Source organism: Thalassophryne amazonica, chromosome 3 (genome assembly GCF_902500255.1).
Source record: "Thalassophryne amazonica chromosome 3, fThaAma1.1, whole genome shotgun sequence".
Classification (NCBI taxonomy): Eukaryota; Metazoa; Chordata; class Actinopteri; order Batrachoidiformes; family Batrachoididae; genus Thalassophryne; species Thalassophryne amazonica.
Genome location: NC_047105.1, coordinates 63,341,414 through 63,485,592, shown reverse-complemented (window position 1 = coordinate 63,485,592; position 144,179 = coordinate 63,341,414). Strand labels below are relative to the sequence as shown.

The window sequence follows — 144,179 nt, the reverse complement described above, 5'->3', positions numbered from 1 at the left end:
AACTTTGCAAAAAGATGCTGTAATTCAGAGGAAGCCTTTTCTGCATACATGCCCCAGACAGTCGCTTGAGGTATGCTGAAGTACATTTGGACAAGCCAGCTCCATTTGGAATAAGGTGCTGTGGACATATTAAACTAAAGTTGAGTAATTTGATGGGTTAAAGTTCTCAGTCACCACGACGGATTAACGTGATTTGGAAAATTTAACCACACAAACGCATGCGCACGTGGTGTCACGCGTGTTTTGGGGCCGAAATGTGATAGTCTCACTGTCAAAGCAACATTCCGTTCTGTGGTAATCAAAGCAGCAGCAATGTCTGTGTGGACTGCTGAGGAAGGGACTGTGTGAATTTTCCTTCTTCTCCACTCTGTTTACTGCTTGCCATGAGCCACTGTCTTTCTCCTACCTGTCTTCGTTAGAACATTGGCAGACACTCCCCAAGTAGAGCGGTGTGTGGCTTTGCTTTGAACCAACAGAGCAATGATTTCTCACTGCTTTGATGGTTTGTTGTATTAATTAGCTTTATCTTAATTTTCCCCTGCTAAAACCCTAAAGAGTATATGTCTGTGAGTAATATTTACCTTTTTAATATTAAACCGACCTGTTATGAACGCGTTAGCATGTCTATGGCATTTTCAGTGTTAAAGTTAGCATTAAGCTGTTCGCATCTCCGCACAGTTTGCATTTGTTTTCTGTATAATAAATAATTAATGGCTTAGCATTGTCGTAAAAGTCAAATGTATTACGAATATTTTTTTAATTTATTTTTATATATTAATAATAATAGCAACAACAAAAGTAATAACTAATATTGCTACAATACACTTTTAGAGAAACAAAGAACCTGATAAAACAACAGAAAAGGTAAAACCAACTAACAATGAACATAAATAAATAAATATAGAAATAAATAACTTTCCTGTGAACACCTAGTGACTCTTAAACCTCCACTTCATCCCTGTTTTATTTAAGTTTGATGACAATTTGTTTCGGTCAAACCACATCTAAGCTGTGTTTTTACACAAGAAAAAAATAAAATGCAGTAAACTGCACATTTGTGTCTTTTTTCATGAAAATCTTATTAAAGAGCACATATTACACTTTAGTCAGGCCTTTAAACTACTTTGTGGACTCTTGCTGTAGGCATCTAAAAATGCTCATAATTGGGTGAAACCTGATGGAAATCTCTGGTGTGTCGGTGATGTATGTGCAAAATAAAAACATTGCTCCAGGTATGTTTTGACGAGAATATAACATAACTTTATTACAAGCTCAAACGTGGATGTTGCGTGACAAAGTCCTTTTAATAACAATGCACTTCAAGAAATAATGGCAAACTCACATGCAAGCACCCCCCAGAAGCCCTGGAATCAAGACTACACCCTGCTCCCCACCACCCTTTTATGTACCTTTATGTTCAAGTTTTGCATTCTTTTTATGCTTTGTCTGTCTCTCCTTAGAGGCTGTTTAGAATAGATTTGTATGCTGTTTGTTGTATTTATTGAGGAAAAAAGAGTGTGTGCCCCACTATGCCACATTTTAGGGAATTGCTGGCATTGATTTTTGCCAGGAAAAATTTTCAGTCAGATGAAAATGTATTGCTTTAACCCATGAGTTATTTGGACATAACAAGGGGTGGTATGCATGGCTGAAAAAGAACACAGCATTCCAAGAAAAACGCTTGCTACCTACAGTAAAATTTGGAGGTGGTTCCATCATGCTGTGGGAATCTTGTTAAAGTTGAGGGTCACATGGATTCCAGCCAATATCAGCAGATTCTTGAGAACAGTGTTCATCAATCAGTGACAAAGTTGAAATTGCGCCGGGGCTGGATCTTTCAACAAAACAACAACCCTAAACACTGCTCAAAATCTATTAAGGCATTCATGCAGAGGAAATGGATCAGTCCCCAGACCTGTAGTGTGGGACAACTACATTTTGTTTAAAAAAAAATCACAACAGTTGTATGACATTGAATACCCCAATTATGTGTGTCATCAAAAACTACTAGAACAAATTTCTTAACACACTTTCATTGTAAAGATAACTATAAAAGTGTGAAATGTCCCCTTTTTTCTGTTTTTCATACAATATGATCAAAGGACATAATAAGTGCCCGTAGTCTAAGAATCACCCATAAAATGATGCTGCATGTTGTTTGTTGGTGACCAGAGCCAGCTCTCCAAAATACTGCCCTTTAGAACAACGAGTCACCTCAACCTGCACGTTGTCCCACTGATTGCTTTTTGTCTGTCGCACATAAAGGACACGACACAGCAGTAAAAAGGTTTTTACACCAACCTTCTGAGACCTACGAAGCTCAGAAATGCGAAGCCAGCGTTGCCACATCACTTACTTTGCTTTTCATCATGATCTTTACCTCTCCTGACTCCATAATGTAGAAAGAAACAGCTTTCTCCCTCTGCAAACCAAAGCAAGAATTTTAACTGAGGAAGCTTCTGCGATTGGAAGTGAAACATCCTCGTGTTAAGCGCCAAATCACAACGAAACTGCCTCAAGACACTTCACACAAGTAAGGTCTAACCTTACCCACCCCTAGAGCAAGAGAAAAACTAACCTCTGATGATACTGAAGAAGAAACCAAAATTTAAAAAAATGCATAATGCTGTCAAAAAATAATAAAATAAATTAAAAATTCTCTCATATTTGCAAGTGTTATGTAGGATGTTATCCTTTATCTACTGACAAAGTTTGGTCTGGATCTGATCCAGAGTACAGATTTTTTTGCCCAATTAAATTTAACAAAAACATCCTCCAATCACTCTCATATTTGAAAGTGAGGTGCAGACTGGTGCTCACTATTGCCTGACAAAGTTTGATCCGGATCTTTCTGTGAAGACTCTCAGTTGTCCAGGTGGTTTCCATAGTAGAGAAGCTTAAATCTTGGACTGGACTGGGTTTCTTGACGTGAGGACGTATTCTTCTCTACAAGAGTCAAGACAGAAGTCAGACTACCAAAGCAAGAATTTTAACTGAGGAAGCTTCTGCGATTGGAAGTGAAACATCCTCGTGTCAAGCAACCCAGTCCAGTTGAAGATTTAAGCTTCTCTACTTTGATCTGGATCGTGGATTTTGTGGACATTTGAATTTAATATTGAAATCAATCAAAAGTGCCTTGATTGATTCAAAAACTTCAAGTGCATGAACTAAATACATACTCCTGACATTTGATCGCATCTAATTTTAGCTTATGAAGTGTCACTTCTAACAGGACTTTGACCTTGATATGTTTTTCCAAGGTAAAATTTTGTGGAATTGTAAACTAGTGTTGGCAAAGGTTTCCCCTCTACAAGCACAGTGCCCTAGTTTGGAATGTATTGCAGGCTTAAAATGCAGGAATGAATGCATATTAAAATGAAATGATGCTTAACTGATAAAACATCTTTGATTCATACCATCTTTAATGAAAACACCACACAGAAAGGACCAGGCGGGAAGCGATCCCAGGACCTTCTTGTTTTGAGGTCACCGTGGTAACCATGAAGCCACTGTGCCCATGTAAGAATCAGTTTTTCATGCAGTCTTAACTATTTTTTTTACTTGGGTTTGTATATTGATAACTTGTTAGTATGATTCAACACCTAAAAATACACATAAACTCGTTTGTGCATATTGTGGATTCCCCCGACCATTCTATGCATGAAACTACTCTAAAATTCTCTTGATAAACCGATTCGTACGTTGGTGGGAGTGGTCTGGAGGTGGGAGTGCGAAGGTCCTCATAGATTATACCCTATTAATCTGTTGAGTTAACAAGATATCATTCATAGTTCTTAAATTATGTTAATAACCCAGATAAGTCCAAAATGCCCCGAAACCCATTGGTGGTGGTAATTATCACTGGATTCAGGAGTATGAAACGGATGATAATCTACAACTCTCTCTAGACATGACACCAGTCCAACACACCTTATGGCCCAGTCAAGACTGGTACCAGTTTCCAGCTGGGTGGACTGGGACAATGCAGATGAAGTGTCCTATCCAAGGCTATAGACTATTTCTGCTCTGACCACCGGGAGGGGATGGACACTGGATTTTCACTGGAGGGACAATGATCACTGGATTTTCTAGGGTACATGCCTAGGCTTTTGCAAAGCCCAGAAAAAAAAAATCTGGAAAAACACACATTATGTGCATAGCGTGATGTGTCTACAGCAAAATTTAATTCCCAATGGAGCAGTGGTGTCAAAAGTACACACATTTGTTACTTAAGTAGAAGTACAGATACTGCAGTTTAAAAACACTGGTAAAAGTTGAAGTATCAACTTGACCTCTTTACTCAAGTAAAAGTGAAAAAGTATGTGCTCCAAAACCTACTTAAAGTATAAAAGTATAAAGTAACCTTTAAAAAAAAAAAGAAAAAAGGTAGATGCCACTATATGAATTGAAAGCTTAATTTAAAAACTGATTCGTTCTACATGTGGCCCAAGACCCAAAACCCAAAATTACCCCCCAACACCACCTGCACGAAAATGTTTCTAGAAGCTCTGAAATGCAATCTGGGACTATTCCAGACAATAAACTGCAGTGAGTGCAGCATCCGTTTAGTGAAGGAGGAAAAAAAAAAAACAACTTTCCTTATTCAAATTCATTCCAGTAGTATTCTGCTCTTACTAGGATGCAGCAGTTTTCTAGTTTGGCAGATAGTTCTGGAGGAAATCACTGAAGAAATTAACACATTGAATATATGGTTTGACCGAAACAAATTGTCATTAAATAAGACAGGGATGAAGTGGAGGTGTAAGAGTCACTAGGTGTTCACAGGAAACATTTATTTCTGTATGTATGTATGTATTTATTTATGTATGATCATTGTTAGTTGCTTTTATATTTTCTGTTGTATTTCTATTCAGGTTCTTTTTGTCTCTTTCTCTAAAATTGTATATAATAATCATTAGATTATTAATATATAAACAAAAATAAATTTAAGAAATATTACAATTTGAAAACAAATGCACCCGAACGTTATGAGAGCTGCAATTGCTTAATGCTAACTTTTAACATTGAAAATGCCATAGACATGCTAACGCGTTAGCGTCGCTCCCGTTTTGAAGTTATAAAATACATCTATCAACTGTTTCAGAAGACCATAACAGGTCGGTTTAACATAGAAAAGGTAAATAATACTCACAGACGTATGCTCTTTAGGGTTTTAGCGGGGGAAAATTAAGCGAAAGAAAGAATAAACGAAGCAATAGGTCGAAGCATTGCTTCAATCTGCGAACCACTGCTTGGATTGGTTCACGGTTCAAAGCAAAGCCGTGCTGCAGAAAAGTTGATTACAGGCGCACATGACGTGAAATATATATATATATATATATATATATATATATATATATATATATAAACATTAAACTGAAGCCAAGAGTAACGAGGCTGTTAAAAAATGTAAGGAATAGAAAGTACAGATACTTGTGTGAAAATGTAATGAGTAGAAGTCAGAAGTAGGCAGAAAAATAAGTAAAGGAGTAAAGTATAGATACCTAAAAGTGTACTTAAGTACAGTAACGAAGTATTTGTACTTCGTTACTTGACACCTCTGCAATGGAGTGATTAGTTTATAACTGTCTTATTGATTCAAGTCGATGCTTGAGTCAAACAGCGCCACCAGCTGGTCTTCATACTGTGAGATGTTGCACTTCATGATTTCCATACAACCCCTGGCAAAAATTATGGAATCACCGGCCTCGGAGGATGTTCATTCAGTTGTTTAATTTTGTAGAAAAAAAAGCAGATCACAGACATGACACAAAACTAAAGTCATTTCAAATGGCAACTTTCTGGCTTTAAGAAACACTATAAGAAATCAGGAAAAAAAAATTGCGGCAGTCAGTAACAGTTACTTTTTTAGACCAAGCAGAGGGAAAAAAACATGGAATCATGAAAAACAAAAGAACGCTCCAACACATCACTAGTATTTTGTTGCACCACCTCTGGCTTTTATAACAGCTTGCAGTCTCTGAGGCATGGACTTAATGAGTGACAAGCAGTACTCTTCATCAATCTGGCTCCAACTTTCTCTGATTGCTGTTGCCAGATCAGCTTTGCAGGTTGGAGCCTTGTCATGGACCATTTTCTTCAACTTCCACCAAAGATTTTCAACTGGATTAAGATCCGGACTATTTGCAGGCCATGACATTGACCCTATGTGTCTTTTTGCAAGGAATGTTTTCACAGTTTTTGCTCTATGGGAAGATGCATTATCATATTGAAAAATGATTTCATCATCCCCAAATATCCTTTCAATTGATGGGATAAGAAAAGTGTCCAAAATATCAACGTAAACCTGTGCATTTATTGATGATGTAATGAGAGCCATCTCCCCAGTGCCTTTACCTGACATGCAGCCCCATATCATCAGTGACTGTGGAAATTTACATGTTCTCTTCAGGCAGTCATCTTTATAAAGGAGCCATGATCTTTATGTTGGAGCCATGATTCATGTCAGTCCACTTGGTGCAACAGCTCTCCAAGGTGTGATCACTCCTTTTTAGATGCAGACTAACGAGCAGATCTGATTTGATGCAGGTGTTAGTTTTGGGGATGAAAATTTACAGGGTGATTCCATAATTTATTCCTCAGAATTGAGTGATTCCATATTTTTTCCCTCTGTTTGGTCTAAAAAAGTAACCGTTACTGACTGCCACAATTTTTTTTTTCTTGATTTCTTATAGTGTTTCTTAAGGCAGTAAGTTGCCATTTGAAATGATTTTAGTTTTGTGTCATGTCTGTGATCTGTTTTTTTTTTTCTACAAAATTAAACAACTGAATGAACATCCTCCGAGGCCGGTGATTCCATAATATTTGCCAGGGGTTGTACATGGACCCAGCAAACGCTCAAAAGCCTCGATGTCGATCACTGCAATGAAAATATCCAGATTACAGAGTCTCACCCCTGCAGATTTCCGTTTTGTCCATTGTTGGGCAAGTGGAAAACATACCTACACATTTTGTTTCACCCACTGCATAAGGGTGATTCTTTAACTACGGCCACTATTGGCCTTGTAAATGTAATTTCCACCACACCATTGCCTTACAATATAAAGCTCCTTGGGGCAACTGTTTGTTGTAATTTGGCGCTATATACATGTGCTCTGATGTCACTGTTTATCTCCATAGAAACTACCCAAACAATCTTTCATACAAACTGTTTAAAGGGACATTAGTGTTGTGGTGGAAATTACGGCAATAGTGTGGGACAACTACATTTTGTTTAAAAAAAATCACAACAGTTGTATGACATTGAATACCCCAATTATGTTTTGATTATTTTACTGATATTTTATTCAGAGATATTTTAAAACATTAGAAAAAACATTTCTTTACCATTCATTTTTATCATTGAAGATCAAAAGTCTGGGTATGGGACAAGCACAAAACGGCAATATTTGCATATAATGATGCTGAAAAAAGGTGAAAAAGTCATCAAAAACTACTAGAACAAATTTCTTAACACACTTTCATTGTAAAGATAACTATAAAAGTGTGAAATGTCCCCTTTTTTCTGTTTTTCATACAATATGATCAAAGGACATAATAAGTGCCCGTAGTCTAAGAATCACCCATAAAATGATGCTGCACGTTGTTTGTTGGTGACCAGAGCCAGCTCTCCAAAATACTGCCCTTTAGAACAACGAGTCACCTCAACCTCCACGTTGTCCCACTGATTGCTTTTTGTCTGTCGCACATAAAGGACACGACACAGCAGTAAAAAGGTTTTTACACCAACCTTCTGAGACCTACGAAGCTCAGAAATGCGAAGCCAGCGTTGCCACATCACTTACTTTGCTTTTCATCATGGTCTTTACCTCTCCTGACTCCATAATGTAGAAAGAAACAGCTTTCTCCCTCTGCAAATGTAAAACATGGAGTTCAACATAAGTATCAATATAAACTCAACACTCTGTCATACTGCACCTGCACAATGATGTGCTCGCCATCTCTGAACATGCGTGCTTCCAAAACGTCCACAATCTTCATCCTCTCAGATGACTGTAAAGAAAAAGACCCACAGTGACATACAGATGGACCAAGTAACTCAATTACAGCCTCCATACAGTGGCCCAGAGAGGCCATAACACTTCAAAATTAAGACACTAACAAATGCAGAAAATACACACACACACACAAAAAAACCCCACAAAAAACATGTATCATGTCAAAACAGTTTCTTCTAAAAACACTTGCAAACAGAGAACACAAATATAGCCCACAGCACGTGACCATTTTATTTGATAACTGCAAATTCACACACAAACACAATGCAAACTGCCACAGCACAATGGAACAACTAAACACAAAATGTGTTGGCTACCTGGAAGACTTTAACTGACTTCTACTGTTCAACACTTTACACGTAAAATCATAAAATGTAAAAATATACGTATAGCTTCAGAGTAAAATCATTAATAATGCAAATAGACTTGTACCATTCAGTCAGTCATTAAATGTCCTCCTGGGTTTTTGTTTTGCCAGCAGCTGTATCGTGGTTTTTTTCACGTGACCTCATGAACCCGGAAGTCGACCATCTCAGAGATATCAATTTTTTCCACTCCACTAACCCTTTCGTTTACCAGCCTCTAGTCTTCACATGCTGTTATGGTGAAATATTGTTGCTTCATTGGCTGCCACAATAAGGTCAGACAGAGAGACGACCTGCATTACTGTAGACTGCCAAAGGTGATCAGGAATCAGGGCGAATCTTGTAGAAAAAGTCAGCGAAGAAAGGAGACACCTATGCCTAGCACGATGGCAACAAAATTCCAATGGGAAAAACCTGGACAACATCCGTTTATGTGCTGCACATTTCATATGAGGTTAGATTAATGTCTGAAAGGAAAGAAGTTACAAATTCAGGTGCTGAGAGAGACTAATTTTTAATCTGCTATATCAAGTACATTATTTGATTTTCAATTAAAGTAAAAAAAAGACTAGTAAAGGAAGGGAAAAAGATAAAACTACATATGATCAGATCCGTCTCACTTCTTGTATGGTACATGTGTACAAACATGTACCATACAAGAAGCAAATATCTTAAACTGTTTTCACATTGTCATTATGGGGTATTGTGTTTAAGACTATTGAGGGGCATTTGTCCCCCACGATCCCTGACATTTTTTTCTTGGACCCAGCCACAACAAACTGGTTATACGCATAATAATTGCCAATGTCCATGCACATAACACTAGGTAGCAAACTCTGACTCTCCGACCACACAGATGATGGCATTTCATACAAATCTTCACCAATTAATTTCATCTTCATCTCATATCGCAACCGTGCTTCACTGCTGAGTCCATCTTTATCTCTCATGGCTGTCTCATGACGTTTTGTGACATTTTTGTGAACTTTCACCATCTTTCTGCGATCTCGTTTACTTGCCAAAGCCTCCGAGATAGTCAGCATGTCTGGGTCACGCGCATAACGCTGACGTCAGTGAAAACACTTGATTCGCAACGTGAGTGTTTTTGTATTTGTATGAATTTACAGCAAATAAGTTATCAAATTAAACTGTTGCCTGGGCTGAAGGTTATATTTGTTTGTGTTCTCTGAGTTTGCAAATGTTTTCTCTATTTGCACACTGTTTCTTGACAGAACTACTTGTAGTTGTAGCTGGGTGCCTTTTGCGTTTTGGGCATTTGCTGCTGTTGGAAATGCTGTGGCATCTCCAAGCCAACACACCTTCATGCTAAAGGCAAAAAACACAAATACACAATATATCCTGATTATATTCAATATTAAAAACATGTGCTTATACAAATCTCAAGAGCCTTCAGGAGAGAAACGCACTCAATGAAGGCCTCATACATCTTCCTCTTCTTGGCATTATTTTTCACAGTCAGTCTTTGGAATGTAGCTCGATCCTGAATGCACATGAAACAAACTGTTTGATGGCTACAATAAGAAATAAGATGCACCAAAAACAAGACCTGCAGCTGTAACATTACCATGGATATGTACTTTAGTTGGTAACAAGATCATGCTTTCTGCTAGCATGATTACGAAAAACCAGTTATTTCTTTATTTATCCATTAGAAAATTGTGTAAGTGGTTGGAGCTGTTACGTTTTGAGGGGTCAAGTTGCCATGTACGGTGCATCTGGAAAGTACAGCGCTTTTTCCACATTTTCTTTTTTACAGCCTTATTCAAAAAAATGGATAAAATTAATTTTTCCCCTCAATAGTCTTAAACACAATACCCCATAATGACAATGTGAAAACAGTTTAAGATATTTGCAAATTTATTTAAAAAAAATCACGTGTACATAAGTATTCACAGCCTTTGCCATGAAGCTCACAATTGAGCTCAGGTGTATCCTGTTTCCACTAATCATCCTTGAGATGTTTCTACAGCTTAATTGGAGTCCACCTGGGGTAAATTCAGTTGACTGGATGTGATTTGGAAAGACACACACTTGTCTACATATAAGGTCCCACAGTTGACAGTGCATGTCAGACCACAAACCAAGCACAAAGTCAAAGGAATTGTCTGTAGACCTCTGAGACAGGATTGTCTCAAGGCACAAATTTGGGGAAAGGTACAGAAACATTTATGCTGCTTTGAAGGTCCCAATGAGCACAGTGGCCTCGATTATCCATAAATGGAAGAAGTTCAGATCCACCAGAACTCTTCCTAGAGCTGGCCGCCCGTCTAAACTGAACAATTGGGAGAGAAGGGGCTTCATGAGGGAGCTGACCAAGAATCCAATGGTCACTCTGTCAGAGCTCCAACACTCCTCTGTGGAGGGAAGAAATATTTTAGAAGGACAACCATCTCTGCAGCACATCCAACAATCAGGTGTGTATGGTAGAGTGGCCAGACGGAAACAACTCCTTAGTAAAAGGCACATGGCAGCCCACCTGAGGTTTGCCAAAAGGCACTTGAAGGACTCTCAGATCATGAGAAACAAAATTCTCTGGTCTGATGAAACAAAGATTGAACTCTTTGGTGTGAATGCCAGGTGTCATGTTTGGAGGAAACCAGGCACCACTTATCATCTAGCCAATACCATCCCTACAGTGAAGCATGGTGGTGGCAGCATCATGCTGTGGGGATGTTATTCAGCGGTAGGAACTGAGAGACTAGTCAGGATTGAGGGAAAGATGAATGCAGCAATGTACAGAGACATCATGGATGAAAACCTGCTCCAGAGTGCTCTTGACCTCAGATTGGGGCAACAGTTCAATCAACAGAAAATGTTGATTGTTCAAGGGCTGCTGAGCCTTAAAGCTGTACTTTGGGTTAAGATTTAGGTTATTAAAACAATTTTCTTTGGCAGAGAGAGTCATAATATGATATTGCCAATATGATCAAAATTCAAACTGTCTGACAAACTGACAAAACTAAATTTTGTCAGTTTTGCGAAATTTGAAAGGCCGTACAGCTTTAAGATGGAGGGATGTACTTTAAGAAGCGCCCCCATAGGTTTGCTTTGTGTACTGTGCACATGCATACATGAAACAGAAACGTGCTGATCCTGTGTGGCTGTGGTAAGCTGCTGTCAGCGGCTGGTCTCTCTGTTCACTCACCAGGCCCCACAGGGCGTCTTCCTGCATTGCAATGATTGTAGCTGAACGCGGCGTGTTGTACATGAGAGCCAGCTCACCAAAACTACCTTTGTTGTCGTATTTTGCCACACACACACACACACACACACACTCTCTCTTTTCATTCTTCTGCACAAAAACATCATACAGACCCCTGGAAATGGTACAAGGCAGAACGGAGAACTTATACAACTTGCACAGTTTGACGTGTTACAATAAAATGAGAAATGAGATTGAAAATTGCTGATCTTTCAACAACATAGAAATTGACTCCTTGGTCTATAATATGCTGCTTTGGTTTGACCAATACATTGAACATACCATCCAACACCTCAGAGAACTGTTCCTGGAGGACATGATGTTCGCATTAGGTTTGTAAAGAGGAAATATTGTGCAAATCCTGTTTTTATCCATCTTTTACACTCAGATATGGTTGCACTATTAGTGTTTTATTTATGGGCCGTGGCTGTTTTATGGGAATGTTGTTATTTTTCTTCTTTTTGAGGGGGACAGCTAGCAGAATCAAAGTAGTATTATAGAAAGTTTTGAAACAGTTCTGGAAGACGTCTCTTTATGTTCGGTGCAGTATGCAAAGGTGGATCAAAACTGAGGTTTTTGTGATTCTGAGATTCACTGCCACTTACGAGAGAACCCGTTACATCACCAACTGCTCTGAAACGTTCACACCATATTCCAGTGAAGCATATCTTTGGCCACTAGAAGTCACAGTGGTCTGATATATATGACAGTAAAGACTGACTCTGTACATTTCGAACTTCCAACATATTTCTGTCTTTTGCACTGCCTCAAAATTGGTACACACACAGAAGTGTGACATCCACCAAAAAGCCCCAGATGTCTAGGAAAGCAACCCCTAAGTTCAGGTTTGTTGAACTTTGACTCCAGTGACACGAGTAGCAAGTGTGTAGAGTGGTGACAAGCTAATGCTAACAACATACATATTACAATTTTCTGTGACCCAAGTTTAAAAAAAAATAAAAATGTTACATGGACAATTTAAAAATGCAGCTGTCTGCTTTATTTTTTTTTTGTTATAATACAAGATGAAGTCCAAAATAAGCATGTAATCAAAATGTAGTCTTAAGCTAATGACATGGCTAATGCTAAGAATATTTAGAAAACATATACACAGGTGCTAAAAATTATAGGCTGTTCATCTACAATGGTCTCCAATGCTAGAAAATGGACAAAAACTAGAGACGCGTGGAAGAAAACGGAAAACAACCATCAAAATGGATAGAAGAATAACCAGAATGGCAAAGGCTCACCCATTGATCAGCTCCAGGATGATCAAAGACAGTCTGGAGTTACCTGTAAGTGCTGTGACAGTTAGAAGACACCTGTGTGAAGCTAATTTATTTGCAAGAATCCCCCGCAAAGTCCCTCTGTTAAATAAAAGACGTGCAGAAGAGGTTACAATTTGCCAAAGAACACATCAACTGGCCTAAAGAGAAATGGAGGAATATTTTGTGGACTGATGAGAGTAAAATTGTTCTTTTTGGGTCCAAGGGCCGCAGACAGTTTGTGAGACGACCCCCAAATTCTGAATTGAAGCCACAGTTCACAGTGAAGACAGTGAAGCATGGTGGTGCAAGCATCATGATATGGGCATGTTTCTCCTACTATGGTGTTGGGCCTATATACCGCATACCAGGTATCATGGATCAGTTTGGATATGTCAAAATACTTGAAGAGGTCATGTTGCCTTATGCTGAAGAGGACGTGCCCTTGAAATGGGTGTTTCAACAAGACAATGACCCCAAGCACACTAGTAAACCAACTAAATCTTGGTTCCAAACCAACAAAATTAATGCCTCGCAGATGTGAAGAAATCATGAAAAACTGTGGTCATACAATGTTTCTGTGAAGGCTCTCAGTTGTCCAGGTGGTTTCCATAGTAGAGAAGCTTGAATCTTGGACTGGACTGGTTGCTTGATGTGAGTACGTATTCTTCTCTACAAGAGTCAACCCAGAAGTCAGACTACCAGAGCAAGAATTTTAGCTAAGGAAGCTTCTGCGATTTGAAGCGAAACGTCCTCGCATCAAGCAACCCAGTCCAGTCGAAGATTCAAGCTTCTCTACTGTGGTCATACAACTAGTTACTAGTTTATACTAGTAACTAGTTTAGTGATTCACAGGATTGCTAAAAAAAAAAGCAGTTTGAACATAGTTTTGCGTTTGTAGCATCAACAGCAGATGCTACTATAATTGTGAACACCCCCTTTCTACTTTTTTTTTTTTTTACTAATACCCCAATTTCATAGCCTTAAGAGTGTGCATATCATGAATGCTTGGTCTTGTTGGATTTGTGAGAATTTACTGAAACCTTGTTTCCCATGTAACAATAAGAAATATACTCAAAACCTGGATTAATCTTTTTAGTCACATAGCACTACCATTATTCTGAACACTACTGTATATGTGCTGTACCTGCCCAGTGTTTTAAACAGTAAAATATCTTTGCACACGTCCTGGAGCTGGCGGCGCTGCTGGTCTGTTTTGGGATGCACAATCTGAGCTTCTGTATCATCATCTTCATCATCATTGGGGTTATACGCTTCTGCACACACTGCAGCACCACATCCAGTAAAATACTGTACCATCACAGTTGTCAAATTAAATGTTATTCCAGTTATTGACCTGAAATTCTGCGGCTATATTTATTGACTGTGCATTCTGCAGAACAAGAGCCAGTTGTGAAACAACAGATTCAACAAATTTATAAAATCAAAAGGAAGCTTGTGATAGAGGCTTTGTGAATGTCAGGTTAAAAATTTGAAAGCAGCAGTTACACAGAGGTTTCATTTAAATACTGACAGCGGCATCTTCCTCCTCACTGTCATCAGAGGTTGTCCTGCCGAGTTTGGTGTCGAAATGTACTCCTTTCTGGGCACCTTCACACAGTGTTTCTGAACTTGTGCTTCTCCAGAATGTGTGTGAAATGCTGCACTGCAAATTCCACCAAGTCTGGTGGCCTGCGGCGAAGCACCTCCACGGTGAAGCCTTGCAGCAGTTCTCTCAGAGTCAGACCAACTGGTATTTCAACTTTACTCATTAGTCAGCTTCAACTTGTTAAAATGTCCCAGAAAGAAGAAGAAAAACTTAATCCTGATGCATCTAAATCAGGAAGTTCTTACTTTCAGAAATATCTCAGGGTTTAACAGCATGATTTGATTTTATGTCACACAATCACACTCCTCTTGTTCCACTCACAATCAGCAGATGATTGATTTCTTTATTTAGAGCAGCCTGTTGGAAAGTATTGACAAGGACCTTTCATGTCAGATGTAACTATGTAAAGCCTGCACAATGAATTACAATGCAGAAGTTGAAGATTTGAGGGAGCGTTTCTTATTCAATACATTGGTGATTAGCAGCAGAAACAAATCACAGATCTGTCTGCAAATTCTACAAGAATATCAACTTGGATGTTCTCTTAAAAGGTTTACAGATGTTGACTTTGCAGATGATGCTTTGATCTGCAGTACTTAAAAAGCTGAGTGAATAATCAGCCAAGGTTTACAGTTACCCAGGATGAAGACTAAAGCCCAGGCTTTTCAGTGACTTAGACATCAGAAGTGTATCTGTATGTGGCAGACATATGGAAATTCTAGAGGCAGTCACTTATCTCAACAGTTACAGTAGTGTTCAGAATAATAGTAGTGCTATGTGACTAAAAAGATTCATCCAGGTTTTGAGTATATTTCTTATTGTTACATGGGAAACAAGGTACCAGTAGATTCAGTAGATTCTCACAAATCCAACAAGACCAAGCATTCATGATATGCACACTTTTAAGGCTATGAAATTGGGCTATTAGTAAATAAAATAGAAAAGGGGGTGTTCACAATAATATAGTGTGGCATTCAGTCAGTGAGTTTGTCAATTTTGTGGAACAAATAGGTGTGAATCAGGTGTCCCCTATTTCAGGATGAAGCCAGCACCTGTTGAACATGCTTTTCTCTTTGAAAGCCTGAGGAAAATGGGATGTTCAAGACATTGTTCAGAAGAACAGTGTAGTTTGATTAAAAAGTTGACTGGAGAGGAGAAAACTTATACGCAGGTACAAAAAATGATAGACTGTTCATCTACAATGATCTCCAATGCTTTAAAGTAGACAAAAAAAACAGACGCGTGGAAGAAAACGGAACACAACCATCTAAATGGATAGAAGAATAACCAGAATGGCAAAGGCTCACCCACTGATCAGCTCCAGGATGATGAAAGACAGTCTGGAGTTATCTGTAAGTGCTGTGACAGTTAGAAGATGCCTGTGTGAAGCTAATTTATTTGCAAGAATCCCCCGTAAAGTCCCTCTGTTAAAATTAAAGATGTGCAGAAGAGGTTAGAATTTGCCAAAGAACATCAACTGGCCTAAAGAGAAATGGAGGAATATTTTGTGGACTGATGAGAGTAAAATTGTTCTTTTGGGGTCCAAGGGCCGCAGACAGTTTGTGAGATGACCCCCAAACTCTGAATTCAAGCCACAGTTCATAGTGAAGACAGTGAAGCATGGTGGTGCAAGCATCATGATATGGGCATGTTTCTCCTACTATGGTGTTGTGCCTATATATTGCATACCAGGTATCATGGATCAGTTTGGATATATCAAAATACTTGAAGAGGTCATGCCCTTGAAATGGGTGTTTCAACAAGACAGTGACCCCAAGCACACTAGTAACCAAGCAAAATCTTGGTTCCAAACCAACAAAATTAATGCCTCGCAGATGTGAAGAAATCATGAAAAACTGTGGTTATACAACTAAATACTAGTTTAGTGATTCACAGGATTGCTAAAAAAGCAGTGTGAACATAGTTTTGAATTTGTTGCGTCAACAGCAGATGCTGCTATTATTGTGAACACACCCTTTTCTACTTTTTTTACTAATAGCCCAATTTCATAGCCTTAAGAGTGTGTATATCATGAGTGCTTGGTCTTGTTGGATTTGTGAGAATCTACTGAATCTACTGGTACCTTGTTTCCCATGTAACAATAAGAAATATACTCAAAACCTGGATTAATCTTTTTAGTCACATAGCACTACTATTATTCTGAACACTACTGTACTTCCACCTCTCTGGGTCTTCAACCTTTGAGATTGAGGTGCCTGGGAAGAGCTGATGGAGTCATGAGGTTGCTGGACAGAGATGTTTGGTGACGATATCTTTGCAGAACAAAGGTCCAAGACTCATGCTTTCTGTATGGATTTAAGACTTGAATGCAAACCTGTGAACTGAGCCTGGATCTTCATGTACTACTGGAATGATGAGGTTTTGCCTGTTCTGAGGTTGGCAAAATTACAAGTGCACATGTTACAAAAAGGTCATAATAGCTCACTTACTGGACAGTCTGAACTACTTTTTTTTTTTTTCTTTTAATTTGGATAAATGAAGGCGAGGGGCTGCTTTTGCATTGCATGTGTGTGCACACGCCGCTGAGCCCTCATGTGGACTTGATGGTCATGGTGGGGGGGGTGTCAGCCTTTTTTAAAAAATACAAATAGGGTGTTTTCCAAGTAAAAGCTTTTGGGAGCTAGTCCTCTGCATACTCATAGCAGCTTCCACTTATACACTTATATTTACAAATATCTGCGTAAGCCTACAGGTAATGTACATAAAAGTACATGCATAGTATCTTGTACAATGTATTCCTTTATTTTCATGCAATCATCCAGAGCAATGTTTCACTGTGGAATCTGTTTTTATCATGTACAGCCCCAATTCCAATAAAGTTGGGACATTGTGTAAAATGTAAATAAAAACAGAATGCATTGATTTGCAAATCCTCTTCAACCTATATTCAATTGAATACACCACAAAGACAAGATATTTAATGTTCAAACTGATAAACTTTATTGTTTTTGTGCAAATATTTGCTCAGCTTAAAATGGATGCCTGCAACATGTTTCAAAAAAGCTTGGACAGTGATATGTTCACCACTGTTACATCACCTTTCCTTCTAACAACACTCAAACATTTGGGAACTGAGGACACTAATTGTGAGTGTCATGATTGGGTATAAAAGGTGCATTCCCAAAAGGCTCAGCCATTTATAAGCAAAGATGCGGCGAGGAGCTCCACTTTGTGAACAACTGCGTGAAAAAAAGTAGTCCTACAGTTTAAGAACAATGTTTCTCAACATTCAATTGCAAGGAATTTAGGGATTCCATCATTTACAGTCCATAATATAATCAGAAGATTCAGAGAATCTGGTGAACTTTCTACACGTAAGCAGCAAGGCCAAAAACCAACACTGAATGCCTGTGACCTTCAATCCCTCAGGCTGCACTGCATTAAAAACCGACATCATTGTGTAAAGGATCTTGCCGCGTGGGCTCAGGAACACTTCAGAAACCCATTGTCAGTTAACACAGTTCACTGCTACATCTACAAGTGCAAGTTAAAACTCTACCATGCAAAGCGAAAGCCATACATCAACAACATCCAGAAATGAAGCTGCCTTCTCTGGGCCCAAGTTCATTTGCAACGGACAGACGCAAAGTGGAAAAGTGCAGTGGTCTGATGAGTTCACATTTCAAACTGTTTTTGGAAATCATGAACGTCCTGTCCTCTGGACAAAAGAGGAAAAAGACCATCCAGATTGTTACCAGCGCAAAGTTCAAAAGCCAGCATCTGTGATGGTATGGGGGTGTGTTAGTGCCCATGGCATGGGCAACTTACACATCTGTGATGGCACCATCAATACTGAAAAGTACATCCAGGTTTTGGAGCAACACATGCTGCCATCCAAGCAACGTCTTTTTCAGGGACGTCCCTGCTGATTTCAGCAAGACAATGCCAAGCCACATTCTGCACGTGTTACAACAGCGTGGCTTCGTAGTAAAAGAGTGCGGGTACTAGACTGGCCTGCCTGCAGTCCAGACCTGTCGCCCATTGAAAATGTGTGGTAAACATACCACTGTCCCAGCTTTTTTTTAAATGTATTGCAGGAATCCTTTTCAAAATGAGCAAATATTTGCAAAATAACAATAAAGTTTATCAGTTAGAACATTAAATATCTTGTCTTTGTGGTGTATTCAACTGAATATAGGTTGAAGAGGATTTGCAAATCATTGTATTCTGTTTTTATTTACATTTTACACAACAACCCAACTTCATTGGAATTGGGGTTGTAAAAGCTTTCTTATCACTCTTTACCTGAATCTCATTTTTGACTCGAGCTGCTATGACACTGAAATTTTCCATGTGAGGATTAATAAAGTCCATCTCATCTTAAAAAATAAAAAGTCTACAGCAGTTCAGGTTCTAAATATGAATTCAGCATTTTATTTCTATGCATGCCTACATTCATATACACAATGCACCAGCGAACTGTTATCACTACACTCATAATTTGACATTAAAAAGAACGTATTATTTGGCCTTTGAGTGGAGTGTGTGACCATACACGAAACAGGTGGGCTTGTATTGCTGAAACCTTAACACACATAGTAACTATAATGCACCTTTTCCCTGATACTGTATGTACATTTGCTCCTAGTTAACAAAGGTAAGGCACAACAAGATCAGCCCACTCACGTTTGATTCTTTAAAAAAAACAACAAGAAAATTAATAACATTCAAACTGTGTGTCATTATTTGTGTGCAGAATCCTGGTCTGGCTGATCAGCATCCTCTACAGGACTGCAGGTTTATTAAAGGACCACATTAATCAGAATGTGTGCGTCTGCCCGTGTGTGCCTCTAACACGGTGTAACTCTGCTGTCGAGATATAAAGTTCTATCCTGGGATTCATTTGTCCGGGGGTGATGAACCTTTGTCACAGGCTCGGTGCCAACCAGTTCAGGAACTTCATTGCAACTTCAAACCCAAGGAAACAAGCCTGGAATAAAAAAAACAAAAAAAAAAAACACAAAAGATTTAGGAAACACATTATTTAAAACTAACAACAATAATCATGGGTAAACTTACAAATGTCTTACTTTATCAGAGCAGATGCATATATAGTCCTTGTTTTATATAAACACCAACAGTTACAAGTAACATAAATGTACATGTACAGACCCTGCACTGGCTGTAGCCCCTCATTGAATTATTTCAACGCCAGAGGACGCAATTCAGCTGGAACATTTTGAAACATTTCTTTCCAAACAGTTGGTAACTTAAATTTAGCATAGCACATCTTCCTTTTGTGCAAAGATTTCAAATGTTCCAGAAACTGTGCTTTGAGTTTTCCATAATATGTTATGGCATCATCCCCAGCCACACATTCTATCCATTCTTTAATTCTGGTTTCCCCTTTTGTTGTATATTTCAACCTGTATTTACACCTGTGGTGGGCATCTTCCCACCAGTGGGTGGAGCAGATTGACAAACACAAGAAGTGCCCAGTGTTCAACACGGATATTTATAATTTTCCAAAATCCATCCAGCAGGTGGCAGATACGTCTACTGAATTTTACTGCAAAACAAAGTTTCAATTACCATAAAAAGTCATTGTGTTTCTGTCAAAGGCGTTAACATTTGGAATAATTGCCTGGATAACATAAAATCACTCTGTAATTTGGTAGGCTTTAAAAGGCTCTAAAAAAATTATTTGATTACTTGCTATAGCATGTTAAATTAGGTTTATTGATTTTGTTTTGTTTTGGTGCACTGCTGTTTGCATGTTTGTGCTTTTGACATTTTAGTTCAGGTATCAACTTATACTTTGTATTAGTTATCATGGTTATATTATTTTTGGTTAAAGGGGGAGGCGTTTACAAGCTTTGGCTTCTGCCTACACCCTTTCGGGCGCATGGGAGCATTGTTGGATTATTTTCTTTCTTTGTAAGTTTTGTTCTGGATCTGTGTGCGCCGAATAAATTCATTCATTCAACTGTTAGGAAAATGTAGATTTTTTTGGAATTGTTTGAAAAAAAACAGCCTTTCTGGGGTGACATTCAATCATTTTTAGGCGAGGTAATGGGTTACGTAATCCCATGATCCTGCCTCGTTTTACACCTGGGACATATCAAAGAAAATGTTCATGTTGGTGACCAATAAGATTTTCCACGTGACTGGAAAGAAAGCCAGAACTAAGAAGTGGCTCAGGACTGCCCCCCCTCCCCTTTTATGTATTTTTTACTGTTTTCAAATATATACATATATTCTTTTTATAGGTGTAGGGTTGCATGGGAGGACTGTCGGAGAAGCTCCCAATTTAGAAATGCAGTTTTTACTAAGTGTCAAATGAACGTTTTACTGTCCACAGCCAGTGAAGCGATGAATAATTGAGGTGCACTCACTGCATTAGCAGGAAAAGCTCTAAGCATGACAGCATTGAAGCCTTTGTACAGAGAGGCCACGCCCTCCTCCCTGATCAGTTCCCGCAAGACATCTCGGAAACCGTTGGGATACTTTCCTTCAGGAGCTGAGGACAGATAGACAGAAAATGAAGGTTCCAGTACAGTCTTCTTACCTTCTTGAACCGAGGATCCTCTGGTCTCAAGCCCATCGCTTAACCATCACCTCCCAAGTTGGCAGCAATTTTTTTTAAATCACAATATGGGCATTACGTGTTCTGTTATTGACAAATGTGATAAAAATCATCTTATTTTGTAACATTAAAGCAATAATTGACGGCTTGATCATGACCAAAACCTAAAGCGTTCGTTGTTCTTTAGTTTCGCCAAATTTCACAAAAGTACGCACAGTTATTTTTGAGTAATTCGCCAACAGTCAAAAAAAAAAAAAACAAAGCTGAAAAATAACTTCACGCTTAAAGGCCAAACCACCTCAATTCAGCATTCATAGAGAAATCAGACAAGAAAATCATCCAACGCTCACAGTTTGAACTGTTATCGCATTACTCTGAAATATTGTGACACCGGCTGAAAATAACTCAAAGTCTGGACTTCAAAATATTCCTCATTATTTTAAAAGGTGTTAATTTCAAAAGTGAGCATGGAGTCTTTTCCACACTGAGTAAAGACCTACAGACTGCACAGGTCTCTGCACTAACCGACTGGGGAGGGGAGGTGATGGTCTAGTGGTTAAGGCGTTGGGCTTGAGACCAGAAGATCCTCGGCTCAAATCCCAGCCTGACTGAAAAATCACCCTTGGGCAAGGTCTTTAATCCCCTATTGCTCCCGGTGTGTAGCGAGCACCTTGTATGGCAGCACCCTCACATCGGGGTGAATGTGAGGCAATATTTGTAAAGTGCTTTGAGCGTCTGATGCAGACGCATAAGATGTTTTTTAAACTTAAACGTCACCTGTTTGGAAACGTGACTTGATCACGTCGGGTGGAATCGCAACCGCCCAGTTACAGATTCCAGCCAGCCCTCCTGCAAGCAGCACACTGGGAACACTGAGGTCATGTTGGCTGTGGGGAAAGCCACCAATGATTAAATGACAATTTAACGTGACAGATAAATTTAAATAGTGCCACAAAGAAAAACCAACACTCACCTCTTTCCTGCTGGGGTGAGGAGATTCTTCAAGCACTCGTAGGACATGAAGTACATCCCACTCGCCGGCACATCTAAATTAGAAAATACAAATTCAATTAGCTGCTAAATACTCGTATTCTACTATAACTACCTGATTTATGATATGAAGTACACTTAGGTCCATAAATACACCATTTTAGTCCTCTACCACAGAATATTGAAGTTTATGCAAATAAAGACGATTGGCTCAAAGCACAGCATGTAAGCCTCGAGTGTATTTACATCCAAATCAAGTGAACTGTGCAAGAATTATGACACATTTTATGTTTTAAATAATTAAACTAATTGGACAAATTAACTGCTGGCAGTTTTCAATAGCCGAGTGCTGCAGAACATTCCAGTTCTTTGCTGTAACAAAGTGGGATTGCTTTTGTAGTTTTGCAAAAGATCAATGTCCATTTGCACTGAGAATGTGTTTTACAGCATTTATTCAATCATTAACAGATAAGAGAATCCTAAGAAATTCAGAATTTACCTTGCTGCTCTTCATATCGCCAATAAACACTATTACATGTTCACACCATAACAGCGGCTCCACAGTTCTTAACAGAGACGTGTATGTTTTGGATCATGAGGATTTCTTCTCCCCACCCCAAATCAAGCTTGCACAGCTTTATCTCAGTCTCACAGCTTTACTTATGTCTTCTCTTGAATCACTTTGACACAGATATGTACCTCTTAGAGGGTGTTCTTGATCTGGCCAATTGCTGGAAATGGATTTCTCTTCACAAGAAAAGTAATCAACCATACTTGAAATCTGAAATAATCTATGCTCCCCCCTTTTGTTATAAATTAAATATCAAAATAACACATCAATTTCTTAAATTAATAACAAAACTAAATAAGCATCAACTTTCCCAATGAACAATACATTTATAGGCATGGCTGCAGAAAAAGCAGATCTATCATGAAAGTATTTCTACAGGACATCAGACATGTATTATTACCAACAGTTTCAGAAAATGAGCAAAGCTGCATCACCTACTCAATATAATAATAATATCTATTTTAAAAAGCAGCCAAGTTTGAAGAAACGAAACAGTGTCACCCAAGCAAAACAAAACCATTGAAAGTACTTGCAGGGAATTGAAGGTAAAACTGCTCTTATTTTTGGAATGATTCATGAAACACAAGCATCACCTCTCATGAGCGTCAGAGCAGTGCCTTTGTAGATTCCTCTGATCCCAGACTGTCTGTACAACTGTTTTACACAGTCCATGGGTCCAGCATATTTCACTTCCCCACTTGATGCCTGAATCTGTAAACACATGCACACAGATACATCATTTTACACTAACAACAACCTGCCTTATTCCACACTGCACCATCTTCTGAATATGAAAGTGCTGCTGCTTCTGGGAGAACGTGACGGTGCTACAGTGCATGCAGAAAGTATTCACAGCGCTTCACTTTTTCCACATTTAGTTATGTTGCAAGATGCATGATGATGCATGTCTGACCTGTAGGAGGCATTTGATACGCTCTCCTGGAGCCATGATGGCTGTCGTGAAGACGCCTGACAGCATTCCTGCAGCAAACAACTGTGGATACCTGAAGAATACAAGTGACACTGAAAGTTCGCCAACAGAGTATTTGAAGCAAATGAACAGTAAAACCTACGATAGAGCAATCACCTACGTAAGGATATCATTGGGAGTTTTCTGTTGCAATTTCTTGCCCAGCCCGAACCCAAAGAAACAGATTGCAAACATGGGTGTAACTCCAATTACTGGGGCTGCCATGCCCTTATAGAGTCCTCTGACACCCTGGCGGAAAAGCATGTCATAAAGAAACATGAGTATGACTGTAGGATGAAAGAGAATGGCACTTTGCATAACACCCTGAGATTAAAGAAGAAGGTATCCTCACCTCTCTGGCTAAGGTCTTTTTGAAGCAATCAATGGTTCCAGCATACAAGCGACTCTCTCCAGGTTTAGGATTGGGCTGAGTTTGTAATCGCACCTGAGAGAAAAGCGGCCACAGTTGTGAACTGGTCTGAACTGACAAAGAAAAGCTACAATGCAAAACATGTCATTTTTACCACTTGGTTTGTACTTCTTAGATAGACATAATATGGACTTTGTACTATGCTGCCAACATTTCACTTCTAATTCAGAATATCTCAAATCTGTGGATGGAATTTAAAAATCTAATTTCCCTCTCTAACAGATTTTGATAGACTATCAAAGCAAATGGTAACTAGACTACATACATTAAATTCCAAATAAAAAAATGTACATACATATCCCTGACAATACCAGCAACATCTGTTTGGCAGAGGATTGATTTCCCCCCCCCCAGTTAAAAGTTTGGATTAGGGTATAATTCTGGGGTACGACAGATTTCACACTACAACAGAGTTGATTTAACATATCATATATCTGAAATGCATAAAATTTGGAAAGCTGAAGAATGCTGCCACGTCTGGACCACATCTCTGCTCACTTTCAAAAGTCTTGTGCAGCAACAGAATTCCACTAAAGGTCCTGGTTCAACTCAGGAATATTTCACCTTTGCATACTGTAACTAAGTGAGAGCAAGGCAGAAGCACAAATCTATGTCTGGAGCCATCTGAAGAATTAATCATAAAAGGCATTTCGATGTGTCTCACGGTATAGTTTTTAGTCACTTTTCGACTTCTTTTTATGTGTAACTCCCACACATATACATTTTTAGGCACCATTGCTTGAATGCATGTGCCAGATGACCAGTGGTGCCAAAAAAGGGGTAGAATAAGGAGAAGGATCATAGGGGCCCATGATTTGACAGGGGCCCAGAGAGGCCCGTAATACAATTATAATAATACTGACAAAATAATATTGGGGTGGACCAGTAAGATTTTTCATGGGGCCCAAAACTCCTGGCAGTGCCCCTGCAGATGACAAAAAGATAAGTCTTTAATTAGTCTTTTAATTACAGTGTGATTGGCATTACACCAAAAGTCCTTGTCTTGTAAAAAACATCTTGCCTAATTTTCCCATTCAGCGTGGAAACGCCCATAACCCTAAAACATGAAAGGCGTTAGAAATTTAGGTCAAACTGCAGAACTCCAGGATGTCTGTGGGCGGAGTGGAAATACTGAGGCTGAGATGGAGCAGCTGAAACCTGAGAAATGATCAGAGCTGCTGATCACAACCTCGCTGACACACCGACTAACTCTGAGTACCGTGGTCCCGTCACAAAACACTGAATGCGGGTCAAAGGGTTCCGCGGTCACACAGTGAATCCGGGACTTTCTGCCTCTCGTCACTGCCACATTCCTCGGCCATCGGATCCTAACGTCAATAAAGTAACAAACAGCCTTCTTAACTTTAATGGTGTCGAGCGGGTGACCGGCGAACACCAGACAAACGCCCCCGAAGCCTCCGGCGAAGAAGTTCTTCAGCGGACTGATGGGCTGCGGCTGCTTGGACATGTTTGACTCCCGCTCTGAACACAAACACACACAGACAGTTAAAATGCCCCCGAAGACAGGGAACAAACACGCGGAAACAAAGCCCGCACCTGGTGCGCTGCAGCGCGCTCACAGACCGTCTGTTGGCACAACCTTTGACCCACTTATTACACCGGAACCATTTCACTGTAACACAGCATCCCTACGACTTTATTTAATGTCCGTGTGGAAACGCGGAGAATTTCTACATCATAAAAAAAAATGTGATCATATCGTGCGCAAGCAACGCACGTGCCACGTGGCAGTACACATACAAATCCTGCAAGGAGCCTTTAAATCTGAAATTCATCACCAGTGCGATCCTACTTCACTCAATGTTTTATGATGTTTCAACACCAGTGGGCGCAAATGAACTGGAACATTTCAAACCAAAAACTGGTGAGACTTAAAAAACGCACGGGTTGAGTGTGCAGTGTGGGCACAAACCATTCAGAAAATGGGGGTGGTTGAGTGTGGCGTGTCGGCACAAACCATTCGAAGGTAGGGGGGTGTCAGCGCTCGGTGGCGATTGTGATGTGGCCGCAAACGGCCGAAGTTTACCGAGCGCTAAGTGGCGAAAAAAACCTCCCAAATGCCATGTAAAATATGAGTGATGTGCAAAATAAAATACATCAACCACAATTATGGCAGTAAAATCCATCATCAATGTCAAGGATGATAAACTTAAAAAAAATACCTCATCAATGTCAATGATGATAACCTTATTTTGTTGTTTGGGGGTGCGTGGGGGTAATTGTTCCTATTCTTTGCAGTGAAATTTAGGCTACTGTTGCTTATGTATGTGCAAGCTGTTTAACAAGCTGTTGTCTAACAAAATAATAATAAAATGCCTCCCTCATCACTTTTTTCTGATGTCAAGGATGATCAATTGTTTTGTTTTTATGGAGCCTAATGAAATGGCAAGGAACTATAACTACAACCCCTGGCAAAAATTATGGAATCACCAGCCTCGGAGGATGTTCATTCAGTTGTTTAATTTTGTAGAAAAAAAGCAGATCACAGACATGACTTGGCTTTAAGAAACACTATAAGAAATCAGGAAAAAAAATTGTGGCAGTCAGTAACAGTTACTTTTTTAGACCAAGCAGAGGGAAAAAATATGGAATCACTCAATTCTGAGGAAAAAATTATGGAATCATGAAAAACAAAAGAACGCTCCAACACATCACTAGTATTTTGTTGCACCACCTCTGGCTTTTATAACAGCTTGCAGTCTCTGAGGCATGGACTTAATGAGTGACAAACAGTACTCTTCATCAATCTGGCTCCAACTTTCTCTGATTGCTGTTGCCAGATCAGCTTTGCAGGTTGGAGCCTTGTCATGGACCATTTTCTTCAACTTCCACCAAAGATTTTCAATTGGATTAAGATCCGGACTATTTGCAGGCCATGACATTGACCCTATGTGTCTTTTTGCAAGGAATGTTTTCACAGTTTTTGCTCTATGGCAAGATGCATTATCATCTTAAAAAATGATTTCATCATCCCCAAACATCCTTTCAATTGATGGGATAAGAAAAGTGTCCAAAATATCAACGTAAACTTGTGCATTTATTGATGATGTAATGACAGCTATCTCCCCAGTGCCTTTATCTGACATGCAGCCCCATACCATCAATAATATTTTATGAACTGGCGCCTCTAATATTGGTGAACACAGCAGATGGTTCCAACGACTGGTTACATGGCACTAAAAACAAAGCAGAAATTTAGAACACTGATGTATCTTCTGCACCACGTGTTCTCTTCCATGAGGTCTATTTGGTGGATTGCAATTTTATTTCATTTTTTTGTAGACTTGTATGCTTCAAAATCTTGGAGGCATCCCATTTATATTCCAACCTGTGGTGCTGTTTGTGATGTCATTTCCAGTTGTGACTTACAGCTTCTGAGGTAAATAGAATACAGCAGTAGTATATGTGGAGGGCTGTCAAAAAAGCTTTGGTTTTGTGGTTTCACATTTACAGCAATAGGAGTTTCCAGGGTTTTGGGGGGGGCGAGGTAGGGGGCAGCAAGATTATATTCTTGTGCACCATCGCTTGTTTTTGAGTTATTGTTTACACAAACTGGCATGGACACAACACACTATGGAACCACCCTAGGCCCACAGCTTTAATTAAATTGTGACTTAGATCGACCTCAGTAATTTATCTCATTCTGTAGTAGTAAGTCCCTTCAGTTGCTCCCTTGTTTTCGCTTGGGTCGCCACAGCAGATCCAAATTGGAGCTATATGTTGATTTGGCACAAGCTTCACACCAGATGCCATTCTTGATGCAACTACACATTACATGAAGAAATGTGGCAGGGGTGGGGTTTCAACTGGGAACCTTCTGCACCAAAACCAAGCGCACTACCCACTTGACCACCACCTCTGCCTTATCTCATTCTGTAGTGTTCTTGAAAAATCTGGTTCATGATGTCACAAAAATCTTTGCACTTGGGACACTCTGCTGGCAGTTATCACACCTTTTCTGCCTAAATGGCTTAAAAAATACCTGACACTTATTTTAATCTTGCTCCTGATTGTATGTACCGTGTTGACTGACACAATCTTATCTACATGCTCTCACAAACACACAACTTTGAATAAAGGTTTTTATTACATCATAAACATGTCTTTTTCATAAACACTGGCAAAAATATATGGTTACCCACCAACACCATCTATTTCCATTGTTAAAATATAGCTTTATTAGTATTATTATGACACATCTCAGCACTTTTGCAGACACGATAGTCCTAGAAAGACAACACTCCTCTCTCACACATACACAATGTAAACAGAATTATAAAGAATAATAGTCTGCACACCAACTACAGAACCACTGATGTGTGTCCAGATGAAGATGCAACTTCAGGAACGGAATCAGATTATAGTGAAGGATCGGGCCAATGAGTTACCACACAAGAGAACCACAAAATAGGAGCGTTTGAACAAGTTAAATTGACTCTGCAATGAGTACATATGGTCTCAATTAAAGTAGCACTAAATCAACTCTACCAGTGTTAACTTAATTCTATCATAGTATGAATCAAAGTTTTATTTCATTTGATCAAATTAACACTACAGCAGGTTTAATGATGTGACAGTTTAACACTGCAATAGCCATTTTAACGCTATGACAAAGTCCGTTTTATGCTATGAGTCATTTTAACGCTATGACAAAGTGCTTAACAGCATGAGAGTCATTTTAACACTATGACGAAGTCCGTTTAAATCTAAGAGAGTCATTTTAATGCTATGAGACTGTGTAAGGCTATGGAAGAGGTGACTTATTGGTAGCTGGTTTAACTCTATATATAGAGCTAATTTAACACTATGATAGAATTTGTTTCACACCATGACAGAGTTCCTTTAACACAATTTTGACTTGGGACATTTGTATTCACCAAGTCAAATTTAGCTCTTCAAAATTTACTTTGAAGGACCATTTAACTGGTTAAGTATAAGGTAATAAATAAATACCCTGTAGTCTGTCCACCTCTGCTGATTTTCAGTAAGACCATATGTGCAAGTCTTCAACACCAAATCACTTTTCTGCTCAGAAAACCACAGCCTGCATCTGCCAAGACTCAAAATATTACAGCAATATTACAAGAGCGTTACAAAGCCTTATTGCAGCGGTTAGTGTGAACGCCACACGTGGACACAAACATCGATCCAACTGATATGCAACCAGCAAATGACTGCTGGTATTTTAAATGTGCATAAGTACTGTACAGCATCACGATGATGGTGATGATACAAGGGCTCTTTGAAAGACAGTAACAAAAGAATCATCCTGAAAACGCTGGCTACAGCGCCCCCTACAGGCATAAGAGAGGCTCAATATGTTGCAGCATTACTGTAATGGCAAAATGGCAAGTTACTCAGCTAAAAGCTCAGTGAATACACCACATTACACAGAATATGCTTGTCTCACAATGACGGAAAACATGATAAATTTGTGTAACTTATTAATGAACCAGGGGGTGGACACCGAAAGATGAAGTCAGTGTATTATCTAAGAAAAAGAATGTTCTCTGTAACACAAAGTAGTTTGGTCCCACTAAAAGGGAAGCACATAAAGGGTTACCGCCGAGTTCATAAGTATTTGGACAATGACAGGTTTCAACATTTTGCTTCTGTGCACCCCACAATGAAGTTGAAATGAAACAACGAGATGTCCGTGTAGTGTAAATGCTCAGCTTTAATTCAAGGGGTCTAACAAAAACATCTGAATAACCATAGGCGGTTGAGCCATTTGTATACACACTGCCTCCATTTTCAGGACCCATAAATAATTGGAGAAACTAAATACCAGGATTATTGTTCACGAAAATCATCACTTTTACAAACAGTTTTGTTTAGACAAAGAAGGGGACGGATACATGAACACTTCCAAATCACATGATAGGTCTTATGACAACCATTAATAAATATAAATTACATGATAAATGTGTGGATTAGGCTGTTCTCAGGTGGCCATTCAAGAAGGAGACAAGCCATCAAATGTTGAGACTGTTTATAAATGGTTTTAACTCCTAACTGTTAATGCCGTACTGAATTAAAGCTACGACTACTCTACAAGAACATCTGGTTTCTTTACAGGATCCTTGTGATGGTGTACAGAAGCAACTGGGCTCACAGAAATACTGTCAATCTGGCACTGCTAACTGTAACAACTACATATCTGCCTGCTCTTTAGCAATACTCTGAAAACTATTTGGTTCAAGTTATTTTGGTTAACATTAGAATAAGGTTTCTGATGGCAGCTGTAATATTTTCAAAATACACTGAGTACACAGTTTCGATCATGTTTTTATTATTATTGCTCAGAATTAATTGTGAGAATAAGCTCCGTGGTTTGTCCTGTATTTTGGCCATTTTCAGTCTACAAAGATGACTAAACCTCAGCTGTGTGTCCGTGGCTTTTCAATTTATTTTGTGTATTCACATTATTTCCACCTTACTGATAAAATATAACATTTTGCATATGCTAGACAAATAAATAGTTGAGAATCTGGGGTAAACAAGATCCTTTTGAACCAACACCACAAGCCGTCACCCTGGAGCTCTGCACTTCAAGTCTAAGAACATTTTGTCAAAACTTTTTCTTTTCCCCCCTCAGCAAAAAAACAAACAAGGCGTCCAGTCAAACGTCAATTTCTTCTTTCAAGCTTTATGATGCGACCCTGCGTTAGAAGGAATCAGACTACAGTGTGTGAGCATCATACTGATACGGTTAATCCAGGGTCTGGCAGATCTGAGGGAACTCCTGGTACATCTGCTGCACAATTAGCTTATCCATCTGTTTGGCTGTGGTGCTCCCATCATCATCTCCTGGATCATCCTCTTCCCTGAGAATCCTCTGCAGCGCCGACTGCAGGTCAGAGAGGCGGTGCTGGTGCTCCAGGTAGTCTGTCGAGCGCATGATGGAGTGCATGAGGGAGAGATACTCCATCCGCAGCTTTGTGCATGACGGTGGAGAGAGGATCAACGTCAGACATGAACCCAAGTTGCTGACACAGTGAACGCAGGTAAAGTCTGAGAGCAATCACTAGTTGTGCCGTGTGGTCGGGTCTCACCTTGTCTCCTGGGGAAAGATCGGCTATCTGCCGAACGCTGATGTCAATCATCACCATCATGTCAGTGCGGTAGAAGATGTCTGCAGTCTCAGGGCTGGAAAAGACATCCTGCAGAAACTTGAGCACCGAGTGCGGTGCAGGCGGGTTGTGCTTGAACATACACACAGGGTCGTCTGCAAGGCGGAGTGACCAAGAAAAGTCAGGACATACAGTAGTGTTCAGAATAATAGTAGTGCTATGTGACTAAAAAGATTAATCCAGGTTTTGAGTATATTTCTTATTGTTACATGGGAAACAAGGTACCAGTAGATTCACAAATCCAACAAGACCAAGCATTCATGATATGCACACTCTTAAGGCTATGAAACTGGGCTATTAGTAAGGGGGTGTTCACAATAATAGTAGTGTGGCATTCAGTCGGTGAGTTCGTCAATTTTGTGGAACAAACAGGTGTGAATCAGGTGTCCCCTATGTAAGGATGAAGCCAGCACTTGTTGAACATGCTTGAACAAAACGGAAAACAACCATCAAAATGGAGAGAAGAATAACCAGAATGGCAAAGGCTCAACCACTGATCAGCTCCAGGATGATCAAAGACAGTCTGGAGTTACCTGTAAGTAATGTGACAGTTAGAAGACGCCTGTGTGAAGCTATATTTGCAAGAATCTCCCGCAAAGTCCCTCTGTTAAATAAAAGACGTGCAGAAGTTACAATTTGCCAAAGAACACATCAACTGGCCTAAAGAGAAATGGAGGAATATTTTGTGGACTGATGAGAGTAAAACTGTTCTTTTTGGGTCCAAGGGCCGCAGACACTTTGTGAGATGACCCCCAAACTCTGAATTCAAGCCACAGTTCACAGTAAAGACAGTGAAGCATGGTGGTGCAAGCATCATGATATGGGCATGTTTCTACTACTATGGTATTGGGCCTATACATCGCATTCCAGGTATCATAGATCAGTTTGGATATGTCAAAATACTTGAAGAGGTCATGTTGCCTTATGCTGAAGAGGACATGCCCTTGAAATGAGTATTTCAACAAGACAATGACCCCAAGCACACTAGTAAATGAGCAAAATCTTGGTTCCAAACCAACAAAATTCATGCCTCGCAGAAATCATGAACAATTGTGGTTATACAACTAAATACTAGTTTAGTGATCCACAGGATTGCTAAAAAAGCAGTTTGAACATAATAGTTTTGAGTTTGTAGCGTCAACAGCAGATGCTACTTTTATTGTGAACATCCCCTTTTCTACTTTTTTTTTTTTTACTAATAGCCAAATTTCATAGCCTTAAGAGTGTGCATATCATGAATGCTTGGTCTTGTTGGATTTGTGAGAATCTACTGAATCTACTGGTACCTTGTTTCCCATGTAACAATAAGAAATATACTCAAAAGATTAATCTTTTTAGTCACATAGCACTACTATTATTCTGAACACTACTGTAAAAGCAAGAAAGTGCCCGAAAATATGAAGCATGACAGGTAACAGTACTCCACCTCCGCGGTTCAGAAGCAGCAGGACTTTCTCTGACAGGATCTTAACATTTTTCTTCTTCAGCTCCCCCATAATGACGTTGGTGCTGAGCACTGCGGGATACACACAACGAATAGACAAGCAATCAAAAACACCTCTAAAAACCCATGAACACTTAGCAGTAAATAATATTGCTTTATATTTGTTCTTACCTGTGTGGTGCAGATTGAAAGCCAGCAGGAGGTTCAGGAAGATGTCAGGGAGCTGCTCCATGAGGTCAGAGGGAAGCCCGTCCTCCACTACGCCCAGTAAAAACCCAACAAACTCAGCATTCAAGTGTTCTGAAAACAAATGCAGGTCAAGATTATGCCTGAACTATTGCACACTGTCAACTTTAACTCCTGCACACCAGACATCTAAAACAATAAACCTTTTGACCTGCTAAGTGCTGGTAAAAAGGGCAGTATGCTTCTCGATCAATCGATCAAAGAAGTGGCTTCAAAGGACTTGAGGAGTCAAAGGAGTGGCTTCAGGACAACTCTGTGAATGTCCTCGAGTAGTTCAGGCAGAGTCCAGTCCTGAATCTGATTGAACATCTCTGGAGAGATCTGAAAATGACTCTGCACCGACGTTCCCCATCCAAACTGATGGAGCTTGAGAGGTGCTGCAAAGAGGAATGAGGAAAAACTGCCAAAAGATTGGTGCACCAGGCTTGTGGCATCATATTCAAGAAGACTTGAGGCTGTAATTGCTGCCAAAGGTGCATCAACAAAGAATTGAGCAAAGGGTGTGATTTCTTAGCATTTTATTTTTTAATAAGTTTGCAAAAAAACTTTTTCATGATGTTATTATGGTGTGTTGTGAGTAGAATTTTGAGGGAAAAAATGAATTTATTCCATTTTGGAATAAGGCTGTAACATAAAATGTGGACCTGCTGTGAATACTTTCTGGATGCACCATTTCTGCAAAATTGCTGCCATCTTGAAAACAACAAAACCAGCTATGCTGTAAGCAGTAAGTACTGCTGTCTCTTTATGAAAAAGGGGGGTGGGGGAGCCACGGTTGCAGGGGGCAGGGACTCACATGCACTAAATGTGTAGATGTGGAATTCTCACATGGTAAACACGCATACACAGCCAGACCAATAATATAAACAGGATACAGAAAAGCTCAGAGCACAGAGGGAGTGCTGTTTCTTTCTCTACACGGGACACCATCAAGCCACTGAATCATTACATACAGAATAGTTGTTGGTTGCTATATAATTTTAAATATTTGCTTTTTTACTGACATTCTAACACAGAAAAAACCTTTATACAGTAACACTAGGGTGCTTGAATCTTTTGCACAGAACAAAAGTTCAGCATATGCTATAAGTCACAGGACATATGTTTTAATAGAATGTAATAGAAGCAAACGTCTTACCATAATGGTGATACGGCACCTGCTCACCCATTGAAAATATCATCGTCAGTACCAACGCTGTGTAACACATCTTCTGGTGCTCTAAGCACATGGGGAAAAACAGGTACAAAAAGTGAAGCCCCCATAAATTTGGCTACATTTGGATGAGGGGTTATTTGTGAAGGAAATGAGGTGTTTTCACCTTGAGTGTCGGTCTGCAGGTCCCGTGCCAGCTCCATGGGTAAAATGGAGTTGAGGAGGGTGGAGATTAGAGCAGCATCCAAGCTGCACATCGCCCCAAACACTTTGAGCAGCAGCAGCCTCAAAGAGACACGATGCTCCTGTGTGGTCAGTCACATGGCACCAATGAGCAGCAAACACACATTTTATTTTTAGCTAAATAAACAATAAATAGAATGTGTTGATGGCTCACCATCTGGTAATATGAAACCAGAGAAAGCACATGCTCACAGTCGTTGGCCTTACACATCCTCCTACACACCTCTGGATCTGCATCAGTCTGAAGAAACACTTCTATAGTTAGAAGGGTCCTACATTAATGAAGTATTAACTTTAAAGTGTGACACTGTTCCAAATCCAAAGGCCCCTCCAGCTTTATCGGGCTCAACAACAAACTTTGTGGGCATCGTAGCCCTGATCTGTGCTTTCTTTGGCAAAATTTGCCAACAAAGAATATATTACAGTGTGGAAATTCAATCTATACTGATTCAGGCTGTACTGCTGGATTGGCAAATATTAATCACTGTGTCTCCAAGGTATTTTGGCCAAACTATCCAAACCTGGCATATGGGTAGTCTCCAAGGAGGAATGCGCACCATAGCAACAATGACCTGATTTGTATAATAATTATGCCATGGGGTTAGACAAATGCCTCTGGTATAAATCTCATTTAAAAAAGCATTAAAGTCAGATGACAGAAATTGTGAAATCCAACTTTACGTGCATGACAAGTTGTGGACTACATCCCTTTGACAGCGAGACGTCAGCCTCACACAAACACTTACAACCAGGTTGTAACATGCAGTGCCGACACGCTGCTTCATACCAGTATCTTCAGCAGCTCCTCGAGGTAGCAGGCGATGAGAGCGTGATCTTCATAAAGGGCCCAGCTACGTTGCTGGGAGTCGTTGCGGTGCTGTGCAAGGTCGTTGAAGATCACCTCCAGCCGCTGTTCATCATGACACACCTGCCCCTGTGGTAAAGCCGCACTCAAATCCTGTAGAGATCACATGACATTAACTCAAAGTACAGTGGTCCCTCGCTATAACGCGGTTCACCTTTCGCAGCCTTGCAGTTTTTTTAGTCCAATTTTGCATGCTTTTTTGTTTACAGTGCATTGTGTTCTGCTTCCTCATCAAGCAGGCCTGTCGCGGTACCGCGAAGGGAGAGCACGCGCATTGTGTTCTGCCTGTCTGTTTATAAGAATCTTCTCGCCCAGAAGAAAAAAGGGCGCCAACAACTACCCATAACTGTGTTCTTCACTCGGAAAAAGACACCTGCAGCGAGGTGTGACTCAGTGGAAAAAGGCGTGACAGCGGAGCGGCGCCAGGACGAAGAGGCACGATCAGAGGAACTGTGAAATACTGGTGAGTCACTATTAATAATTTCTTATGTGTCCAACCTCGTACGTTGATTGTTAAAATTAAATTCGTTAGTTCTAAAAGCCATCATAATTATTTATAGGAAAATGTTCTAGGCCTATTTTTATTTCTCAAACAAATGTTTGGGCCTGAAAACAGGTTGGTCTTATTTTTCTACTAAGGTTTGAACTTTGAGAGTGTTTACACACAAGAGAAAAGTGAGAAAATGTTCATGCCTGATTGAGAAAAGTGTATACAGTGTGTAGTGAGGGGTTTTACAGCCTTTAAACATCTATAATAATTGTAAAAAATAATGCTGACTACTTCGCAGATTTCGCCTATTGCGGGCTATTTTTAGAACGTAACTCCCACGATAAACAAGGGACCACTGTAGTTTAATTATTCAAGTACAATATGGAAAATATTAATCTTATAGATCTATGAAACATAATGCATACAGACTTGATAGTTTTTCAATATACAATACCAGTCAAAGGTTTGGACACACTTTCCCATTCAACTGAATGTATCTTGAAAACAAATTTGACTGAGGTCCCTTCAGCCAGTAATGTGAATGTAGCCTGACTGGACGACAGAATATTTCAGCTTTGTTAATTTAATGAACAGTCAGACTATGTAAATATGTTCTCACTTTACATCCCAGAGGATACAACTAAAAAAATTAATTAGCCCATGACATTCTGCTCCGTAATGTGGTGTCTGCATTATAAACAAATAACACACTGAGTTTTCAAACATTTAATTACAATGCTTGTTTACCCCACCTATGATCATTTTTTGGCCACCAAAAGCAGTTTGATTTTTGTGCCTCATATAACAACATTAATTAGCTCATTAGCTTCTGCTCACTAATACAGTGTTTGCGTTATAAATAACATGCCAAATAAATAAATTTTGCTTCTTGTTGCATGAAGCAATACCAACACATTAAAAAAAAGGCACTTATAGCTTGCGTAACTTATATGTTTTTCCCTCTTCATGATGCATTTTTTGACAGATGCGACAAATTCTCAGGTGCAACTTATAGTCTGGAAAGTACAGCACATGAGAGAAATACTGCCCCACTGTAGTTGAATGGCACGACTCCAATATCCTGAATCAACATGATGAATTAAATAAACACCTGACCTTGCTCTCCACCAGTGAGAGGAGCACCTGCTCCAGTGCAGAAGACGCTTGAGGTAAGGCGGTCTGCAGATGTCCGATCACCACGCCCACAGTGACCCGCGACAGCTCGTAACTCAAACCTGTATTCTTTCGTACCAGCTCAATCAGTTCAGGCCCTGTAGTCATGGGAACAGGCTCAGAGGCAGTTGGACTGCCTAAAGGGCTTTCAGCAACAGACAGGGGAGTGACAGGCCGGCAACTTTCCAGTTGGTCGTTTACAGAGGGCGTGGGGGTGGGCTGGGGAGGCTGAGGTGCCGGACTCTTCTTGGCAGGAGCTGGCTGAAGAGGAGTGTCAGAGGGCAGAACCTCCGTGGGCTTCACACGGGATGGCACAGGTGGAGGAGGGGTGCTGGAAACACTTGGCAGACTAACATCAGAAGATGCCAGTGAGTGGGAGGAGCCAGAATCTAAGGAGGTGGTGCTGATTGAGAGGGACGGGCCAGGCGACGGAGTAAGAGAGGACAGCCGGGAGGGCACCTCAGGCTCTGCTGGGGAGAAGGAGCTCTAGTTACAGAGAGTAAACACAAATATCCTGACTAAGAATAGAGTATGTTTATTAAGTACAGAGCTGCAGGAGGAAGTAAAGGCAAAAAAAGGAAGGTGGGCTTGTTTAGTCAATCAATTGTAACAAACAAAAATGCTCTGATGCTAGCAAGATTATGTAGAGTCAGGTACAGCTATGTTACAAGGGCAACTGAGATGCTGTGAGCCGGACTCAGAAAATGCCGCGCGTCAACACTGCACTCAGTGAGCCAAAACTTCACACATTCTCGAGAAATGATGGTTTCTCAGAATGGAAAAGATGGACAACCACACACTACTTTTTCTGGGTCAGGCTCAAAACTTTTCAATCACCCCTCATATATTTACAGAAAACAATACAAGTAACACAAAATGGAGAGAGGAGAGTTTTGGCATGAAATAAAGGAAGACAAATATCCTTCACTTGGGTTCCATGTCTATGTTCTAAGAGACATGCATGTTTTTTGTCTAAAACTTCAACTATAACTCCTGCATATTAATGCCTGACTGTAGGCCGTGTAAAGACAAAAATCAATATGCACAAGGAAGTGAAAAATCCATGGGACAAGAGGATCACAGGTTCGATCCCAGACTGCATGGTCAAAAATGTGGGTGAAGAACAGCTGTTACAGTACTGGCCAGAAAGATCGGCACTCCTGAATTTTGAAAACACTATTTAAAGATCTCTGGGCTGTTGCCCCCTTCCTGAGACAACTACATAGTTAAACAATTAAGAAAACAAAAGTTAATCAGTTTAAAAAAAAAAAAAAAAAAAAAAAAAACTTTGCCAGGGTGCTATATATAGCTCGAGTAATGTTACATACAAGATACACACACACACACAAGAGGTGAGGATGATCACAAAAAACACTGTAAAACTGAAAGCGGGTCAGCTTTACAACATTTGCGTTTTTGTAACTGATACTCAGAAATAAATGTGCAGCCAGTCTGCTCTGTGTTCGCCTAATTCCACCAGATCTCAGGAGTTGCGACAGGAAGGGCATCCTGTGTAAAACATGTGCCAAATCCCAATGTGGATCCAGACTGCACGATACTGTGGCAAACCAGAAAAAAAGGGGCCAGCTAAAAGACACATGACGACTCAGAAATAAATGCAAGTGTACCAATTTTGTAGTAGAATGTTTAATAAAATATATGCAAAAAATACAAATAATCTGATCTGTTTTCTTGTAGGCAAGTTACAAGATAAGAGATCATATCTTGAATTTCCCTTCTGGTAAACTGTAACGGAAATTTCACTTCTTTTTAAGAAAATCCTTGTTGCACTCAACCATGACGCTATAACTGGTGATACAACAGACAAAGGTTCTCTAATCACAGCTGCAGTGAGAAGCCTATAACTCCTTCAGAGGTGCAGTGGGTTCTCGGTGGCTTCCTTCACTCATCACCTTCTTGTACTCAGTTTTTAAGAACCGCCTATTTAGACAGTTTGTATTTCTTAATAGTTGGTGTAAATGAAGGCTAAGACATACAGTATTTCAGAAATGTACATGTATCCATCCCCTGACCTATCAAAATAAACCTGGCCTAAAAGTGATTTAATGTAAATTCACCAAAATGTAAAAATTATTCTGTCACGTACATTTTATGCATTTATTTTTTATTTCACTATATGAAGGTGTTGTTCGGTATTTTCTGACATATTACATCTGCCAAGGATGTAATAAAATCATGTGCATTTATTTATTTGTCTGTCTGCCTGTTAGCAGGATTACATCAAAACTACTGCACAGTTTTGACAAAATTTTCACCCCAGATAGATATTAGGCCATTGAAGACTCCATTAAATTTTGGAGGTGACCCGGATCCGGATTCTGGACCAAGATTTCACTTTATATAGGCTTTGAAGGATTACATTAAAAAAAACTACTTTACAGATTCTTCAGACTGGACAAATTGCAGATGTATGGTATCAGGGGATTGGCACATGATTAGATAACAAGCTACTTATACAATAGGTATCAGTGTGTCCCCATTGGTGGGACAAATTCTGAGTTCTTGAATTTTACATGTGGAGTGCCCCAGGGTTCAGTCCCTGGGCCATTGCTGTTTCTTTTGTACATTAATGATATATGTTGGGTTTCCAAGTCTGCAAGTTGCATTTTATTTGCTGATGATACGACTTGTAGTGGGGATCATTTGGGACAGCTCCTGGACACGATGGAGATTGAATTACAGAAATTTAAATATTGGTTTGATTCAAACAAATTGTCACTCCATTTTGGTAAAACTAAGTGTACCATATTTGATAATAAGTCCATTATTACATGATATCGAAATGATCACAGATACAAAATTTCTTGGTGTTTATATTGATAAATTAACCTGGAAAACACATTATGTTAAATCTAAAATGTCAAAAGTCACTGCAATTCTGCATAAAGCACAAGACCTCCTCTCCCAAAATTCTTTGGCCATTTTGTATCATGCATTACTTGTTCTATATATGACATATTGTGTTGAGGTTTGGAGAAATACATATAGAACTAATACTAATCAAATATTTCTGTGGCAAAAGAAAGCTATAAAAATGATCAGTAATAAGCCATATCGTGAGCCAACGAATCTGTTTTTGCTGGTTTACAAATTTTAAAATTCTGGGACTTGGTTGATTACATCACAATAGAAATTATGTATAAAGTCAAAAATAAATTTGCCTCAACATGTCCAGGATCTGTTTAAATCAATGGAGTCCAGCTACAATATGCGAAGGACATTATTATACTAAAGATCCAAACTATCCATCCATCCATCCATTTTCTTCCTCTTTATCCGGAGTCGGGTCGCGGGGGCAGCAGCTCAAGCAAAGCCGCCCAGACCTCCCGATTCACACACACCTCCCCCAGCTCCTCAGGGGGAACCCCAAGGCGTTCCCAAGCCAGCCAAGAGATGTAATCCCTCCAGCGTGTCCTGGGTCTTCCCCGGAGCCTCCTCCCAATGGGATGTGCCCGGAACACCTCTCCAGCGAGGCGTCCAGGGGGCATCCGAAAAAGATGCCCAAGCCACCTCAAATGACTCCTTTCGACATGGAGGAGCAGCGGCTCGACTCCGAGCTCCTCACCCTATCTCTAAGGGAGCGCCCAGCCACCCTGCGGAGGAAACTCATCTCGGCCGCTTGTACTCGCGATCTCGTTCTTTCAGTCAAGAGCCAAATCTCATGACCATAGGTGAGGATCGGAACGTAGATCGATCGGTAAATCGAGAGCTTTGCCCCCCTACTCAGTTCTCTCTTCACCACAACGGTCCGATACAGCGACCGCATCACTGCAGATGCTGCACCGATCCGTCTATCAATCTCACGCTCCATCCGTCCCTCACTCGTGAACAAGACCCCGAGATACTTAAACTCCTCCACTTGAGGCAAGGACACTCCACCGACCTGAAGAGGGCAAAGCACCTTTTTCCGGTCGAGAACCATGGCCTCAGATTTGGAGGTGCTGATCTTCATCCCGGACGCTTCACACTCGGCTGCAAACCGCCCCAGTGCACGCTGAAGGTCCTGATTTGACGAAGCCAACAGAACCACATCGTCCGCAAACAGCAGAGACGAGATTCTGTGGTTCCCAAACCAGACCCCCTCTACACCCTGGCTGCGCCTAGAAATTCTGTCCATAAAAATAATGAACAGAACCGGTGACAAAGGGCAGCCCTGGCAGAGGCCAATGTGCACTGGAAACAGGTTTGACTTACTACCGGCAATGTGAACCAAGCTCCTGCTGCGGTCGTACAGGGACCGGATAGCCCTTAGCAAAGGACCCCGGACCCTGTACTCCCGGAGCACTCCCCACAGGGTGCCCCGAGGGACACGGTCGAACGCCTTCTCTAGATCCACAAAACACATGTGGACTGGTTGGGCGAACTCCCACGAACCCTCGAGCACCCGATGGAGCGTGTAGAGCTGGTCCAGTGTGCCGCGACCAGGACGAAAACTACACTGCTCCTCCTGAATCCGAGGTTCGACCATCGGTCAAATTCTCCTCTCCAGTACTCTGGAATAGACCTTACCGGGGAGGCTGAGGAGTGTGATCCCCCTATAGTTGGAACACACCCTCCGGTCCCCCTTCTTAAACAGAGGGACCACCACCCCGGTCTGCCAATCCAGAGGCACTGTCCCCGATCACCACGCGATGTTGCAGAGGCGTGTCAGCCAAGACAGTCCTACACCATCCAGAGACGTAAGGTACTCAGGACGGATTTCATCCACCCCAGGAGCCTTGCCACCGAGGAGCTTTCTAACCACCTCGGTGAGTTTGGCCTGGGTAATGGATGAGTCCGCCTCTGAGTCCCCAGTCTCTGCTTCCTCTTCGGAAGACATGACGATGGGATTGAGGAGATCCTCGAAGTACTCCTTCCACCGCCCGACAACATCCCCAGTCAGGGTCAACAGCTCCCCACCCGCACCGTAAACAGTGCTGGCGGAGAGCTGCTTCCGCCTCCTGAGGCGTCGGACGGATTGCCAGAATCTCTTCGAGGCCGACCGATAGTCCTCCTCCATGGTCTCCCCGAACTCCTCCCAGACCCGAGTTTTTGCATCTGCGACTGCACGGGCTGCAGCACGCTTGGCCTGCCGGTACCTGTCAGCTGCCTCTGGGGTCCCACCTACCAACAAAGATAAGTAGGACTCCTTCTTCAGCTTGACGGCATCCCTTACTTCCGGTGTCCACCACCGGGTTCGGGGATCGGCACCAGACACCTTGTGACCACAGCTACGAGCGGCCGCATCGACAATGGAGGTGGAGAACATGGTCCACTCGGACTCCATGCCTCCAACCTCCCCCGGGATCTGGGAGAAGCTCTCCCGGAGGTGGGAGTTGAAGACCTCGCTGACAGAGGGTTCCGCCAGTCGTTCCCAGCAGACCCTCACGATACGTTTGGGCCTGCCAGGTCTGACCGGCTTCCTCCCCTCCCAGCGGATCCAACTCACCACCAGGTGGTGATCGGTCGACAGCTCTGCCCCTCTCTTCACTCGAGTGTCCAAGACACGTGGCCGAAGGTCAGATGATACGACTGAAGATCCGAACTATTAAAAAGTAATTGTGTTTCTGTTAAAGGTGTTAATATTTGGAATAACTGTCCTGATAATATTAAATTACTTGGTACCTTAGTTGGCTTCAAAAGACTTTACAAAAATAATATACTTACCTGTTATAGTTTGAAGAGCAACACATGCTGCCATCCAAGCCATGTCTTTTTCAGGGACGTCCCTGCTTATTTCAGCAAGACAATGCCAAGCCACATTCTGCACGTTACAACAGCGTGGGTTTGTAGTAAAAGAGTGCGGGTACTAGACTGGCCTGCCTGAAGTCCAGACCTGTCGTCCACTGAAAATGTGTGGCGCATTATGAAGCGCAAATTACGACAATGGAGACCCTGGACTGTTGAACAACTGAAGTTGTACATCAAGCAAGAATGGGAAAGAATTCCACCTACAAAGCTTCAACAATTAGTGTCCTCAGTTCCAAAATGCTTATTGAGTGTTGTTAGAAGGAAAGATGATGTAACACAGTGGTAAACATACCTGTCCCAGATTTTTTGAAACGTGTTGCAGGCATCCATTTCAAAATGAGGAAATATTTGCACAAAAACAATAAAGTTTATCAGTTTGAACATTAAATATCTTGTCTTTGTGGTGTATTCAATTGAATATAGGTTGAAAAGGATTGCAAATCATTGTATTCTGTTTTTATTTACATTTTACACAATGTCCCAACTTCATTGGAATTAGGGTTGTATTACACTGACAGACAGTATGATAATAAGCAAACAATACATTTATGTTAGTTTTTGGATGGCAATAGTTTGTTGTAATGAAAATTTTACTTAGAACTGAAGTTTTATCTATTTGTAATCATATAACTATAGTCTGCTCAGGGGTCGAAATACATTTTTTAACCTACTTGCACTGGTGCTAGTAACAAAAAAATTACTTGCACCAAAAAAAAAAAAAAAGTTACTTGCACAACCAAAAGTCAGTCTTATATCATCCTTAAAACTCCTCCGGCAGTTTTTTTTTTTCACGTGTGCATGTGAACGAATCGTCCGTGAAGATTATTTTATTTATTAACTACACAGATGTCTAATAAAACAAATGGTGACTGGTTTATAACACAATTATGACAGAGTTTCAGGGGAGACAGAGTGAGGAACTACGGAGCCCTGGAAGTGTCATCACAAAATGTTTTGCATGTGGAGAAAATGTGCGCATGTTTTATTATATTGTGCACTCGTTTTAAGCATTGTTTGAGTAAAACAAAGGCACAATCTACTTCAACATGGCCACAATTTGTAAAACGTGCACTCAATATTGTCTTGACACATAAATGTTGGCTATTCTGTAATACATTTTCCCATTAGAAATGGATGTGGTCAGAGTGTATCATGGTTTGGGCGCACAAGGACATACAGAGAAATCCAGCTGCCCAGCATGGCATCATCTGGAGTTTAAACACGTTAAAAAGGATGCTGAGGGGGAAGTGTCTCCCCGTCGTAAGGATGACAATTTAGGTCATATTATGAAGTTAATTTTGAACAAAAGGAAAATGTGCGCACGTTTTATTAATTCGAGGGCTCAATTAAAGAAAAACGTGCACACAAATGATCACGGCCAGGAAAACGTGCGCATGTTTTATTAATTTGAGAGCATGTTTTATTAATTCGTGGGCTCAATTAAAGAAAAACATGCGCACAAATTATCATGGCCAGAAAAAAATATCACTTTAAGTGACCTCTCCCGGGTTCCGTAAAGGAACCGCAGCAGCGAGTTTTTTTTTTCACGTGCGCACGCAAACTAATTGTCCGTGAAGATAATTTTATTAACTACACAGATGTATAATAAAACAAATGGTGACTGGTTTATAACACAATGATGACAGAGTTTGAGGGCAGAGAGAGAGAGAGGAACCACAGCCAGTTTTTTTTCTTTTCTTTGTTTACATGTGCGTGCTCGAACACAACAAATAGAGCACAGCAACTCGCTCCGTGTGTGAGAGTCATAAAACGCAGGGAAAACGAAGACAACACACTGGAAATTGTTTTTTTTTCATTATTTATTCCTTTATCGGTTCATTCTACTGGTGCTTATAGTTGATAAAACTTGGATAAAGTTACTTGCACCAGTGCAAGTGCAGTATAAAATTATGTGCACCGCTCGAATAATACGTGCACAAACTAGTACATGCACGTACTATTTCGAGCCCTGCTGCTAGTACTAACGTAATCATAATATATTATTAATTTGGTGTATTACACAACATTTTGCTGTAATCTGAAGTTTGACCTAATTTAGGTGACATTTAACCTCAAGCGAAACCATGAAGGTCAATTGCTTATCAAAGGTAATGGCTTATAAGCAAGGCCTATCAATATGTGCATGCCAAATTTGGAGGCAAAATTTCAAAAATTGTGAGCAGGGAAGTTGTTTCGTTGAATTTAGTGTTTAGTCTTCCTGTGACCTTGACCTTTGACCTTGAGTTTGATCCTTTTGTGTACTGTAAGGTACCTTACTAGGGCTGCTATATGTGAAGTTGTAAGAATCTGTGATGTAAACTGTGTGCTGCACAGCGAGTTAAAAGGTGAAAAATGCAATGATTACAAACAAACAAAAAAACAAACATACATACTGACAAACAGATATTGGGGGGCTAGCCAGGACAACTCCCCCGCAGGGGAGTATCCAGGGGGGAAGATAAACTATTACACGGGACTGTATCTGGATCCGGATTGCACAACACAATACCAGAATGGTCCGAATGAACAAGATGTTGCAATTTGATATTTAATTCACAACTTGAAACAAAACAGTGTCTTCCTGATCTTGGTTTTACATTGTGATGCTGTATTTTTCTGCTGTAGAATCTGCATATTGATCTGGATCACTCCCAACAATTCCTGAGCGACAATCTGGATCCAGATACAGATCACCTCTAACATTCAGAGGAGTCTTCCATGCCCTAGTATTTATCTGTGTTGCAAATTTGGTGAGAATTCCCGAAGTAGTTTTGACATAATCCGTCAAAGCCTAAATAAAGTTAAATCTTGACCCAGAATCCAGATCACCCCCAAAATATAACAGCGTCTTCTACGGCCTAACATTTATGTGTGGTGAAAATTTCATCAAAATCCATGCAGTAGTTTTGAAGTAATCCTGCTAACAGTCAGACAAATAAATATACGCAGATGATTTTATTACATCCTTGGTGGACGTAATAAATAATAAAAAATAGACATGAAGTCATCACACATTGTACTTACTCATATTTGTTTCTAAATATCGGACAATTTGCAACATTTTCATTATTTGTTAAAGCTTCTGCACAGGACTGCATTTAAAATGACAAACTCTGCAGCCTCGGGGGTCACCAACCTTGATCCTGGAGATCAACTGTCCTGCATGTTTCCAACTGTCCCTGCTCCAACCACTGCTAATTAACCAAGTCAGGTGTGCTCGGCCAATCAGAAACTAGAAAATGCCAGATTTGACTCATCACATCACATGGAGAACATGCAGGTCAAGTGACCTCCAGGAGCTGTTCGATGACCTCTGCTGCAGACGATAGCTGCCTCAGGAGGTGAAGACGTCTGAACAATCGGGCTGCAAAGACAGAAATAATTCCAGAGACGTCCTTGCCCACAGGACACTCGCTTTCATGCAAACGCCCACACTGTGTCTCACCTCCATGCCGGCTGTTCCTCTGTTTTTCCGGGGGAGGCGGGGTGATGGGCGCAGCACGCCGAGGCTGAGGAGGCGCCTGGATGAAGAGAAGCAGGAGGTGAATGTGACTTTCTCAGGAGACTTTCTGAGCGTCCTGTACGAGTCAGCTACCTGGTAACAGCCCTGTTCTTGTTGCATGTTGTCCACACTTCCTGATAACAGCATGCTGCCCTGCCGTGCGTAGTCCTGGTTAAGGCCATTTGGTGGAGGAGGAGTCTGACTGAGAGCGATTTCACTGCTGGAAGTGGGGAGGCTCTGTTTGTGAGCGGAGGAGGAAGTAGTTCGGCGTGCGAGGGTCTCCTTTCTGTGATGGATCAACTTTCTGCAACAGAACGATTAAAGACTCACAAGCGGCAGAAAAAAGAAAAAAAAAACAAAACATCGGATTCGATGAGTTTCTCGAGCTTTTTCCACTCACTGCAGAACATCTCGCTGCTCCAGATTGTATTTGCCGCCATTTTTTAAGGCCACGTTGTGGATGCCTTCGATTGCTCTGTCAATCGACTGCAACACCTCATCCTGCTCCGGAGTCTAGCACAGAGAGAAAACACACCAGGAGACAAACATGCTCATCAGCGTGCCGCCACACGCAATCATGAGCCCACACGCCACACTTGAAATGAGTGAAATATTTGTTTATGTGCAATATCCACTGCCACTGAAATATCCACAGTTTTGTACATACTAAATCATCAGCATTTATTTGTGTCTGTTAGCAGGATTACATCAAAACTACTGCACGGATTTTGACAAAATTTTCACCACAGATACACATTAGGCCATGGAAGACTCCATTAAATTTTGGAGGTGATCTGGATCAAGCTTTCACTTTATGTAGGATTTGAAGGATTACATCAAAACTACTTCACGGATTCCCGCCAAATTTGCACCACAGTCCGCTATTAGGGCATGGAAGACTCCATTAAATTTTGGAGGTGATCCGGGTCCAGATTGGCGGATGTCAGAAATCTCTGATTGCTCTTGTTTTTATGCAATCTATTTTTGCTACTACGATCTCATAATTTTTTTTCTTTTATTAAATAGCGTTCTGGGCATACCTTTTTCATTGTGTTAAATTTTATGTTCATTTTCTTTTCTTCCCCAGACCTTTCAAGTCTGCGCATGGTTTACTCAGGTTTATATTTGCACTGAAAGTCTTGCAACTTACCTTTCGTTGTACTTGTTACAATGACAGTAAAGAATATATCATTAAAAGAAGAAAACAAAAAGGAGACACGTGTGACTCCAGGCAGGAACAAACTAGAAGAGTGATCGACATAAATAAATAACCCATCAGGCTCAGAGAGCATTCCAGCCCGGCCCTTCAGTCCGTGTTTTTAGGAAATACATGCTCCAACTAGTTCACTGCCGTACCGCGTCCTCACACAGGGTTCACCAGTATGTCCCCCCGGTTTTGTCCCGTCTGCAGCTCAGACAGTCTTTCTTATGGTCTCCTAGGCTGTCCTCTCACATAAGTCACTCATTTCCTATCACCTCTCTTCTCTTGTCTCCTACCCTGTCACATCCTTTCCGCTTTCCTGGAATATCATTTATTTCCTGGCTCCTACCCTTTCCTATGTTCGACACTGTTTTTCCTGTCTCTAACCCTGTCCTCTCCTTTCCTGTGACCTACAATGCCACTTTTCCTACCATCTCATAACCCTAGCCTTTGTTTTTCTATGTCCTAAAATATAATTTTGTTTCTTGTTTCCTACCTTGTCATCTCCTTTCCTACATCCTACAGTACCACCTTTTGCTGGATTCAGCCCTGTCCCCTACTTTCCTACATCTTTCAATATATATATATACATTTTTTTTTTCCTGTCTCCAACTCTGTCCTCTCCTTTCCTATGATCTGCAATGTGAGTTTTTTCTTGTCTCCTACTATGTGCTCTCCTTTCCTAAATCCTACAAGGTCATCTTTTTCCTGCCCCCTACCCTGTTGAATTGGCACAGGTTTTACGCCGGATGCCCTTCCTGACGCAACTCCACATTACATAGAGAAATGTGGCAGGGGTGGAATTTGAACCTGGAACCTTCTGCACTGAAACCAAGCGCATTAACCACTTGGCCACCACCCCTAACTCTGTCCTCTCCTTTCCTATTATCTGCAATGGCACTTTCTTCTTGTCTTCTACCGTGTCCTTTCCTTTCCTTTCCTAAATCCTACAATGCCACCCCCCCATGTCCTAAAATGCCATTTCCCCATCTCCTATTCTGTCCTTTCCTTTCCTAAAGCCTACAATGGCAGCTTTTTTCCATGTCTCTTAAGTTGTCCTCTCCTTTCCTACATCCTACAATGCTCTTTATTCTTGTCTCCTATTCTGTCCTCTCCTTTCCTAAATCCTACAATCCCATCTTTTTCCCTGTCTCCTACTCTTTCCTACATCCTACAGTACCACTTTCCCCATCATCTCATAACTCTATCCTTTCTTTTCTTATAGCCTACAATAAAATTTTGTTTCATATCTCCTAACTTGTCATCTCCTTTCCTAAATCCTACGGTGCCAGATTTTTTGCTGGCTTCACCCCTGTCCCTTTCATCTCGTCTTCTACTGTGTCCTGTCCTTTCCTAAATCCTACAATGCCGCCCCCCCTTTCCGATCCTGTTTTCTTCCTATGTGCTAAAATGCCATTTCCCCTGTCTCCTATTTTGTCTTTTCCTTTCCTAAGCCTACAATGGCATCTTTTTTCCATGTCTCTTAACATGTCCTCTCCTTTCCTACATCCTATAATGCTCTTTATTCTTGTCTCCTATTCTGTCCTCTCCTTTCCTACGTCCTACAATGCCCTTTATTCTTATCTCCTGTTCTGTCCTTTCTTTTCCTAAATCCTACAATGGCATCTTTTTTTTCCATGTCTCCTAACATGCCCTCTCCTTTCCTAATCCTACAATGCCCTATATTCTATCTCCTATTCTGTCCTCTCCCTTCCTAAAGCCTACAATTACACATTTTTTCCCTGTCTCCTAACATGTCCTCTCCTTTCCTACATTCTACAATGCCCTTTAGTCTTGTCTCCTAGTCTGTCTTCTCCTTTCCTAAATCCTACACTACATTTTTTTCCTTGTCTCCTTACTGTGTCCTCTCCTTTCCTACGCACTGCAGTGTAACCTTCTGTCTCTCTCACACTTTCTTTCCTGTCGCACTGACTAAAATCCAGACATAATGTAGGTAGTATTTTTTTATACTTTGGCCAGGACCACTGCTGTGGCCTGCGCAGTTTTATCGTCTCTTTTGATTTAGTCATCACGTGACCACGCAGTCACCGGCCCTGGCTTCTTCCCATTAAAGATTAAAGTCGTGTTTACCTGGATTTTTTCGATGTAGGACGCGGGGATGTAGCCGGTTTCTCCGGAGCTGCAGCGGGAGCCCAGCCACCAGTGTTTGTTGCTCCTCTCCAGGATTATGAAGCTTTCTCCGGCCGAGAAGTGCAGCGAGTTGGGCTCGGCGGATCGGAAGGCGTACAGAGAGCGATACATGCTGCTTTAACGAGCCTTTAACCCACTCAGACCACTACAACCTGCCTCCGAGTGCACGGACGTGTTCGTGGTGAAGGTGTTTTAAAGCGGTTATGAAAGCATGACCACGACCAGAATCTACAGCTGATCATCTGACCTGCTGCACCCGCTAACCGCCGCAAGGGGCGCCGTGGAGCGCACAACATGCCGTCCAGGACGCTCAATCAAACCCGGATAGATAGATAGATAGATAGATAGATAGATAGATAGATAGATAGATAGATAGATAGATAAACTTTATTGATCTCACAGAGGAGAAATTCACATGTTACGTCAGCTCTTAAGACAACACACAAAGTGGGTGCAAGTAGAGGAAAATGTTCATCGAACAGCATGTGCAAGGATAAACAATAATAATAATACTTTTGACAATCAACTAAGATGACAACCAACTAAGTATTTCTTTCAATTATCGCTTCACATATTATGAAATTCAATTCAATTCAAATTATTTCATTTTATATAGCGCCAAATCACAACAAAGTTGCCTCAAGGTACTTCACACAAGTAAGGCTTAACCTTACCAACCCCAGACTAGAGTAAGCACATAGGTGGGAGTGGTAAGGAAAAACTCCCTCTGATCATACTGAGGAAGAAACCTCAAGCAGACCAGAGTCAGAGGGGTGACCCACTGCTTAGGCCATTCTAACAGTTACAAGGTTTTTGCAAAGTTTTACACAGCAGATGAAATAGAAAACAGTAATTCAAGACATCTTCTGCATCAAATTCAGGCATGGCATCCTGTGCTCAGTCCAGTATCCCGCCACTACCGCACACTACCCTCCGCACCTTGGAAAGAGAGCAAAAGGGCAGAATCAGTCGCCCAGAAAAACCACTGCTAAGGTATAATTCATCAGCATTAAATCGACAGGAAAGCAGAGAAAATACTAAGGTGATCGCCAGCCGCTTGCCATAAGCTTCACTAACAGACCCAGGATTTAGATAAAATTGAGGCAGAGACCATTAGTAATGGAACAGTATGGAATGGAATTCATTTAAAACTAGTCACTTTTAGTACTGTATAAAACTGTAGCCACAGATTTTGTTAATACTGCAAAAACACAGGAAGTGCCCAGCAGTAAAAATCAAACATTTTGTGTGACTTTATTAAAACTGGATTATTTTGGGTCACTAGCCCATGATGCATGCATTGAATGTTATCCTGGTCACTGTCTTTGTGGAGTCCTGCAATCTCAGGCACGCGTTAAGTCCCCAAGCTGTTTGAGTCCCAGTCCAAGTCACGAAGAGTTGAGTCCCCATTATAGTTACATTAATATGAGCGTAGTACCGTGCAGCAGCACGAAGCTCGCTCTTATGGTAGACGAAGGTACAAACTGGAAATGGCACAAAACAATCTGCCCATAGGGGAAAAAACACAAACCGGACAACATTGTTGTAAAAAGCCACAAACCGATGGTAGATGAAGTCACAAACTGGAAATGGCACAAAAAACTATGCCCATGGTAGATGAAGCCACAAACCACGCAACGTTGTCGTAAAAAGCCACAAAACAGTGGTAGGTTCTGCAACAATTCAATTTGAAATTATTGTTTGATGATATATACACAGATAGTGATTAATGTCAGTGAAATTGAACCTATAATGTGTGAAATACCAAGTGTTCCAATACTTTTGGAGAGCACTGTGTCCTAACCTTATGATGAGTGCAAAATGAGCTGTTTTGTTTAAGAATGTTTAATTTTCACTGTTGCTGCACTTTGTGTGAAATCATACTCATATCGTATATCATATTGATATGACAATAATGCAATATGATAATTTGGCTATATTGTACAGCCCTACTGGCTGAAAGGTTTTAGCCATGCTCATGCTCCACTGAAGCATTTACTCAAAAAAGTCTGAAGGACCTAAATGACATGGTGAGATGCTGAAGAGCTTCGCTCGTCATGTCTGCGACATATACATATTGTAGCTATCAAGATCTTATGCCGAATTATGAGGACATATTACAAATAATAAGTATAATAAAGCTGAGTCCTTGTCTCCAAGGTACAACGTAATCAAATTTTTATTTTATCATTTTTATTTAACTTTATCAAAGCACTGTAACTTTATTTCATAAATTAAGATGTGAAAATTTCACGTTTTATATATACAGAACCATACCGGAAGTAGGTTCCGGTGTCCGGTGTTACACAGAAATCCTTCCCCCTGTTACTCGGTCAATATCATCAACATGGCCCGGTCTGTGTGCGCCAGAATCCTCGTCCAGACGTCACCTCAAGCTTCTCTCTTCTCCAAGACAGCACCTGTTTTTTCGAGGTATTCTACTTTAATTAAAGCCTATCGTTTGTTTAAAATGGAGACGTTTTGAAGCCTGAAGGACAACAGCAGAGGAGGTCAAGCAGAGTCTGTTTTTATTCTGTCAGGAGTTGCGTTATTTTTCACTTTCTGCCTCTTTTATTTTGTAATAATAACGGAACACATACTTATGCACATACATGTTTTCGTTTTGGCTATATATATATATATATATATATATATATATATATATATATATATATATATATATATATATATATATATATATATATATGCTATTTAATTGAGTTAAGAGTCTTTCCATTGTCATGTACACAGACCCCATTCCTTCCAGGCTGCTCAAGGAAGCCCTACCATTAATTAATGCTTCGATCTTAAATATGATCAATCTATCTTTATTAGTTGGCTATGTACCACAGGCTTTTAAGGTGGCAGTAATTAAACCATTACTTAAAAAGCCATCACTTGACCCAGCTATCTTAGCTAATTATAGACCAATCTCCAACCTTCCTTTTCTCTCAAAAATTCTTGAAAGGGTAGTTGTTAAACAGCTAACTGATCATCTGCAGAGGAATGGTCTATTTGAAGAGTTTCAGTCAGGTTTTAGAATTCATCATAGTACAGAAACAGCATTAGTGAAGATTACAAATGATCTTCTTATGGCCTCAGACAGTGGACTCATCTCTGTGCTTGTTCTGTTAGACCTCAGTGCTGCTTTTGATACTGTTGACCAAAAAATTTTATTACAGAGATTAGAGCATGCCATAGGTATTAAAGGCACTGCGCTGTGGTGGTTTGAATCATATTTATCTAATAGATTACAATTTGTTCATGTAAATGGGGAATCTTCTTCACAGACTAAGGTTAATTATGGAGTTCCACAAGGTTCTGTGCTAGGACCAATTTTATTCACTTTATACATGCTTCCCTTAGGCAGTATTATTAGACGGCGTTGCTTAAATTTTCATTGTTACGCAGATGATACCCAGCTTTATCTATCCATGAAGCCAAAGGACACACACCAATTAGCTAAACTGCAGGATTGTCTTACAGACATAAGGACATGGATGACCTCTAATTTCCTGCTTTTAAACTCAGATAAAACTGAAGTTATTGTACTTGGCCCCACAAATCTTAGAAACATGGTGTCTAACCAGATCCTTACTCTGGATGGCATTACCCTGACCTCTAGTAATACTGTGAGAAATCTTGGAGTCATTTTTGATCAGGATATGTAATTCAAAGCGCATATTAAACAAATATGTAGGACTGCTTTTTTGCATTTACGCAATATCTCTAAAATTAGAAAGGTCTTGTCTCAGAGTGATGCTGAAAAACTAATTCATGCATTTATTTCCTCTAGGCTGGACTATTGTATTTCATTATTATCAGGTTGTCCTAAAAGTTCCCTGAAAAGCCTTCAGTTAATTCAAAATGCTGCAGCTAGAGTACTGACGGGGACTAGAAGGAGAGAGCATATCTCACCCATATTGGCCTCTCTTCATTGGCTTCCTGTTAATTCTAGAATAGAATTTAAAATTATTCTTCTTACTTATAAGGTTTTGAATAGTCAGGTCCCATCTTATCTTAGGGACCTCATAGTACCATATCACCCCAATGGAGCTCTTCGCTCTCAGACTGCAGGCTTACTTGTAGTTCCTAGGGTTTGTAAGAGTAGAATGGGAGGCAGAGCCTTCAGCTTTCAGGCTCCTCTCCTGTGGAACCAGCTCCCAATTCGGATCAGGGAGACAGACACCCTCTCTACTTTTAAGATTAGGCTTAAAACTTTCCTTTTTGCTAAAGCTTATAGTTAGGGCTGGATCAGGTGACCCTGAACCATCCCTTAGTTATGCTGCTATAGACTTAGACTGCTGGGGGGTTCCCATAATGCATTGAGTGTTTCTTTCTCTTTTTGCTCTGTATGCACCACTCTGCATTTAATCATTAGTGATTGATCTCTGCTCCCCTCCACAGCATGTCTTTTTCCTGGTTCTCTCCCTCAGCCCCAACCAGTCCCAGCAGAAGACTGCCCCTCCCTGAGCCTGGTTTTGCTGGAGGTTTCTTCCTGTTAAAAGGGAGTTTTTCCTTCCCACTGTTGCCAAGTGCTTGCTCACAGGGGGTCGTTTTGACCGTTGGGGTTTTTCCGTAATTATTGTATGGCTTTGCCTTACAATATGAAGCGCCTTGGGGCAACTGTTTGTTGTGATTTGGCGCTATATAAATAAAATTGATTTGATTTTGATTTGAAAACAGGCAGTTGTGCCACACAGTGAAATTCTTACTCTGTTCATTCTCTAGAAAATTTGCATGTCGAAAGTTCACATCAGATTATTTTAAAAAAGAAAACACATTATAAAATAGACTTTGTTAGACTGAAGAATGTATTCTATACATTATTTAAAGGATGTACAGTTTAGAGGATGTGCAGTTTATATAGTATTGGCAATTTTGTGCAATATTGTGTAGTTTTAAGCAGTATTCCTGCTGTGCAGGAATCGTAAGGTGCATGGATGCATAAATAATAAACAGAACTATTATAATAAATACTTAGAGGATGATAGTAATAATGATGATGAAAAGAATGACAGTGAAATAACAGTCACTCAGGTGGTGGAGGGGTCAATCTGTAAGAGAGTTATTGAGAAGCCTAATGGCCTGTGGCTAGTAGTCCTGGACTTCAGACTCATTGACGTCATGAGATTTGTTTTCACTGTAAGTTTAATTGGAACAACTTAAAAAAGTTTAAAATAAAGAATCCTCAACTGCCTTAAAAAAAATTGATGTCATAAAAAAATTAAATGTAAAAGTTCAAGGGGCACAATTTTTTACAGAACTGTATGGAGGGCCAAAGTTGTTCCAAAGGTTTTTAAGCAGTTTTCATCAGGCTTAAAATGTCATGCATCTGGCATGAATGGTTTAAAAGACTGTCTCATTACTTTGGCACATTTTGTGCTACATCTAAGTCTCATTGTGTGTCTTCCCAGCCAGGTTTTGTCTCGTGCTCACAGGCTGGGTCCTGGTGATGATGAAATATTCCAGCGCACCACAGTGTCAATTATGCAGAAGGATGTGACTGGTGGGTTCTTGATCCACAGTTATAGTCCTCAAGGATTCAACATCAGTGGAAACCAGGTGTTGGGCCCCTGTGCCCTGGTGCCGCCGGCTGTCCTGCAGTGGAAAGTGAGACAAGCGTCCCAATTCCAGGAATTTTTCTGGATATACGCTGTATTGTCTTTTTTGTTTTTTCACCTATTTCTGTTTATTAACTTCAAACAATTTTCTTTGTGTTTCTTTTCTCTTTTTTCATTTTAAATCTCCTCTCTCTACAGGTTGGTGGTCATCATGACATCACAGAAGACAGCGTGTCACTTTTCCACATGCTGGACCCACAGATTGGTAGAACTGAAAACACAGTAACTCGTAAACTGTTTTACATCATGCAAAATCCATCTTCTGATGTTTGTCTGTTGTTTTATTTTGCAGAGATCCTTGTTCTGGGTACAGGTGCAAAAATGGAACGCATTCATCCTTCAGTTCTAGCGCTTCTCAAGAGAAAGAGAATTGCTGTGGAAGTGCAAGACACGGTAAATTATTCCCAGAATGCTTTGCTGTAGTCATTCTTGATCTTGTTTGTGTTTTTTTTTTTTTTTTTTTTTATTATTATTATTGTTGTTGTTGTTTTTGTTATTTGTTGGGCTTTGAATCTGTAATAAAGCTGAATTGAATTGAATTGTACATACATACATAGTTGCAAAGAAACATTTGCTTGTAGTGTAGACATTCTTTTTTACAACCGGTTTTCTTTAGACAAGTCAGTGGATGAATACATGAACATTTCACTCATTTCACATTTGCTGAACATGTCTTGGACTTCATTTACATCAATAATTAATAAATACAAACATTATGGTACTGTATGGTAAATATGTCTGGAGCAAGTCTTTCTCAAAAACTGATTGATTGCACTGGTCAAAAAAAAAATTTCTTGCATGGACTTTGAGAACCGATTTAGGGTAATTTTGGTGCCCTTAATCAGAATCTGAGCTCCGATTTCCTCTATTATGTCACGTTTTATTGCAGTCTGGATGTTCTGTATTGATGGATTATGCAAAAGTTGCTCATTCACTTACAAGATTGACGCCACTAATCACACAGAAAAGCAGCTTCAAGCATAGTTTTTAAACCAGGTTCACGAAATGTGGACAAAGAGCCATAATATCATTTATGGCACAGAAGAGCTGTGCAAGACTGCAGGTTTTGCTTATTACGAGAAATGTGTTTTCATATCTCAAAAATGTGATGTGATTGGCAAAAACTGCCACCAGGTTTGGATTTGGTGCCCCCAAATGACCCCAAATCTGTTGTAAAACCCCATGCAAGAAAAATTTTGTTGACCAGTGTTGTGCCCAAAGGAGACTAGTGAAGAAAGCCACCAAGACAACTCTGAAGGAGCTATAGGCTTCTGAGACTGACTGGAGAAACTGTAAATAGTGCAGCTTCTGTCTGTTGCACCACGGGTCATTGCGTGATGGTGGATGGGACAGTGAAGGATTTTCATACAAGAAAACAGATAAAATCTAGGCTCAGCTTTCCCATGTGGCTTCTGACAAACTAGCTAGCTGAAATTTCATGTCAGCTTTTGAACAAAATCTTTATCTGTACCACTCACTAACCACCAAGACTCACTGTCTTGGTGGCTTCCTTCACTAGTGTCCTTTTTTGCAATCACCAGAACACCCAAAGAAACTTGTCAAACAACTACTTCAAATTATTTGAGTTTTCCATTTTAATGGATATTGTTAAATTTGACAACACAGACTTTGTGTATTTAGCTATGATGTGGAGAAACAGCTTTGAACACTGAATAAGATATCACAAATGTTCCTGCAACTGTCACATCAGACTAATCAAAGTCATTATTATGGTTTCAGTATGTTTTATTATTCAGTGTTCTTTCATTTTGGTGTATTTTCTTGCAGCCTGTAACAGTTGAAAGGCAAGGGTGTCACACAAGCATTCTTCTTTCTGTTCTCTTTTCACTTGCTGGACATGATGTAGATATTATGTAAGGTTTATTGTATTATTATGCTAATAATTTAATTAAAAACGTGCCGACTGTACCGATTGAAGCTGAAGAAGTGGGTTATTCTCCACTTTTCTATTAGATGATTCCTTCAGTTTTTGACATAAATGCTGTGAATCCAAGGTGACCATGACAACAGTCCTGGCTATTTGTGTAAAACATTGATTTTCAGTGTAATATTTATTTTAAAAGTAATGAGTTGCATTCTTTTACTATATTTTTCCAGTCATGCTACCCATCTGTGTCCTTGTAAAAAGAAACTTTATCTGCATTGTCCCAGTCCACCCAGTTGTAATTGGGTACTGGCATTGGCTGGGGAAGTAACCTGTGATGGTCTGGTGTCCCATCCAGGGGAAGTCATAGCCTCTTATATGCTTCATGTTGCAGAATCCAGAGATGAACTCCAGAGCCTGCTGGTACTGGGTACTTGATTCCGGGTACTTGATTCTTCTTCTGTTTTACAGGCAAATGCGTGTGCAACCTTCAACTTTCTGGTGAATGAAGGAAGAGTGGCAGCCGCTGGCCTGATCCCTCCAGTACACAGCATGGTGCTTGATGTAGCAGGTGCTTAAGTACTCAGATGCTGATATTAAACTTCAGAGAAACACGTATAAGATCCAGGATGGACCTTATTCATACCTGTCAAACAGATGTTCTTCACCAAGGAGCAAAGCTGACATGACCCGGCTCTGTTTGTTTGAGGTAGTGAGCTGGGCTGTGCGATACAGCAACTTAAATCCAAATATAAAACCAAAAGTCTGACATTAGTTTGATGTGCTGATTTTGGATGGTGTTTTTGTGACGTTTCTAAGTAGTCTCCAGTTGAGAATGTTGCATGGTGTTGATAAAAAGTTCACATGTGGAATTTGTACGTGTGTATGCGGACAGTTGAATGTGTTGTTGTGTGTGTGTGTGTGTGTATGTATATATGTATATATATATATATATATATATATATATATATATATATAGTTTACCTTGCAATGAATCTTTTTTTGCTTTTCATTTTTTTAAATAAACTAATTGTACAGTGGGTGCCCACCTTATTTTCAGTAGGGCTGTTAGTCAGAAGGCCCAGTAGTTAGAAAATCAGTTGGGTATCAGTAGAAAATCCTCTGAACAATAACAGTGAAAAATAGAAAATGTCTTCAGCTTTATTTAAAATAGAATTCAAAAACAAACACCAGTCAATGAATAACATGCATATGAGCATGTACTTATTTCAACATTGCAACCACAGGAGCTGCGCACAAGTCTACAAACAAACCACAAACAACAGCTACATTAGCTGAGTCAGGGCACCCCAGTACAAAGTATGGGATCCCCCAAAAGACACATTTCTCTGACAACCGGGCCTTCTGAAAACAGGGCAGACCCTGTACAGTCCATTAGAAATTCGAGCAGTCACTGTTTCAGCTCCACACCACAGAATGCTGGAGATGAAAACAGATTTTTTTGCTTCCAAATCAGGAGCTCATTTCAAACTACATGTAGCTTCAATCACATCTGCTCCAGTGGTGGGAACAGCTAACCTAAAAGTTAGCTTTGATGAGTGATAATCCGCTAACTGAAAAGTTAACTGTGATAACACTAAACCAATATATAGCTAAAACATTTCACTGAAGCTGCTATTAATTGCTAACGTTTATAATGTGAATTTAGCTTTGGCTTGATATTTTGCCTCTGAAACCCTGAAAAACAGACCTAAAGAGCTGTTATTGTAATATGTTAAAGTGTAAACATGGAAGTTCCCAAAAAGGTTTAGATAATAGGCACTATACATAATTAAATCAACAAATGGAATTAAACACTCAGTTCCATTCGATATAGAGTTTATTTTCATTACAGAAAGTATAAAATAAATAACTTAGAAATAAAATGGAAAACTTAGCTAACTTGATAATTAAATACAATTACTGATTACTAATTCCTACATTTACTCTGGCTTGACCACCGTCTACTTGTTGCCTTCATGCAATGTGTAGATTTTCTTATAGGATTTGTATATAAGTGCCAACAGGAACAAACATGAATGATTTTAGGGTTTACAAACATTTTTGATGGTTAAACCTTACTCAGAAAAATGTTAGGTGACTTAAAAATAGCAGAATCAAGTTTGGTGGAAGCTAATTGGTCCGCTAATGGTAGTAGTCAAGCTAACATGCAGAAAGAACAGAGAACAACAACTTCTGGGTGCCATAGTGGATCTTAAAAATACTGCTGCTCAAACTTCCTGATGAGGTCCCATTTAACAGAGCACATGATGGTATCCTTATGATAGAAATGTTCTGAAACACAAGCATTGCAAAGATTTCAAAACGTTCTGGAACAGTGTTTCGGGATTGCCATCACTAATTTGCAGTACAGACAAAAAGTTTTATCATCGCCAGCCATCTGCTCCATCTATTCTTTAATTCTGATTTTACTTCTACGTTCTATTGTATATTTCATCCTGTATTTTCCCACGTAGTGGACATCATGTTGTAAGGTTGCTAATTTAAGTTAGCTAGCTGATACTGGTGTGAACGCAGGCGCTGATGGACAGGCCACAGCCACGAGCACACAACATGCGCAGTGTTTAGCAAATAACACACAAATTACATAAAGTTCAACCACAAGTGTTAATCATTTTTAATATTCTATACAGTATCTACTAACCATGTGGCAGGTGGCAGACACACCTATGAGATATTACATAGACAAAAAGTTGATTTTTATTTATTTGTATTTTTGATTGATTTCATGCATCATAGTTATCCATCGTCTAATTACTTCATCATTATGTGTTCTCTTAATTTGTTGTGTTATAAGTTAATAGTTTTTTTTGTTTGTTTTTACTGTCTAAAAAATGATTAAATGCCTGCCTCTGAAGGTGAAGGCTGTGTGTGTGACCATATTAGCGTCCATTCTGTTTGGTATCTCCTGTCCTTCACTGGGATAAGCCTCTTAAATCTGCCTCCAGCAGAGCTGTCTGCACAGTATATGACATAATTCAGGGGCTTTGTCCTTCTTACACTTAAGCGCCACAGATAACAATCCACCAATCCTCTTCACATCACTGAGTCATTTCTAGTCATCTGCCTCAGTTCTCACTCAAATGCAGGCTAGAGAAAAATAGTTCTGTTACTTAAAAAAAAAAAAATCACGGAAAATTTCACCTTTTCCAGAAAGTTATAGAGCAATTATCTGCATTCAAAAGGTAATTAGCTGAAGTAGAATGATAAATATAAGATATTCTTTATTGGCTAACATAATAGTGAAAGAGATGTTCTTAATCCCTTATCTCTTTCTGAGTGCCTGCCATCACAACTCTATATATCACTCTGACTGATTTGAAATGCTACTAAATTTGTGTCTTACATTGCTTTCGCCCTCAAGTTGCAGCAAGATAAGGATTGAGATTTAATTTCTAGGAACCTTTAAATGAGTTTTTGCCATTAAACAGTAGGGACCATTTTCAACAAGCTGACTTACATCTGTGATGATGATTAAAAAAAAAAAAAAAAAGGTCTGAAATCTCATATTTGTCTTGTTTCAATCAGTGAACCAAAAGCATTTTTTAATTTTCAGACAAATGTGTTTGAAATTTGTCTTTTTTCAGTAGTGGTAGCAACATCCAGTGGTGGTACAGGAGATGATTACTTAAGATGTAACAACTGTGCTACTTGGAATAAAGCGTCGGGTAACATGCATTGCTGCTGCACATCGCCACATCCACCACACTGCGGCACTGACTTGGGTCCTAGTTGGCAACCATTCAATTAAACATCCTGTCCATCACTACCTCCTGAAAGTAGTTATCTATCTGCACCAGCCAGGAGAAATGTGGGAGACCCTTTGGCCTTTTCCAGTTATTGGAGTCCACAGATCCAAGGATTTAGATCCAAAAGACCTACTACCCAAGATATCTAGCCACTGCCTTAGGTTGCTGGTTACTGTCCAGGTCTCACAACCATAAAGTAAGACTGGAAGAACCAGGAGACTGAAGACTTGGACCTTTGTTCTTCTAAAAAGATATTAACATCGCAGTACACCTCTGTACAGGGACCTTGTGACTCCATAAACTCTTCCCAGGAATCTCTGAATCTCCAAGGCTGAGGAGAAACATGAACTCCACTGCTGTAGTAAGTTATGCTTGTACAAGTTGGACAGTTTGACTACATATTGATAAAGGAAACAACAGAAAGCTTGGATCTTGAATTGGAACCAGGACAATCTCAAACCCAGACACTCCGACTTCTTACTTAGCTTTTCAAGTGCAGCAGTCCAGGCATCCATTGATTTTCAGCAATCACATCATCAGTGAAGTTGTTAGGTTAGTTAGGTTTGTAAAGCTTTCTCCACAAACAACGGCACCCAAGTCACAGGACTCCATAAGCCAACACCCAGTGCATGCTTTGAACAAAGTTGGCGGTAGAACACATCTCTGATGAATGCCAGAATTCACTGAAAAAAATACTACCTATGGTATAGATGAAAGTGGATTTGCTGGATGAATACTGAAGAACATTACAAAAACTTGAAAATGCAGCAGGGCGGAGGCTTTAAGACATTAAAAAAGGTGCAAAGTTTGAATTTTACAAAATAATGAGGAAAAATGACAGACATTATAGTCCAAATTGTAATATTAAAAATGAATACAGTACATTCAGACTTGACTCAACAACTTCCGTTTCACAGCTGCATAGCACAATCATTATTTAATTCTGACATGAGAAGGTTTTCCTCAGTCTTCATCATCAGAGGTGTGCGACTGGTGTCTCTGGGATCTTCCAAAGCAAAATTCTGTTCCTGTTATCCGGCGGTACATATCTGTGATGTCCTCACATTCATTCTCAAAGTGGTTTGTTGCGTCATATGAGCAGGACACAAATATCTAGTGAACACAGAGAAAAATCACCAATCATAGATGTATACAGTGCATCCGGAAAGTATTTATAAAGCTTCACTTTTTTCATATTTTGTTATATTACAGCCTTATTCCAAAAATGGAGTAAATTCAGCTTTTCCCTCAAAATTCTACTCACGACACCCTATAATGACAACATGAAAGTTTTTTTGTTGTTGAAATTTTTGCAAATTTAGTAAAAATAAACTATGAAATCACATGTACATAGGTATTCACAGCCTTTGCTCAATATTTTGTTGATGCACCAGCAATTACTGCCTCAAGTCTTCTTGAATATGATGCCACAAGCTTGGCACACCTATCTTTGGGCAGTTTTGCCCATTCCTCTTTGCAGCACCTCTCAAGCTCCATCAGGTTGCATGGGGAGCATTGGTGCACACAGAGGAATGTTGGATCTCTGACAGAGTGACCATGGGGTTCTTGGTCACCTCTCTGACTGAGGCCCTTCTCCCCCGATCACTCAATTTATACGGTTTATGCTCTGACATGCACTGTCAACTACAGGACCTTATATGTAGACAGGTGTGTGCCTTTCCAAATCATGTCCAATCAACTGAATTTACCCCAGGTGGACTTCAGTTAAGCTGTAGAAACATCTCAAGGGTGATCAGTGGAAACAGCAGGCTCCTAAGCTAAATTTTGAGCTTCATGGCAAAGGCTGTGAATACTTGGGTCCATGTGAGTTCTTAGTTTTTAAAAAATCTCCAAAAAGATGTTTAACATTGTCATTATGGGGTATTGTGTGCATAATTTTGAGGGGAAAAAATTAATCCATTTTGGAATAAGGCCTTAAAATAATAACGTGTAAAAGGTGAAGCGCTGTGAATACTTTCCGGACGTGCTGTAATTCCATTAAAATGTATTGTTTGGTCTAGTAAATGAGCTTAGGGAGGAAAACCCAAACCACCTGACTTCTGCTTCCATCATCATTGGGAACTAGAAGGTTACTGATGGAAACAAACCTGCAAAGAAAGCGTTGACAAGAGATAACTTTAAGGAAATGACCAAAGGTTTACTGACACGTCAGTAAATAGGTAATAAAATAAAATCTTAAAGGGGTCATATTATGCTTTTTCCCCCAACAAGGAAGGCAAAGCTGAGATTTGCCTTTACCCCATCACATATGCTAAAAGATTGATGGCTGTTTCTTCCTACATATCTATAAGTGACTAGCACATTATCTCGACATATACTAGTTAAGGGCCCCATTACACAGTCATCATTTGGGAGTCCATTATGCATCCTAAAAATTTTCAAGGATGCAGAAGGGATGTGGAAACACATTTCTGTGTAATTGCTTCAGTGTCCCTTGTTCGTGTGCTGAGCAAATGTGCTGGATTTGATGGAGTTTGCCGTGGTCTAAAAGCATGACATCATATTTCCTCACTGTTCGTGCGACAAGACATCAAACAACTCCAGCGCACCACCTCGCAGAGCACACACATGCAAGGGAGATGCGCTCCATGTCCACTTGTGCTGAATTGACACCGGAACTTTCAGAAGCCCAGAATGAACCATCAGTTGCAGGAAAAGTAGAAGACAAAGCTCTCGGCCTGATCTCCGCGCAAAACTTTCTGATGATCTCGGCAGACATCAGCTAACGAGGAGATCATTTTGTGCCTCATAACAACGCTTTATAAAATGAATGTTATTCATAAAAAATCCTGGCAAACAACCCCAATCATTGTGCGTTCATTCAGCATTCTTTTGGTGGTCAAGGCATCGTGTGTGTGTGGCCTGTGTATCATTTGAGCATCCTCTAGCCGAGAATACTCTTCTACATTTGTCAGGTGCAGTTCCATACTTGACAGTGACCACGGAGACCATGACATGTTGTGCGTAACTACCTAGCGTCCCTTCTAAGGTCATGGCTTGTGCTGTGCATTTCTGTGGCATCCTGTGGTTTTTAAGGAATATTGTTGAAAAAAGCTGCCTTACATGAAACCTCAGCTGTACTTATATGCAAAAGGCAGATAAATGCCAATTCTACACAATATGACCCCTTTGGGTGAAATTCAAGAGTTAAGACTTGACTTACTTTTGCATTATCGGCTCGAGAAGCTCCAATGCAGGCTGCACCTCTTTGTCAGGGTTTCTGGTTTCTGCTGTTGTGCTTACTGTTGCAATGTACATCCCATCTGAGGCTACATTATGGGCGAAAGACACTACTGATATGTAAATGTCTACAGGAACAAAAGAGAAGGGATTAAAATTACTTAGTTACAAACGATTTGTGACATCAAGTGCATGCTACACATCTAGACCAGTGTTTCCTTGTAAGGAGTATGTGTATCCCTGAGAGTATATGAAAGGTACCCTAGAGCTCTGAGAATTTTCAAAAAAAATAAGCATAAAACTATGATGAATAAAAAGCTTGACTTTATTTGCAACTAGAAACTGGTAAATATATAGAAAATGTAGATTAGCTCATGAATGGATGGCAGATTTTCTGAGCAGAGAAACGGTAAGTCCTATACAGGTGCCATTGGGCCACAGTTTATCCACAAAACTGTACTGTGAAGCGACTGAGAGCCAAAGACTCCCCCTGGTTGGGATGCCAGTCCATTGCAGGTTACTCCCAGCAGCCTAGTCCTAGTCCATCCATTTATAGTTGGGTGGACTGGGAAAGGGTGGATGAAATGTCTCATCTGAGGAATCAGGCAAATAGCCTGGAGAAGACACATCTGACATTGAATCCCAGTCTCCAGGGTGATGGTCTAATTCCTACTCTATGCTACAGAGGCAGCTGCTATGTGTGGCCTGAAATAAATTTGGAAAATTATTTTCATGATATATAAAACCTATTTTTGCTTCAATTGACCATGATCTCAACATTACAGTTGTTTGTATGATAGGTTTGTCAAATTTCTTTGATATACTTAAAAGACATGCAGGTTAGGTGAAATGGAAAATGTACAATTGTCCAGATCTCCCTTGCAAAAAAGGTCTTGATCTCAGTGGGACTAACCTGGTTAAATAAAGGTTAAATGCATAAATAAAAAAACTGGTTGTGGGTTAGATAAAGCGAGACTTCTGGAATAGCCTTCCCAAAGCCCCGACCCCAACCCCCTTGAAAATTTGTGGACTATGCTTAAAAGCCAGGTACATCCTAGGAACCCAGCCAATTTAAATAAAATCTATAAATTCTGCAAAGAAGAGTGGTTAAATATCCAGCCAGAATTATGCCAGAAGCTTGTTGGTGGCTACCAAAAATGTCTGTTCAATGTGCAGCTTGCTAAGGGACATATGACCAAATACTGGGGTATGTATATATTTGAGCCTGTATGTATAATTATGAGCCAGCGTGGATTAGGGAACATCCAAAATAAATTCAAACCTGTGCACTCAATTCTTGTTTTTTAAAGTCTTTAATGATGTGTGCTGCTGTACAATCACTCCACCCTGGCAAAAGAACAGTTCAGAGACATCATTAAAAGCCCAAAATTACCATGACACTCGTGCCCATGAAGAGTGCATGTAAAGTCCGACCACAACTGTAGATGATTGCTTTTGAGAGGTGGGCATGGACTGCGCCTGGGTTTTTGTCAATCCTTCTAAATGTAGTTAAATTTGCACATCATGCAGCCATTGACTGAGATTGACACCTGTGTCCTAGAATAACCGTGGTAACTGTGACACAATAAAACCCTTGAGTGGGCGGACAGCCGTCAGTCTCATACCTGACTTCCTGTTCAGTTGCGTTTGGGGTATGATAATTTGACAGGACTTGGCATCATGCGTGTGTTTAACGGGATGATTTAATAAACAGATGACCCTGATGACGCGGCTCACTGTCCTCACTCGGTTGGAAGCATAACTGGGATCACAGATCAGCTGTTTACAGTGGAACACCTGTTCAAGTGAATAGACCAAAAACATTATGTACACCAGTGTACTAACTGAAACTTCTGTACCTTTTATTTTCTACTTAAATTTGTTACCTTCCCTTCAGATATCACTGCTTTGACTTTGCCATCATTCAGAACAATTTCTTGCACGTCTCTGTTCAATAGGAAAGTCACTCCGTACTCTGCACTCAGTCTGAAACAGAAAACTTTGCATTAGTGTGATGTCAATGAAGTGTGTTAACTACAGTTTTTCTAATGCACATGTGGATGTTTGCAACAACTGCGCCACATCATGAGGGTAAATAAATGAATAAGTGTAAGGGTCTGTTTTACTAAAAGTTTGCATGTGTTGAAACGTGCAAACACCATAGCACTCTTTTAAAAAAAACCCTGCATGCTGATTTTCTACAGAGCCCATTCAAACTGTTTTACTTTAATTCCCCTCAAAGCTGAACGTTACCACTTCTGGATGTAACTGTATTTCACTTTACATCACACGGCAACCAGTGTAAACTGCATTATACATTAGAATGAAATTACAATTTATTGCAGTGTTAACCATCAGAAACCAAGAGATGTGACTGTACACTCACCATGGTTAGAATGAAACCACCAGTGATGGATTTCTTGTTTTCCATTTACAGAGGTGCTACTAAAGTGTCTTTTGATGACAGTTTGATTCTGCAATCATTTTAGTAACTTGCATGCAGACAATTTTCTAAAGGAGCTTTTATCTGTGTGAAATGTGTGCCCTTAAGTAAAAATAAAGAATAAATGACGAGAAACAAAAGAATCAAATAATAAAAATCAATTCACAGACATCTTTTTGGTTTCAATGTATACCTGTAGATGTGTATAGAATGCCTAACTTTCCTCCCCGTTCTCTCCTGCACCCTTGATTACTCGTTTGTTGCCCCTCTTCCCTCCTGGTCCATGAGGCTTAGAGAAGGCTTGCCTCGTACACAGAATTAAAAAAATAATAATAATAATTCACTGTAAATGTCGGTCATATTTAAAGAGTTAATAGTTTACTTAGTAATTGTTTCTTTAAGAATAAATGTATCCATGTGTAAGAGGTAAACCAACACAGCTGCAGATGTTGGACTTTGCATGGGACAACACAGCTGTAAGGTGCAGGATGCACATCACGTGAACATACTCGTGAGCTGACTGTTACAAGAAAAAAAACACTCACCTGTTTCAGGTATTTAATTATTGTAATTGTAATTCATTAAGTATTAAAGCAAACTAGTGAATAATTATTCTGTGTTATGCTGGTGGAACACAGAACTGTATGCACAGCTCGCTGTGTGCACTCTGTGCGCACAGTTGTCTGTCACACTTACATTTAGCATCAAGCCTTGCTTTATTCATATGCTCAAAATGTCATCAAGATCTATTCATAACCTTTTGAGTTCAGTGTTGCTACCTCTCTAACATTCTTAAGGATCCCGGACCTACAATATGTTCTGGATCGACTCAAAAATTGCAAAAATTATTTCCTAGGACATTATTCATCTGCTCACAAAGTGTCATTGAACTTCATTGTTAATACAATTTGAATTAAATGTTCCTGGATGCTCAAATCGTCTTCTGGATTCTGGATCCAAAATATGTCAAATGCAACCTAAAATTCCTCATTTTCTTGGCTCACCAAATGTCACTATGTACCAAACCTTCTTCTTCTATCGGCTGCTCTCATTAAGGGTCACCACAGCAGATCAATCGTTCCATCTCACCCTGTCCTCCTGTATCTTCCTCTGTCTCACCAACCACCTGCATGTCCTCCCTCAGCACATCCATAAACCTCCTCTTTGGCCTCCCTCTTCTCCTCCTGCCTGGTGGCTCCATCCTCAGCATCCTTCTCCCTATATACCCTGGATCTTAATTCCAGAATATATTCTGGATCACCATCAAAATCAAATCAATTATTTCCTGGAACAGTCTCTATCTGCTCACCAAATTTCATTGAAATCCATTCATTACTTTTTGAGTTATCATGCTATAGACAAACAGACAAATGCTGGTGAAAAAAACATTACCTCCTTGGAGGAGGTAATCAACAGCTCAGCTCAGTGTGTGTGTAACCTGGCAAATCCTTGTAGTAGCTCGCCGAGGCTATACAAAGGGTACAGGTATGGACTGAAATTATGACGAGCCACGGATTCTGAGTACAATCTGATCCGCCTGATGGTTTCGATACAGGGCTGCTCCAGGTAACTGCAGGAACACCAGGAAACAGTCGGTAAGATAATGGCCACATGACCTGGTTCACATACGTTTACGTGACTGACCTGTCACTGCTGTGTAAGGCTATGGCATGACCTGTGAAATCCATGACATCCTGTCCCACGTCAAAGCGGCAGAAAAGGTCTCGTGTGGTTGTTGTGTTGCAGTCTATGTCATGGTGCGTGCGAGGGGTGCGCTCTCAGTCAAAGTTCAGGGCGAACAACAGCAGCTTCCTGAATCTTCTCTTGTCAAACATACCCATCAAATCTGAAATATATGTTTAGAACTTGAATATTATTAAGAGGAGATCTACAGGAGTGCAAGAAAATGCACTAAATCATCTACTACCTGATGTGAGGGCGTCTTCCTCTGTCGCAGGGACTTTGTGCACTTTTCCTGCTTTGTATATGTAGCTGCCTTCAATGACTTTAAAGTCAAGATACCGTGTAACCTCAGTGTACAGCAGCATTTTGACCAGCTGACCTAACAAACACAGCAGACAGCACTGAAAATGCTCACGCACACATTCACATTAAATTATTTTGCATTGCACCAATCACGGGCAGCGAGCAGGGGTGGTGGCCAAGTGGTTAATGCATTTGGTTTTAGTGCAAAAGGTTCCTGGTTAAAACTGCCACATTTCTCCAAATAATGTGGCGTTGCATTAGGAAGGGCAAAATTTCTGCCAATTCAACATGATCCACCTCGGACCCACTGTGGCGACCCCGAGTGCAAACAAGTATAACAAGTGTACCCCGCCTCACGCCCTATGACTGTTGGGGATATAACTCCAGCCCCCGTGACCCTTAAGTGGAGAAAGCAGTTGATAATGAGTGAGTGAGTGAATGAGTGAGAGAGTGCACCAATCATAACTTTAACATGAGTGGTGGTCTCCTACTGTCATTTTTGGCTCCAATTTCCATCCTAATTTCAAAATTGAGGAAATCTAGCCGCCCCCCCACCCCCACACTTTTTTTAATATTAGGCCTAATTCATAGGATTTAGTATTATATATCTGCTTATACCCCCATCACACATAGCCGGAATCATGCAGAATGGTGTCAGAATTAACGAATCGGTGCACATCTGAAACGTGTCCGGATTTCAGCAGTTCCAAAACATTCTGACAGACATCTGCGGAAGTCCACACAGTTGATCAAAATTGGCCAGGGGCCCCGAGTGTGATGCACATGTTCAAAACCCTTCGGGCACCATCGAGATGGGACACCTATCCGACGGTGGTCCATGTGCAATCTGAGGACCATCTGACCACAATTTACATATTGCGATGGCAGCAAAATGGGATCTGAAACAATTTGAGCGCATATAAGGGAACTTCGAGATGAATCTGGGTGTATGACGTGCACGTGCAACATATAATAATGACACCCCCCACCCCCCCCAGAGTGCAAGAGAACTCTTGAAATGTATCTGGCACGCTTCATCGTGATAATAATTATGAATTATTAACATATACAGTGAATGTGAACAGTGGCTATTAAACCAAAAGCATCACACACTATTGTGTGCATACTGCCGCAAATCTGAACAGGCTGTTACATCCACAAAAGACCTTATAGTACAGATATTAGTCCATTCCTTCCCATGGGTGACTTAAATAATGTGAATATTGTCTCCATCATAACTATATATAACACAGGCAGCTGCACCTCTCCGTGGTGCGCAGTAACGCGTCATTGCACATGTTAGGCTCAGAGCTGAACAGATCTCACACTGTAATAAATGATCACCTTCTCACTCTGTAGGAGATATGACATGGAACTGTTGTGCCAGGCCATGGTAGCATTAAAAAACATGAATCTCACCTCCAACAGCAGTCCAGGAGTGTTTCACAGCGCGGACGTGGACGTGGAGCCGAAACCAGGAGCCTATGGTTAAAATCCTCTTAGCCAAAAGAAAAATTCATTCCCATGTGATAATCCAAACATCGTGGTGTCCAGCGCCTTTTATGGCCATCTGACAGCCTGTCTGTGTCATCTACCTGTTGTGTACATGTACTTTAAATGTCATTGTGCAGGTGTGGACGAGGTACTCCAGATGCATTCTGACACTGCTGACCACGCCTCTTTTCCTCCCGACTGCGTTGGATTATGGCAATATTTGCTGTGTCGGGCATGGTTCCTCCACATTCTTGCTATGTGTGATGGGGGCTTTACATACGAGTGTTTCTGAATATTTCGAAACACACCTGAGTACATACAATTATCATTACATGTTTTGGTTTATAAAAACTTTGCTTCTGCATTTTTCCCACACGTTTCCAAAAAGCAAAAATGTCTGTTAACTTCTTAAAACTGTCTTCTGCTGAAGAGTGCGACATGCTTTTTATGGATTCATGTTGCAGAGGAGGAGGCGTCTGCTCAGACAATGGTAGGTCCCGATGACTGCATATTTGTACCTGCTTGGCTGCCTTCACCTTCTTTTACATAAATGTACTCCCGGTCTGCACCAGTTAAATCCGGTAATTTACATTTTGTGGATCATAATTCAATTCGGCAACATGAATTTTTAAAACCTTCCCACTTGCTCACAGTGTTCTACAATGCTAATTTTACCAACAATTACACCAGCATTCAGGCCCCAATTGGGTAGCCTTTTATCATGATCATTATTATTATTACAGTCTCCATGTAATATGGAGTTGCGTGAGGAAGGGCCTCCAGTGGAAAATTTGTGCCAAACCAACATGCAGACACCTCTGCTGCTGTGGTGACACCAAGTGAAAATAAAGGAGAAGCTGAAGGTGCTTACTATTCTTATTACTTTTTATTTTTTCTCCACCGAAAACATCAACAATTGGGTATCAAAAATAGAAGCAATGGGAGACCGCTCAACACTTAGCTCTTACTGTTGGCAAGAAAAAATTTGGGGATGGTGTCAACATTCCACTCTTTTCCAAGGCCCAGTGGTATGGTGGGTTCTGGAACGTTAAACTTCTTGTACAGCTGTAAATAACAGTATATATATATATATATATATATAAAATCTGTGATTTAAATCCAACATTTTCTCCTTGAATGCACATTTGCACGTTTGTGTGTGAAGGCACCTCTTCCAGCGGAGAAATGGATGCACTTTCTCCACCATAGTAAGAATTCCTGTCAATGTGAAGAACCTTTTTCCCACTGAGTGACATTAAAGCAGACAGGACACATTCCTGACAGAGACAAGGAGGAATAAATGAAATGTCAAAATAGATGCAAGTCTGTAATGTTCAGTGATAACATTCCACATGTGTAGTTGAAGGATAAGCAACAGAAATGTTCTAAATCCTGCACACAGTCAACAAGAGCTCAGCACGCTGATGATCAACACCGTGTGGGAAAGGATTAAAATATATATATTGCACAAGAACAAGAATAATTTAGAGACCAGCTGATGTAAATGTAATGACTTGATTTTCATTAGGGAGGCAGTGATGATTATCGACCAGCAGGATGAATGACAGCTGAGTGAATATACAAATAGAACATACTTGTATATATCAGACACCTGCATTTCCTTTAAGTCAAATAAATGCTCAGACAGGATTAAATAAATAATCATACAGAGAAATTTTTAATAATGACTAAAATAGTGATGTATTCATGATAACAGCAGGAAACAGCATGATTTCTTGATGATCATGCAAATGTGCAACAGGACACCCAAATGCAACTTTCAGTCCGATGACACTGTTTTAGTGCGGAAACTGTGCATTTATTCCTTAAAAGACGTGCTGTTTCATTAATGGAGACATCCCATAAAAACATGCAGAATAACAATATTCTACTCACTTTGTTTTTTACACAAGCTGACTTCACAGAAAAAAGACAGTACATTGTTGCCCTTGTATGAAATTGAGCCTGGTCTTTGGCTCATGCTCCTCATAGAATCACATATGTGTACTATAAATATAGACGAATGGAAAGTCTCTTATAATAAAGGCTTAATAATAAATAAAAAATAATAAAGTCTTATAATAAAGGCTATAATAAAGTTTTCTTACCTTAAGGCCTGTTCCAAGCACGACAATATCATACTCCTGCATCCTAACGGTTTCTGTCCTTGTTTCTCAAAGTTCCACTGAGTCTTCTGACTGTAGCCTGTTGCAGCATTTTGGGAGTGTGCGTGTGTGCACATGCACATACAGACATAGGAACATATGTGTGCAGAGACAGAGATATGTGATGATGATGATGAGTGACAGTAATTTCTTTGTGTTCCCGTTCTGCGGTAATCCTCTTAAAACTGGCACAGTTGTGAGTGAGTAAGTGGCCGAGGGGTCCAGACAGTGTAGAGATACTGGAGGCAGATATGACTTAGGTGTGGGAGCAAGTTGTACATTCAGGGTCAGTGGCTCAATCCCTTGGTACTCCTGCATTCTCTGAATTCTATCACAAAGTTCATTAGATTATATTATCATCAAAATAATTTTGCTTATTGTTCAGTGACATCTTCCTATATATGCTATAACTTTTAAATTGCAATTATTGCCACTTTAAAATAGCAAAGCAATGATTATAATAACAATTTAGGCGTTCATACTATGCAAAAGTCTCAAAAACCTCCCCAGAACATGATACAAAAATAAGGTTCCTAGCAATGTTTCAGAACCCTAAATTAACTTTCCTATTTTTCATTCAAACAGACATATTGAATTGATTCAGTTTATCAAGTATCCAAGGACTAGTTCGATGCTTCATAAATAATACACTCCCATGCAGCAAATTCATTGCTCACAGATACTTCTCCACATAGATCTTTAAATTAATTAAATTAAATTAAATTAATCTCTATGTAGGAAAAAAGAAAGATACATAAAATGTTCCTAGAATGTTCCAGAAACTTTATTCCAAAATATATGTCCCCCAATTATATTTATGATAAAAAAGAGTGAACAATGAACTTCAGCAGAATGCATTTTGCCATACTCATGGTCTATCCCCATTTGAAAATATACTGTTTTTGACTGTATGTTTCATTTCAAATAGGTCTTCCCACAGTTGTTCATGCATATGTTCCCAGAACATTCCAATAACATTAGACCAAATAGAGTAACTTCTTGTTTCATCCAAGTGTTTGATTCCAGTTGCTGACGGTTACTGATACAAAGACTTTGGACAAGGAAAAAAGTGAGATTATAAGTAATATCCTTGTAAATGCTTTGTCAAATTTCTCTCAACTATAGACATGACCTATTAATTAAAGTATTTCACGTTTCATCACATAGAGGAATCAAGCACATTCATTCACTTACAACAGGTCATTCAACCATTGTTTCATTCAAACATTGTTTCATTCAAGCCTTTCCAGAACGTTTCATCCAAACATTCCCATAATATTCTGGTAACATAACATAAAGTCATAGTCACTGAACTAAATTTGGAGTAAGAAAGACAGTGAGACTAGAATTAATATATTTGTCAATTTCCCTCAACTATAACCATGACTTGTCAGTATATAAAAGGAAGTAATAATGTTAGGAAAGCATTCTAGAAACATTTCTAGTAACCATAACCTAAATATAATCAATATATAGCGTTACCAAAACATTATGTGTTAGCTGGGTGTATAACCAAGATGACCCTGAGCTGGCCATTAGATCACCATTCGTGACATTCCAACTCTGTCCTCCTGGTCATCTGTCTATCATTGACTTGCTGCCTCTCTCTCTCCTGTTTTGTTTCTTGTATCCAAATTTATGTGTTTTAGTCAAAAACCTAAAGAAAACAAGCTATTCAGACAACTGCGGTGCCTCGCTGCCAATTTTTCAACTTTGCTTTACATCATCACATGATGTCATTGATGTTAGAGGTCTGATACATTAGAGGAGGTGTATGCAGAGATCCATTTTGCAATATCTCATCTAGTTTCTGAAATATGATTAATATGTTTTTGACTATAACCCTTGATTTGACCTTGACCTAACCATAACTCTTGACAGGATGTATGCAAGACCTTAAATGGAAATTTCTCTTTGTGTTTTGAAACAGACAGACAAATGAGGCAGATGAGGTTAAACTTAAATAAGCCAGTGTATGCAATATAGAGCTGCAACATACTCCAGCAAAACCAGATCAGTCCAAAATAAATGGCTATAGTGTACACACAACAATTTAATAATTTGGTTCTTGTGGATACATACATAGGCCCTCAGTGTTAACATGCCTTTCAATTCCACACTAACCTGATAAAAACAGATTTTGGATTGGAGGAAAAAGTCTTTAAGTATGTTATTGGGGACAAATTAACATTTTTAACCTCTATGTAGCTAATATTACTTATGTAGTCTTTCAGTATTTGCAGTTAGCCTCCTTCCACAGTTCTGTTAGACTGCCCACAGCGATATCTTCAAGACACAAAGCACAATTTCAATTAAACTTGATAAACTCAGTGGCTCATGAGTGACCATGCACGATCATGCTTAACTCTAACCAACACAAAAACTACATTACCCATGATGCCTTAAGAAGAAAGCCGTATGTCCGTGTTAGGTTTGACGACGTTTCTCTTTTGAGTTCCTTCTTTAACTGCGGTGTTGAACTTATTTCACAAATGTCTTCAGCAGCGGCAGTAAGTTTTTCAGCTATAAACATTTAGTGTTAACTTGTTAAATCTCGTCGCTTTTCCTATTTTTTACACCTAAGTTCGGTAACGTTAGCTCTGTGCGTCAATTTTACCATTATTTTAACGTTAGCTAATTGTTCACGACGATGTCGCGCCCAATCGTGAAATTTTGACAACGGCTGCTAACTTTGATGTTACATTTGACTTCTTTAGTCGCAGAACCCGGACAAGTAGATTAGCAAGTACAGTTAGCTTAATACGTACAGAAAGGGAAAAGTCATTTAATGCTTAAACTACATACAAGAATAATTTTTTTGTAATCTTAAATGGAGACTGAAAGTAAACCCACACATTGTGGCTGAGGCCAGTGACGCTTTGACATGTTTTTCCTATTAAATGATTCAATTCTCAAAATAATCTTTTCCATGTGTTATTTTATGATTAACAAATCGGCACGGGTCGTCACGTGACGAAGCTCAGCCAATCAGAGGCATTCCGTCTCCCTTACCTGTAGCTAATGCATATTCATTGGGCAGGGGTGGTGGGCAAGTGGTTAGTGCGCTTGGTTTCAGTGTGGAAGGTTCCCGGTGTGATGCACTCATCACTCCCCCTGCTTTCGTTGCGCCTTCACTGCGCATGTGTCATTTTGGAGCGTCAGCAGAGATTCACCGATTATCACCTCGTTTCTGCTTTAAACTGTACTGTCATGTTCTATCTCAGCAACAGATATCTGAAGCTTTTGTACAACAATCATTTCCACATAAATTCAGCAGTAATTCATAATAAAAGACGGGGCACCGATCAGAATGCGACACCAGCATGCCTGAGACTGACTCTCTACACCCAAATCGATCAAAGGGAATAATGTGATTATTAGCCATCAGATGACAAAGTAAACCTCTAAATCATTCAAAAGCCAGTTTTAAGCAGAAACAAGGTGATAATCTGTTAATCGCTGCTAACGCTCCAACATAACGCATGTACAGTGAAGGCGGGGGGTGGGTGCTCAGTCTAGGAGAGTGCTGAGTCCCTGACACTGGAGTGAGGAGGTCAGCGCACCCCAGATCAAAGTACCCTGGTATTAATAAATTCAATTTAGTAAAAATTTGATCGATTTTGTTCAGGTTATCCTGGGCACACAAAAGTGTGCCACAAATTGCTTTTGATAAAAGTGTCTGCCAAATGCACAAATGTATGTATAACTTATGGTTTAGGTTGTCTGGGTAGAGCAACAAAATGTGTAGTGTGCAGTATGTGTCACATTGCAACTTGAAGTGCTGCAGCAACAGTTGGTACATGATACATCCGGGTCCAGACCTTTAGCGGCACCCTTTTCTGTAACCTTCAAATTCAATGATTTAATTCTTTAACTTTTCCTGATGCAATGAATTTTATTTGATTTGCTCATCCAGATAAATATAAGAAGTCAAGTAGCACGTTCACTGTACAACAACACACAAACTGATCATTATGTTTGGCTGCTGAGGTGGATTAAAAGTAAGATCTGACTCATTTAAATGTATTGCAATTACTGGTAAATAAGTACTCTTTCTAAACACGTTTCTTCTCAAAACATAGGTTTAAGCTTTTTCAACCAGTACTTACATTGTTGTGATGCCACATTGAAGTGCATGAGCAAGTGGCTAGTCAGTTTGATAACGTTTATACAACCCCTGGCAAAAATTATGGAATCACCGGCCTCGGAGGATGTTCATTCAGTTGTTTAATTTTGTAGAAAAAAAGCAGATCACAGACATGACACAAACTAAAGTCATTTCAAATGGCAACTTGCTGGCTTTAAGAAACACTATAAGAAATCAGGAAAAAAAAATTGTGGCAGTCAGTAATGGTTACTTTTTTAGACCAAGCAGAGGGAAAAAATATGGACTCACTCAATTCTGAGGAATAAATTATGGAATCACCCTGTAAATTTTCATCCCCAAAACTAACACCTGCATTAAATCAGATCTGTTCATTAGTCTGCATCTAAAAAGGAGTGATCACACCTTGGAGAGCTGTTGCACCAAGTGGACTGACATGAATCATGGCTCCAACATGAGAGATGTCAATTGAAACAAAGGAGAGGATTATCAAACTCTTAAAAGAGGGTAAATCATCACGCAATGTTGCAGAAGATGTTGGTTGTTCACAGTCAGCTGTGTCTAAACTCTGGACCAAATACAACATGGGAAGGTTGTTAAAGGCAAACATACTGGTAGACCAAGGAAGACATCAAAGCGTCAAGACAGAAAACTTAAAGCAATATGTCTCAAAAATCGAAATGCACAACAAAACAAATGAGAGGAACTGGAGTCAACGTCTGTGACCAAACTGTAAGAAACCGCCTAAAGGAAATGGGATTTACATACAGAAAAGCTAAATGAAAGCCATCATTAACACCTAAACAGAAAAAACAAGGTTACAATGGGCTAAGGAAAAAGCAATCGTGGACTGTGGATGACTGGATGAAAGTCATATTCAGTGATGAATCTCGAATCTGCATTGGGCAAGGTGATGATGCTGGAACTTTTGTTTGGTGCCGTTCCAATGAGATTTATAAAGATGACTGCCTGAAAAGAACATGTAAATTTCCACAGTCATTGATGATATGGGCTGCATGTCAGGTAAAGGCACTGGGGAGATGGCTGTCATTACATCATCAATAAATGCACAAGTTTCCATTGATATTTTGGACACTTTTCTTATCCCATCAATTGAAAGGATGTTTGGGGATGATGAAATCATTTTTCAAGATGATAATGCATCTTGCCATAGAGCAAAAACTGTGAAAACATTCCTTGCAAAAAGACACATAGGGTCAATGTCATGGCCTGCAAATAGTCCCAGATCTTATCCAATTAAAAGTCTTTGGTGGAAGTTGAAGAAAATGGTCCATGACAAGGCTCCAACCTGCAAAGCTGATCTGGCAACAACAGTCAGAGAAATTTGGAGCCAGACTGATGAAGAGTACTGTTTGTCACTCATTAAGTCCATGCCTCAGAGACTGCAAGCTGTTGTAAAAGCCAGAGGTGGTGCAACAAATACTAGTGATGTGTTGGAGTGTTCTTTGTTTTTCATGATTCCATAATTTTTTCCTCAGAATTGAGTGATTCCATATTTTTTTCCCTCTGCTTGGTCTAAAAAAGTAACCGTTACTGCCACAATTTTTCTTCCTGATTTCTTATAGTGTTTCTTAAAGCCAGAAAGTTGCCATTTGAAATTGCTTTAGTTTTGTATCATGTCTGTGATCTGCTTTTTTTCTACAAAATTAAACAACTGAATGAACATCCTCCGAGGCCGGTGATTCCATAATTTTTGCCAGGGGTTGTAATTCATCATTATTCACTTTAAATTGTCCCTCTCTTGGCTACAGAAGAGTATCCCAGCTTTCTAAAATAACCAGAAACTCTGTATTATAAGAAAAGACCAAACATAGGCGAGTCAGATTGCTTTATCTGGCTGCACAGTCACAGTAGCTGCAGACACTTCAGTTGCGTTTGCATGTTTGTTTTAGTTTTCAGGTTCAGATTCGAAGACACACAAGCGTGTGTTGCTAAATCCAGCCCGGGATTTCTGGAGAGATTAGGTGACACTGTTGGTGGAACAGCGGTTGGCATCGGACTGTTTTTTCTCTCAATTTATGTTCTCTTCACCAATGAGGTAAGAAATAAGAGTGGAAAACTGTTTCATTCAGATGTTTCACTTTAAAGATACCATGCAAGTTGTTAAAAATCAAAGTACTTATGTTTTGGCATGAGAGCAGAAAAACAGTTCATCCTCACTGTGCCCACTCCTGTGTTAAGGGGCGAGCTCTGCAGACTGCATCCTCTCTGGACGAAGGTCTTTCTCAGGTTGTCTCCTTGATGCCTTCCTTCGGCCTTGACCAGCAGAACAACAACCATTTAGTTCACCTGTCTACAGAGCTGCAGACCTTACAGGTAGCTCAGTATTGACATTTGTTCGTCACCAGAACTTAGCTTCTTGTGAGAGTTCATCAAGCCTGCTGTGTGTTTGAGTGTGTCTCAGTGCTGAAACCACACAGCGAGCAAAGAGAAAAATTTTTACAAACATATTTTTAAACTTTTCTTTCAAAGTCTGCTCCGCGTGCCTCTGTGAGGTCCTCGCTGTGGTTAAAACACAGCTGCAGAACCCTTGACACATAACAACAAACCTAACACCCCCCCAAAAAAAGCCCTAAAATCTCTCCCTGAGGATGACGTGTTATAAAATAAACTGAAAAACCTTCTTAATTCTCAATTAGTGTCAGGCTTTACACATAATACACAAATTCTTGATTGTTCATAGCTCAGACTGCAAACCAGGGGCGAATCCAGACAGAAAGAGGATGTTGTTGGGGGGGATGTGCCCTCTAAAAAACCCCTTGATTAAAGGTCCACTTTTGAAGACATTTTTCATACTAGTACTTAATATAATAATAATAATAATAATAATAATAACTAGGACTGCAAGCAGTCATATACGGGCCCTCGTGTCCATGCCACTGCCTCCCAAGGTACAATACATGGAGTTATAACAAGTTGATGGTTTGTCCACTAGGGGGCGCTCAGCACAAACAGAGGGGGCAGGTGTGTTCAGGGGCTGACTGTCATCAAATGTAAAGGGTCAAGTTGATCAGACAAAGCATGAAGAGTTATCATGACTTGATGTTCCATAGCGAAGGGTCAAAATGGCAGCCCCATAGCGGTCACATCCTTTGACATAGAAAAAAGCTTTTGATAACTTTTGATCAGTATAGTCTGTGGATGGTCTGAAAGAAATTTGAAGTGTATTGGACAAAATCCGAGGAGGATGTTCAGGGCGGAGCCGTCATGTCCAGCAAGTTTGAAGGCTCTATGATGAAGTATTTGGGCGTAACAGCTGTTCAAAATGAAACAGCGTGCTCCAAAATGCTCACCAAAGTTTGACGAACCATAGCAGCCACGCCTTTTGACCTACAGAAATTCTTTTGATAACTTTTGATCAGCATAGGGTCATGATGTTGACCAAATTTGAAGACAATTGGATAAAATCCCTAGGACGAGTTCGTTCAAATGTAAGTAGTGGAAATGGCCAAAAATGACCTCAAAATCAAACTTAAAATCAAAATGGCTGACTTCCTGTCAACATTTCACCATGATGGTAACAGACTTTTTTGTGCATCCTAGCATGGTAAATATGTGTACCAAATTTTGTGAGGCTACGACAAAAAAAAAAAAACTCAATGGGGAGGGTTTTTTTTTTATTTGTAGGGGGTGCTATTTGCCATTTTGCTACGAGCATGTGTGCAAACCCCAAAATATTGAATTTCAGATCCGACCGGATGACTTTGCAAAGTTTGTGAGTTTTTGAGCATGGGAAACAGACGAAATTGGGATTTGAAAAGTGTGAATAATAATAATAAACAGCTCAATTACAATAGGGTCCTCGCAGGACTTTGGCCTACTCGGGCCCTAATAATAATAATAAGATGATGATAAGGTGTGTGTGTGTGTGTGGCTCACATATCTCTCTTTGTCAGATCAGCCTCAGCTTTCGGATATGGCGTCCACATGGCACAATGATGTGCATGCTTTATTAGGAATTTTTTTGGGATTAATTTTCAAAACCTTTTTTGAAAGTAATCATCACTATAGGTACAAGGTAGAACGTTCTCATGGCAGCGTCGACATAGTCACTCTCTGCCTTAAACAGATGCTTATCTCCATTGGGGAGAGACAGAAGAAATAAATTAAAGAAATAAATAATAATACACAAACACTCTGACAGATATGCGAGCCACAGACACATGCTCTTGCTTTATTATCACAAGGCGGAACGTTCTCATACGCCAACTTCGTATGATCGTCAACAGAGCTCTCATTTTTAAGGAATACTACTTCCTACGGGCACTGCACTAGTTTAAATTTATTTACTGTGGGTAACCAATGCGTTGTTTGCTATCTGTGTATGTGTTTAGCCCCTGCATGACCCAAACTACGGTGTGGTGGTGCAGGCTGTGAAGCTGAAGAGGCAGGTGGAGATGTACCAGTGGGTGGAGTACCAGGAGAGCAAGTGAGTCTCGGTTGTCTCCATCAGAGGCCACATTTAAAGTGTTGGTCATTAGAGCGCTGGTAGACTGAGTTAAGGGTGGTACTATTAATTTCAGGGACTATCAAGAGAACGGTGAGACCAAAACTGAGACGACGTACACTTACAGTGAGTTGTTATGAATGTTCCCTGATGGTCTTTCTAAATATTGTTGCCTGTTTGAGTCGTACTAAGATCTCAGACTGAAGTTCCATGAGTTGTGACTTGAAACTTCCCTTTTTCAGACACTGAATGGAAATCAGAGGTGATCAACAGCCATCATTTCGATAAGGAAATTGGTCACCAGAACCCTAGGTAGTGTTCTTGATCTTGAACATTAGAACATTTAATAAATCAAGTTTGACTGTATGCTGCCCATTTTTAGTTTAATCTTTGGTTATGTTTAGTGCCATGGCAGTGGAGAGTGTGACCGTCGTGGCTCCTGAAGTCAGAGTTGGGCCTTTTCTTCTTTCTAAAGGTGTGTATTTTAAACTGATAGAAAAGCAGCAAACACAATATCATAACAGTTGTTATTATGAATCAGAGTTTGATTCTTTCATTTTCAGGACTAGTGGAGAAGATAAATAACTTTCAGACTTTGAGTCTGAGGGATTTTCAGGCTGATACTTTGGATCCTTTTCTTACAATTGATGATGATTATTTCTATCACACATCAAACCCGCGTAGGCCAGAGGTGAGCATCGCGTGATCCTTCCACATGTATTAACGTGTCTCCTGTATTATGTATTCCACACGGGTGGGTTCAGTCGGTTACTACTTTCTGTATGTAAATCATGAAGGTCGGGGACGTGCGTGTGAGGTTCTCCTTTGCTGGACTAAGTGGTGAAGCGTCAAACCTCGGCCCAGCCCAAACTGTGAGTGCTGCAGATCATTTTCCACTTGTTAATGAATCACTGGGGCATTTTCTACAATTCGTTCCACTTTGTCATGCAGTAGCGGAATATTTGTTTGTGTCAAAGTATCCAAAAACAAAATTGAAAACAAGAACAAGCCATTTGTCGTGCTCCTGTCAGATTGGTAGAACAGAGTAGAGGGACTTAGTGGCATTTGAGTCCTCCTCGATTTGACGTTGAAAAGGAGGGCAAAGTCGCGCCATCTGAACTCACGTGAGAGGATTGTGAGATTAAAAGCCGGCCGTACTCTATATGATGTGACACAAATTTGTGTTAGTCAGAATCATAAACACTTGACGTACTGCAGTGTGTATGGACTGTAAGTGATCAGACTGTAACGCAGCAGTTTGAGCGCATTCAAAAATCCAGCCAGTGCTGTTTTTCCCAGATTACATCACACACTTTTTGTGTTTTGATTTCACTGATTTGCATTTGGGTCTCTTTAATTTGATCTTTTATTCCTGTCCTTGCCTCAGAAATATGACACTAACCTTGTTTAATGTTGTTCTTCAGTTGTGAGGGGAAACCATGAATTTATTTATTTTTCCAAGGTCAGCGTTGTGGCCATGCAGAAAGGTGATGGTCTGGTGCCTTTTAGGACCAAGTCAGGGGACAGTCTGGAGATCCTGTACCTGGAGGAACTCACCGCACAGGTTGGTGTGGATTTGTGGAAAAGAAGCAGTATGTAACGGTGTCCTGTAAACACGTGGCGGTGGTGTTTCTGGTTGATAGAGTTGTGTTGCTGCCTGCAGGAGGTATTTGAGCGGGAGCACCAGTACAACAGTATGAAGACGTGGGGACTGAGGGCTGCAGGCTGGGCACTGATGTTCCTCAGTATTCAGCTGACCACGCGCATCATCTACACTTTAGGTAAACATTCTTTGTCACTGTACAAACACATTATCAGTCTCTGCAGTTTTTATTTGTGTATTATTATTATTATCATCATCATGTTTTTGCAGTGGATTGGGTTCCTGTTCTCAGAGAGCTTGTTTCCATGGGGCTGAAACTTTTCGCTTTGTGCATCTCCTGCTCGCTGTCCCTTGTCACCATTGCAGCAGGTTGGCTTTTTTACCGGCCGTTGGTAGCGATGGGTCTGGGAGCGCTGGCCATGCTTCCGGTGCTCATATCACGCTCGCAACTTCCAAACAAAAAGAACCAGTGACCAGTCACCTGAAGATCCTTTAATTGTTTGATCTGCTCCTCTGTTTTATTCTTTCTGAACTCCATTTTTGTCTGAGTGTTCATACGGCTTAGCCACCCATCAGAGGTATGCAAGTAGGTACGGCTGGTTTTTCCACTGTTGTTTACTGTACAGGGGATGTAGATAATACACTATTATAGTAAGATCTGTTCCCTAATAAGTACAATTACAGGTTTACTCTGAAGCCACAACATCTCATCCAGGTGAACACGAATCCTGGGAGTTGGATGTTAATATGAACTGCTCATGTTTGTAGTATTCAGCGGGAGGGAGGGGCTAACTAGTTGATTTACCTAAGCAGGGTGTGATGGTAGGTATTTAAATCCTTAACTGGTGGATTTGCATCCCTTAACTTTATTCAGCATATGCAAATATTACAACACAATTTGCAGTTTTTATCTCTGCCAAGGAGGGAGGGGTATGGGCCAAGTAGGAACCAGGAACCTTTGGAGTGAGTCTGACTGAGAGTGCTGAACCAGGATTTTTTTTTTTAAACACTTAAACATTGTGAGATAGGGTGAGCTAGCTTCACTTAAGTAATTTAGAGGTGTTCACTCTAGCAGAAATAAATGTTTGTATTTTTGCAGAATATCTTACACTCAGTATAAGTGAGTAAGCTGACTCATGTCCTACAATGTTAAAAGGGGGGGGGGGGTCCTTCATTTTTTTAAGATTTATGTTTATGGGACCTGTTTTTGTATGTAACAGAAAATAAGATAACTTGGCAGTTTCTTCCATACAGCCAGCTGTCAGTGTTAGTATCCACCTGCTGCACTATTGGTTTGAATGAATTTGTACATTTATCATCCATGAATACATTTTTGTACAAAATTTCATTGCATATGTTGCTGTTCACATTTCCACGTCTTCGGGACTGCCTTGAATGTTGCATGGTGTTCTATAGTTGATTATTTAAAGTTGATGTGAAATTACTGTTTTGATGGGGGGGTTTTTGTCTGTTCTTGTCCTGTGTCACTACAGCTGTGGTTTTTGTGTGACATACATCATCTTGTTTTAGATTTTATAGCCACACAAAGGATGGTTTTTATTTCAAAACTACTCAGCAGGATTTGGCTCACAAATTGAAACAGAGGATTTGAGTGGTTCTTAATCACCGACTCTTCCTACATGTTAAGGTTTACTGAGTAATGAACCTTTTGAGGCCTCAGATACAAACCAACTTGTAACATAAGCATGTGCGGTTGTGTTGCCTATGTACATCAGTTATAAATCTGTTTTAACAAGTAACTTACAGTGGACATTTTCAGATAGATTGTGGAAATTTTTCAGGGTGCCTTTTTTTTTTTTTTTTACTAATCTGACTTGTGCTATATATTGATGTTATTGCAACAGTCAGGTGGTGAGATCATCTGAAGTGACAACTTTTGCAGTTGTGATGGTCAGTTTTACCAAATTGTTTCAGCTTGATGAAACGACTTTGGCTAACACCAGCAAGCAGGGAGAATCTTCAGTCATTGTACTGTCTTGGATGTTTAAAAATAAAGCACTTTGTATGTGGAATTTTTTTTTTTTTTTCCTCATCTCATTTTCCCAGTCCCGGTGTAGAATTGTATGGACATTAAGGACAAGGCATTGTGCAGTACCTGAAATATCTTTAGTACTTGAAATATTGCCCTAGTGGTCTGAAATTGAAGGACTGGATTTGCAAGTGGAGGTGAAAATGCAAAGGCTATCAGATAGGTTGCCTTCACTGTCTGTCCCTCCATGTTGATCCAGCAATTAATGAGTCAACAAAGTGACACAAGTTATAAAGATTCTTACAAAGAAATTTATTACACAAAGTTTACATTTGTGTTTTTTAGTTTCCAGTCTTCCCTTATGGTGAAGCGTGCACACACATTTTGAGTTCAAGTGTGCACGTGTTGAAATGAGACTACAGGTCACAGTGTATTGATACTTCGTCTCAGTAGGCTGTGGAAACATTCTTCAAATCAGCAGGCGGGGCTTAAGCACTTAACTCTTTAGCAGGTATGACAGCAGGTCCCCTGGCCAAATATGTAGATAAAAAGATTTCTTTATGCCAAACTTAATCATGTTTAAAAATACAAAAAAAAATGTTTTTCCATGACCTCAAAATTGAATACTGACAGTACTTGACTACATTTGCTTAAGAAAAATAAAATAAAAGCATTACACAAGTAAAAAACTGGCGCAAACAGTTGTGAGTGTGTTTGGGGCTAAGTTTGAGACCACTGCTGTGGCGCGCAGTTGATCGTCTTAGTCATCACGTGACCACGCAGTCACCGGCCCTGGCTTCTTCCCATTAAAGATTAAAGTCGTGTTTACCTGGATTTTTTCGATGTAGGACGCGGGGATGTAGCCGGTTTCTCCGGAGCTGCAGCGGGAGCCCAGCCACCAGTGTTTGTTGCTCCTCTCCAGGATTATGAAGCTTTCTCCGGCCGAGAAGTGCAGCGAGTTGGGCTCGGCGGATCGGAAGGCGTACAGAGAGCGATACATGCTGCTTTAACGAGCCTTTAACCCACTCAGACCACTACAACCTGCCTCCGAGTGCACGGACGTGTTCGTGGTGAAGGTGTTTTAAAGCGGTTATGAAAGCATGACCACGACCAGAATCTACAGCTGATCATCTGACCTGCTGCACCCGCTAACCGCCGCAAGGGGCGCCGTGGAGCGCACAACATGCCGTCCAGGACGCTCAATCAAACCCGGATAGATAGATAGATAGATAGATAGATAGATAGATAAACTTTATTGATCTCACAGAGGAGAAATTCACATGTTACGTCAGCTCTTAAGACAACACACAAAGTGGGTGCAAGTAGAGGAAAATGTTCATCGAACAGCATGTGCAAGGATAAACAATAATAATACTTTTGACAATCAACTAAGATGACAACCAACTAAGTATTTCTTTCAATTATCGCTTCACATATTATGAAATTCAATTCAATTCAAATTATTTCATTTTATATAGCGCCAAATCACAACAAAGTTGCCTCAAGGTACTTCACACAAGTAAGGCTTAACCTTACCAACCCCAGACTAGAGTAAGCACATAGGTGGGAGTGGTAAGGAAAAACTCCCTCTGATCATACTGAGAAGAAACCTCAAGCAGACCAGAGTCAGAGGGGTGACCCACTGCTTAGGCCATTCTAACAGTTACAAGGTTTTTGCAAAGTTTTACACAGCAGATGAAATAGAAAACAGTAATTCAAGACATCTTCTGCATCAAATTCAGGCATGGCATCCTGTGCTCAGTCCAGTATCCCGCCACTACCGCACACTACCCTCCGCACCTTGGAAAGAGAGCAAAAGGGCAGAATCAGTCGCCCAGAAAAACCACTGCTAAGGTATAATTCATCAGCATTAAATCGACAGGAAAGCAGAGAAAATACTAAGGTGATCGCCAGCCGCTTGCCATAAGCTTCACTAACAGACCCAGGATTTAGATAAAATTGAGGCAGAGACCATTAGTAATGGAACAGTATGGAATGGAATTCATTTAAAACTAGTCACTTTTAGTACTGTATAAAACTGTAGCCACAGATTTTGTTAATACTGCAAAAACACAGGAAGTGCCCAGCAGTAAAAATCAAACATTTTGTGTGACTTTATTAAAACTGGATTATTTTGGGTCACTAGCCCATGATGCATGCATTGAATGTTCCTGGTCACTGTCTTTGTGGAGTCCTGCAATCTCAGGCACGCGTTAAGTCCCCAAGCTGTTTGAGTCCCAGTCCAAGTCACGAAGAGTTGAGTCCCCATTATAGTTACATTAATATGAGCGTAGTACCGTGCAGCAGCACGAAGCTCGCTCTTATGGTAGACGAAGGTACAAACTGGAAATGGCACAAAACAATCTGCCCATAGGGGAAAAAACACAAACCGGACAACATTGTTGTAAAAAGCCACAAACCGATGGTAGATGAAGTCACAAACTGGAAATGGCACAAAAAACTATGCCCATGGTAGATGAAGCCACAAACCACGCAACGTTGTCGTAAAAAGCCACAAAACAGTGGTAGGTTCTGCAACAATTCAATTTGAAATTATTGTTTGATGATATATACACAGATAGTGATTAATGTCAGTGAAATTGAACCTATAATGTGTGAAATACCAAGTGTTCCAATACTTTTGGAGAGCACTGTGTCCTAACCTTATGATGAGTGCAAAATGAGCTGTTTTGTTTAAGAATGTTTAATTTTCACTGTTGCTGCACTTTGTGTGAAATCATACTCATATCGTATATCATATGATACAATAATGCAATATGATATTTGGCTATATTGTACAGCCCTACTGGCTGAAAGGTTTTAGCCATGCTCATGCTCCACTGAAGCATTTACTCAAAAAAGTCTGAAGGACCTAAATGACATGGTGAGATGCTGAAGAGCTTCGCTCGTCATGTCTGCGACATATACATATTGTAGCTATCAAGATCTTATGCCGAATTATGAGGACATATTACAAATAATAGTATAATAAAGCTGAGTCCTTGTCTCCAAGGTACAACGTAATCAAATTTTTATTTTATCATTTTTATTTAACTTTATCAAAGCACTGTAACTTTATTTCATAAATTAAGATGTGAAAATTTCACGTTTTATATTACAGAACCATACCGGAAGTAGGTTCCGGTGTCCGGTGTTACACAGAAATCCTTCCCCCTGTTACTCGGTCAATATCATCAACATGGCCCGGTCTGTGTGCGCCAGAATCCTCGTCCAGACGTCACCTCAAGCTTCTCTCTTCTCCAAGACAGCACCTGTTTTTTCGAGGTATTCTACTTTAATTAAAGCCTATCGTTTGTTTAAAATGGAGACGTTTTGAAGCCTGAAGGACAACAGCAGAGGAGGTCAAGCAGAGTCTGTTTTTATTCTGTCAGGAGTTGCGTTATTTTTCACTTTCTGCCTCTTTTATTTTGTAATAATACGGAACACATACTTATGCACATACATGTTTTCGTTTTGGCATATATATATATATATATATATATATATATATATATATTATATATATATATATATATATATATATATATGCTATTTAATTGAGTTAAGAGTCTTTCCATTGTCATGTACACAGACCCCATTCCTTCCAGGCTGCTCAAGGAAGCCCTACCATTAATTAATGCTTCGATCTTAAATATGATCAATCTATCTTTATTAGTTGGCTATGTACCACAGGCTTTTAAGGTGGCAGTAATTAAACCATTACTTAAAAAGCCATCACTTGACCCAGCTATCTTAGCTAATTATAGACCAATCTCCAACCTTCCTTTTCTCTCAAAAATTCTTGAAAGGGTAGTTGTTAAACAGCTAACTGATCATCTGCAGAGGAATGGTCTATTTGAAGAGTTTCAGTCAGGTTTTAGAATTCATCATAGTACAGAAACAGCATTAGTGAAGATTACAAATGATCTTCTTATGGCCTCAGACAGTGGACTCATCTCTGTGCTTGTTCTGTTAGACCTCAGTGCTGCTTTTGATACTGTTGACCAAAAAATTTTATTACAGAGATTAGAGCATGCCATAGGTATTAAAGGCACTGCGCTGTGGTGGTTTGAATCATATTTATCTAATAGATTACAATTTGTTCATGTAAATGGGGAATCTTCTTCACAGACTAAGGTTAATTATGGAGTTCCACAAGGTTCTGTGCTAGGACCAATTTTATTCACTTTATACATGCTTCCCTTAGGCAGTATTATTAGACCGGCGTTTGCTTAAATTTTCATTGTTACGCAGATGATACCCAGCTTTATCTATCCATGAAGCCAAAGGACACACACCAATTAGCTAAACTGCAGGATTGTCTTACAGACATAAGGACATGGATGACCTCTAATTTCCTGCTTTTAAACTCAGATAAACTGAAGTTATTGTACTTGGCCCCACAAATCTTAGAAACATGGTGTCTAACCAGATCCTTACTCTGGATGGCATTACCCTGACCTCTAGTAATACTGTGAGAAATCTTGGAGTCATTTTTGATCAGGATATGTAATTCAAAGCGCATATTAAACAAATATGTAGGACGGCTTTTTTGCATTTACGCAATATCTCTAAAATTAGAAAGGTCTTGTCTCAGAGTGATGCTGAAAAACTAATTCATGCATTTATTTCCTCTAGGCTGGACTATTGTATTTCATTATTATCAGGTTGTCCTAAAAGTTCCCTGAAAAGCCTTCAGTTAATTCAAAATGCTGCAGCTAGAGTACTGACGGGGACTAGAAGGAGAGAGCATATCTCACCATATTGGCCTCTCTTCATTGGCTTCCTGTTAATTCTAGAATAGAATTTAAAATTATTCTTCTTACTTATAAGGTTTTGAATAGTCAGGTCCATCTTATCTTAGGGACCTCATAGTACCATATCACCCCAATGGAGCTCTTCGCTCTCAGACTGCAGGCTTACTTGTAGTTCCTAGGGTTTGTAAGAGTAGAATGGGAGGCAGAGCCTTCAGCTTCAGGCTCCTCTCCTGTGGAACCAGCTCCCAATTCGGATCATGGGAGACAGACACCCTCTCTACTTTTAAGATTAGGCTTAAACTTTCCTTTTTGCTAAAGCTTATAGTTAGGGCTGGATCAGGTGACCCTGAACCATCCCTTAGTTATGCTGCTATAGACTTAGACTGCTGGGGGGTTCCCATAATGCATTGAGTGTTTCTTTCTCTTTTTGCTCTGTATGCACCACTCTGCATTTAATCATTAGTGATTGATCTCTGCTCCCCTCCACAGCATGTCTTTTTCCTGGTTCTCTCCCTCAGCCCCAACCAGTCCCAGCAGAAGACTGCCCCTCCCTGAGCCTGGTTTTGCTGGAGGTTTCTTCCTGTTAAAAGGGAGTTTTTCCTTCCCACTGTTGCCAAGTGCTGCTCACAGGGGGTCGTTTTGACCGTTGGGTTTTTCCGTAATTATTGTATGGCTTTGCCTTACAATATGAAGCGCCTTGGGCAACTGTTTGTTGTGATTTGGCGCTATATAAATAAAATTGATTTGATTTTGATTTGAAAACAGGCAGTTGTGCCACACAGTGAAATTCTTACTCTGTTCATTCTCTAGAAAATTTGCATGTCGAAAGTTCACATCAGATTATTTTAAAAAGAAACACATTATAAAATAGACTTGTTAGACTGAAGAATGTATTCTATACATTATTTAAAGGATGTACAGTTTAGAGGATGTGCAGTTTATATAGTATTGGCAATTTTGTGCAATATTGTGTAGTTTTAAGCAGTATTCCTGCTGTGCAGGAATCGTAAGGTGCATGGATGCATAAATAATAAACAGAACTATTATAATAAATACTTAGAGGATGATAGTAATAATGATGATGAAAAGAATGACAGTGAAATAACAGTCACTCAGGTGGTGGAGGGGTCAATCTGTAAGAGAGTTATTGAGAAGCCTAATGGCCTGTGGCTAGTAGTCCTGGACTTCAGACTCATTGACGTCATGAGATTTGTTTTCACTGTAAGTTTAATTGGAACAACTTAAAAAAGTTTAAAATAAAGAATCCTCAACTGCCTTAAAAAAAATTGATGTCATAAAAAAATTAAATGTGTAAAAGTTCAAGGGGCACAATTTTTTACAGAACTGTATGGAGGGCCAAAGTTGTTCCAAAGGTTTTTAAGCAGTTTTCATCAGGCTTAAAATGTCATGCATCTGGCATGAATGGTTTAAAAGACTGTCTCATTACTTTGGCACATTTTGTGCTACATCTAAGTCTCATTGTGTGTCTTCCCAGCCAGGTTTTGTCTCGTGCTCACAGGCTGGGTCCTGGTGATGATGAAATATTCCAGCGCACCACAGTGTCAATTATGCAGAAGGATGTGACTGGTGGGTTCTTGATCCACAGTTATAGTCCTCAAGGATTCAACATCAGTGGAAACCAGGTGTTGGGCCCCTGTGCCCTGGTGCCGCCGGCTGTCCTGCAGTGGAAAGTGAGACAAGCGTCCCAATTCCAGGAATTTTTCTGGATATACGCTGTATTGTCTTTTTTGTTTTTCACCTATTTCTGTTTATTAACTTCAAACAATTTTCTTTGTGTTTCTTTTCCTCTTTTTTCATTTAAATCTCCTCTCTCTACAGGTTGGTGGTCATCATGACATCACAGAAGACAGCGTGTCACTTTTCCACATGCTGGACCCACAGATTGGTAGAACTGAAAACACAGTAACTCGTAAAACTGTTTTACATCATGCAAAATCCATCTTCTGATGTTTGTCTGTTGTTTTATTTTGCAGAGATCCTTGTTCTGGGTACAGGTGCAAAAATGGAACGCATTCATCCTTCAGTTCTAGCGCTTCTCAAGAGAAAGAGAATTGCTGTGGAAGTGCAAGACACGGTAAATTATTCCCAGAATGCTTTGCTGTAGTCATTCTTGATCTTGTTTGTGTTTTTTTTTTTTTTTTTTTTTTTATTATTATTGTTGTTGTTGTTTTTGTTATTTGTTGGGCTTTGAATCTGTAATAAAGCTGAATTGAATTGAATTGTACATACATACATAGTTGCAAAGAAACATTTGCTTGTAGTGTAGACATTCTTTTTACAACCGGTTTTCTTTAGACAAGTCAGTGGATGAATACATGAACATTTCACTCATTTCACATTTGCTGAACATGTCTTGGACTTCATTTACATCAATAATTAATAAATACAAACATTATGGTACTGTATGGTAAATATGTCTGGAGCAAGTCTTTCTCAAAAACTGATTGATTGCACTGGTCAAAAAAAAAATTTCTTGCATGGACTTTGAGAACCGATTTAGGGTAATTTTGGTGCCCTTAATCAGAATCTGAGCTCCGATTTCCTCTATTATGTCACGTTTTATTGCAGTCTGGATGTTCTGTATTGATGGATTATGCAAAAGTTGCTCATTCACTTACAAGATTGACGCCACTAATCACACAGAAAAGCAGCTTCAAGCATAGTTTTTAAACCAGGTTCACGAAATGTGGACAAAGAGCCATAATATCATTTATGGCACAGAAGAGCTGTGCAAGACTGCAGGTTTTGCTTATTACGAGAAATGTGTTTTCATATCTCAAAAATGTGATGTGATTGGCAAAAACTGCCACCAGGTTTGGATTTGGCGCCCCCAAATGACCCCAAATCTGTTGTAAAACCCCATGCAAGAAAAATTTTGGTTGACCAGTGTTGTGCCCAAAGGAGACTAGTGAAGAAAGCCACCAAGACAACTCTGAAGGAGCTATAGGCTTCTGAGACTGACTGGAGAAACTGTAAATAGTGCAGCTTCTGTCTGTTGCACCACGGGTCATTGCGTGATGGTGGATGGGACAGTGAAGGATTTTCATACAAGAAAACAGATAAAATCTAGGCTCAGCTTTCCCATGTGGCTTCTGACAAACTAGCTAGCTGAAATTTCATGTCAGCTTTGAACAAAATCTTATCTGTACCACTCACTAACCACCAAGACTCACTGTCTTGGTGGCTTCCTTCACTAGTGTCCTTTTTTGCAATCACCAGAACACCCAAAGAAACTTGTCAAACAACTACTTCAAATTATTTGAGTTTTCCATTTTAATGGATATTGTTAAATTTGACAACACAGACTTTGTGTATTTAGCTATGATGTGGAGAAACAGCTTTGAACACTGAATAAGATATCACAAATGTTCCTGCAACTGTCACATCAGACTAATCAAAGTCATTATTATGGTTTCAGTATGTTTTATTATTCAGTGTTCTTTCATTTTGGTGTATTTTCTTGCAGCCTGTAACAGTTGAAAGGCAAGGGTGTCACACAAGCATTCTTCTTTCTGTTCTCTTTTCACTTGCTGGACATGATGTAGATATTATGTAAGGTTTATTGTATTATTATGCTAATAATTTAATTAAAAACGTGCCGACTGTACCGATTGAAGCTGAAGAAGTGGGTTATTCTCCACTTTTCTATTAGATGATTCCTTCAGTTTTTGACATAAATGCTGTGAATCCAAGGTGACCATGACAACAGTCCTGGCTATTTGTGTAAAACATTGATTTTCAGTGTAATATTTATTTTAAAAGTAATGAGTTGCATTCTTTTACTATATTTTTCCAGTCATGCTACCCATCTGTGTCCTTGTAAAAAGAAACTTTATCTGCATTGTCCCAGTCCACCCAGTTGTAATTGGGTACTGGCATTGGCTGGGGAAGTAACCTGTGATGGTCTGGTGTCCCATCCAGGGGAAGTCATAGCCTCTTATATGCTTCATGTTGCAGAATCCAGAGATGAACTCCAGAGCCTGCTGGTACTGGGTACTTGATTCCGGGTACTTGATTCTTCTTCTGTTTTACAGGCAAATGCGTGTGCAACCTTCAACTTTCTGGTGAATGAAGGAAGAGTGGCAGCCGCTGGCCTGATCCCTCCAGTACACAGCATGGTGCTTGATGTAGCAGGTGCTTAAGTACTCAGATGCTGATATTAAACTTCAGAGAAACACGTATAAGATCCAGGATGGACCTTATTCATACCTGTCAAACAGATGTTCTTCACCAAGGAGCAAAGCTGACATGACCCGGCTCTGTTTGTTTGAGGTAGTGAGCTGGGCTGTGCGATACAGCAACTTAAATCCAAATATAAAACCAAAAGTCTGACATTAGTTTGATGTGCTGATTTTGGATGGTGTTTTTGTGACGTTTCTAAGTAGTCTCCAGTTGAGAATGTTGCATGGTGTTGATAAAAAGTTCACATGTGGAATTTGTACGTGTGTATGCGGACAGTTGAATGTGTTGTTGTGTGTGTGTGTGTGTGTATGTATATATGTATATATATATATATATATATATATATATATATATATAGTTTACCTTGCAATGAATCTTTTTTTGCTTTTCATTTTTTTAAATAAACTAATTGTACAGTGGGTGCCCACCTTATTTCAGTAGGGCTGTTAGTCAGAAGGCCCAGTAGTTAGAAAATCAGTTGGGTATCAGTAGAAAAATCCTCTGAACAATAACAGTGAAAAATAGAAAATGTCTTCAGCTTTATTTAAAATAGAATTCAAAAACAAACACCAGTCAATGAATAACATGCATATGAGCATGTACTTATTTCAACATTGCAACCACAGGAGCTGCGCACAAGTCTACAAACAAACCACAAACAACAGCTACATTAGCTGAGTCAGGGCACCCCAGTACAAAGTATGGGATCCCCCAAAAGACACATTTCTCTGACAACGGGGCCTTCTGAAAACAGGGCAGACCCTGTACAGTCCTTAGAAATTCGAGCAGTCACTGTTTCAGCTCCACACCACAGAATGCTGGAGATGAAAACAGATTTTTTGCTTCCAAATCAGGAGCTCATTTCAAACTACATGTAGCTTCAATCACATCTGCTCCAGTGGTGGGAACAGCTAACCTAAAAGTTAGCTTTGATGAGTGATATCCGCTAACTGAAAGTTAACTGTGATAACACTAAACCAATATATAGCTAAAACATTTCACTGAAGCTGCTATTAATTGCTAACGGTTAATAATGTGAATTTAGCTTTGGCTTGATATTTTGCCCTCTGAAACCCTGAAAAACAGATCCCTAAAGAGCTGTTATGGGTAATATGTTAAAGTGTAAACATGGAAGTTCCCAAAAAGTTTTAGATAATAGGCACTATACATAATAAATCAACAAATGGAATTAACACTCAGTTCCATTCGATATAGAGTTTATTTTCATTACAGAAGTATAAATAAATAACTTAGAAATAAAATGGAAAACTTAGCTAACTTGATAATTAAATACAATTACTGATTACTAATTCCTACATTTACTCTGGCTTGACCACCGTCTACTTGTTGCCTTCATGCACTGTGTAGATTTTCTTATAGGATTTGTATATAAGTGCCAACAGGAACAAACATGAATGATTTTAGGGTTTACAAACATTTTGATGGTTAAACCTTACTCAGAAAAATGTTAGGTGACTTAAAAATAGCAGAATCAAGTTTGGTGGAAGCTAATTGGTCCGCTAATGGTAGTAGTCAAGCTAACATGCAGAAAGAACAGAGACCACAACTTCTGGGTGCCATAGTGGATCTTAAAAATACTGCTGCTCAAACTTCCTGATGAGGTCCCATTTAACAGAGCACATGATGGTATCCTTATGATAGAAATGTTCTGAAACACAGCATTGCAAAGATTTCAAAACGTTCTGGAACAGTGTTTCGGGATTGCCATCACTAATTTGCAGTACAGACAAAAAGTTTTATCATCGCCAGCCATCTGCTCCATCTATTCTTTAATTCTGATTTTACTTACTATTCTATTGTATTTCATCCTGTATTTTCCCACGTAGTGGACATCATGTTGTAAGGTTGCTAATTTAAGTTAGCTAGCTGATACTGGTGTGAACGCAGGCGCTGATGGACAGGCCACAGCCACGAGCACACAACATGCGCAGTGTTTAGCAAATAACACACAAATTACATAAAGTTCAACCACAAGTGTTAATCATTTTTAATATTCTATACAGTATCTACTAACCATGTGGCAGGTGGCAGACACACCTATGAGATATTACATAGACAAAAGTTGATTTTTATATTTATTTTTTGATTGATTCATGCATCATAGTTATCCATCGTCTAATTATTCATCATTATGTGTTCTCTTAATTTGTTGTGTTATAAGTTAATAGTTTTTTTTGTTTGTTTTTACTGTCTAAAAAATGATTAAATGCCTGCCTCTGAAGGTGAAGGCTGTGTGTGTGACCATATTAGCGTCCATTCTGTTTGGTATCTCCTGTCCTTCACTGGGATAAGCCTCTTAAATCTGCCTCCAGCAGAGCTGTCTGCACAGTATATGACATAATTCAGGGGCTTTGTCCTTCTTACACTTAAGCGCCACAGATAACAATCCACCAATCCTCTTCACATCACTGAGTCATTTCTAGTCATCTGCCTCAGTTCTCACTCAAATGCAGGCTAGAGAAAAATAGTTCTGTTACTTAAAAAAAAAAAAATCACGAAAATTTCACCTTTTCCAGAAAGTTATAGAGCAATTATCTGCATTCAAAAGGTAATTAGCTGAAGTAGAATGATAAATATAAGATATTCTTTATTGGCTAACATAATAGTGAAAGAGATGTTCTTAATCCCTTATCTCTTTCTGAGTGCCTGCCATCACAACTCTATATATCACTCTGACTGATTTGAAATGCTACTAAATTTGTGTCTTACATTGCTTTCGCCCTCAAGTTGCAGCAAGATAAGGATTGAGATTTAATTTCTAGGAACCTTTAAATGAGTTTTTGCCATTAAACAGTAGGGACCATTTTCAACAAGCTGACTTACATCTGTGATGATTAAAAAAAAAAAAAAAAGGTCTGAAATCTCATATTTGTCTTGTTTCAATCAGTGAACCAAAAGCATTTTTTAATTTTCAGACAAATGTGTTTGAAATTTGTCTTTTTTCAGTAGTGGTAGCAACATCCAGTGGTGGTACAGGAGATGATTACTTAAGATGTAACAACTGTGCTACTTGGAATAAAGCGTCGGGTAATGCATTGCTGCTGCACATCGCCACATCCACCACACTGCGGCACTGACTTGGGTCCTAGTTGGCAACCATTCAATTAAACATCCTGTCCATCACTACCTCCTGAAAGTAGTTATCTGTCTGCACCAGCCAGGAGAAATGTGGGAGACCCTTTGGCCTTTTCCAGTTATTGGAGTCCACAGATCCAAGGATTTAGATCCAAAAGACCTACTACCCAAGATATCTAGCCACTGCCTTAGGTTGCTGGTTACTGTCCAGGTCTCACAACCATAAAGTAAGACTGGAAGAACCAAGACTGAAGACTTGGACCTTTGTTCTTCTAAAAAGATATTAACATCGCAGTACACCTCTGTACAGGGACCTTGTGACTCCATAAACTCTTCCCAGGAATCTCTGAATCTCCAAGGCTGAGGAGAAACATGAACTCCACTGCTGTAGTAAGTTATGCTTGTACAAGTTGGACAGTTTGACTACATATTGATAAAGGAAACAACAGAAAGCTTGGATCTTGAATTGGAACCAGGACAATCTCAAACCCAGACACTCCGACTTCTTACTTAGCTTTTCAAGTGCAGCAGTCCAGGCATCCATTGATTTTCAGCAATCACATCATCAGTGAAGTTGTTAGGTTAGTTAGGTTTGTAAAGCTTTCTCCACAAACAACGGCACCCAAGTCACAGGACTCCATAAGCCAACACCCAGTGCATGCTTTGAACAAAGTTGGCGGTAGAACACATCTCTGATGAATGCCAGAATTCACTGAAAAAATACTACCTATGGTATAGATGAAAGTGGATTTGCTGGATGAATACTGAAGAACATTACAAAAACTTGAAAATGCAGCAGGGCGGAGGCTTTAAGACATTAAAAAAGGTGCAAAGTTTGAATTTTACAAATAATGAGGAAAAATGACAGACATTATAGTCCAAATTGTAATATTAAAAATGAATACAGTACATTCAGACTTGACTCAACAACTTCCGTTTCACAGCTGCATAGCACAATCATTATTTAATTCTGACATGAGAAGGTTTTCCTCAGTCTTCATCATCAGAGGTGTGCGACTGGTGTCTCTGGGATCTTCCAAAGCAAAATTCTGTTCCTGTTATCCGGCGGTACATATCTGTGATGTCCTCACATTCATTCTCAAAGTGGTTTGTTGCGTCATATGAGCACACAAATCTAGTGAACACAGAGAAAAATCACCAATCATAGATGTATACAGTGCATCCGGAAAGTATTTATAAAGCTTCACTTTTTTCATATTTTGTTATATTACAGCCTTATTCCAAAAATGGAGTAAATTCAGCTTTTCCCTCAAAATTCTACTCACGACACCCTATAATGACAACATGAAAGTTTTTTGTTGTTGAAATTTTTGCAAATTTAGTAAAAATAAACTATGAAATCACATGTACTAGGTATTCACAGCCTTTGCTCAATATTTTGTTGATGCACCAGCAATTACTGCCTCAAGTCTTCTTGAATATGATGCCACAAGCTTGGCACACCTATCTTTGGGCAGTTTTGCCCATTCCTCTTTGCAGCACCTCTCAAGCTCCATCAGGTTGCATGGGGAGCATTGGTGCACACAGAGGAATGTTGGATCTCTGACAGAGTGACCATGGGGTTCTTGGTCACCTCTCTGACTGAGGCCCTTCTCCCCCGATCACTCAATTTATACGGTTTATGCTCTGACATGCACTGTCAACTACAGGACCTTATATGTAGACAGGTGTGTGCCTTTCCAAATCATGTCCAATCAACTGAATTTACCCCAGGTGGACTTCAGTTAAGCTGTAGAAACATCTCAAGGGTGATCAGTGGAAACAGCAGGCTCCTAAGCTAAATTTTGAGCTTCATGGCAAAGGCTGTGAATACTTGGGTCCATGTGAGTTCTTAGTTTTTAAAAAATCTCCAAAAGATGTTTAACATTGTCATTATGGGGTATTGTGTGCATAATTTTGAGGGGAAAAAATTAATCCATTTTGGAATAAGGCCTTAAAATAATAACGTGTAAAAGGTGAAGCGCTGTGAATACTTTCCGGACGTGCTGTAATTCCATTAAAATGTATTGTTTGGTCTAGTAAATGAGCTTAGGGAGGAAAACCCAAACCACCTGACTTCTGCTTCCATCATCATTGGGAACTAGAAGGTTACTGATGGAAACAAACCTGCATAGAAAGCGTTGACAAGATAACTTTAAGGAAATGACCAAAGGTTTACTGACACGTCAGTAAATAGGTAATAAAATAAAATCTTAAAGGGGTCATATTATGCTTTTTCCCCCAACAAGGAAGGCAAAGCTGAGATTTGCCTTTACCCCATCACATATGCTAAAAGATTGATGGCTGTTTCTTCCTACATATCTATAAGTGACTAGCACATTATCTCGACATATACTAGTTAAGGGCCCCATTACACAGTCATCATTTGGGAGTCCATTATGCATCCTAAAATTTTCAAGGATGCATAAGGGATGTGGAAACACATTTCTGTGTAATTGCTTCAGTGTCCCTTGTTCGTGTGCTGAGCAAATGTGCTGGATTTGATGGAGTTTGCCGTGGTCTAAAAGCATGACATCATATTTCCTCACTGTTCGTGCGACAAGACATCAAACAACTCCAGCGCACCACCTCGCAGAGCACACACATGCAAGGGAGATGCGCTCCATGTCCACTTGTGCTGAATTGACACCGGAACTTTCAGAAGCCCAGAATGAACCATCAGTTGCAGGAAAGTAGAAGACAAAGCTCTCGGCCTGATCTCCGCGCAAAACTTTCTGATGATCTCGGCAGACATCAGCTAACGAGGAGATCATTTTGTGCCTCATAACAACGCTTTATAAAATGAATGTTATTCATAAAAATCCTGGCAAACAACCCCAATCATTGTGCGTTCATTCAGCATTCTTTTGGTGGTCAAGGCATCGTGTGTGTGTGGCCTGTGTATCATTTGAGCATCCTCTAGCCGAGAATACTCTTCTACATTTGTCAGGTGCAGTTCCATACTTGACAGTGACCACGGAGACCATGACATGTTGTGCGTAACTACCTAGCGTCCCTTCTAAGGTCATGGCTTGTGCTGTGCATTTCTGTGGCATCCTGTGGTTTTTAAGGAATATTGTTGAAAAAAGCTGCCTTACATGAAACCTCAGCTGTACTTATATGCAAAAGGCAGATAAATGCCAATTCTACACAATATGACCCCTTTGGGTGAAATTCAAGAGTTAAGACTTGACTTACTTTTGCATTATCGGCTCGAGAAGCTCCAATGCAGGCTGCACCTCTTTGTCAGGGTTTCTGGTTTCTGCTGTTGTGCTTACTGTTGCAATGTACATCCCATCTGAGGCTACATTATGGGCGAAAGACACTACTGATATGTAAATGTCTACAGGAACAAAAGAGAAGGGATTAAAATTACTTAGTTACAAACGATTTGTGACATCAAGTGCATGCTACACATCTAGACCAGTGTTTCCTTGTAAGGAGTATGTGTATCCCTGAGAGTATATGAAAGGTACCCTAGAGCTCTGAGAATTTTTCAAAAAAATAAGCATAAAACTATGATGAATAAAAAAGCTTGACTTTATTTGCAACTAGAAACTGGTAAATATATAGAAAATGTAGATTAGCTCATGAATGGATGGCAGATTTTCTGAGCAGAGAAACGGTAAGTCCTATACAGGTGCCATTGGGCCACAGTTTATCCACAAAACTGTACTGTGAAGCGACTGAGAGCCAAAGACTCCCCCTGGTTGGGATGCCAGTCCATTGCAGGTTACTCCCAGCAGCCTAGTCCTAGTCCATCCATTTATAGTTGGGTGGACTGGGAAAGGGTGGATGAAATGTCTCATCTGAGGAATCAGGCAAATAGCCTGGAGAAGACACATCTGACATTGAATCCCAGTCTCCAGGGTGATGGTCTAATTCCTACTCTATGCTACAGAGGCAGCTGCTATGTGTGGCCTGAAATAAATTTGGAAAATTATTTTCATGATATATAAAACCTATTTTTGCTTCAATTGACCATGATCTCAACATTACAGTTGTTTGTATGATAGGTTTGTCAAATTTCTTTGATATACTTAAAACATGCAGGTTAGGTGAAATGGAAAATGTACAATTGTCCAGATCTCCCTTGCAAAAAAGGTCTTGATCTCAGTGGGACTAACCTGGTTAAATAAAGGTTAAATGCATAAATAAAAAAACTGGTTGTGGGTTAGATAAAGCGAGACTTCTGGAATAGCCTTCCCAAAGCCCACCCCAACCCCCTTGAAAATTTGTGGACTATGCTTAAAAGCCAGGTACATCCTAGGAACCCAGCCAATTTAAATAAAATCTATAAATTCTGCAAAGAAGAGTGGTTAAATATCCAGCCAGAATTATGCCAGAAGCTTGTTGGTGGCTACCAAAAATGTCTGTTCAATGTGCAGCTTGCTAAGGGACATATGACCAAATACTGGGGTATGTATATATTTGAGCCTGTATGTATAATTATGAGCCAGCGTGGATTAGGGAACATCCAAAATAAATTCAAACCTGTGCACTCAATTCTTGTTTTTAAAGTCTTTAATGATGTGTGCTGCTGTACAATCACTCCACCCTGGCAAAAGAACAGTTCAGAGACATCATTAAAAGCCCAAAATTACCATGACACTCGTGCCCATGAAGAGTGCATGTAAAAGTCCGACCACAACTGTAGATGATTGCTTTTGAGAGGTGGGCATGGACTGCGCCTGGGTTTTTGTCAATCCTTCTAAATGTAGTTAAATTTGCACATCATGCAGCCATTGACTGAGATTGACACCTGTGTCCTAGAATAACCGTGGTAACTGTGACACAATAAAACCCTTGAGTGGGCGGACAGCCGTCAGTCTCATACCTGACTTCCTGTTCAGTTGCGTTTGGGGTATGATAATTTGACAGGACTTGGCATCATGCGTGTGTTTAACGGGATGATTTAATAAACAGATGACCCTGATGACGCGGCTCACTGTCCTCACTCGGTTGGAAGCATAACTGGGATCACAGATCAGCTGTTTACAGTGGAACACCTGTTCAAGTGAATAGACCAAAAACATTATGTACACCAGTGTACTAACTGAAACTTCTGTACCTTTTATTTTCTACTTAAATTTGTTTACCTTCCCTTCAGATATCACTGCTTTGACTTTGCCATCATTCAGAACAATTTCTTGCACGTCTCTGTTCAATAGGAAAGTCACTCCGTACTCTGCACTCAGTCTGAAACAGAAAACTTTGCATTAGTGTGATGTCAATGAAGTGTGTTAACTACAGTTTTTCTAATGCACATGTGGATGTTTGCAACAACTGCGCCACATCATGAGGGTAAATAAATGAATAAGTGTAAGGGTCTGTTTTACTAAAAGTTTGCATGTGTTGAAACGTGCAAACACCATAGCACTCTTTTAAAAAAAACCCTGCATGCTGATTTTCTAACAGAGCCCATTCAACTGTTTTACTTTAATTCCCCTCAAAGCTGAACGTTACCACTTCTGGATGTAACTGTATTTCACTTTACATCACACGGCAACCAGTGTAAACTGCATTATACATTAGAATGAAATTACAATTTATTGCAGTGTTAACCATCAGAAACCAAGAGATGTGACTGTACACTCACCATGGTTAGAATGAAACCACCAGTGATGGATTTCTTGTTTTCCATTTACAGAGGTGCTACTAAAGTGTCTTTTGATGACAGTTTGATTCTGCAATCATTTTAGTAACTTGCATGCAGACAATTTTCTAAAGGAGCTTTTATCTGTGTGAAATGTGTGCCCTTAAGTAAAAATAAAGAATAAATGACGAGAAACAAAAGAATCAAATAATAAAAATCAATTCACAGACATCTTTTTGGTTTCAATGTATACCTGTAGATGTGTATAGAATGCCTAACTTTCCTCCCCGTTCTCTCCTGCACCCTTGATTACTCGTTTGTTGCCCCTCTTCCCTCCTGGTCCATGAGGCTTAGAGAAGGCTTGCCTCGTACACAGAATTAAAAAAAATAATAATAATAATTCACTGTAAATGTCGGTCATATTTAAAGAGTTAATAGTTTACTTAGTAATTGTTTCTTTAAGAATAAATGTATCCATGTGTAAGAGGTAAACCACACACAGCTGCAGATGTTGGACTTTGCATGGGACAACACAGCTGTAAGGTGCAGGATGCACATCACGTGAACATACTCGTGAGCTGACTGTTACAAGAAAAAAAACACTCACCTGTTTCAGGTATTTAATTATTGTAATTGTAATTCATTAAGTATTAAAGCAAACTAGTGAATAATTATTCTGTGTTATGCTGGTGGAACACAGAACTGTATGCACAGCTCGCTGTGTGCACTCTGTGCGCACAGTTGTCTGTCACACTTACATTTAGCATCAAGCCTTGCTTTATTCATATGCTCAAAAATGTCATCAAGATCTATTCATAACCTTTTGAGTTCAGTGTTGCTACCTCTCTAACATTCTTAAGGATCCCGGACCTACAATATGTTCTGGATCGACTCAAAAATTGCAAAAATTATTTCCTAGGACATTATTCATCTGCTCACAAAGTGTCATTGAACTTCATTGTTAATACAATTTGAATTAAATGTTCCTGGATGCTCAAATCGTCTTCTGGATTCTGGATCCAAAATATGTCAAATGCAACCTAAAATTCCTCATTTTCTTGGCTCACCAAATGTCACTATGTACCAAACCTTCTTCTTCTATCGGCTGCTCTCATTAAGGGTCACCACAGCAGATCAATCGTTTCCATCTCACCCTGTCCTCCTGTATCTTCCTCTGTCTCACCAACCACCTGCATGTCCTCCCTCAGCACATCCATAAACCTCCTCTTTGGCCTCCCTCTTCTCCTCCTGCCTGGTGGCTCCATCCTCAGCATCCTTCTCCCTATATACCCTGGATCTTAATTCCAGAATATATTCTGGATCACCATCAAAATCAAATCAATTATTTCCTGGAACAGTCTCTATCTGCTCACCAAATTTCATTGAAATCCATTCATTACTTTTTGAGTTATCATGCTATAAGACAAACAGACAAATGCTGGTGAAAAAAACATTACCTCCTTGGAGGAGGTAATCAACAGCTCAGCTCAGTGTGTGTGTAACCTGGCAAATCCTTGTAGTAGCTCGCCGAGGCTATACAAAGGGTACAGGTATGGACTGAAATTATGACGAGCCACGGATTCTGAGTACAATCTGATCCGCCTGATGGTTTCGATACAGGGCTGCTCCAGGTAACTGCAGGAACACCAGGAAACAGTCGGTAAGATAATGGCCACATGACCTGGTTCACATACGTTTACGTGACTGACCTGTCACTGCTGTGTAAGGCTATGGCATGACCTGTGAAATCCATGACATCCTGTCCCACGTCAAAGCGGCAGAAAAGGTCTCGTGTGGTTGTTGTGTTGCAGTCTATGTCATGGTGCGTGCGAGGGTCGCTCTCGTCAAAGTTCAGGGCGAACAACAGCAGCTTCCTGAATCTTCTCTTGTCAAACATACCCATCAAATCTGAAATATATGTTTAGAACTTGAATATTATTAAGAGGAGATCTACAGGAGTGCAAGAAAATGCACTAAATTCATCTACTACCTGATGTGAGGGCGTCTTCCTCTGTCGCAGGGACTTTGTGCACTTTTCCTGCTTTGTATATGTAGCTGCCTTCAATGACTTTAAAGTCAAGATACCGTGTAACCTCAGTGTACAGCAGCATTTTGACCAGCTGACCTAACAAACACAGCAGACAGCACTGAAAATGCTCACGCACACATTCACATTAAATTTTGCATTGCACCAACTCACGGGCAGCGAGCAGGGGTGGTGGCCAGTGGTTAATGCATTTGGTTTTAGTGCAAAAGGTTCCTGGTTAAAACTGCCACATTTCTCCAAATAATGTGGCGTTGCATTAGGAAGGGCAAAATTTCTGCCAATTCAACATGATCCACCTCGGACCCACTGTGGCGACCCCGAGTGCAAACAAGTATAACAAGTGTACCCCGCCTCACGCCCTATGACTGTTGGGATAAACTCCAGCCCCCGTGACCCTTAAGTGGAGAAAGCAGTTGATAATGAGTGAGTGAGTGAATGAGTGAGAGAGTGCACCAATCATAACTTTAACATGAGTGGTGGTCTCCTACTGTCAATTTTTGGCTCCAATTTCCATCCTAATTTCAAAATTGAGGAAATCTAGCCGCCCCCCACCCCCACACTTTTTTTTAATAGTAGGCCTAATTCATAGGATTTAGTATTATATATCTGCTTATACCCCCATCACACATAGCCGGAATCATGCAGAATGGTGTCAGAATTACGAATCGGTGCACATCTGAAACGTGTCGGATTTCAGCAGTTCCAAAACATTCTGACAGACATCTGCGGAAGTCCACACAGTTGATCAAAATTGGCCAGGGGCCCCGAGTGTGATGCACATGTTCAAAACCCTTCGGGCACCATCGAGATGGGACACCTATCCGACGGTGGTCCATGTGCAATCTGAGGACCATCTGACCACAATTACATATTGCGATGGCAGCCAAAATGGGATCTGAACAATTTGAGCGCATATAAGGGAACTTCGAGATGAATCTGGTGTATGACGTGCACGTGCAACATATAATAATGACACCCCCCACCCCCCCAGAGTGCAAGAGAACATCTTGAAATGTATCTGGCACGCTCATCGTGATATAATTATGAATTATTAACATATACAGTGAATGTGAACAGTGGCTATTAAACCAAAAGCATCACACACTATTGTGTGCATACTGCCGAAATCTGAAAGGCTGTTACATCCACAAAAGACCTTATAGTACAGATATAGTCCATTCCTTCCCATGGGTGACTTAATAATGTGAATATTGTCTCCATCATAACTATATATAACACAGGCAGCTGCACCTCTCCGTGGTGCGCAGTAACGCGTCATTGCAATGTTAGGCTCAGAGCTGAACAGATCTCACACTGTAATAAATGATCACCTTCTCACTCTGTAGGAGATATGACATGGAACTGTTGTGCCAGGCCATGGTAGCATTAAAAAACATGATCTCTCACCTCCAACAGCAGTCCAGGAGTGTTTCACAGCGCGGACCGGGACGTGGAGCCGAAACCAGGAGCCTATGGTTAAAATCCTCTTAGCCAAAAAGAAAAATTCATTTCCCATGTGATAATCCAAACATCGTGGTGTCCAGCGCCTTTTATGGCCATCTGACAGCCTGTCTGTGTCATCTACCTGTTGTGTACATGTACTTTTAATGTCATTGTGCAGGTGTGGACGAGGTACTCCAGATGCATTCTGACACTGCTGACCACGCCTCTTTTCCTCCCGACTGCGTTGGATTAGGCAATATTTGCTGTGTCGGGCATGGTTCCTCCCATTCTTGCTATGTGTGATGGGGGCTTTACATACAGGGTTTCTGCAATATTTCGAAACACACCTGAAGTACATACAATTATCATTACATGTTTTGGTTTATAAAACTTTGCTTCTGCATTTTTCCACACGTTTCCAAAAAGCAAAAAATGTCTGTTAACTTCTTAAAACTGTCTTCTGCTGAAGAGTGGACATGCTTTTTATGGGATTCATGTTGCAGAGGAGGAGGCGTCTGCTCAGACAATGGTAGGTCCCGATGACTGCATATTTGTACCTGCTTTGGCTGCCTTCACCTGTCTTTTACATAAATGTACTCCCGGTCCTGCACCAGTTAAATCCGGTAATTACATTTGTGGATCATAATTCAATTCGGCAACATGAATTTTTAAAACCTTCCCACTTGCTCACAGTGTTCTACAATGCTAATTTTACCAACAATTACACCAGCATTCAGGCCCCAATTGGGTAGCCTTTTATCATGATCATTATTATTATTACAGTCTCCATGTAATATGGAGTTGCGTGAGGAAGGGCCTCCAGTGGAAAATTTGTGCCAAACCAACATGCAGACACCTCTGCTGCTGTGGTGACACCAAGTGAAAATAAAGGAGAAGCTGAAGGTGCTTACTATTCTTATTACTTTTATTTTTTCTCCACCGAAAACATCAACAATTGGGTATCAAAAATAGAAGCAATGGGAGACCGCTCAACACTTAGCTCTTACTGTTGGCAAGAAAAAATTTGGGGATGGTGTCAACATTCCACTCTTTTCCAAGGCCCAGTGGTATGGTGGGTTCTGGAACGTTAAACTTCTTGTACAGCTGTAAATAACAGTATATATATATATATATATATATATATAAAATCTGTGATTTAAATCCAACATTTTCTCCTTGAATGCACATTTGCACGTTTGTGTGTGAAGGCACCTCTTCCAGCGGAGAAATGGATGCACTTTCTCCACCATAGTAAGAATTCCTGTCAATGTGAAGAACCTTTTTCCCACTGAGTGACATTAAAGCAGACAGGACACATCCTGACAGAGACAAGGAGGAATAAATGAAATGTCAAAATAGATGCAAGTCTGTAATGTTCAGTGATAACATTCCACATGTGTAGTTGAAGGATAAGCAACAGAAATGTTCTAAATCCTGCACACAGTCAACAAGAGCTCAGCACGCTGATGATCAACACCGTGTGGGAAAGGATTAAAATATATATATTGCACAAGAACAAGATAATTAGAGACCAGCTGATGTAAATGTAATGACTTGATTTTCATTAGGGAGGCAGTGATGATATCGACCAGCAGGATGAATGACAGCTGAGTGAATATACAAATAGAACATACTTGTATATATCAGACACCTGCATTTCCTTTAAGTCAAATAAATGCTCAGACAGGATTAAATAAATAATCTACAGAGAAATTTTTAATACTGACTAAAATAGTGATGTATTCATGATAACAGCAGGAAACAGCATGATTCTTGATGATCATGCAAATGTGCAACAGGACACCCAAATGCAACTTTCAGTCCGATGACACTGTTTTAGTGCGGAAACTGTGCATTTATTCCTTAAAAGACGTGCTGTTTCATTAATGGAGACATCCCATAAAAACATGCAGAATAACAATATTCTACTCACTTTGTTTTTTACACAAGCTGACTTCACAGAAAAAAGACAGTACATTGTTGCCCTTGTATGAAATTGAGCCTGGTCTTTGGCTCATGCTCCTCATAGAATCACATATGTGTACTATAAATATAGACGAATGGAAAGTCTCTTATAATAAAGGCTTAATATAAATAAAAAATAATAAAGTCTTATAATAAAGGCTATAATAAAGTTTTCTTACCTTAAGGCCTGTTCCAAGCACGACAATATCATACTCCTGCATCCTAACGGTTTCTGTCCTTGTTTCTCAAAGTTCCACTGAGTCTTCTGACTGTAGCCTGTTGCAGCATTTGGGAGTGTGCGTGTGTGCACATGCACATACAGACATAGGAACATATGTGTGCAGAGACAGAGATATGTGATGATGATGATGAGTGACAGTAATTCTTTGTGTTCCCGTTCTGCGGTAATCCTCTTAAAACTGGCACAGTTGTGAGTGAGTAAGTGGCCGAGGGGTCCAGACAGTGTAGAGATACTGGAGGCAGATATGACTTAGGTGTGGGAGCAAGTTGTACATTCAGGGTCAGTGGCTCAATCCCTTGGTACTCCTGCATTCTCTGAATTCTATCACAAAGTTCATTAGATTATATTATCATCAAAAATAATTTTGCTTATTGTTCAGTGACATCTTCCTATATATGCTATAACTTTTAAATTGCAATTATTGCCACTTTAAAATAGCAAAGCAATGATTATAATAACAATTTAGGCGTTCATACTATGCAAAAGTCTCAAAAACCTCCCCAGAACATGATACAAAAATAAGGTTCCTAGCAATGTTTCAGAACCCTAAATTAACTTTCCTATTTTTCATTCAAACAGACATATTGAATTGATTCAGTTTATCAAGTATCCAAGGACTAGTTCGATGCTTCATAAATAATACACTCCCATGCAGCAAATTCATTGCTCACAGATACTTCTCCACATAGATCTTTAAATTAAATTAAATTAAATTAAATTAATCTCTATGTAGGAAAAAAGAAAGATACATAAAATGTTCCTAGAATGTTCCAGAAACTTTATTCCAAAATATATGTCCCCCAAATTATATTTATGATAAAAAAGAGTGAACAATGAACTTCAGCAGAATGCATTTTGCCATACTCATGGTCTTATCCCCATTTGAAAATATACTGTTTTTGACTGTATGTTTCATTTCAAATAGGTCTTCCCACAGTTGTTCATGCATATGTTCCCAGAACATTCCAATAACATTAGACCAAATAGAGTAACTTCTTGTTTCATCCAAGTGTTTGATTCCAGTTGCTGACGGTTACTGATACAAAGACTTTGGACAAGGAAAAAAGTGAGATTATAAGTAATATCCTTGTTAAATGCTTTGTCAAATTTCTCTCAACTATAGACATGACCTATTAATTAAAGTATTTCACGTTTCATCACATAGAGGAATCAAGCACATTCATTCACTTACAACAGGTCATTCAACCATTGTTTCATTCAACATTGTTTCATTCAAGCCTTTCCAGAACGTTTCATCCAAACATTCCCATAATATTCTGGTAACATAACATAAAGTCATAGTCACTGAACTAAATTTGGAGTAAGAAAGACAGTGAGACTAGAATTAATATATTTGTCAAATTTCCCTCAACTATAACCATGACTTGTCAGTATATAAAAGGAAGTAATAATGTTAGGAAAGCATTCTAGAAACATTTCTAGTAACCATAACCTAAATATAATCAATATATAGCGTTACCAAAACATTATGTGTTAGCTGGGTGTATAACCAAGATGACCCTGAGCTGGCCATTAGATCACCATTCGTGACATTCCAACTCTGTCCTCCTGGTCATCTGTCTATCATTGACTTGCTGCCTCTCTCTCTCCTGTTTTGTTTCTTGTATCCAAATTTATGTGTTTTAGTCAAAAACCTAAAGAAAACAAGCTATTCAGACAACTGCGGTGCCTCGCTGCCAATTTTTCAACTTTGCTTTACATCATCACATGATGTCATTGATGTTAGAGGTCTGATACATTAGAGGAGGTGTATGCAGAGATCCATTTTTGCAATATCTCATCTAGTTTCTGAAATATGATTAATATGTTTTTGACTATAACCCTTGATTTGACCTTGACCTAACCATAACTCTTGACAGGATGTATGCAAGACCTTAAATGGAAATTTCTCTTTGTGTTTTGAAACAGACAGACAAATGAGGCAGATGAGGTTAAACTTAATAAGCAGTGTATGCAATATAGAGCTGCAACATACTCCAGCAAAACCAGATCAGTCCAAAATAAATGGCTATAGTGTACACACAACAATTTAATAATTTGGTTCTTGTGGATACATACATAGGCCCTCAGTGTTAACATGCCTTTCAATTCCACACTAACCTGATAAAAACAGATTTTGGATTGGAGGAAAAAGTCTTTAAGTATGTTATTGGGGACAAATTAACATTTTTAACCTCTATGTAGCTAATATTACTTATGTAGTCTTTCAGTATTTGCAGTTAGCCTCCTTCCACAGTTCTGTTAGACTGCCCACAGCGATATCTTCAAGACACAAAGCACAATTTCAATTAAACTTGATAAACTCAGTGGCTCATGAGTGACCATGCACGATCATGCTTAACTCTAACCAACACAAAAACTACATTACCCATGATGCCTTAAGAAGAAAGCCGTATGTCCGTGTTAGGTTTGACGACGTTTCTCTTTTGAGTTCCTTCTTTAACTGCGGTGTTGAACTTATTTCACAAATGTCTTCAGCAGCGGCAGTAAGTTTTTCAGCTATAAACATTTAGTGTTAACTTGTTAAATCTCGTCGCTTTTCCTATTTTTTTACACCTAAGTTCGGTAACGTTAGCTCTGTGCGTCAATTTTACCATTATTTAACGTTAGCTAATTGTTCACGACGATGTCGCGCCCAATCGTGAAATTTTGACAACGGCTGCTAACTTTGATGTTACATTTGACTTCTTTAGTCGCAGAACACGGACAAGTAGATTAGCAAGTACAGTTAGCTTAATACGTACAGAAAGGGAAAAGTCATTTAATGCTTAAACTACATACAAGAATAATTTTTTTGTAATCTTAAATGGAGACTGAAAGTAAACCCACACATTGTGGCTGAGGCCAGTGACGCTTTGACATGTTTTTCCTATTAACTGATTCAATTCTCAAAATAATCTTTTCCATGTGTTATTTTATGATTAACAAATCGGCACGGGTCGTCACGTGACGAAGCTCAGCCAATCAGAGGCATTCCGTCTCCCTTACCTGTAGCTAATGCATATTCATTGGGCAGGGGTGGTGGCAAGTGGTTAGTGCGCTTGGTTTCAGTGTGGAAGGTTCCCGGTGTGATGCACTCATCACTCCCCCTGCTTTCGTTGCGCCTCACTGCGCATGTGTCATTTTGGAGCGTCAGCAGAGATTCACCGATTATCACCTCGTTTCTGCTTTAAACTGTACTGTCATGTTCTATCTCAGCAACAGATATCTGAAGCTTTTGTACAACAATCATTTCCACATAATTCAGCAGTAATTCATAATAAAAGACGGGGCACCGATCAGAATGCGACACCAGCATGCCTGAGACTGACTCTCTACACCCAAATCGATCAAAGGGAATAATGTGATTATTAGCCATCAGATGACAAAGTAAACCTCTAAATCATTCAAAAGCCAGTTTTAAGCAGAAACAAGGTGATAATCTGTTAATCGCTGCTAACGCTCCAACATAACGCATGTACAGTGAAGGCGGGGGGTGGGTGCTCAGTCTAGGAGAGTGCTGAGTCCCTGACACTGGAGTGAGGAGGTCAGCGCACCCCAGATCAAAGTACCCTGGTATTAATAAATTCAAATTTAGTAAAAATTTGATCGATTTTGTTCAGGTTATCCTGGGCACACAAAAGTGTGCCACAAATGCTTTTGATAAAAGTGTCTGCCAAATGCCAAATGTATGTATAACTATGGTTTAGGTTGTCTGGGTAGAGCAACAAAATGTGTAGTGTGCAGTATGTGTCACATTGCAACTTGAAGTGCTGCAGCAACAGTTGGTACATGATACATCCGGGTCCAGACCTTTAGCGGCACCCTTTTCTGTAACCTTCAAATTCAATGATTTAATTCTTTAACTTTTCCTGATGCAATGAATTTTATTTGATTTGCTCATCCAGATAAATATAAGAAGTCAAGTAGCACGTTCACTGTACAACAACACACAAACTGATCATTATGTTTGGCTGCTGAGGTGGATTAAAAGTAAGATCTGACTCATTTAAATGTATTGCAATTACTGGTAAATAAGTACTCTTTCTAAACACGTTTCTTCTCAAAACATAGGTTTAAGCTTTTTTCAACCAGTACTTACATTGTTGTGATGCCACATTGAAGTGCATGAGCAAGTGGCTAGTCAGTTTGATAACGTTTATACAACCCCTGGCAAAAATTATGGAATCACCGGCCTCGGAGGATGTTCATTCAGTTGTTTAATTTTGTAGAAAAAAAGCAGATCACAGACATGACACAAAACTAAAGTCATTTCAAATGGCAACTTGCTGGCTTTAAGAAACACTATAAGAAATCAGGAAAAAAAAATTGTGGCAGTCAGTAATGGTTACTTTTTTAGACCAAGCAGAGGGAAAAAATATGGACTCACTCAATTCTGAGGAATAAATTATGGAATCACCCTGTAAATTTTCATCCCCAAAACTAACACCTGCATTAAATCAGATCTGTTCATTAGTCTGCATCTAAAAAGGAGTGATCACACCTTGGAGAGCTGTTGCACCAAGTGGACTGACATGAATCATGGCTCCAACATGAGAGATGTCAATTGAAACAAAGGAGAGGATTATCAAACTCTTAAAAGAGGGTAAATCATCACGCAATGTTGCAGAAGAGTTGGTTGTTCACAGTCAGCTGTGTCTAAACTCTGGACCAAATACAACATGGGAAGGTTGTTAAAGGCAAACATACTGGTAGACCAAGGAAGACATCAAAGCGTCAAGACAGAAAACTTAAAGCAATATGTCTCAAAAATCGAAAATGCACAACAAAACAAATGAGAGGAAACTGGAGTCAACGTCTGTGACCAAACTGTAAGAAACCGCCTAAAGGAAATGGGATTTACATACAGAAAAGCTAAATGAAAGCCATCATTAACACCTAAACAGAAAAAACAAGGTTACAATGGGCTAAGGAAAAGCAATCGTGGACTGTGGATGACTGGATGAAAGTCATATTCAGTGATGAATCTCGAATCTGCATTGGGCAAGGTGATGATGCTGGAACTTTTGTTTGGTGCCGTTCCAATGAGATTTATAAAGATGACTGCCTGAAAAGAACATGTAAATTTCCACAGTCATTGATGATATGGGGCTGCATGTCAGGTAAAGGCACTGGGGAGATGGCTGTCATTACATCATCAATAAATGCACAAGTTTCCATTGATATTTTGGACACTTTTCTTATCCCATCAATTGAAAGGATGTTTGGGGATGATGAAATCATTTTTCAAGATGATAATGCATCTTGCCATAGAGCAAAAACTGTGAAAACATTCCTTGCAAAAAGACACATAGGGTCAATGTCATGGCCTGCAAATAGTCCAGATCTTAATCCAATTAAAAGTCTTTGGTGGAAGTTGAAGAAAATGGTCCATGACAAGGCTCCAACCTGCAAAGCTGATCTGGCAACAACAGTCAGAGAAATTTGGAGCCAGACTGATGAAGAGTACTGTTTGTCACTCATTAAGTCCATGCCTCAGAGACTGCAAGCTGTTGTAAAAGCCAGAGGTGGTGCAACAAAATACTAGTGATGTGTTGGAGTGTTCTTTTGTTTTTCATGATTCCATAATTTTTTCCTCAGAATTGAGTGATTCCATATTTTTTTCCCTCTGCTTGGTCTAAAAAAGTAACCGTTACTGCCACAATTTTTCTTCCTGATTTCTTATAGTGTTTCTTAAAGCCAGAAAGTTGCCATTTGAAATTGCTTTAGTTTTGTATCATGTCTGTGATCTGCTTTTTTTCTACAAAATTAAACAACTGAATGAACATCCTCCGAGGCCGGTGATTCCATAATTTTTGCCAGGGGTTGTAATTCATCATTATTCACTTTAAATTGTCCCTCTCTTGGCTACAGAAGAGTATCCCAGCTTTCTAAAATAACCAGAAACTCTGTATTATAAGAAAAGACCAAACATAGGCGAGTCAGATTGCTTTATCTGGCTGCACAGTCACAGTAGCTGCAGACACTTCAGTTGCGTTTGCATGTTTGTTTTAGTTTTCAGGTTCAGATTCGAAGACACACAAGCGTGTGTCTGCTAAATCCAGCCCGGGATTTCTGGAGAGATTAGGTGACACTGTTGGTGGAACAGCGGTTGGCATCGGACTGTTTTTTCTCTCAATTTATGTTCTCTTCACCAATGAGGTAAGAAATAAGAGTGGAAAACTGTTTCATTCAGATGTTTCACTTTAAAGATACCATGCAAGTTGTTAAAAATCAAAGTACTTATGTTTTGGCATGAGAGCAGAAAAACAGTTCATCCTCACTGTGCCCACTCCTGTGTTAAGGGGCGAGCTCTGCAGACTGCATCCTCTCTGGACGAAGGTCTTTCTCAGGTTGTCTCCTTGATGCCTTCCTTCGGCCTTGACCAGCAGAACAACAACCATTTAGTTCACCTGTCTACAGAGCTGCAGACCTTACAGGTAGCTCAGTATTGACATTTGTTTCGTCACCAGAACTTAGCTTCTTGTGAGAGTTCATCAAGCCTGCTGTGTGTTTGAGTGTGTCTCAGTGCTGAAACCACACAGCGAGCAAAGAGAAAAATTTTACAAACATATTTTTAAACTTTTCTTTCAAAGTCTGCTCCGCGTGCCTCTGTGAGTGTCCTCGCTGTGGTTAAAACACAGCTGCAGAACCCTTGACACATAACAACAAACACTAACACCCCCCCCAAAAAAAGCCTAAAATCTCTCCCTGAGGATGACGTGTTATAAAATAAACTGAAAAACCTTCTTAATTCTCAATTAGGTCAGGCTTTACACATAAATACACAAATTCTTGATTGTTCATGCTCAGACTGCAAACCAGGGGCGAATCCAGACAGAAAGAGGATGTTGTTGGGGGGGATGTGCCCTCTAAAAAACCCCTTGATTAAAGGTCCACTTTTGAAGACATTTTTCATACTAGTACTTAATAATAATAATAATAATAATAATAATAATAACTAGGACTGCAAGCAGTCATATACGGGCCCTCGTGTCCATGCCACTGCCTCCCAAGGTACAATACATGGAGTTATAACAAGTTGATGGTTTGTCCACTAGGGGGCGCTCAGCACAAACAGAGGGGGCAGGTGTGTTCAGGGGCTGACTGTCATCAAATGTAAAGGTTCAAGTTGATCAGACAAAGCATGAAGGAGTTATCATGACTTGATGTTCCATAGCGAAGGGTCAAAATGGCAGCCCCATAGCGGTCACATCCTTTGACATAGAAAAAAGCTTTTGATAACTTTTGATCAGTATAGTCTGTGGATGGTCTGAAAGAAATTTGAAGTGTATTGGACAAAATCCCGAGGAGGATGTTCAGGGCGGAGCCGTCATGTCCAGCAAGTTTGAAGGCTCTATGATGAAGTATTTGGGCGTAACAGCTGTTCAAAATGAAACAGCGTGCTCCAAAATGCTCACCAAAGTTTGACGAACCATAGCAGCCACGCCTTTTGACCTACAGAAATTCTTTTGATAACTTTTGATCAGCATAGGGTCATGATGTTGACCAAATTTGAAGACAATTGGATAAAATCCCTAGGACGAGTTCGTTCAAATGTAAGTAGTGGAAATGGCCAAAAATGACCTCAAAATCAAACTTAAAATCAAAATGGCTGACTTCCTGTCAACATTTCACCATGATGGTAACAGACTTTTTTGTGCATCCTAGCATGGTAAATATGTGTACCAAATTTTGTGAGGCTACGACAAAAAAAAAAAAAAACTCAATGGGGAGGGTTTTTTTTTTTATTTGTAGGGGGTGCTATTTTGCCATTTTGCTACGAGCATGTGTGCAAACCCCAAAATATTGAATTTCAGATCCGACCGGATGACTTTGCAAAGTTTGTGAGTTTTTGAGCATGGGAAACAGACGAAATTGGGATTTGAAAAGTGTGAATAATAATAATAAACAGCTCAATTACAATAGGGTCCTCGCAGGACTTTGGCCTACTCGGGCCCTAATAATAATAATAATGATGATGATAAGGTGAGTGTGTGTGTGTGTGGCTCACATATCTCTCTTTGTCAGATCAGCCTCAGCTTTCGGATATGGCGTCCACATGGCACAATGATGTGCATGCTTTATTAGGAATTTTTTTGGGATTAATTTTCAAAACCTTTATTTGAAAGTAATCATCACTATAGGTACAAGGTAGAACGTTCTCATGGCAGCGTCGACATAGTCACTCTCTGCCTTAAACAGATGCTTATCTCCATTGGGGAGAGACAGAAGAAATAAATTAAAGAAATAAATAATACACAAACACTCTGACAGATATGCGAGCCACAGACACATGCTCTTGCTTTATTATCACAAGGCGGAACGTTCTCATACGCCAACTTCGTATGATCGTCAACAGAGCTCTCATTTTTAAGGAATACGTACTTCCTACGGGCACTGCACTAGTTTAAATTTATTTACTGTGGGTAACCAATGCGTTGTTTGCTATCTGTGTATGTGTTTAGCCCCTGCATGACCCAAACTACGGTGTGGTGGTGCAGGCTGTGAAGCTGAAGAGGCAGGTGGAGATGTACCAGTGGGTGGAGTACCAGGAGAGCAAGTGAGTCTCGGTTGTCTCCATCAGAGGCCACATTTAAAGTGTTGGTCATTAGAGCGCTGGTAGACTGAGTTAAGGGTGGTACTATTAATTTCAGGGACTATCAAGAGAACGGTGAGACCAAAACTGAGACGACGTACACTTACAGTGAGTTGTTATGAATGTTCCCTGATGGTCTTTCTAAATATTGTTGCCTGTTTGAGTCGTACTAAGATCTCAGACTGAAGTTCCATGAGTTGTGACTTGAAACTTCCCTTTTTCAGACACTGAATGGAAATCAGAGGTGATCAACAGCCATCATTTCGATAAGGAAATTGGTCACCAGAACCCTAGGTAGTGTTCTTGATCTTGAACATTAGAACATTTAATAAATCAAGTTTGACTGTATGCTGCCCATTTTTAGTTTAATCTTTGGTTATGTTTAGTGCCATGGCAGTGGAGAGTGTGACCGTCGTGGCTCCTGAAGTCAGAGTTGGGCCTTTTCTTCTTTCTAAAGGTGTGTATTTTAAACTGATAGAAAAGCAGCAAACACAATATCATAACAGTTGTTATTATGAATCAGAGTTTGATTCTTTCATTTTCAGGACTAGTGGAGAAGATAAATAACTTTCAGACTTTGAGTCTGAGGGATTTTCAGGCTGATACTTTGGATCCTTTTCTTACAATTGATGATGATTATTTCTATCACACATCAAACCCGCGTAGGCCAGAGGTGAGCATCGCGTGATCCTTCCACATGTATTAACGTGTCTCCTGTATTATGTATTCCACACGGGTGGGTTCAGTCGGTTACTACTTTCTGTATGTAAATCATGAAGGTCGGGGACGTGCGTGTGAGGTTCTCCTTTGCTGGACTAAGTGGTGAAGCGTCAAACCTCGGCCCAGCCCAAACTGTGAGTGCTGCAGATCATTTTCCACTTGTTAATGAATCACTGGGGCATTTTCTACAATTCGTTCCACTTTGTCATGCAGTAGCGGAATATTTGTTTGTGTCAAAGTATCCAAAAACAAAATTGAAAACAAGAACAAGCCATTTGTCGTGCTCCTGTCAGATTGGTAGAACAGAGTAGAGGGACTTAGTGGCATTTGAGTCCTCCTCGATTTGACGTTGAAAAGGAGGGCAAAGTCCGCGCCATCTGAACTCACGTGAGAGGATTGTGAGATTAAAAGCCGGCCGTACTCTATATGATGTGACACAAATTTGTGTTAGTCAGAATCATAAACACTTGACGTACTGCAGTGTGTATGGACTGTAAGTGATCAGACTGTAACGCAGCAGTTTGAGCGCATTCAAAAATCCAGCCAGTGCTGTTTTTCCCAGATTACATCACACACTTTTTGTGTTTTGATTTCACTGATTTGCATTTGGGTCTCTTTAATTTGATCTTTTATTCCTGTCCTTGCCTCAGAAATATGACACTAACCTTGTTAATGTTGTTCTTCAGTTGTGAGGGGAAACCATGAATTTATTTATTTTTCCAAGGTCAGCGTTGTGGCCATGCAGAAAGGTGATGGTCTGGTGCCTTTTAGGACCAAGTCAGGGGACAGTCTGGAGATCCTGTACCTGGAGGAACTCACCGCACAGGTTGGTGTGGATTTGTGGAAAAGAAGCAGTATGTAACGGTGTCCTGTAAACACGTGGCGGTGGTGTTTCTGGTTGATAGAGTTGTGTTGCTGCCTGCAGGAGGTATTTGAGCGGGAGCACCAGTACAACAGTATGAAGACGTGGGGACTGAGGGCTGCAGGCTGGGCACTGATGTTCCTCAGTATTCAGCTGACCACGCGCATCATCTACACTTTAGGTAAACATTCTTTGTCACTGTACAAACACATTATCAGTCTCTGCAGTTTTTATTTGTGTATTATTATTATTATTATCATCATCATGTTTTTGCAGTGGATTGGGTTCCTGTTCTCAGAGAGCTTGTTTCCATGGGGCTGAAACTTTTCGCTTTGTGCATCTCCTGCTCGCTGTCCCTTGTCACCATTGCAGCAGGTTGGCTTTTTACCGGCCGTTGGTAGCGATGGGTCTGGGAGCGCTGGCCATGCTTCCGGTGCTCATATCACGCTCGCAACTTCCAAACAAAAAGAACCAGTGACCAGTCACCTGAAGATCCTTTAATTGTTTGATCTGCTCCTCTGTTTTATTCTTTCTGAACTCCATTTTTGTCTGAGTGTTCATACGGCTTAGCCACCCATCAGAGGTATGCAAGTAGGTACGGCTGGTTTTTCCACTGTTGTTTACTGTACAGGGGATGTAGATAATACACTATTATAGTAAGATCTGTTCCCTAATAAGTACAATTACAGGTTTACTCTGAAGCCACAACATCTCATCCAGGTGAACACGAATCCTGGGAGTTGGATGTTAATATGAACTGCTCATGTTTGTAGTATTCAGCGGGAGGGAGGGGCTAACTAGTTGATTTACCTAAGCAGGGTGTGATGGTAGGTATTTAAATCCTTAACTGGTGGATTTGCATCCCTTAACTTTATTCAGCATATGCAAATATTACAACACAATTTGCAGTTTTTATCTCTGCCAAGGAGGGAGGGGTATGGGCCAAGTAGGAACCAGGAACCTTTGGAGTGAGTCTGACTGAGAGTGCTGAACCAGGATTTTTTTTTTTTTAAACACTTAAACATTGTGAGATAGGGTGAGCTAGCTTCACTTAAGTAATTTAGAGGTGTTCACTCTAGCAGAAATAAATGTTTGTATTTTTGCAGAATATCTTACACTCAGTATAAGTGAGTAAGCTGACTCATGTCCTACAATGTTAAAAGTGGGGGGGGGGGTCCTTCATTTTTTTTAAGATTTATGTTTATGGGACCTGTTTTTGTATGTAAACAGAAAATAAGTAATAACTTGGCAGTTTCTTCCATACAGCCAGCTGTCAGTGTTAGTATCCACCTGCTGCACTATTGGTTTGAATGAATTTGTACATTTATCATCCATGAATACATTTTTGTACAAAATTTCATTGCATATGTTGCTGTTCACATTTCCACGTCTTCGGGACTGCCTTGAATGTTGCATGGTGTTCTATAGTTGATTATTTAAAGTTGATGTGAAATTACTGTTTTGATGGGGGGGGTTTTTGTCTGTTCTTGTCCTGTGTCACTACAGCTGTGGTTTTTGTGTGACATACATCATCTTGTTTTAGATTTTATAGCCACACAAAGGATGGTTTTTATTTCAAAACTACTCAGCAGGATTTGGCTCACAAATTGAAACAGAGGATTTGAGTGGTTCTTAATCACCGACTCTTCCTACATGTTAAGTAGTTTACTGAGTAATGAACCTTTTGAGGCCTCAGATACAAACCAACTTGTAACATAAGCATGTGCGGTTGTGTTGCCTATGTACATCAGTTATAAATCTTTGTTTTAACAAGTAACTTACAGTGGACATTTTCAGATAGATTGTGGAAATTTTTCAGGGTGCCTTTTTTTTTTTTTTTTACTAATCTGACTTGTGCTATATATTGATGTTATTGCAACAGTCAGGTGGTGAGATCATCTGAAGTGACAACTTTTGCAGTTGTGATGGTCAGTTTTACCAAATTGTTTCAGCTTGATGAAACGACTTTGGCTAACACCAGCAAGCAGGGAGAATCTTCAGTCATTGTACTGTCTTGGATGTTTAAAAATAAAGCACTTTGTATGTGGAATTTTTTATTTTTTTTTCCTCATCTCATTTTCCCAGTCCCGGTGTAGAATTGTATGGACATTAAGGACAAGGCATTGTGCAGTACCTGAAATATCTTTAGTACTTGAAATATTGCCCTAGTGGTCTGAAATTGAAGGACTGGATTTGCAAGTGGAGGTGAAAATGCAAAGGCTATCAGATAGGTTGCCTTCACTGTCTGTCCCTCCATGTTGATCCAGCAATTAATGAGTCAACAAAGTGACACAAGTTATAAAGATTCTTACAAAGAAATTTATTACACAAAGTTTACATTTGTGTTTTTTAGTTTCCAGTCTTCCCTTATGGTGAAGCGTGCACACACATTTTGAGTTCAAGTGTGCATGTGTTGAAATGAGACTACAGGTCACAGTGTATTGATACTTCGTCTCAGTAGGCTGTGGAAACATTCTTCAAATCAGCAGGCGGGGCTTAAGCACTTAACTCTTTAGCAGGTATGACAGCAGGTCCCCTGGCCAAATATGTAGATAAAAAGATTTCTTTATGCCAAACTTAATCATGTTTAAAAATACAAAAAAATTTTTTTTTCCATGACCTCAAAATTGAATACTGACAGTACTTGACTACATTTGCTTAAGAAAAATAAAATAAAAGCATTACACAAGTAAAAAACTGGCGCAAACAGTCTTGTGAGTGTGTTTGGGGCTAAGTTTGACCTATTTTCCTCTGTACCCCTGTAGGAATCAGTCCTCATAGCCACCTTTACAGTAGGGCACATTTACTCTTACACTTTCCCCGTCTGGCCTGTAGTGCAGCCCTGGTTGCCAACTCAAACACTTCCCTCACACCATCTTTTGTTTTAGCAGAGCACTCCATGTATCCAAAGGCACCAATCTTGTTGGCCATATCCCGTCCATCCTCTGGCTTTACAGGTTCCTTTGGAAAAGATCAAAAAAGCTTTTAGAAAACATGAATCAAATCACTTAGAAAAATATACAAATGGGTGACAAATTTGAGCACAGAGTCCTAAAAAGCTGTCAATTTTTTATAAATTCAGAATTTGATACCATACATACAAAAGATTCTTATTTAGTGTTTTGATGGTAGTGATGGAGTGCTTCATCTAAACTACGAAAACTCATCTGCTGAATTGAGATCTGGCCCTGAAATAACGTATGTATGAAGGATATTGTTTTCATGTCATCTGCATGACAGCATTTTCATCCTACAGAGACCACGTCCATCAGGACAAAGATAAAATGAGACCTCATAAAATGGTCCCCTCTCACCCCCAATCCACCACACCAGTTGCTTGCAGGTGTTCTGTATTGTGGTAGCAAAACATTTGTGGAAAAAATATACCTGAATAACAAACTAGTGAACCGCTGTACATGAAATTGACAAATTGTGACATACATAAAAAAAAAAAACTGCTTGAAGACTGAGTTATATGTCTTCATCCAGTTCCTTAAATGGTATACACATGCCTGACACCCCAGTTATTTTTTTGGGGGGGGGGGGCAGTATAACAACATGTTTGATGTTCAGTGATCCTCCTTAAAATGGAACCCAAAACAGTATGATGGGAATTTGGGGCATTGTCACACATACCTTGTTTGGTCCAAACCAAAATAGCACACATGAAAACTGCCTCAGAGACCACGGTCTAAAGTGGTCTCGGTCCGGTACATTTGTTGTATGAAAACACTTGTTAGTTAAAATTTTTGAACAATTTACAGGAAGGAGGCAGGTTATTGTCACCTACCGTACCATAGAAGAAAAAAAGAAACTGACAATAATGATTGAAGTAATTTACCACCGCTTTCCCTAGATTTTTTTTTTTTTTTTTTCAGACCACCCCCCAAATTATGAGATGCACTACATGGATAAATGTGAGGCACTCAGAGAAGCAAACTAATGTTAAGTGATATCCTCACTAGTGAAGTGAAGAGCCCTTATTGTCACTGTACACATATACAATGAAATGTATCCTGTGTGTTTAACCCATTGTAATTACAGATCAACACAATCCAACCACTAGGAGCAGTGGGCAGACATAGTCCGGCAGCTGGGGACCAACTCCAGATGTAGAGACACTGCCTTGGTGAGGGGCAGAGAAAGGAACAGACCCTAAATAAATGTTTTTGATTGCAGGAGGAAACCGGAGTGCCTGGAGGAAACCCACACAAACATGGGGAGAACATGCAAACTTCATGCAGAAAGGCGGGAAGCGATCCCACAAACTTCTTGCTGTGTAGCATTAGTGCTAACCACTAAACCACCGTGCCACCTCTTTATGTAATTCTGCTACAGTCCTGCATATGTTGCTTAAAAACCCCCAAAAACAAACAAACCTACTTTTCACAGAACAATATGTAAGTATTTTTCATATTAAATATCAAAAGGATAAACATGGGTGCAACCAATATATTTGGGACTAAGGAGAATTTAATGCGCATATTTACTGTCAGAATCCCACCAGTCATCACTGACAGATCTCAGGGTGCATGTCCACTCACATTTTCTTCAAGGTTTAAGGCCAGACACAGTAATAAAAGCATGTCAACAAAAAAGGGGACTGGGCCTTATGTGGCCCACGGGGCACAAGGTGTTAACCCTCATTCTTGCACGGATTCTGGTGTGAAAGGAGCTATTGAGGAGTTTTTAAACAATGCAAATAGTGACAGTGTTTTATGATGAAGAAAAAAAAAAAAAAAGGCAGTGTGCACATGGAGGTGAAACCCCCAACTAAATCAAATCAATTTTATTTATATAGCGCCAAATCACAACAGTTGCCCCAAGGCGCTTTATATTGTAAGACAAAAGCCATACAGTAATTACAGAAAAACCCCAACGGTCAAAACAACCCCCTATGAGCAAGCACTTGGCGACAGTGGGAAGGAAAAACTCCCTTTTAACAGGAAGAAACCTCCAGCAGAACCAGGCTCAGGGAGGGGCAGTCTTCTGCTGGGACTGGTTGGGGGGAGAGAATCAGGAAAAAGACATGCTGTGGAAGAGAGCAAAGATCAATCACTAATGATTAAATGCAGAGTGGTGCATACAGAGCAAAAAGAGAAAGAAACACTCAGTGCATCATGGGAACCCCCCAGCAGTCTAAGTCTACAGCAGCATAACTAAGGGATGGTTCAGGGTCACCTGATCCAGCCCTAACTATAAGCTTTAGCAAAAAGGAAAGTTTTAAGCCTAATCTTAAAAGTAGAGAGGGTGTCTGTCTCCCTGATCCGAATTGGGAGCTGGTTCCACAGGAGAGGAGCCTGAAAGCTGAAGGCTCTGCCTCCCATTCTACTCTTAAAAACCCTAGGAACTACAAGTAAACCTGCAGTCTGAGAGCGAAGCGCTCTATTGGGGTGATATGGTACTATGAGGTCCCTAAGATAAGATGGGACCTGATTATTCAAAACCTTATAAGTAAGAAGAAGAATTTTAAATTCTATTCTAGAATTAACAGGAAGCCAATGAAGAGAGGCCAATATGGGTGAAATATGCTCTCTCCTTCTAGTCCCCGTCAGTACTCTAGCTGCAGCATTTTGAATTAACTGAAGGCTTTTCAGGAAACCTTTAGGACAACCTGATAATAATGAATTACAATAGTCCAGCCTAGAGGAAATAAATGCATGAATTAGTTTTTCAGCATCACTCTGAGACAAGACCTTTCTAATTTTAGAGATATTGCGCAAATGCAAAAAAGCAGTCCTACATATTTGCTTAATATGCGCACTGAAGGACATATCCTGATCAAAAATGATTCCAAGATTTCTCACAGTATTACTAGAGGTCAGGGTAATGCCATCCGGAGTAAGGATCTGGTTAGACACCATGTTTCTAAGATTTGTGGGGCCAAGTACAATAACTTCAGTTTAATCTGAATTTAAAAGCAGGAAATTAGAGGTCATCCATGTCTTTATGTCTGTAAGACAATCCTGCAGTTTAACTAATTGGTGTGTGTCCTCTGGCTTCATGGATAGATAAAGCTGGGTATCATCTGCATAACAATGAAAATTTAAGCAATGCTTTCTAATAATACTGCATAAGGGAAGCATGTATAAAGTGAATAAAATTGGTCCTAGCAGAGAACCTTGTGGAACTCCATAATTAACCTTAGTCTGTGAAGAAGATTCCCCATTTACATGAACAAATTGTAATCTATTAGATAAATATGATTTAAACCACCGCAGCGCAGTGCCTTTAATACCTATGGCATGCTCTAATCTCTGTAATAAAATTTTATGGTCAACAGTATCAAAAGCAGCACTGAGGTCTAACAGAACAAGCACAGAGATGAGTCCACTGTCTGAGGCCATAAGAAGATCATTTGTAACCTTCACTGATGCTGTTTCTGTACTATGATGAATTCTAAAACCTGACTGAAACTCTTCAAATAGACCATTCCTCTGCAGATGATCAGTTACGAGCATTCTGACAGTTAGTGTGACTCGGGGGTGTTGACTCATTTAAACTAACATATTCATCCTGCTCCCCCTCTAGCTGCCACCTTATCGTGGTGGGGGAGTTTGCATACCCGGATGATCCTAGGAGCTATGTTGTCGGGGGCTTTGTGCTCCCTGTAGGGTCTCCCAAGGCAAACAGGTCCTAGGTGACGGGTCAGACTAAGGGCAGTTCAGAACCTCCATGACCAGTAAAAGATCAAGGACCGAGATGTCGCCCGGTATGGCGGAGCCGGGGTCCCACCCTGGAGCCAGGCCTGGGGTTGGGGCTCGCGCGCGAGCGCCTGGTGGTCGGGCCTTAGCCCATGGGGCCCGGCCGGGCTCAGCCCGAAAGAGTGACGTGGGCCCGCCCTCCTGCGGGCTCACCACCTGCAGAGGGGGCCATGGGGGTTGGGTGCAGAGAGGATTGGTTGGTGGTCGAGGGCAGGTGGCCCGGCGGCCCGGTCCATGCTCACAGCCCCTGGCTGTTGGGACGTGGAATGTCACCTCGCTAGGGGGGAAGAAGCTTGAGCTTGTGCGGGAGGTTGAGAGATACCGACTAGAGATAGTCGGGCTCACCTCCACGCACAGCTTGGGCTCTGGTACCCAACTCCTGGAGAGGCGCTGGACGCTTCATTTTTCTGGCGTCGCCCACGGGGAGAGCAAGGGTCGCACTGCTTATTGCTCCCCAGGTCAGTCGCCAAGTGTTGGAGTTCACTCCGGTTAACGAGAGGGTCGCGTCCCTATGCCTTCGGGTCGGGGACACCGTTGTCTCGGCCTACGGGCCGAGCGGCAGTGCAGAGTACCCGACCTTCCTGGAGTCCCTGGGAGGGGTACTAGATAGCGCGCCGACTGGGGACTCCATTGTTCTCCTGGGGGATTTCAACGCCCACGTGGGCGGCAACAGTGAGACCTGGAGGGGGGTGATCGGGAAGCCCTATCTGAACTGAGTGGTGTTCAGTTGTTGGACTTCTGTGCTAGTCACAGTTTGTCCATCACGAACACCATGTTCGAGCACAAGGGTGTCCATAAGTGCACATGGCACCAGGACACCCTGAGCCGGAGGTCGATGATCTGACCTTTGGCCACGTGTCTCGGACACTCGAGTGAAGAGCGGGGCAGAGCTGTCGACTGATCACCACCTGGTGGTGAGGTGGATCCGCTGGGAGGGTAGGAAGCCAGTCAGACCTGGCAGGCCCAAACGTATCGTGAGGGTCTGCTGGGAAGGACTGCGGAACCCTCTATCAGCGAGGTCTTCAACTCCCACCTCCAGGAGAGGTTCTCCCAGATCCCGGGGGAGGTTGGAGACATGGAGTCCGAGTGGACCATGTTCTCCACCTTCATTGTCGATGCGGCTGCTCGTAGCTGTGGTCGCAAGGTCTCTGGTGCCTGTCGCGGCGGCAATCCCCGAACCCGGTGGTGGACACCGGAAGTAAGGGATGCCGTCAAGCTGAAGAAGGAGTCCTACTTATCTTTGTTGGTAGGTGGGACCCCAGAGGCAGCTGACAGGTACCGACAGGTCAAGCGTGCCGCAGCCTGTGCGGTCGCAGAGGCAAAAACTCCGGTCTGGGAGGAGTTCGGGGAGGCTATGGAGGAGGACTATCGGTCGGCCTCGAAGAGATTCTGGCAAACCGTCCGACGCCTGAGGAGGCGGAAGCAGCTCTCCACCAGCACTGTTTACGGTGCGGGTGGGGAGCTGTTGACCCTGACTGGGGATGTTGTCGGGCGGTGGAAGGAGTACTTCGAGGATCTCCTCAATCCCGTCGTCACGTCTTCCAAAGAGGAAGCAGAGACTGGGGACTCAGAGGCGGACTCATCCATTACCCAGGCCGAAGTCACTGAGGTGGTTAGAAAGCTCCTCGGTGGCAAGGCTCCTGGTGTGGATGAAATCCGTCCTGAGTACCTTAAGTCTCTGGATGTTGTGGGGCTGTCTTGGCTGACACGCCTCTGCAACATTGCGTGGCGATCGGGGACAGTGCCTCTGGATTGGCAGACCGGTGGTCCCTCTGTTTAAGAAGGGGGACCGGAGGGTGTGTTCCAACTATAGGGGGATCACACTCCTCAGCCTCCCCGGTAAGGTCTATTCCAGCGTACTGGAGAGGAAAATTCGACCGATGGTCGAACCTCGGATTCAGGAGGAGCAGTGTGGTTTTCGTCCTGGTCACGGCACACTGGACCAGCTCTAGACGCTCCATCGGGTGCTCGAGGGTTCATGGGAGTTCGCCCAACCAGTCCACATGTGTTTTGTGGATCTGGAGAAGACATTCGACCATGTCCCTCGGGGCACTCTGTGGGGAGTGCTCCGGGCTATCCGGTCCCTGTACGACCGCAGCAGGAGCTTGGTTCGCATTGCCGGTACTAAGTCAAACCTGTTTCCAGTGCACGTTGGCCTCCGCCAGGGCTGCCCTTTGTCACCGGTTCTGTTCATTATTTTTATGGACAGAATTTCTAGGCGCAGCCAGGGTGTAGAGGGGGTCTGGTTTGGAAACCACAGAATCTCGTCTCTGCTGTTTGCGGACGATGTGGTTCTGTTGGCTTCGTCAAATCAGGACCTTCAGCGTGTACTGGGGCGGTTTGCAGCCGAGTGTGAAGCGTCCGGGATGAAAATCAGCACCTCCAAATCCGAGGCCTTGGTTCTCGACCGGAAAAAGGTGCTTTGCCCTCTTCAGGTCGGTGGAGTGTCCTTGCCTCAAGTGGAGGAGTTTAAGAATCTCGGGGTCTTGTTCACGAGTGAGGGACGGATGGAGCGTGAGATCGATAGACGGATCGGTGCAGCGTCTGCAGTGATGCGGTCGCTGTATTGGACCGTCGTGGTGAAGAGAGAGCTGAGTAGGGGGGCAAAGCTCTCGATTTACCGATCGATCTACGTTCCGATCCTCACCTATGGTCATGAGATTTGGCTCATGACCGAAAGAACGAGGTCGCGAGTACAAGCGGCCGAGATGAGTTTCCTCCGCAGGGTGGCTGGGCGCTCCCTTAGAGATAGGGTGAGGAGCTCGGTCACTCGGGAGGAGCTCGGAGTCGAGCCGCTGCTCCTCCACATCGAAAGGAGTCAGTTGAGGTGGCTCGGGCATCTTTTCCGGATGCCCCCTGGACGCCTCGCTGGAGAGGTGTTCCGGGCACATCTCACTGGGAGGAGGCCCCGGGGAAGACCCAGGACACGCTGGAGGGACTACATCTCTCGGCTGGCTTGGGAATGCCTTGGGGCTCCCCCGGAGGAGCTGGGGGAGGTGTGTGTGGATCGGGAGGTCTGGGCGGCTTTGCTTGAGCTGCTGCCCCCGCGACCCGACTCCGGATAAAGCGGAAGAAAATGGATGGATGGATATTCATCCTGCTGTAACCAGGTTTCTTGTAAGGCAGAATAACTCAATATGTTGATCAATTATTATATCATTTACTAACAGGGACTTAGAAGAGAGAGTCCTAATGTTTAATAGACCACATTTAACTGTTTTAGTCTGTGGTGCAGTTGAAGGTGCTATATTATTTTTTCTTTTTGAATTTTTATACTTAAATAGATTTTTACTGGTTGTTGGTGGTCTGGGTGGTCAGGGATGGGGTATTGGGGGGATGGCAGGGGGAGAGAAGCTGCAGAGAGGTGTGTAAGACTACAACTCTGCTTCCTGGTCCCAACCCTGGATAGTCACGGTTTGGAGGGTTTAATAAAACTGGCCAGATTTCTAGAAATGAGAGCTGCTCCATCCAAAGTGGGATGGATGCCATCTCTCCTAACAAGACCAGGTTTTCCCCAGAAGCTTTGCCAATTATCTATGAAGCCTACCTCATTTTTTGGACACCACTCAGACAGCCAGCAATTCAAGGAGAACATGCGGCTAAACATGTCACTCCCGGTCCGATTGGGGAGGGGCCCAGAGAAAACTACAGAGTCCGACATTGTTTTCGCAAAGTTACACACCGATTCATATTAATTTTAGTGACCTCCGATTGGCGTAACCGGGTGTCATTACTGCCGACGTGAATTACAATCTTACCAAATTTACGCTTAGCCTTAGCCAGCAGTTTCAAATTTCCTTCAATGTCGCCTGCTCTGGCCCCCGGAAGACAAATGACTATGGTTGCTGGTGTCGCTAACTTCACATTTCTCAAAACAGAGTTGCCAATAACCAGAGTTTGTTCCTCGGCGGGTGTGTCGCCGAGTGGGGAAAAACGGTTAGAGATGTGAACGGGTGGGTGGTGTACAGGGGGCTTCTGTTTAGGACTATGCTTCCTCCTCACAGTCACCCAGCCGGCCTGCTTTCCCGGCTGCTCGGGATCTGCTGGGGGACAGCTAACGGCGGCTAAGCTACCTTGGTCCGCACAAACTACAGTGGCCTGGCTAGCTGTAGGATTTTCCAAGGTGCGGAGCCGAATCTCCAATTCGCCCAGCCTGGCCTCCAAAGCTACGAATAAGCTACACTTATTACAAGTACCATTACTGCTAAAGGAGGCCGAGGAATAACTAAACATTTCACACCCAGAGCAGAAAAGTGCGGGAGAGACAGGAGAAGCCGCCATGCTAAACCGGCTAAGAGCTAGTAGATGCGCTAAGCTAGCGGATTCCTAAAAACACACAAAGTGAATAATGTATAAATAATTTAGAGGTGATTCAGCAAAGGGAGTGCTTTAGTTAAGGCACATGAAGATTACACTGTGAAACAAATCGTTATCTAGTTATCTAGATCAATCTAACTACGCAGATTAAACAGCTAACAGATACAGCAAAGCACCGCTGTGCTCTGGAACAGGAAGTGATACAATACCACAGTGAGAGCCAACCACCAGTAGAGGCAAGGTTTTTTTTCCAACAAAATCTGTGGCGTCTATGTCAAATTCTGACGCCTGACACCTTTGAAAGCCCTGGCTGCACTGATGTCGATTGTAGCTGGGCTTTTAAAAATCATGCTGCAGTCAGGTGATCACTGGTAAGATTAAAAAAATAATAATGAGAATATTAACGCACTTTCAAATCACACCCGGTATGTGATGAAGCAAATGAACCCTCCCAATGTAGTGGTTGCATTCTCTCGTGGACGCCACGGTTGCTCGCTGTGCTTCTGTGGCTCATCTGTATCATGCAGTGTTTCTGCACATGCACACTGTCCCACTGCTGTTTCTTCATACGAGTCTGTGTGTATTAAAAAGTGATACCTGTTTCATTTTGGCAAGCTCCCTGCGGGTATGTTCATCATTGCGCAGGTCCTTTTTATTCCCCACAAGTATAATAGGAATGTTTGGGCAGAAGTGTTTCACCTCAGGAGTCCACTTCTCAGGGATGTTTTCTAAGTTAAAAAGAGGAAATGACACCTTCAGTTAAAGAACAGACACTTTTACAGGACAGGTGACGTGGCCATAAATGGAGCAGGGCGTGATCTTTGATGAAGAAATTACAGGGTAAGCCAATAAAATGTTACCACTTTTTGATCGTACACAAGTTTTGAAATGAGAACTTAATTCAAAAATTTTATTGACAGACTTGTAACAGAAACATCAAATTAACATTTGATACCAAATGTTTCCCACTTTGTCTCTTGTTTTCCGCACAGTTCAATAATTGATGACATGTTCAATCCATGCTCCTCTTCTTTGGATTACAAAGTGATAACATTTTATTGGCCCACCCTGTACTTCATGCAGACAGATTTCTGAGACCGAGTGCAGAAAATGCACAATGCATGATGCTGGATTTTAATAATTTGAAATCTGTCACTGGCCTGTTTTGAATTTCTTCTTAAGTGTTGTTTATAATTAAATACGTTAAGTGAAAAAGTCATTTCTTTTGGCTTCTCCTGTTTTGCTCAGAGTTGCCACATCAAATCCAAATATGAATTTAGGGCAAGTTTTGCACCAGCCTCCCTTTCTGACACAACTCCAGATGTACAGGTGGCCTCAAACAGGGAACCTTATTGGGAGGTGCATGTACAAACACTTTAATTGCTTTATCAAGACTCTTTTTCACATGCTTAGGTGCACCAAAGAGTAATGTAACAGAGCAACTTCAACCCTTACACTATATTTGTTCAGTTTACACTCACCAAGGCTGTCAGGGCTGTCGATGGAGAAACACATGAGAATAACATCAGTGTCTGGATAAGAGAGTGGGCGCAGTCTGTCATAGTCTTCTTGGCCTGCTGTGTCCCACAGTGCCAACTCAACCTGTACCCATGAACAACACTTACAATCCAGCCTCTCTATATCACAGCATGCATAATACAACCCCATTTCCAATGAAGTTGGGACGTTGTGTAAAATGTAAATAAAAACAATTTGCAAATCCTCTTCAACCTATATTCAATTGAATACACCACAAAGACAAGATATTTAATGTTCAGACTGACAAACTTTATTTTTTTTGTGCAAATATTTGCTCATTTTGAAATAGATGCCTGCAACACATTTCAAAAAAGCTGGGACAGTGGTATGTTTACCACTGTGTTACCTCACCTTTCCTTTTAACAACACTCAATAAGCGTTTGGGAACTGAGGACACTAATTGTTGAAGCTTTGTAGGTGGAATTCTTTCCCATTCTGGCTTGATGTACAACCTCAGCTGTTCAACAGTCCGGGGTCTCCATTGTCGTATTTTGAGCTTCATAATGTGCCACACATTTTCAATGGGCGACAGGTCTGAACTAGAGGCAGGCCAGTCTAGTACCCGCACTCTTTTACTATGAAGCCACACTGTGTAACACGTGCAGAATGTGGCTTGGCATTGTCTTGCTGAAATAAGCAGGGGTGTCCCTGAAAAAGACATTGCTTGGATGGCAGCATGTGTTGCTCCAAATCCTGGATGTACCTTTCAGTATTGATGGTGCCATCAAAGATGTGTAAGTTGTTCATGCCATGGGCACTAACACACCCCCATACCATCACAGATGCTGGCTTTTGAACTTTGTGCTGGTAACAATCTGGATGGTCTTTTTCCTCTTTTGTCCGGAGGACATGACGTCCATGATTTCCAAAAACAATTTGAAATGTGGACTCATCAGACCACAGCACACTTTTCTACTTTGCGTTTGTCCATTTTAAATGAGCTCAGGCCCCGAGAAGGCAGCAGCGTTTCTAGATGTTGTTGATGTATGGCTTTCGCTTTGCATGACAGAGTCTTAACTTGCACTTGTAGATGTAGCGACGACAATATAGGTTGAAGAGGATTTGCAAATCATAGTATTCTGTTTTTATTTACATTTTACACAACGTCCCAACTTCATTGGAATTGGGGTTGTAATGTATGATAATGTATGCCCATCCTAGAGAGGGAGCAGGAGGGGTTAATGAAGGGTTATTATACAGAGGTCAAAATTTAAACATCCTCTAATCATACTGAAAAGTGCACCACATTATTTGGCTGATCATAAAGATTGCACAAGGGGTCTAGTTTGGATCATCTATGACTGAATGTTATAGAAACATCAGCTACTCTATTAATCAAATATCAATGGGGAAAATCCAGACCCTGGTTTGAAAAGTGTCACATAAAAATCTTTCTTACCTGTTTGCTGTCAACCTCTATGTCAGCAACATAGTTTTCAAAGACCGTAGGCACATAGACCTCTGGAAACTGGTCTTTACTAAATACAATGAGCAGGCAGGTCTTCCCACAGGCTCCATCTCCCACTATGACCAGTTTTTTCCTGATTGCTGCCATAACTGCAAAAAGAAAACAGCTACTGTTATAACCTAAAACAAGCCATAAGGGCATTTTACTGCTTTTAGCCACATGCTCACTGATGACACTCCAATCAGAGCTCTCAAGTCATCAGGCAAATAAAGTACAAAATGTCCAGTGGCTCCATAAGAGAGAGAAAAATACAAAAATACAAAAAACAAACAAAAAACATTAACAACAAAACAAATCAAAACAAAACTATTTTGTTTTCTGTTCTGTCATACATCAAAAGGTGAGAAACAAAGTCGTGTACTGCCAGCTAACATCCATTGGATAGTTTTGATAAATGCACCATCAGCACTACATCCAAAAATGTCCCATCTGATCGCAATACATTTTCATTAAAAACCCCTCTTATGTACCGGACAGAGAAGTCTGGACGTGCCCAGTAACAGAGGTATGAAATGAAGTGTAGCACTGACACTCGCCAATTCGAGGAAAGTGGGTACTGTATTTCTGTGATTAAAAGCCTGGCTGTTTATTTTTTCAAGCCGTGCTCAGACCTGGCACCTAAATGAGGCAGGGTGTTAACTCAAGGCCAGTGATTGTTAACAAAATGCGGCTTGTTGTCTGCACTGTAATATGATGTTAAGTTTCACACGTATCCCTGGGTGTGACGAGCCAAACCGCTTTAGATCATAGCCCCGTGTGGCTGCGAACCCTCCCCATAGCCTGATGCGCACCTCCTAAATGACTGAGGCTGCAAGGGCTGTGATTTCTCACGTTTACATTTTCACTCCTTCCTCTCCCACCATATTTTAAAAGTTCTTTCAGTGCACCCACCGATTACATTTGATCATGGATCAAATATGTTTGTCAGAAATGTCCACAAATATGACCAACTTCACAACATGGAGTCGGAAAAAGACGCTCAAATAACCCATAATTAATGGAGGAACACTGTACATACCATATCGTTGGTTTGGAGGCTGATAATTGCATAAAGAAGAGGAACTTGTTGAGGGACAAATTAATCCAGAGAAAGCTGCTGTTCCTCAGGCAAACTGCATAAAGATGCGACGGAGAACTTTAAAGGGTCACCTGCACGTCAGCGTCATTGCACGGGCACCGACTTATGGAGTTGCAGCACCATAAATCAGGCTTTAGGATTTTAAGGTACCACTCTGTAGTGAACTTAGAAAAATCAGATTTTGTCCATTTATACATATAACGGATTTTGTCCATTTTATAGATATAGCAGATTTGTTTGTTTTATACAAATAATGGATTTCGATTAAAATGGACAAAATTTGCTGGTCCACCTGAATCCATTATATGCACATTTTACTGTACGTTAGGGCTGCCACGATTAGTCGACCAGTCACAATTACATCAACTATCAAAATCGTCGGCGACTAATTTAACAAAGAACGTCATCACTGATTTTTTTAAGCTTTGTTTTTCTCTCAAAGCTTTCACCATATTTTCTGCTGCCTTGACACACGTGCACAGTAGCGGTAATCCGGGTGTTATGCCCAAAAAATATCTTGGCTAGCCAGCAATAAAGCCCAAAGATTTGGGAACATTTTAACCAAATTAAAGAGTAAAGCGTGCAATGCAAAATCTGCAAGGTAGAACTTGCCATCCGTGGCAGCACCACGGCAGGAGCATCTGAGAAGCAAAGACGTGGCTGATTCTGACAAAACAAGATGTCGTCTTGGTAAGCTAATTGGCTAGTTAGCCACAAACAATAACATCTATAATGAGCTACTTAGCTGTAAATGTTAACATTAATGACGACTATTCATTAGTCTTAGCACACATATGTGTTTGCTGTAACGTTATAACAGCGATGTCATGTTTGAATAGATAATGTGATAATGCTAATGTTTAATATCGCTACATTACAGTGCATAAACATATATTCCTCTTCAATCGATGACTGTTACCAAGTAAAAGTTGAATGAACTATCATCTTAATTGACTTTATTTTTAATTAGCACATACCTTAAACACTTCAAATTTGAAGCTAATGACGGTGATATAAGAGCAGCTTCATGTTGGTGTGACAAGCCACAATTTACGTATGATCAGATTAGTCAACTAACTGCAAAAATAATCAGTGACTAGTCAATCGTTTGTGGCAGTCCTACTGTACTTCATGTTCTCAGGAAGTAAAGGCAGACTGCAACTAAAGAAACTGAGTAAAGAGAAGGACCTTGGCATTATAGTGGATCAGAATCTTGACCATGTCAGCACCAAAGTTACCAAAATAAATCAGATGATGGGGTTAATCAGAAGAAACTCGTAACCTCGACAAGCTCACATTTACCACATCTGCAGTATGTTGACACAACCTGTAACCCAAGCAGTAAGAAATTAGTGATAAACTGTAAAACATACAGAGGACAAGCGCTGGGCCAGTCTTGAAATCTTGCACAAATGAAATGTTCCTCTGACCTATTGTAAGTCAGAGCCAATCAAACTACAACTCTGATTTCAATATGAGCATGATTTGTGGCTGACACATTCCCTTACATCAGAAATGAATAATGACAGACTGCTACAAACAAAAGAAAAACTGCCGGAATATTGTGGAATAATTGTTGTTAATTGTACTAGTACTTACTTAATTGTACTACTAATTGTAATTGGGGTGGTATCGCTAGCTACATTTTAATGACTTTTAATGATAAAGTCCATAGCATAAGACAACCACAGTGCACCTCTGTTTTAATATGCACACAAACATTTTATTTTACCTGCAATCAGTTCATCAATATTCAATATTGAAAAATCCTCCAAAATTTTTCACAATGACCTTTTATTCCAAACAGAGCTGTAGTACAACCAGAAGAAGTGACTTGAAATTTTATTCAAATTGATTACAAAAAAAAAAAAAAAAATCTTCAAAATTATATAACTACATTTTTTCAATCCAAGTGCTGTAGTACAACTAGAGAGAGCTCAATGATGTGTGATGTGAGCTTGGTGGCACTACAAACCACAAATGGGGTGTTGTTGAGTTTTTAATCAAAGCACTTCCTTTAGCTGTGGTAATCTGTTGACGGTCAGCGGTTACAAATCGGCTAATTTTTGGTTATGACTCAAGAATTCTGAGGGTTGTCTTTATTGAGGGATTGTATGGAAGCTGGATTAAAAAAAAAATTAGACACCTGATCTTCTATTCACAAGATCTTTTCTCAGGGGTCTATTTTTTTAATCCAGTGAATGCAATGCGCTTCTGTAGGCTCTGCCTTGGTGTCAACTGAAAAATATACAAGGTCTGTTAGATAAGAAACCGACACTTTTAGTTTTTTTTTTTTTAACTATATGGATTTGAATGACGTGCGATTACACCAATCATGCTTGAACCCTCGTGCGCATGCGTGAGTTTTTTCACGCGTCGGTGACATCATTTCCCTGTGGGCAGGCCTTGAGTGAGATGTGGTCCCGCCCTCTCAGCTGAATTCCTTTGTTTCACACGCTGCTCGAGATGGCGCGCATTGCTTTATCAAAATTTTTTCTGGACCTGTGAGGAATATCCGAGTGGACACTATTCGAGAAATTAAGCTGGTTTTCGGTGAAAAGTTTAACGGCTGATGAGAGATTATGGGGTGTTTCTGTCACTGTAAGGACTTCCCACGGAGCCGGACGTCGCGCAGCGCTTCCAGGCGCCGTCGTCGGCCTGTTTCGACCTGAAAACATCCTAATTTAAGGCTTAATTCACCCAGGACGTCGTGAGAGAACAGAGAAGATTCAGAAGAGGCCGGCATGAGGACTTTATGCGGACATTCCACTGTTTAAGGACATTTTTTAATGAAAGACGTGCGCGCAAATTTGCCGAGTCGTTTCCGTGACGACTCGGCAAATCTTTGTGCGCCGCGACAGGAAAAACACCTCCGTGTTGAAAACCATTTGTAAAATTCAGGCGACTTTTGATGGCTTTCAACAAGTGAGTAACTGAGAAATTGTTTAATAGCTTGGGCATGTTCCAACTTGCCCGTTAAGGTTTCCAACTGAGGTGTTTTTCCTGTCGCGACCCCCCGCGGTCGGGTCCGGCCCAACATGCGACTCTGCCCGCGCGTTCTTTCATTACAAAATGTCCGTTAACAATGGAATGTCCGAATAAACTCCTCTTGCCGACTTCTTCTGAAAGTTCTCTGTTCTCTGACGACTTACTGGATCAACAGAGCCTGAAATGTGGAAGTTTTCAACTTGAAACAACGATACACTGCCGCCTTGAAGCGCAGATCGCCGTCAGGCACCGTGGGCCGTCCTTAAAGCGACACTACCAGACCAAAATCTCTCATCAGCCGTTAAAATTTTTTACAGAAAACCAGCTGAATTTATCGAATGGTGTCCACTCAGTTGTGCCTTACAGTTTTGAAAAAATTTTGATCAAACAAGCAGCAGTCTCTGAGCCATTCCTAAACAATGAAAAAAAAAAAAAATCGAGGAGAGGGTGGGCCACTCCTCACTCAAAGACTGCCCACAGGCGAATGACGTAACCGACAGGCGTGAAAAAACTCCTGCATGCCCACGAGGGTTCAAGCATGTCTGATGTAATCACACGTGATTCAAATTCATATGGTTTTTGAAAAAAATAATAAGGTCGGATACTTTTCTAATAGACCTCGTATACCCTCCAGGACCAGAACTGGGACTATGCATGTGATTTCTTGAATGACAAGAGGAACCAGTCTGAGTTAAATACTTTTCATAACATTATGATCAGGAACAATACCCGACAACATTCTTGAATTTACCTACTGTTTGAATCTTTCAATCACATAATAAAAGCAGTTATAATATAAATAAAATTTCTTGCTCATTTCTCTTTTGCAAAAAACACAATGTTACAAGACAGTGGTTGTGTTAATGCTGCTAGGATATAGACTTATCAAATGTCCAGATTCTCAACAATCAAAATGTCTGTTTTGTCTTATTGTACAACCAACACCTAAACCATTCAATCTTACCCAAGTGTAACTGTGATAATCATAATCACACCTTCACCAATTTTTTCAATTCTAAACCAACTGAATCCAAACTGGAATCAATGAACTGGAAGCTGCATTAAACATAATGATGTTAACATTAAAATTAAAAATAAATGAATAAATAAAAATAAATAAAGATAAGTCAGAATATGACTTTGTAGTTCTGTCAGGGTTTGGGTGACATGACGTCCGCAAAGTCAAGGTCAATAAACCTTTCCTCTCCAACAAAAACAGCAAAGTTGCTTGTTTCTACAACCCTACCATACACCTAGTCTATGCAAGCACTGAAAAGTGTAGAAGCCAGAACACATCCCTGACAAATACCAGTTTTTGCCCATACAGTCCTTACAGTATCTGTATATTCCAACAACTTCTTGGGGATCCCACGAATTCTACGTTACAGAGAGCAGCTTGATCAACTGTATCAAACACTTTGGGGGAAAAAAAAAAAGAAAAAAAAAATCAGCATAGGCTGCAAAGAAGCACTGCCGATGTTCACACTTGCATTCTCCGAGTACTCGCAGACCAAGAACGTGGATGAGTCGATGGTTGACTTCTTGTGTGTGAAAACTGACTATTCAGTTTGTGAGCAGCGAGTAGCTAGGACTGAATCCTATTCTGAATAACTGGAGGAACTCAGATGCCACAGATCCCTGGAGTTGCTCCTGCTCTCAGCTGTGTGTCACAACCTTTGCGATCTCACAAACATTTGCTGGTTAACAGTTGACTGGAGAATCAACCACAAGGACTATGACATCAAAGATGTCTAACATCCCAGCAGGAGGAACAGCCTTACAAAGTAACCAGCCCAACAAGATAGTACAGCAGAAGCATCTGTCAGGACTGAACAATCTTCCGACACAACGGCAGTGGGATGATGTGCATGTTTGGAGGAACAAAGTGAATATTCCTCTGGAAGCAGGTTGAGGGTCACTAGACTACAGATGGCGTGTCACCTGATCACAGATTCCTCTAACCAACACCTCCTTGTCCACTCACAGGTTTACCACAGCCCACTAAACTGTGCGGTACAACTCATCTGGATGATATTTTGAGTGTCTTCAGAAATGAAACACCTACTCCTACGGACACTGGCGACTCAAACACAAATACAAACCTCAGCAGCTTTTAAGATGCGGATGCAGAAGAACTCCCACAATCCATTCAGATTGCTTGTTGTCCACATGTCTGCAAGTCCTCCAGCCAGATTGTCCACAAATTCCCAAGAAACAGTCTGATTGTCTGTGAGACTTCAACTGAATCGTCAGGGAAGTCAAAAATCTGTGGTCAGAATTCACAAATTTGGTACTTCTGGAAACCCTACAGTTCTGCATTCCCCAATAGGACAAGAACAATCTCCTTGACATCACCATAGGTATTAGAATATGATCTGGACATAGAATGCAGTACCCAGCAAGTAAATTGTAGCCCCTGACTTTTTGAAAACTAAAGGAGCACTGAGCCATTTTCACCATGGTTACCAGATCCACATGGACCAATGAAGATCTCGTAGCCAACCCTGTCTGTGCCAATGGCTGCATTGTGGTAAAGAGGCAAAATGCTTTAAAAAAGAAAAAAGTCACTGTCACTGATATTCAGTACTTTAATGTTTCCCATAATTCCCCTGGTGGCCCCCTGCACTTCCCAAAATGCACCATGGTGCCAACAGAGTTCCAGTGTCTCACAGCGCATGTAAACAATGGCTAGCGATGATGTGGATGGCAGTAATCTAGCGAGTTCACAGGGGATTATGATAATGGTACGTTCTCCCAAGTTGAGAGGGATATGTAGAAGTATAGCAGCTGTGATGGACTTCTGCTGTGCCCCGATTTTGTCTTCTTGTCCATACTTCACAAGGTTTGTTTATATTGTGCCCTGAACCGTAACTCTAAAACCGACCTCTCGCGTGAGTCACCGACTGCGAGATTCACAACTGCCAAACAGTGAATGGCCCTAACTGCATTATGAGCTATATAATGTAAGAATAAATGAACCCTGAAGGTGTTGACAACACACATCTTAGCTGTCTTTGGTTCAACATTAAACTTTCTGTGTTTTGATACCCTGTAGTTCTTATAGTGTGTATTCAAGTTCATGGTTGCTTTTTTTTTTTTTTTTTTAACTTGATAGGGCACGCTCTAGTTAACTGGGTGTTTTAGTTCATGCTCCTCCTACAATATATACTAGTTCCTTTCCAGAAGCTCACGGATGTTGCATTACATAGGTTGTGTGTTACTCCAACTCCCCCACGATGGTGACAATTGTACTGTGTTGTTTCATGATGCTTCCTCTTTCTATACGTATATTTTAACTTGTATGCAAACATACATTTAATTTTCCCATCAACACTTAATCAGACCAGACTATAATATTGGTCAAAAAAGCAAACGATACAAAAATGTTTAAGAAAGAGCTCTATAAAGTTATAATAATAATAATTATTATTATTATTATTATGAACTTTGCCACACAGCGACAAATCCACGTGTTATACGGTACCATGATAATTGGTACCAACTTGCAGACTGACCTACATTACAGTTAGCATTATTAGCCAGCAGGCGGCTGCTCTGTTTACAAAAGAACTGACGCTAGCTATACGGCTAAAGCTAGCTACTATTAACAAGACATTTCACACAGAGACACACAGTAAAGCTATTACAAGTATGTGGCACGAAATGCGCACAACATATACGATATGACGCTCCTCCTTATACAGCTGTGTTTTGATTCACTGCCAACGAAAAACCACAAACCGGCTGAAATGCTAACTGGTTACCCTGAGTAAGGGCTAGCCAACGACAGCCGACTCTCAGAAACAAGCAAACACACAAAACCTCAGAACTTAACGGTACCATTCGCCAAACTTTAAACTATAATAATACTACAACATTTATATTCTTACCCGGTGATTGACTAAAAAGCTAAATGATTTCCAAGCCGTGCTTTGTTGCCCTCTTTGGTCCCACCTTCAATCTGCCCTGTTGGCTGCCGTAGGATTAGCATGAGGAAGTGTAGGGGTGGGACATCATGACAATAATACAGGAACCAGATGGATACGCTGCACACTCCATCCGTACAAATAGTGTCTGTAAATGGTGCTTTAACAATGTTAAGACTTCTGTGACTTAATTACAAAGTCATTATATGCTTTAGATCACCCATCTTGATATATAGGCTTCTGAGCCAAAAGGCAAAGCTCTCGATCTACTGATCAAACTTCATTCCTACTCTCATCTATGGTCATGAGGGGTTGGGTCATGACCAAAAGAATTATATCAGGAGTGCCCAATTGGTTCGGTCCGCGAGATCTACCTTCCTGACACTCTTAGTTGTCTCCCTGCTCCAACACACCTGAATCCAATGAAAGACTTATTAAAAGCCTGCTAACAAGTCTTTCATTGGATTGGATGACCGAACTTGGGCACCCCTGAACTAGATCATGGGTACAAGCGACCAAAATGGGCTTCCTTAGGAGGGTGGCTGGTGTCTCCCTTAAAGATAAGGTGAGAAGCTTGGTCATCCGTGTGGAGCTCAGAGTAGAGCCGCTGCTCCTTTACATTGAAAGGAGCCAGCTGAAGTGGTATGGGCATTTTGTAAGGATGCCCTCTGAGCGCCTAGCTAGGAAAGTATTCCAGGCATGTCCATCTGGGAGGAGACCCCGGAGAAGACCCAGGACTAGGTGGGGAGATTATATCTCCACATTGGCTTGGGAACGCCTCGGGATCCCCCAGTCAGAGGTGGTCAATGTGAACCGGGAAAGGGAAGTCTGGGGTCCCCTGGTAGAGATGTTGCCCCCACGACCTGATCCCGGATAAGCGGTTGAAGATGAGTGAGTGTGATGAGTGAGTTTGACAAATCTGGGCTTCTTGGTTTTTGAGATATACAAAAATAAATAAATAAACGGAAAATAAGTATTTTCCAAAACATGTTTTTGTTGACTACTCCAGAATCAATAGATACAGTGGGTCAAATAAGTACTGAACACATCACCATTTTTCTCAGTAAATATATTTCTAAAGGTGCTAGTGACATGAAATTTTTACCAGATGTCAGTAACAACCCCAGTAATCCATACATAGATACAAAGATGTCTGTAAAATTAAGTTATGTGTTGTTATGTGAAATGACACAGGAAAAAGTATTTATCACCTGAAAAAAAGGGGAAGGTGCAAAAAGGCATGGAACGCCAAGAGATCAGCTGAAATCTATCAGTAATTAGAAAGCAATCCTACCCCTTGACAGTGCAAATTAATATCAGCTAGTTCAGTCCCAACCAATGGCCTATTAAAAGGTGTCTCATTACTAAGAAACTTCTCATGATGGGTAAAAGCAAAGTGCTCTCTCAAGATCTTCACAACCTCATTGGTGCAAAACATACTGATGGCAATGGTTACAGAAGGACTTTTGAATGTTCCAGTGAGCACTGTTGCAGCTATAAAATGAACTTGGGTTATTACTGACACCTGGTGAAATTTTTGTGTTTAATACTTATTTTATCCAATGTATCTATACAAGTAATATTTCCACTAAGTTTGAAGGTAATCTGTCTAGCCGTTTTTGAGTTATATCTTGTACGTACATACACAGCCTGTTTAAAAAAAACCCACAAATGAAACGGTACAGTCAGTCATGCAACACAGGCAGTAGAATCAGAGTCGCGCGCATGGAAGACTTCTTTTGGATGTCCTGCGCAGCACTCAATCCATGCCCCTCTCAGGTATCACCACTCCCTCAAGAAAAAGGAACAGAAGTCTTTAAACAAATAAAGAAATCTGAAAGGTGTGTGTATGGGGGGATTTGAATACCACAAATCAGAACACATTTTAAAAAAAAAAAAAAAAAAACTCCAGGTCTGTCTCAAACTGAAAATCAATAAATTACCTCCACTTTATTTCTTGTATTTTTAAAAGTGCAAAATAAAAACTTGGACATTCAGGTTTAAATCCTCCCATAATATGAACAAATTTAATGTCCTAAATTTAATACCAACAGAACACTCATGATTATTTGCTGTTCCTAAATGAAACAGGTACATCTTACTCTCACCCCAGCAGTAATAATTAATAATTCCTTTTTGTCCCAAAGCATGCAGTCAGCCCCCACAATAAGGTTGCCGCACAGTTTTATTCCCACACTATGTGATGAATCAAAGTACACACAAAATAGTAAAGAAAATATTTTATTTTAGGTCCATGTAAAATAACAGCCTTTACCTACAGTGAAACATTAGATGACTGAAAGAAGCAAAGACAGTGTCATAATCTGGACGAAAACTGTTAGCAATGGGCACTCATATTTAAGATTGGATAGGAACTGGCAAATGTAATCAATCAAAAAAGCAAAAAGCTTTTAAAAAGAAAACTACTGAAGATTGTGTTTTAGGTTCATAACTATTTCAACTTTTTTTTTTTTATTCAGGCGTCAACTACAGCATGAAGGATTTCATAATGGAAATAATCAATGTATTATAGCTACATGTAGCATCCCCAATGGACTTTGTACCTTCCTGTTTCTCAAATAATTGATTATGGCTGAGGATTTCAATAACAATCTCAGCCAAGTAGCTTTGTGTGGACATATATAGTTCATCAGCCAATGGCTTACTTCACTGGTACCAGCAGCTCATTGGACATCACATTGACAGTTAACAGGCACAAACTGCAAATACAAGTGTAACACGAGAAACCACCTTCAGACATTTTGGGCCTGATTTACTTATTTAACAGTTTGCGTGTGTAAAAACCTGTGCAAATGCCACTGCAGTCACAAATACACCTGCATGCCGATTTACTAACAAAGCGCACTGACAATTACACCTTTAAAATGCACAAAAGCCCTCACATTGTTCAATTAGTCCATTTTCCTTTATGAATATGTAATTTGGGGTTTGTCCACATGTGTGTGCAAACTTCAGTGAGGGAACATGTTGATAGGTGAGGTTTGCACATGCAACATAATTTATCAAGGTCAAAAAGAAATTCAGCGGGTGCAGATTGCGTATGTATTTTGCGAGTTTGAAGCCTTGGCGTTAACCGATTGCGCTTAACAGATTGCTGTTCCAGCAGCACAGAGACTGCTGCCTCCTCACAGACAGAATTAAAATAATTCTTTGTAAACATCAGGCATTTTTGAAGAGGTTAACAATTTACGTCTTGTTTATTGCTTTAAGAATAAATGTCTCCACATGTAACAGGTGAACCAGAGTACATTTTGATGCAACACTTGACAGCTACAGTCACTGATGTGTCACGCCGTATCACACAAATGAACACACACATGCACTTCTCAGGGTCTATGTGGGATGATGCATACATATCTGTGCGTGCTGCTGGTGAAGCACACACAGAGAACTGTGCACAGAGTTGTAGTCCATGGGCCAAGCAGGTTTTTGGTGCCAGTTAAGGGGAAAAAATGACACTTAGAATCCAGCCTCAGTGTATCATGGCCTAAACAAAAATGTATGATAACCATCCCAGGGTGGCAGCTGTAGCCAGCTCGGGATCATTGAAGAATTACACAGAGGTCAAACTTTAAAAATGCTCCAATCATGTTGAAAACTATATCACATTATTTGTCTGATCATAACGATTCCAAAAAGGTGTAGTTTGGACCATCTATGACAGAATGTTCTGGAGTTATGGGGTCAAAACAGCAAAAATGGTGACAAAGGTCAATTTCAGTTTGTACAGGGGTCAAATATTAAAGTTGCTCCAATTTCAGTAAAAAATTATGCAAATTATTGTTTAGGTGAATAGGGTTCTAAAAAGGAATAGTTTGCACTATCTGTCATGCTTAGTTATCATGTTACAGGGTAACATATGTCACATGTCATAGAATTCAATGGATGTTGACCTTGTTTGACCTTTACTTTGGAGACAAAGCATTCAGCACAGTCAAAACTATTCCATTTATTGATTCTTTTATTTCAACCAATAATTTGCATCATTTTTTTGTTGAAATTGGAGCAACTTTAACTTTTGACCCCTGTACAAACTGAAACTGACCTTTGTCACCATTTTTGCTGTTTTTATCCCATAACTCCAGAACATTCCATCATAGATAATTCAAACTATACCTTTTTGGAATTGTTATGATCAGACAAATAATGTGATATAGTTTATGATTGGAGCATTTTTAAAGTTTGACCTCTGTGTAATTCTTCATTGACCCCTACCTGGCTGCAGCTACCACCCTGGGATGGCTATAATACATTTTTGTGTAGGCCATGATACACTGAGGCTGGATTAGAAGTGTCATTTTTTTCCCCTTAAATGGTAGCGATTAGGTCAAAATTCATGACTGGCTCATGGACTATGTGCATACTGCCATCACACAGATATCTGCGCGTTCCACCATTGCACACATCTTACCTCTGCGAGCAAGACAGCTGTGCTTCGTTCCTCGCAGACTGAACTTTGTGTGCACAGCTGTTTCTGTGTGATGATGCATGCATGTCTGTATGCACTGCATGTG

General features: G+C 40.4%; 9 protein-coding genes and 1 pseudogene across 11 annotated transcripts; 4 read left to right on the top strand and 6 right to left on the bottom strand.

Annotated features, from left to right (window-relative positions):
- Nucleotides 1-5,508: 5,508 nt before the first annotated feature.
- prkar2ab (protein kinase, cAMP-dependent, regulatory, type II, alpha, B) lies at nt 5,509-14,715 on the bottom strand. The gene is given in 15 exon segments (XM_034167584.1): nt 5,509-5,678; nt 6,844-6,880; nt 6,963-6,999; nt 7,598-7,699; nt 7,806-7,871; nt 7,939-8,101; nt 9,257-9,428; nt 9,767-9,884; nt 11,550-11,724; nt 11,819-11,913; nt 12,719-12,723; nt 14,023-14,157; nt 14,229-14,255; nt 14,402-14,487; nt 14,489-14,715. Coding segments are annotated over 15 exon segments (1,461 nt in total). The 5' UTR covers nt 14,644-14,715; the 3' UTR covers nt 5,509-5,590.
- A 4,131-nt stretch (nt 14,716-18,846) lies between these two features.
- slc25a20 (solute carrier family 25 member 20) lies at nt 18,847-25,659 on the bottom strand. Its single transcript, XM_034166533.1, has 10 exons — nt 25,546-25,659; nt 25,352-25,468; nt 23,911-24,003; nt 23,680-23,807; nt 23,502-23,592; nt 23,182-23,299; nt 22,001-22,073; nt 21,805-21,914; nt 20,837-20,961; nt 18,847-19,431 (listed from the first exon to the last, which is right to left on the bottom strand). Exons 2-10 carry the CDS (start codon nt 25,454-25,456, stop codon nt 19,369-19,371), a joined length of 906 nt encoding a protein of 301 aa, XP_034022424.1. The 5' UTR covers nt 25,457-25,468; nt 25,546-25,659; the 3' UTR covers nt 18,847-19,368.
- Nucleotides 25,660-28,077: 2,418 nt separating this feature from the next.
- On the bottom strand, nt 28,078-49,651 carry LOC117506866 (NCK-interacting protein with SH3 domain-like). Of its 2 annotated transcripts, none has more exons than XM_034166531.1 (13): nt 49,302-49,651; nt 46,410-46,522; nt 46,103-46,313; nt 45,953-46,028; nt 36,700-37,226; nt 35,016-35,186; nt 34,383-34,469; nt 34,152-34,290; nt 33,971-34,051; nt 32,758-32,886; nt 32,569-32,658; nt 31,065-31,237; nt 28,078-30,946 (listed from the first exon to the last, which is right to left on the bottom strand). In XM_034166531.1, the coding sequence occupies exons 1-13, from the start codon at nt 49,470-49,472 to the stop codon at nt 30,722-30,724; spliced, it is 2,193 nt and encodes a 730-aa protein (XP_034022422.1). In that variant the 5' UTR covers nt 49,473-49,651; the 3' UTR covers nt 28,078-30,721. The 2 variants fall into 2 exon arrangements, with proteins under 2 accessions (XP_034022422.1, XP_034022423.1); XM_034166532.1 differs by having other exon boundaries at nt 36,700-37,223; nt 49,302-49,650.
- Nucleotides 49,652-51,674: 2,023 nt separating this feature from the next.
- On the top strand, nt 51,675-57,587 carry ndufaf3 (NADH:ubiquinone oxidoreductase complex assembly factor). The gene is made up of 5 exons (XM_034166534.1): nt 51,675-51,794; nt 54,779-54,974; nt 55,124-55,190; nt 55,278-55,378; nt 57,342-57,587. Exons 1-5 carry the CDS (start codon nt 51,709-51,711, stop codon nt 57,447-57,449), a joined length of 558 nt encoding a protein of 185 aa, XP_034022425.1. The 5' UTR covers nt 51,675-51,708; the 3' UTR covers nt 57,450-57,587.
- A 3,239-nt stretch (nt 57,588-60,826) lies between these two features.
- Nucleotides 60,827-72,012, bottom strand: LOC117506865 (annotated as a pseudogene).
- Nucleotides 72,013-74,303: 2,291 nt separating this feature from the next.
- Nucleotides 74,304-83,112, top strand: LOC117506863 (transmembrane protein 43). 2 transcript variants are annotated; one of them, XM_034166528.1, is made up of 12 exons: nt 74,304-74,439; nt 77,948-78,093; nt 78,237-78,371; nt 80,390-80,484; nt 80,579-80,628; nt 80,745-80,814; nt 80,907-80,977; nt 81,066-81,193; nt 81,300-81,374; nt 81,965-82,066; nt 82,166-82,283; nt 82,376-83,111. In XM_034166528.1, exons 3-12 carry the CDS (start codon nt 78,297-78,299, stop codon nt 82,576-82,578), a joined length of 987 nt encoding a protein of 328 aa, XP_034022419.1. In that variant the 5' UTR covers nt 74,304-74,439; nt 77,948-78,093; nt 78,237-78,296; the 3' UTR covers nt 82,579-83,111. The 2 variants fall into 2 exon arrangements, with proteins under 2 accessions (XP_034022419.1, XP_034022418.1); XM_034166527.1 differs by lacking the exons at nt 74,304-74,439; nt 77,948-78,093 and having other exon boundaries at nt 78,100-78,371; nt 82,376-83,112.
- A 4,148-nt stretch (nt 83,113-87,260) lies between these two features.
- On the top strand, nt 87,261-93,153 carry LOC117506864 (NADH dehydrogenase [ubiquinone] 1 alpha subcomplex assembly factor 3-like). Its single transcript, XM_034166530.1, has 5 exons — nt 87,261-87,380; nt 90,348-90,543; nt 90,692-90,758; nt 90,847-90,947; nt 92,908-93,153. Exons 1-5 carry the CDS (start codon nt 87,295-87,297, stop codon nt 93,013-93,015), a joined length of 558 nt encoding a protein of 185 aa, XP_034022421.1. The 5' UTR covers nt 87,261-87,294; the 3' UTR covers nt 93,016-93,153.
- A 3,896-nt stretch (nt 93,154-97,049) lies between these two features.
- LOC117507776 (rab GDP dissociation inhibitor alpha-like) lies at nt 97,050-107,423 on the bottom strand. Its single transcript, XM_034167583.1, has 11 exons — nt 107,382-107,423; nt 106,450-106,575; nt 106,245-106,341; nt 103,738-103,872; nt 103,457-103,655; nt 103,251-103,382; nt 101,251-101,350; nt 100,989-101,160; nt 99,350-99,494; nt 98,216-98,278; nt 97,050-97,283 (listed from the first exon to the last, which is right to left on the bottom strand). The coding sequence occupies exons 1-11, from the start codon at nt 107,421-107,423 to the stop codon at nt 97,142-97,144; spliced, it is 1,353 nt and encodes a 450-aa protein (XP_034023474.1). The 3' UTR covers nt 97,050-97,141.
- Nucleotides 107,424-109,820: 2,397 nt separating this feature from the next.
- On the top strand, nt 109,821-120,292 carry LOC117506861 (transmembrane protein 43-like). The gene is given in 13 exon segments (XM_034166525.1): nt 109,821-109,950; nt 113,459-113,605; nt 113,749-113,883; nt 115,912-116,006; nt 116,101-116,150; nt 116,267-116,336; nt 116,429-116,499; nt 116,588-116,715; nt 116,822-116,896; nt 117,487-117,588; nt 117,688-117,805; nt 117,901-118,002; nt 118,005-120,292. Coding segments are annotated over 13 exon segments (1,209 nt in total). The 5' UTR covers nt 109,821-109,932; the 3' UTR covers nt 118,103-120,292.
- On the bottom strand, nt 119,926-139,756 carry LOC117506862 (transforming protein RhoA-like). The gene is made up of 5 exons (XM_034166526.1): nt 139,609-139,756; nt 131,584-131,741; nt 130,127-130,247; nt 129,243-129,373; nt 119,926-120,585 (listed from the first exon to the last, which is right to left on the bottom strand). The coding sequence occupies exons 2-5, from the start codon at nt 131,737-131,739 to the stop codon at nt 120,412-120,414; spliced, it is 582 nt and encodes a 193-aa protein (XP_034022417.1). The 5' UTR covers nt 131,740-131,741; nt 139,609-139,756; the 3' UTR covers nt 119,926-120,411.
- Between the last annotated feature and the right edge of the window lie 4,423 nt (nt 139,757-144,179).

Bases quoted from the DNA above. Each gene is read 5' to 3' on its own strand.
- ndufaf3 (XM_034166534.1), top strand. From the start codon at position 51,709: ATGGCCCGGTCTGTGTGCGCCAGAATCCTCGTCCAGACGTCACCTCAA. The intron at 51,795-54,778 runs GTATTCTACTTT...GTGTCTTCCCAG, and splicing joins ACAGCACCTGTTTTTTCGAG to CCAGGTTTTGTCTCGTGCTC. The intron at 55,379-57,341 runs GTAAATTATTCC...TCTGTTTTACAG, and splicing joins CTGTGGAAGTGCAAGACACG to GCAAATGCGTGTGCAACCTT.
- LOC117506863 (XM_034166527.1), top strand. From the start codon at position 78,177: ATGTTTTGGCATGAGAGCAGAAAAACAGTTCATCCTCACTGTGCCCAC. The intron at 80,978-81,065 runs GTGTGTATTTTA...TTTCATTTTCAG, and splicing joins GCCTTTTCTTCTTTCTAAAG to GACTAGTGGAGAAGATAAAT. The intron at 82,284-82,375 runs GTAAACATTCTT...ATGTTTTTGCAG, and splicing joins GCGCATCATCTACACTTTAG to TGGATTGGGTTCCTGTTCTC.
- LOC117506862 (XM_034166526.1), bottom strand. From the start codon at position 131,739: ATGGCAGCAATCAGGAAAAAACTGGTCATAGTGGGAGATGGAGCCTGT. The intron at 130,248-131,583 runs GTAAGAAAGATT...TCATGGGTACAG, and splicing joins TAGAGGTTGACAGCAAACAG to GTTGAGTTGGCACTGTGGGA. The intron at 120,586-129,242 runs GTATCACTTTTT...TCTTTTCCAAAG, and splicing joins AGCTTGCCAAAATGAAACAG to GAACCTGTAAAGCCAGAGGA.
- LOC117507776 (XM_034167583.1), bottom strand. From the start codon at position 107,423: ATGCAGGAGTATGATATTGTCGTGCTTGGAACAGGCCTTAAG. The intron at 106,576-107,381 runs GTAAGAAAACTT...CATTTCATTTAT, and splicing joins TGCTTGGAACAGGCCTTAAG to TCCTCCTTGTCTCTGTCAGG. The intron at 106,342-106,449 runs GTGCCTTCACAC...TGTTATTTACAG, and splicing joins CCATTTCTCCGCTGGAAGAG to CTGTACAAGAAGTTTAACGT.
- slc25a20 (XM_034166533.1), bottom strand. From the start codon at position 25,456: ATGTCCAAGCAGCCGCAGCCCATCAGTCCGCTGAAGAACTTCTTCGCC. The intron at 24,004-25,351 runs GTTAAGAAGGCT...CTTTTCTCTCAG, and splicing joins ACCCGCTCGACACCATTAAA to GTGCGATTACAAACTCAGCC. The intron at 22,074-23,181 runs GTGATGCTTGTG...TTTCTAATTTAG, and splicing joins TGCTCTGACGCTCATGAGAG to ATGTGCCGGCGAGTGGGATG.
- LOC117506866 (XM_034166531.1), bottom strand. From the start codon at position 49,472: ATGTATCGCTCTCTGTACGCCTTCCGATCCGCCGAGCCCAACTCGCTG. The intron at 34,291-34,382 runs GTGAGCCATCAA...CTGACCACACAG, and splicing joins TGGTTTCATATTACCAGATG to GAGCATCGTGTCTCTTTGAG. The intron at 30,947-31,064 runs GTGAGACCCGAC...TCATGCACAAAG, and splicing joins ATCTTTCCCCAGGAGACAAG to CTGCGGATGGAGTATCTCTC.
- LOC117506864 (XM_034166530.1), top strand. From the start codon at position 87,295: ATGGCCCGGTCTGTGTGCGCCAGAATCCTCGTCCAGACGTCACCTCAA. The intron at 90,544-90,691 runs GTGAGACAAGCG...CTCTCTCTACAG, and splicing joins CGGCTGTCCTGCAGTGGAAA to GTTGGTGGTCATCATGACAT. The intron at 90,759-90,846 runs GTAGAACTGAAA...TTTATTTTGCAG, and splicing joins CATGCTGGACCCACAGATTG to AGATCCTTGTTCTGGGTACA.